The 144,179-nt window shown below is 39.6% G+C and overlaps 4 protein-coding genes across 6 annotated transcripts in view; 1 reads left to right on the top strand and 3 right to left on the bottom strand.

The window, feature by feature from the left end:
• The window catches only part of LOC111863163, a 41,956-nt gene extending 25,875 nt beyond the window's left edge, over positions 1–16,081 (bottom strand). Inside the window, exon 1 of the mRNA XM_023849215.2 lies at positions 16,042–16,081. The gene's annotated coding sequence lies outside the window, so the exon portion shown is untranslated. The remainder of the gene's footprint in view (positions 1–16,041) is intronic.
• Positions 16,082–24,053: 7,972 nt separating this feature from the next.
• LOC111863168 (zinc finger protein chinmo) lies at positions 24,054–56,127 on the bottom strand. 2 transcript variants are annotated; one of them, XM_023849222.2, is made up of 6 exons: positions 55,967–56,127; positions 55,095–55,238; positions 54,770–54,987; positions 53,465–54,179; positions 40,472–40,651; positions 24,054–39,553 (listed from the first exon to the last, which is right to left on the bottom strand). In XM_023849222.2, exons 2-6 carry the CDS (start codon positions 55,210–55,212, stop codon positions 39,324–39,326), a joined length of 1,461 nt encoding a protein of 486 aa, XP_023704990.1. In that variant the 5' UTR covers positions 55,213–55,238; positions 55,967–56,127; the 3' UTR covers positions 24,054–39,323. The 2 variants fall into 2 exon arrangements, with proteins under 2 accessions (XP_023704990.1, XP_023704991.1); XM_023849223.2 differs by lacking the exon at positions 55,967–56,127 and adding an exon at positions 55,731–55,892.
• A 163-nt stretch (positions 56,128–56,290) lies between these two features.
• LOC111863166 (cytochrome b-c1 complex subunit Rieske, mitochondrial) lies at positions 56,291–62,144 on the top strand. Its single transcript, XM_023849219.2, has 5 exons — positions 56,291–56,626; positions 56,958–57,101; positions 59,499–59,676; positions 60,604–60,752; positions 61,516–62,144. The coding sequence occupies exons 1-5, from the start codon at positions 56,419–56,421 to the stop codon at positions 61,653–61,655; spliced, it is 819 nt and encodes a 272-aa protein (XP_023704987.1). The 5' UTR covers positions 56,291–56,418; the 3' UTR covers positions 61,656–62,144.
• Positions 62,145–69,121: 6,977 nt separating this feature from the next.
• On the bottom strand, positions 69,122–134,204 carry LOC111863164 (protein spire). Of its 2 annotated transcripts, none has more exons than XM_023849216.2 (8): positions 133,944–134,204; positions 116,838–116,935; positions 92,722–92,908; positions 82,127–82,356; positions 81,264–81,401; positions 80,905–81,006; positions 79,615–79,916; positions 69,122–75,801 (listed from the first exon to the last, which is right to left on the bottom strand). In XM_023849216.2, exons 1-8 carry the CDS (start codon positions 134,101–134,103, stop codon positions 75,618–75,620), a joined length of 1,401 nt encoding a protein of 466 aa, XP_023704984.1. In that variant the 5' UTR covers positions 134,104–134,204; the 3' UTR covers positions 69,122–75,617. The 2 variants fall into 2 exon arrangements, with proteins under 2 accessions (XP_023704984.1, XP_023704986.1); XM_023849218.2 differs by having other exon boundaries at positions 92,770–92,908.
• Between the last annotated feature and the right edge of the window lie 9,975 nt (positions 134,205–144,179).

The raw sequence follows: 144,179 nt of genomic DNA, 5'->3' as shown, positions 1-144,179 counted from the left end.
ATAATAATGCAACGAGCCAACAAAACATGCAACAAGCACCTAATCAACAGTGGACATCAGTACCAAACAATCAGGCATTCCCAATCCAGCCAACAATGCAATATCACGGACAACCACAACCCGACAAGTCCTACTACATACCAAACAGCCATTACAATCAACCAAATGAGTGCATCCAACAACCTGTTCAAGTAACAAATTACCCACAGCAAATAAATCATATGTTATCGACCAGTGAAGAAGAAATAGAAGAAGACGGTGAAACCTCAACTCAACCACCAAATAAAATAAACTGGCAGGTACAGAGAAATAAAAGACGAAAAACAAACGCGACAAATCAACACAATACCATGGAGGTTGGTGAACTACCAACAAGAAATAGATATCAAGTACTCACCAATAACATTCAAGACGAATCTGGAGAAAACGCCGGCACCACAAGTGAAACAATCCCCAAACCTCACGCAAAACCTCCCCCGATATTTGTGTACGATGTAATAAACTATCCAAAGATGGTAGAACAACTAAAAGAAATTGCTGAGGTAGAGCACTATAGTACGAAATCTCTAGCAAACAATGTTGTAAAAATAAATTGCAACACGCCAGAAGTATACCGACGAATGATAACATATATGAAAGAACGCAACATAATGTACCACTCCTATCAAATAAAAGAAGACCGTGCATACAGAGTCGTCATAAAATATTTACACCCAACGGTCCAGACAGCAGACATTGCCACTGAATTATTGCAACACGGACACAAGGTAAGAAACATCATTAATGCACGTCATCACAGAACTAAGGAAAGTCTAAATATCTTCTTTGTTGATCTGGAGCCAAGTGATAATAATAAGGAAGTGTACAATATAGACCGACTTCAAAACAAACTTATTCGCATAGAACCACCCAGAAAATTCAATACTGTAATACAGTGCACTAGGTGCCAGTTATATGGACACTCGAAGACATATTGTAACAGACCATTCCTATGTGTCAAATGTGGAGGAGCTCATAACTCAACTACGTGCAAAAAAAGTAACAATACACCAGCAAAATGTGGATTATGTGGAGGATCGCATCCTGCAAATTATAAGGGATGCGACTATTATCGAAACATAAAGAGAAGCAATAAAGTGATCACAAATAAGCCAATAAATCAACAAAAGGTTCATACCCCAATGATAGACTGGAATGAATTTCCTCCTATGCCAATTATTCCCAGTGGACAATCAACCAACACTCACCTAAACAAAAGAAGCTACGCCGAAGTTACCAAAAACGACTCAAGATACAATAATACCCAGCCAGCTTCAATAGAAAATAACCAACTAACTCTAATGAGATTCCTAGATGAATTTAAACAAATGTTTAATCAATTAATTCAACAAAACAGTACAGTTTTGAACATGCTAACCGCACTGATAAACAAGCTCAAATAAGGCATACAAGCCTAAGAATAGCATTATGGAATGCTAATGGACTCAGTCAGCACAGGGATGAGATAATATTATTCCTTAAAATAAACTCTATAGACATACTTCTAATAAGTGAATCACACTTCACCGCAGAAAGTTACATAAAAATTCCCCAATACAATACATACAGTACCAATCATCCGGATGGCACTGCTCACGGAGGTACCGCTATCATTGTCAGCCAATCAATCGACCACTATCAGCTCCCGAAATTTGAAGAAAACTTCCTTCAGGCCACATCAATAAAAGTAAGGACATTGCCTTATGACATAACAATTTCAGCTGCATATTGTCCCCCTCGGCATAACAACAAAAAAGAAGACTATCAATCATTCTTCTCCACCCTGGGAAATAAATTTATCGCCGGAGGCGACTATAACAGCAAGCATGTACTTTGGGGATCCCGATTAACAACAACTAAAGGAAGAGAACTAGCAAAATTGATGCAAGAAGAAAACTATTATTATATGTCTACTGGCACACCAACTTACTGGCCCACTGATCCACAGAAGACACCGGACTTGCTAGACTTCTTCGTTACTAAAGGACTATCCTCCACATATGCTGACGTAACTCCAAGCTTTGAACTCTCATCAGACCATACTCCTGTAATAGCTACCATCAGCTCCTCAGTAATCCATAAACAACCTACTCCTAAACTACACAACAATAAAACAAACTGGGATACATATAGAGAAATAATAGATAACAATATAAATCTAAGTATAAAGATAAAGACTCCAGAGGATTTAAATACAACACTACAAACTCTAATAGATACTCTACAAAAGGCTGCCAGACGTTCTACACCACAGCAAATCACTAAAAAATTACTAATAATATCCCAGTAGAAATCAAACAGATTCTAAAAGAAAAACGGAAAGCAAGAAATACTTGGCACAGAACACACGCGCCAGCTGACAAAACCAAATACAATCAATTAAGTAATAAACTCAAAAACAAATAAAAGAAATGAGGGAAGCAACATTTGAAGACTATGTAACGAACCTTAGCCGATTTGATCATTCCGTATGGAAACCTATCAAAAATCTAAAGAGACCCAAGGATACCTCACCTCCAGTAAGAGCAACAACACCTGTGATAGGTCCATGGGCAAGAAGCAATAAAGAAAAAGCTGAGCTGTTTGCGGAACACTACTCAAATACTTTCAAACCTCACAACAATGATCCAAACGACCTATCAGAGGAAGAAGAGTCAACGTTTACTGAAGAACATCGGACACTGAAGCTAACTACTCCTAAAGAAATCAGCGGAATTGTTAAGTCATTAAGCTTGAGAAAGTCACCAGGTCCAGACCAAATAACTGCAAAGATGCTGAAAGAGTTACCAAAAAAGGGATTTGTGTTGCTGACATACAAGTACATATTCAATGGCATACTAAGGATGAGCTACTGGCCTATAGCCTTAAAACCCTCTCAGATAATCACAATAATTAAACCTGGGAAGGATCCTTCGGACATAGCTTCGTACCGACCTATAAGCCTAACATCAATAATATCTAAGGTATTCGAAAAAATCATACTTCGCAGAATTAAGGATGACCTAACAACAAATACATGGATACCTCAACACCAATTCGGCTTTCGACCAGGACACACAACTATACAACAAGTGCATAGAATAATCGACGACATCAATAAATCCTTAGAAGCGGGAAATTACTGTACAGCTGCGTTTCTGGACGTAAGCCAAGCGTTTGATAGAGTCTGGCATGACGGCTTGCTATTTAAAATCAGAAAGACTCTTCGACCCCCATACCCCAAACTCTTCAAATCTTGAAGAAACCTAAACCCAGAAGACGACTTTCTTCATTGTCATCGCCGTGAAAACCTCAAAACTTACAAAATCTTCAAATCTTATCTGAACGACCGATATTTCCAAACCAAAGTAGGAAGCGAGACGTCAGAAATTTACCCCATTGAAGCAGGTGTACCTCAAGGTAGCGTGCTGGGTCCGATGCTATACGTACTCTTCACGTCTGACATTCCAACATCAACAAACACCGCTACCGGCACGTTCGCAGGCGACACAGCGATCTTATCAAGCAATAAAAGCCTGGAGCTAGCCACAGTACATCTACAACAACATCTCGATACCCTCCAGGATTAGTTCAAGAAATGGAGAATAAAGATAAATGAAAGCAAGCCTGTTCATATTACCTTTACATTAAGGAAAAAGAAACCAACAGTCGTCCATATAAATAACACCGTTATTCCTAGCAAAGAAGAAGTTAAATACCTCGGAATGCATCTAGACTGCAAAATGACGTGGAAATGCCACATAACACAAAAACGTAAACAAATAGATTTACTGACCAAGCAGATGTCCTGGCTTCTAGGCAGAAGATCAAAACTATCCCTCGAAAACAAAATCCTTATATACAAAACAGTAATTATTCCAATCTGGACTTACGGCATTGAACTCTGGGGATGTGCCAGTAAGTCCAACAGCAATATTATCCAAAGAGCACAATCGAAAATCCTAAGGATGTTAGTCGACGCACCTTGGCATGTGTCAAATGAAACCCTACATCAAGACTTGAAATTAAAATTCGTGAAAGAAATCATCCTGGACAGAAGCCGCCAACACATGAGCAAAATTGAAACCCACGAGAACGAACTATTGCAACCACTCAGGGAGCCAATCAACAATAGAAGATTAAAAAGGAAATGGCCAAATGACCTGATATAAAACAAAACAACTTCTGAAGAGGTAATGTCGATGGACATTTTCCTCGCATGACATGTAATAGTCCTTAGCGAAACCATTAACCTATAGAATGTACGTAATTCTGATTGTTAATAAATAAGTTCCTCCGAAAAAAAAAAAAAGTTTTCCAGGAAATAGGGGGAGATGAAAGGCTGTGCACCGAATGGAAGGAGACAGCGCTACGCGTACTGAACACAGAACAGAGCAGGTCATACTTATGGGATTCTGTTTTAAATACAATATTTGGCTTTGTGCCTTTCATAAACTTCACACCGGGACTCGCAGTGCCGCCACTAAACTGCCAACTTAAGTCATAGCGCCACCTTCTCAGCCTGCCCTTGCAGAGCCCAACTCTAGACTAACTGCTCACTTGGAACTCCGGAACTCGACTGCTGATTCTCAACTGAACTTTTCTTCATAACAATTTTGCATAAACAGAAGAGGAAACATCGTTCCAAATAATTGCTCTATTCTTGTCTGCGTATCTGTAGCCGCAGAATCTTGTTTACCGAGCTGTTGCCTAACAATGGACGTCTCCCCTGGCTCCACTGTCCCGGCCTTCTCCTCATAAATGGTTAAAGGAAACAAGGAAGTGTAGAGAAGTGTGGCACGTGTTTACATTTTCCCAATGTTTCCCCCCCCCCTGTTTTGTGTCTCATTGTCCTTAGCATAAATTCATTGCAGATACAAACTTTATTGCTGCCAAGTCAATCGCTACTATACCACACTAGGACCTGGGGAGCTCAGTCAGTATAGTGACTAGCCTACAGGCTGGTAAACCCAGACATCTGGGTTAGTTTCTCGACAGGGGTAAGAGATTCTCGTCTTCCACACGACGTCAAGACTGGCCCGTATCCAATGGGTACTTGAGGCCTGACATGAAGCTGGCCACTAACCTCCATCTAGTGCCTAGATTCAGAATAAGTTAAACTATCTCTCCACTTCCCGGTACGTCTTCAATGTGTGGTTCTTAATTAAGCGCAGGGACAAACTTAACTTTACAGATATCAAAGTACGGTACTAGAAATGCGTTTTTTTTTTGTATTTCAATACATATTCACCGCATCAAAATTGACTTCAAATAGAAATTTTAAATCTTAATTACATTTATATTTTGTTTCTCTTCTAATATGACAATCTGTTCCTGAGAACGTTAACAAGTCCGACATGAGTTTCATATAAAATTGGGGTTTTCATTCGACCGATTATGAACTTAAGTCAAACTAAGCATACAGGCTTATTTCTTTCAATTGCCCATTTATGCTTTATCACAATTATTGTTTTTATAATATAACCCGCAGACGCATTTCGCCTTATCAGGCATCTTCGGTGCTCTTTATACGTACTGTTTCACAAAAAAATAAAAGAGAACCCAGTTAATAAGCAAACAACGGCCTGCACTGGTTCTATTCTTGTCAATAACAACATACAAGTATACTAACTGAAACTCTGACGAAGCAATGGCACTCGAAGTAACAGATTAAAGTTACTCATCGAAAGATTAGGAACGAATAATCTAACCGCATCCAAAAACTCTTTAGCAGCTGCGGCTGTAGTGCATATTGACGTTAACAGGCAACGACCACGAAATAAACAACTAGAAAACGGCTGTTACTAGGCAAAGACCCATAAACAGCAAGAGCAGAACGGTGTTTTCTGTGTGATACGTGGCGAGATCTTATAAGCAGGACAGTTAGTGGAGAGGATAGCGGCCTCCGTAGTCTAGAGGTAACGTTCCCACCTCATGACTCGTGGTACACGGGTTCAAATACCCGGTGGAGGTCGTCGAATTTTTAAGAGCGAAAAAATTCAGGGAACAAGTCCTCCGGGAGGGACTTTAAGCTGTGTGTCCCGTGTCGTAACTTTACGGCACGTAAAAGAACCTCATATCCCCAAAGGGGATCACTGAGCCAAATTCCAGGACGTTTCCCGCCCAACAATAGTCTCTAAGGCCTCTGATAGATGGGGGAAGCATTATAGACACCACTAAGCAAGTGGCCGAACTCGCTTGCTCGGCGGGACTGATGGTACGCAACATTTATCGGTAGGGTAAAGAGACTGGTAAAATATTATAGAGGGAAGCACAATAGATCAAACTGGTCGCGGTGCATGGGGAAACCCACCCTCTTTAAATAACTAACTAATAACTAACTAGTGGAGAGGATTCGGTTAGTTTTGTCAGTTAGTCGAGAGTTGCTGTAGCTGAGGTCAGGACAGATCGGAAACCCGAAGAAAGGGGGAACGTCCACTGTTGGAAGCCGTTACTAGAAGACTGGTGAAGGCATAGCAGGCTGAGAAGACTTAAATATGTGAATTAATGAAACGGTTATAAATATTTGCATTTACGGATGTGTAAGAGTTAAATAAGGCACAGTAGATCACTGTGGTCGCGGTGAAGGGCCAAGAAGGCCCACCCCTTATACATTCATTATACATTCAAGAGTTAAATAAATCCAAACCCCATCTATAGTACATCAGTACACGTGACAATACATATTTGGGTGTTCTCTGTTGCCGACCAAATGTCCGCGCGGTCTAAGACACGAACTGTCTTCGCCCGCTCAAACACTGCAATCGTTGGTTCGAATCCTTCTTGAGGCATGGGTGTCTGTGTGAGTTTATTCTGTGTGTGTGTGTGTGCTGTCCTGTGTGTGCGGGTAGCGGCCTTGCGACGGGCTGATCTCCGGTCCAAGGAGGTCTGCCGACTGTGTAAAGGAGCAAGAAACTGAAAAGCGGTCAAGGTCCACCAATAAATAAATAGATAGTATTTTCTGTTAGGTTCGCTGTAGGAAACAGGAAGTTGAAAGTATCGTTATTTATATATATTATATCACACCACATTTACAACTGTAATAATTAATTCACTAATTATTATTATTATAAAATAATAATATTTTAACAACTCCACGGATCGGATTGATTTTCTCGTCCCTTCGCTAGGCAAGCCATGAATGTTTCGATTGATTTCGTTAACTGCAAATCCCGGACAATCTGTTCTCTGTGACATCCCATATTCGCGTTATGAATTAGAGTGATGAGACCGTGCTTTGTCAAGGCTCGACATCTCCTTGTGCTGAATGATACACTACATTAAACTGATATAAATTTCCATTTATGCGTAATTCCACACTCCCACGTAATCCCCTGTTCTCTGAGCGTTAGTAGCGGTCGCATAACAATAAGGCAATAGAGCTGAACTGCCGCATGATCGGTACTCATGCACAGCTTTTGCGAATGTTGCGCCGGTGAGTATATCAGCATATCAGGAATATCTGTTTGTACTCATTCGTTATAAGATCTTAAACAGACGGGGCCTGAGAACTCATCTGTTNAAACATTATAATTCTATCTATGGTTCTACAACCCTTTGTTGTGACTTCGCCGCTTTTCAGCTCCTTAATTCTATAAACAGACGGTAGGACTCCTTGGTCTGTGGAGCAGCCCGTCGCAAGGCTTCTACCTATACACAGAAAAACACAAACATAAACGCACACAGACACACATGCCTTGAGTGGGATTCGAACCTACGATACCAGTGATCAAGCGAGCGAAGACGGTTCATGCCCTAGACCGCTGGGATCGGCTAAGGCTGCCGCGCGCAGCTATTAATGCGTGGAAAACTCGTTCGTTTCTTTACCGTGTTTGTGTCCAGCATCGAAGCGCAGCGGCCGCGTGCGGCAACATGGTATCGACTTTAAGAGATAAAGCAACGAACATTGCCTCGCGCGGCAGCCGCGCGCATTCGATACCAGGCTTAAAATGAATGCCCACCGCACCGGTCAACCATCCAACTCTTAATCAAGCCAAAAGTTGCTTAACTTCGGTGATCGGACAATAACCGGTGTCTTCAAGATGGTAGGGCCGTTGGCAACATCAAGGTATAAAAATTCTTAATTTCGTGGAATACTTAAATGGGTGTGAAATTTTGTTTCTCACACTGAAGGGGGAAAGTATATTGAGGGCACTGGAGAATAAAACAACCGTAACACACGTTTCGCTTTCGGAACAAAAAATATTTGTACACAGGTCTCACCACTAGGGATAGTGGCGAAATAAAACAGACTACGATTGTCTCCAGACGTAAATAAGATGGCGTATAAAATATATATTTTTAAAGAAGTTTAGTGCAGACAGAAAAGGGAATTGGAGACTAGTATTTTTTTTATTGCTAGTGGGGTGGGACTAAGTCCTTTGTACTGCGGCCACTTCTGGCCTATTGTACCAGCCCCAGATGATAGGTGAGGGTGATTGTGGAACAATTGGTGGAATGAAGATTGGCAGGGGAAATTGAAGTACTCGGAGAAAACCTACTCCAGCGCCCGGGGAGACTAGTATTAAGACAGATCTTGGGAAACAGGTTTCAAAGGATGGATGATTGGTGAAATTATCTCTTAGGTAGGCAGCACACGGGCATGAGTCAAGACATATAACAGTCAAAACACGATGTCTGCGACATGACGCAAAGAAAGGAGCACAGTTGAAACGAATGAGATTATGAAAACCGCCGCACACCGGTCTGAGTCATGATGCTGACGTCAGCTTCATGATGACGAATCACGAATGAAGCAAGACTGCGTCTTTTGTCTCATGCCTTGATGCTTGTCTTGATGCAGTTGGTGTGCGGCCGTCCTTGTCCAAAAGAGGTACTTGATACAAGCAATGCTGACGTTTCGGATAATATTGCGAGAGTGTTACTTAACGTTTACAGGGTCCCAGTGTCTATCAGATGTCAGATATTTCAATCTTCTGTAATATTCCCTTGCCCCTAATTTGGAAATAAGTGTCTAATTTGCATTTGTTTACAATTTACATGGGTGCAGATTACCAGCACCCATTAACTGCAGAACATATATTGCTTTCAGCGGTGTCAACTAACATTTAAGGAAGAGAATCTACATAAATGTAGAAATATTCAGACTCACTCGTCTAGCTGAACCCTTCTTGAGGAGCCGCCAATTCTGCAGCTACTCAAGAATTTCCCAGCATTTTATGGAACCCGAAGGTTCATTACTGTGTTCACAAGAGCCCCCCACTGGTCCCCATCCTCAGCCAGATCAATCCAATCTATACCATTCCATTCTATCTCTCTAAGATCCATTTTAATATTGTCCACCCACCTACGCCTTGGTCTTCCCAGTGGTCTCTTTCCTTCGGGCTTTCCAATCAATATCCTATATGCATTCCTCTTCTCCCCCATTAGTGCTACATGCCCTGCCCACCTCATCCTCCTTGACTTGATCACTCTAATTATACTTGGAGAAGAGTACAAGTTATGAAGCTCCTCACTGCGCAGTTTTCTCCAACCTCCTGTCACTTCATCTCTCTTCGGTGAAAATATTCTCACCATATTTAGGCTACATATGAAATCTAATATATGAGTATAAGCTATCGTAAGTAAGAAATCAATGAGTATATTCTATTAATTGAAAACTTATAATTCGGTTCAAGTTTCAACGATACTGCGATATTTTAAATTAAATAAATCTTCACTTTATGACACGGCGGGGATCGTGGTATATGGCTCATATATCTGCATTTTGTGGAACAGAGAAAACAACGATGTAACGTTTGATACACGAATAGCAAATTGCTCTCTAATTTTCCACCACATTATCCGTATTTAAATCCATTAAATTATGATTTTCAGAACGAATTTAAACGGTATACAAAACCCAGAAATACTGCAAAACATTGAAAATGTGTTCATCTCATATCACAAGATACCGTCTGATCAGCCATCGACCAGTGGGAAAGGCCAGTTCAAGCAATAATAAGAAAAGGGTCCTATTCAACATCAATTTCATCACAAATGTAATCTAACTGTAAACAAAATTACAACTTTTATAATTTAAAATGGCAACTATTTTTGTGTAACGAATAAGCCTAAGAGAGCATAGCTTTCTGTACTATACTTCATTATGTTCTACACTTCATTATAATCGGAAAGCCAATTTCGCAATTTTAACCGAACTGAACCAATGATCTCTTGACGAGCCATTTTTATTTGCAGCGCCCATTATTAAGTTGTCAGCCGATACTACAATGTTGAAGGAAGTCTTTCACGTCAAAAATTCAATTCTCTTCCACCACTTATTTCAGAATCGTTTGCAGAAGGAACCGGTAGAAACGGAATGGATGGGACTACGTCTCGATCCGACAGCAGCCCCTGTTCTATTTCTCAGACGCTGACCGTCGGTCTGATCAGACGTTTGTAACTCTGGACGCTGAGCTGCTTTTTGTTTGGTCTCCTGCTTTCCAGCTCCAAGCCTTTCAGAACGAGAAAAAGAGCCGTCTTCTCAAACATTCTGTAATATATTGTACATCTACTCCAGGGGAGATTTAATATGCACCTCCTGATATTACGTAAGGTCTAAATTATTATTCGGGGGCAGCGTAGTTGGTTGAGGCACTATGCTAGAAGCCGGAAGGTCGCGGGTTCGAGTCCCGATGCGGTGCATTTTTTTTTTTAATTTACCTAATCCTTCCAACGGCAATATGGCCCTGGGATCTACTCAGCCTCTAAGAGAAATGAGTACTAGGAACTTTGCTGGGGGTAAATGGAAGCCGGCGCGTAAGGCTGACAACCTTACCGCCATCTGTGAGCAGATTGTCTAGATGATGTGGGACCCTTAACGCTTCACAACGCTATGGGCCTTGACGGCCTGTTACAGGGATAACTTTACCTAAATTATTATTTATATATTTCTTCATTTTCCGTCCCTCTTTATTGGCATATACATATTAATTTTTCCTTGTCAGGGCTTTGTGAGAAGTAGAAAAGCAGTAATAAATTATTAAAATATTATCATACAAACTCAGAGTTATATGAAGACTATTTATACACGAACGACAGTTAAATAATGCACTTCTGGGTTATGACTCCGCTTAGTCACTTATGTTGTTACTGACGTTCCCAGAAATATACTCTCTCGATCTTCAGGCAACCCTAAATATTCGTAACTCTCAAAATCTCCAATCTCATGCAACGTATGAAAACATTTACGAGTGGAGCCAAGGCGTCCGTGGGTTAATTCAGAGTAGCGATCTGGTTGTTGCATGTTGATTATTTATTGGCTGTTTATTTTTTAAAACACTTTAATTCTGCATCCTTTAGTTTAATGAGGTAAAATAACTATTCGTAATCTAATGTACATCGTATTTATCTCTTCACCGAAAAACAATTAGGTTAGTTAATCAATTTTTTACGCTTATTATAAATATTTTATATATTACACTTCGTGTTCAATATGGCCTCATCGTTTCGAACAAAATATTGGTCGATTTTAATTTAAAACTGCTAGTTACTTGCTTCTGTACTCTAATTATTAATCCCAGTTCTGAAAGTCTCCTTCCTTTAACGAACTGAACAATGTATACGTACTTAAGTTACTATATTGCTCGATTAGTATACATAAATTATCATGAATTGTTATTACCCAGGGAATATTCCATTTATTTCAGGAAGAATTATCAAAAACCGATGGCGTGTTAGATGCACATTATTATTATTATAGTTATTTATTCACCTAGTGATTATTTACTTTTACAGTCAGATACTGTACACACGATTGGTGTTCAGCGCATATTTTATAAAGCGTAACATTACTAAAATTAGAGTTACTTTTTACCAGGAAAATGTACATGCCAAAATAACAGAGACTTGGAAATTCTCTCGGACTACGAACAGATTGTATTTAACAGATTTAAGGATTTAGGTGTAAACAACTTTTTTAATGCGATTAAATCACCCGAGTTAATTAGCACAATCACATTTTCCCTTCTCACCATAGTCTACTGAGAGCTATACTTTGGCTTGGTCAGATCTAACTTGAATATGATTCTGTTGCTTGGAACTATCTTACTATTACTGAAGCCGATAAACTTGAGTGCATACATAAAAAAAATGAAGTCATTTACAACAATCGATTCTTCAATATATCTAGTATTACTACGATAATTTATCGGAAAAATTATATTTGCTGAAGCAACATATCAGGCGTCGTCACTCTTGTTCTGCATTTACAATAAACGTGACGATAAACGTGACCGCCTCTGTGGTCTAGTGGTCAGAGTTCCTGGCTACAGATCCAGAGGCCCGGGTCCGATTCCCGGCGCTACCAGATTTTCTAAGAAGTAGTGGTTTGGAACGGGGTCCATTCAGCCTCGTGAGGATAACTGAGGAGTTATTTCAAGGAAATAGCAGCTTCGTTATATAGAACTGAGATACCGGCCGTGGGGTTCCGTTGCGCTGACCACGCGACACCTTCTATCCGCTAAAGTTGGCACTAACTTCGCCGACAAGCGGCGGTCGCTAGATCGGTATGGTTCGCTTGCGGACTACAGGCCACGGAGTGGAGCTAAATGTTGTTCCTGTCTCCTATAAGCAGTCGGCATTCCTGTTCGTACTCGTAATACGCAATTTTAGCATGTTCAAAATATTGTATTTCAGCATCATGTTGAAACATTAAAATTACAATTAAACAGCTATGTGTTTCGGCCTTACTTAGCCATCCTCAGGTAACTGCCCATCTGTTAAAATTGCTACACCCAATTAATGCAGTAACATTGGAATATTTTAATTTAAGAATGCAGTGTATCAATTTAATCGAATGAACAGTTGCTGAGGACGGTAAAGTAAGCCTGAAACATGTAGCAGTTTAACTGTAATTTTAACATTATTTTAAATGAACGAGAATTGTGAACAACACTGTATTAAAGATGGAAGTAAATGTATAAATTTTACCATGAGCAGTATCTTGTTGAAATCTGAAATAGGTTCGCAGCTTTGGAAAACTTGGACACTGAGGTGGACGTTAATAAAGCTTAAGAAATTATTAGAGAGATTATGAAAATTTCTGCCAAAGTGAGTCTAGGTTATTATGAACTCAAGAAGCATATGACATGGTTCCGTTAAGGATGCTAAAAATTATTAGACCAAAGAAAGCAGCCCAAATTGCAATGGTTACAGGATCCAAGCGAGTTAAATGAGGATAATCTGAACAATATAAGATGTGAAACCAGCAGGCATTTCAGGAACAAAGAGTGAATATCTGAAAGACAAAATTGATGAGCTTGCAATGAACAGTAAGAACAAGAACATTATGGGCCTGTATAGAGGAACAAATGACTTTAAAAGGGGTTACCAGCCTAGCAGTAACTTAGTGAAGGATGAGAATGGTGATCTGCTTGCAGATTCCCACAACATTTTGAATAGGTGGAAGAATTCGGGTAATGCTTGCTATCATTCAGTTCAGAACCTTTTGTCTTTTCATCTGCAGTCTAAAAACACAAAAATTAAAATATACAAAACTGTAATTTTGCCTATGGTTCTACATGGGTGTGAAACTTGGTCTCTAACATTAAGGGAGGAATATAGACTGAGAGTGTTGGGGAGAATATTTGGGGTGAAGGGAAATAAAGTGACAGGAGGCTGGAGGAAACTGATTAATGAGGAGCTTCATAACTTTTACTCTTCGCCAAGTGTAATTAGAATGATCAAGTCAAGGAGGATGAGGTGGGCAGGACATGTAGCACGAATGAGGGCGAAGAGGAATACATATAGGATATTGGTGGGAAAGCCAGAAGAAAACAGACCACTGGGAAGGCCAAAGCGTAGGTCGGTGGACGATATTACAATGGATCTGAGAGCGATAGAATAGGATGGTATTGATTCGATTGATCTGGCTCAGGATAGGGACCAAGTGGATGGCTCTTATGACCACGGTAATGAACCTTTGTATTAAATATAATGCTGGGAAATTCTTCAGTAGCTGAAGAATTGGCGGCTTCTCAAGAAGGGCTCACCTACATGAATGAGTAAGGAATATTTCAGTCGATATAGCAACTAGGTTAAGGGCTAAACAATTAAGTTACAGGGGTTCGTTTCTGGACAGGGGCAATAGATTTTCTTTTCTCCACAGTATCCGGTCAGGCTATTTGTCCTACCCAGCTTCCTATCCAATGTGTACCTGGAGGCCTACTCCGGACGTAAGCTTCTGGACCGTGAAATAAGCTACGCACCTACATCTAACACCGAGCTTAAAAATGTAAGAAGTTAAATTCTACTCCCCCTCATTAGCCTTCATGACGTAGTATTTACTTAAGCGCAGGAACAGCTTTGTCTCATCATTATTAACATTTACACTACTGCTGCTGCTACTACTACTTACTACTTACTACTACTACTGCTGCTGCTACTACTACTACCAGCACCACTACCACAGCAGCAGCAACACTACTACTGCTGCTACTACTACTACTACTACTACTACTACTACCATCACCACTACCACAGCAGCAGCAACTACTACTACTACTACTACTACTACTAATATCCAAACGTCCCTCCATCCCACCCTATTTCTCTCGAACGGAAAATGTTAAGGATAAAAAAAGTTTCTCTTGAAGAGACAAGCCCTGGAAAATACTACTCATTCGTTTAAATCTATAGTTTCCTTCTCCGGTCTTTTCCTATAAGAATAGCATTGGGGCCGGGAGGACAATGAGTTTATTTTCACAGTAACCATGATAATGATGCGTGTCCTTAACGTTATAATAAACGATAGTGTGAATGGAAGAACCCACAGAAGTTAAATTTAAGTACCCACCAGGTTGAACAAAAATTATTTTTGAAATCAAGGCGAAAGAATTTCTGTAAAAGGGTATGTCAAACGTCCGTCCGTTTTTATCTCCCAGAGGACACGTCGTAGAAGAAAAAGTAATAAAGGAAAAGGTTACTGTTGGATATAAGAACCCAGGAAAGTTAATATACGTTTTATGTTTTGAAAATAGACTCAGGGCTATGCGAAATACAGTGCATCCTATAAAAGATAGTAAATATAAGAAACGCTCCCTTTGGTGGTCTATCTTACGAAAAGAAAAAAAGGTCTTTTCTATTTAAATACTCACAGATCGCGCAAAAATCATTAAACACCCGCTTCAAAGGGCTTCTCACGCTGTTAGAAACTTTATTTTCGTGTCGTTTACAAAAAAAATAATAATTCTAAGGAACAGACGAAACATAAGCAATTATTTAAGAAGCTGCTGTGAAAAATCTAGCGAGGAAATAGGGGAATTTATGTTCTAGATTTTTTCGTGATATGTTTACATTTTTGTTTTAAACTTAAATGGATGGTCGAATGGTTCCAAACACTATAGCAACTTTATGCATGTGAAATTCTAATGACACGCGGTTTCAGTTGTCAATAGGGCTACAATTTTCTTTATACAGCCTGCACCACATGAATTGTGTTCTGAAAGTCACAACAAATGTCAGTCTAATAAACAGAGACTTTACATATAAATAGTCACTACGAACAATGAAAATAGCCTTTCAAATGGCAGTGATTATTATTATTATTATTACATGGGCACACTAAGGATAAATATTAAACATTAACTGGTAAAGTAGCTTCGACGTTTCAAAAGTGTTCTGAACTTTGTTCGACATTGTCTGAATATTCGAAAGCGAGTTTTCGAGTTCAGCCGTACGGAAAACCAAGTCTATATAGATTGAATTCATACAGGGATTGTGTGGTATCAGCGCAAATATTTCGAAAGTACAGAAGAGTAAGAAACTCATGATTATGTGATGAAGCTTTACCAATGGAGAAGACTAATTGACAAGACAAAAACACTATCAAAATTGCAAAACTAACCTCCAAGAAACTTTCCTTTCTTATTTCCACATGAACGACAGCGTGGTACACTTCGACAACATGTGGGATTTACACTATACAGAGGCTGTTAAGGAGCAAGAAACTGACAATAGACATTACTTGCCATCAAAACATTAAAATTGTCTACGATAAACACCCTGTGCAGACTCGCTTACCTGTAGCGTCCGTGAACCTGTCGACCATTCCCCGCGCGCGGTTTCCAGGGTCTCAAGCTCTCACCTAGTTCCAAGCTTTCCCAGTAGAGTTAGCTTCGGTTCCGTAACAGAGCTGCGCGTGGAGCAGGTCCCCGAACAGCTGTTTCGCTACGATCGAATACATTCGCTAAAATTTGCGATAAGCACTGTCGCACATCGTTATTACGTAGTGCGTTCGAAACAGAAGGCACCTCGGACGGAATTAATTATGTCTATTATTAGAGGTGCAGGCAAACAGATTGTAAAGAATTCTGTCTTCCGGGATATAACGCCGCATAGCTCTGGGAAAGCCTGACGTTTCAGAGAAAAATGTCGCTTCCTTCTTCAGGCGCCCTGAAGATGGGGCGACATGTTCTCCTGAAGCTAAGACTGACTTTCGACGGACTACACGGCGTTATATCCCATAACACAGAATTCTTCATAACTACCATGGTAGGACCTCAGATCCTAAATTCAATAAAACTTATGAAATGAGGGGAGACGTAACAAGCACGTATAATGAGAAATGCATAGACTTAAAACTTGGTTTAAAAACACGAAAGACAAATCATTCCGGTCTCACAGATGTATATGGAAGGTTATTTAAATATACATTAAGGTGTAGGCTATGATGCAGGGATTGGATTTTCCTGGCTCAAGATTGGGTCCAACGGTCGGCTTTTTAAAAAGCGACAATAAAACTTCGTGGTACGTGAAGACAGAATTCCAGATCAGCTGAATAACTGTCAGCCTAAAAGAAGAATCCTGCAACACGGACTCCGAAGTTTCGTTTTGGAAATGTTATTTAAATTCTTATGAAATTTTAGGCTAATACATAGCGGCGCCGAAATTAACTATTGCGAATGCATTTAACTTTATGGCTTCATACCAAATTCCATTTATCTGCGCTTTATCACGCGTTACATGTGAGGTAAACACATCTTTACAGCAGTGAATAAACACCTAACAATAGAAGAAGCGGTGTTTCCTGTGGGGGCCGTTTCGAGGTTATATAACGAGGATCTCAGGAGACATGGTCTAATGTTAGGTTTCGCGTATTTAAGCCGGACTGCTGGCTAGAAGTCAGTTTGCATCCGGAAGGTCCTCAGACCGGCCAGCTCGACCAAGGTTTTCCGTGGTTTTCCTCGGTACTAGAGCAAATGCTGAGTTGGTACCCAAATTCCACGTTGCACTGCATGCCTCACATGCAGCCCTGCCATTGTTAACATCAAACTTTCGCCTTAATATAGCCCTTTCAACGTTAGCTAAAAAAAAATTCCGATCATATGCTTTAGCTTTACCAGAAGGACAAGCGGGCACTGCCTGGGAACCTTCAAAATCAGAGATATAGTTTCTTACCCCACCTCAATGTAATGTCTCTCACTATCACCGGGACTCTTCTTCTCTCTCTCTCTCTCTCTCTCTCTCCAATGATGAGGGAAGCACTGGAGGCGGCAGTCGAAGATGACAGAGAAGAATTGGCAAGGAAGGAACGTAGCTTGTGATTTTAACATTTTACGTGTGCTGTAGTAGAGTGAGATTTGGAGTGTGTAATTCAGTGAGACTGTTACAGTTCCTGTGTTGTAAATCTGTTGTCAGGAAACGGATAGTAGAGACTGTGACAGACTGAGGGCACTAGTGTGTGTAACAGTGAAATGTAAAGTGTGGAAATAGTGATAGCCCTATAATTAATTGTAGTTACGAGTTGAGTGTATGAGTGTCAATAAATCCAATCATCCAATCCAAAACCCGCCTTATAATTCACGCACACCCTTAATATGTGACAATATTTACGATAATTTTGAAATGCTGACAGATCTCCATTCATTACCTGCGCTGCGGTGAACCGCCTTCCTGTAATAACGTACACAATACAGGCATTTCTCAAGCCGCAAGAGAAATAATACCTTTCGACATCTCTGTCAGTAGTCGGCTGAGATTCGACCTGGGTATATCTCAAATAGAAGCCAGGTACATAGTTGAGTTGTGGACATTAATGTGGTATAATTCGGTTCGATTTTTCCCGTCAGCGATCTTCTCCGGACCGCCTATTTTGCAAGCTTCCAGAGAATCTTCTTAAGTAGCTGAGGTCAACATTTCAACAGAGAAGAATGAATGGTACAGTAAACTGTAAAACCTCGAGAAAACCTGTCCTGGAGTAAGGAATGTGTTGTGAGATTCTGTCCCCTTTAATTTCACTGCAGTAGTGCCAAATGTTACAATTATCGCTTTGTAGAAAAACCAATCAAAATGATGCGCTACAAAATTGATGGAAGATAATGCAATGGCAAAGAGAATGTTAAAAGGAAGGCTATATTCCCAAGGAAGAAAAGGAAGACCCAGGATGAGATGGCTAGACGATGTTGAGAACGACCTGAAGAAGATGAATGTGAAAGGACGGGTAGAGGATATGAGGAACAGATAGCAGTGGAGACTGGTTGTAGCGGAGGCCAGAGCTCATCCAGGGCTGTAGCACTGAGTGACAGGTAGATAGAAAAGTCATCAGCAGGAAGACCGGATTTGTAAGAAAATGATCTGCATAATACAAGAATTGTAACGACATAAAAGGTCAATGTTGTTTCCTTGTATTGTTGTTCGTGTTCTCCATTTTCCTTTCTTTATTTTCCAAGTGCTTATCCTTCCGCTCTTCCTTCTCCTTAGGCCCTAATCCACACAATTGTTTTGTGTGTTCATGGGCAAAGAGAGAATCGAAAGAAATAAAAAATATTAATTTTCAGAATTCATGTCTCAGCATAAATTCAGGATGTCGCCAAAATAAGCATTACGATCATATGATTAAAACAGATATTATAAAATATCAAACTTCTCGCTGAACTCCTGATTGAGGTTCAAGCACTGACCAGGAGGCCTGGTATCGTATTTCCTTTTTTCCTCAATCCTACCAGTCCAATGTTCGGATCTTATCTTAAAATGGCAGAAACTGCTTCCTTTCAGGTCCTCCCAGGTCATCATCGACGCTAAAGAAAGTTATTTGTTGATAAAGCTTAGTAAAATAACCCAATGGAAAGCTCTTTACTAATGCGGTCCATTGAAACAAAAGCTTTGCATCCGTGACCCGAATAGCCCGTTCCTAAGAATGTTCACGAACATGTCGTAGAGGTAAAGAATTGCTGTGCCTTCTCTGTTCTGATGAAAAGAGCTTTAATCCAAAGGTTTCCGCTAATGATGTGGAAAACTCAAAGAAGGCTCAACAGAAGTTCATCACGCTTATTTCTATCAGGCTGAAGACTAAATTAAGGTCTATGTTCCTTTCACGTACCTACAGAATGAAGAGGCTCTTCCTCTTATCAACAACGGAATTGTCTAGCTTAATGGGTACTTAATTGTTTCTTTTTATGGCCGCCTGTCACAAGTTCTGATTTATTCATCTGACGCTACCCCCGCGCTGGTGGCGAGGCAGAGATGTGCGTGTTCAAACAGATGAGAGTACACTGTAATGCTGATATACGTACAGACAGACTGCTGCATTCACATTTGCTGTCAAAATGCCAGAGGTCTCAGAATTAAATCTTTTGATTCTTATGACAATAACATGACATCAAATGCCTGACATAGACATGGTTAACTTTTTAGTTGATCAATCGAAACACACCCTCTACGTAATGATTGTATTGCATTTCGTGTGAACAGTTAGTGTGATAATGTAACTGCAGATAGGGGTGCATGAGGTTTCATGCGTCTGCCATTGTTCCATGCAGAACCGATCTGTAATTTACTGTGAAATCCGTTTCGATATGTACCCAAATTCTAGCACAGCACTTCAATTTTCTTACTGGTAGAAAACAATACATTAAATATCACATAAAATTATAAAAATCATCGATAACATCGCGAACTAAGCTCTTGACCTGTTCCAGTTATGTACAAGGAATAAAACAGTTTCGTCTTCTTCTTCTTCTGCCTCCTCCCCAAGACGTCCCTGGCATCTTATACTTTCCGGTTTACGTCCATAAAGGAGTTTCAGAATTAGCTCTTCAGGCTTTATTTCCAAATGACACACACGTTACTGTCCATTATTCGTCGTTTTACTGAATCTGTTATTCATCATCACACATGTAACATATTGTGGCGTACAGACCCCTTCCTGGACAGAGAAATCGAAACGGATAGAGTACAGACGTTAGTATGCAATAGGCGGATAAACAAACAGCCGTTTCTGAGCAATGGCTCTGCAAACACGTTCCCGCGGAAACGCTATCCGAGCTATCGCTAAATAACCGTTCATAGCAATAATAGNGTCTCTTCTCTTGCGGATTTCTTATATTTTTCCTTCTACCCTGAAGATGGAGGCGATACGTTCCTCCGAAACGTCGGTTAACACCACATACACGGTGCCAAATCCCAGAATACTGCTTTCTCAATAGAGGGACTGTTGGAGGCGGTGTTTCCTGTTGGGTCCACCCCGAGGCTATATAGGGAGGACTCCAGACCGGCTGAGTGCACAACTCGTATAGAGGAGGGGTCGAATACCTCCACCGTGACCCTGCGAGTCGTAGGAGGCGACGAAAAGGGAAGTCTCAAATCTGAGATAGTAAAAAAAATGTGACTTTGACTTTGGGCTGAGTGCACTTCAGTTGAGTGAAGTGAAGTAGTTGGTTCGTGAGTGAGTTCGGTTGAGTGTTGGCAGTTGAGTCGAGCTCTTCAAGGAAGACTGAGAAGAGATGGCGTTATAGTTGAGTTGACAACAGTTCAGTTGCGGGATATTCCGGACAGTAATGACGCGAGCACGGGAATCTAAAGAATCTCCACTTTTAGAAGCCTTTGCTAGGGAACGGCTGTTGAAGATACAGCAGGCTGGAAAAAGGCTTAGCGGGTGCTGTGGTGATCAGTGAGTTGTGGAGATTGGCAGTTGCGCTGTAATGACTTGTAGTTCCGAGTATAGTAAACAAGTGGTCAATAAGTCCAACAGAAAATCCAAACCCCGTCTATAGTCATATCCCAAAATATGTGACAATGTTTCCTTCTGTGAATCGTTATGTAGGATACCAAGACACTTCATCTACAGCCACCAAAATTATGAGGACATCTATTTTAATTATGAAAAAACTTCTCTCCGAGGCAAGGAGCAGGCTTTCTGGCAATTCGAATCTTTGAAATCTTACAATCAGTTGAGTATGTACTTGCCCAGAGTGTGGGGCAGGTGATGATAATCATCAGATAATCTGAATGAAGAATTCGATATCACACTTAATTACTTATACATATGCATATGTAACATTTCTTGAGCACTTTGAAGAATGAGACCTCTGGAAAGTAACACTGAAATAAGATACTACGTAGAACGGCAGTATATCGGCACGCTCTGAGCGAGTCACTTAATCCGTTTTACCATATAAAAATGTGTGCAAGAAAGGGAATAGGGATGACGATAGGTCAAATAAATAAAATAGATTGGGCAGAATATATGAGAAAAGATGAGATAAAAACTAAAAAAATATTGCTTCAGAATTCTCAGCGGAAATTCCACTAGATGACAGGATCCTAATGTGGGGAGGGTTCCCAGTTTGGGAAGATCTGATATTTGCATGAAGATGGTACTACCACTGCTAGATGAACTCGAGAGAATGAAGACAACCCGCTCTTTTGTTACCTCGTGAAGTAATAATAATTCCCAGTCTCGATTAGTTTTTTTTACATTATCGCGTGCAACACTATTTTCTATAAAATTTATTAAGTTTTTACTTTAAAAATTTACCACTACATTTTTCGACCAATGTGGTCATCAGGCGTTAAAATTACTGGGCGAGGAAAGTGCTGCTTTCTGTTGTTGCTTATGTTGTCTCCTCGATTTGCACGTGTTTGAGTTGGTTGGCTGTTTTCTCCTGTTGTGTGTCGTGCTGCGTGTCTTGTTTTCGAATAATAATAATGTTTAATAAAGTTTATAGAATATAAGTGCTGTACGTGAGACTGTAAAAACTGATCGCAACGGTGAAAAGTGCAACAGGATGCTACAATAAAATACAATAATTCCCCCCATCGGTGTAGCTGTAACAGGTTGCAACATGCCCATTACACTCCAAAGTATTCTGTTGAACCGATCTGCAAAGGAGAGTTGAATATGTATGTGCCTTTTAATTTTGTCGTTATAATTATGAATGACCTTTCACAAGCCGCTTTATTTTGTTTCATCACGAAGTGTACGACAGAAGTCAAGGGCTGTTCAGTGAAAGCATATCCCCATTTGGGGCATACCGATTTCGATTAGGACATCAAGTGGGGAAAAGCTAGCCGACGAATATACACAAACAGAACGCATTTATCGCGCGGGGATGACCACAAGGGCTTAATCTAGATTCTAAGCGCCATGTGCAACAAGTCACCGACATGTCTTTTTTCAAGGAACGTAACACGCAGATTCCTTTCGCTGGTAATCACGGTCAAGAGGCTGGAAACTTGAAACCTAAAGCAAACGGCAGGACGAAGTTATTTTATGAACAGATAGGCCAAGATGTAAACCCCACAATCATGTGAAATGTATGCAGTGGGTCTTTATCGCGGAAAAGGAAAATACGTTCTGCGGAACCCAGTGCGACAAACAATTCATATTAAACTGTAGCCGGGTGTTCGAAAGTTACTATGCTCCGGGAACTGTTAATGCAACAGCATCAACATACAGTGATGTTGGGACTGAGGGATCGACTGAGTTTTACATCTCATTGATCGCGAAAGTGAACATGGTAACATCCTTTTTTTTTCTGCTGATAGGGTAGAACGAATATTACCGAGCAGAACACGGAAACGAGCATGCCGAAAGCTAGAAATGACGGGAGCAGCCGACATCTCCTCCACTTGGATACCGTATGTCATGTTTCCACACACACACTTTCTAACTCGAAGAAAACTGCGACAAGGACTTGGCGCATGAAAGAATTCTTGATACGGTGCCCATTGTTCACAAGGTTGCTAAGAGTGGATCTGCGGCATCAGAATCTTACCAGGCATTCCACGATCCAGAGATGTTAACGATGTGCTCCATAATCTTTACAAACACATCTCGTCAGACTGAGGTGTTTATAACTGGTTGGGAGGGAGTGTCTATGACATTAGGCCATAAGCGGGACACTGCGTGGGTGTACGACTCATAGTCAGGGCTTCGCAGCTGGACTTGAATACAGGCACTGCAAAAGGGTCCACTTAACTCTCAAAACTGCAGAAAAGCATTGCAGAGATAGGAATGATCCCGGCTGTTGTGACAGGAGTCTCAAAGGGCAGGGAGACTTGAACACGATGAAACAACACTTAAAAGAGGGAGATGATGACTGTTGTGGTAGACACAAATACATGTGGCCAATATAGGGATGCTGCGGTAGGCATTCAGTGCGCAATGCAGGCAGATATTACGGCTTTGTATGGATGACACAAGAAATGATACGAGGGCAAAAATGTATGGGACACTGGAGACCACGCCCCTGCTGGGCAAAGGACAACTTACCTCAGTAGGGTATGTATATAATCAACAAAATCAGAGCTCTATGGGTCAACAAGAACAAAAAACAACTGGCGAATTTTAGAATTCTGAAGTATTACGACAGCCTTGATTTTAATACATTCATTCTAACAGTAGATATGAAAGCTATCACCACACACATTAACCATTCTGAGTTACAAGGACTGATCAGCAATTACAATAACATACTAAAATATTTCACAAGACTACCATTCGTTTTCTGCATTCCCCCTCCGCATTAATAAAAGCAGCATATTATGTACAAAACTTTGGGACATTTGGCATCAGTGTAATTCCCACCTCACAAATCATACATCCATTCTACTGGAAGTGACATGAGAAAGCTGATCTACTGAACGATGTTCACACAAAGTTTAATGAAAATCAGTCAGCGTCTACAATATTGATGCCCATGGTTAAACCAGGGGAAAACTCACACACGCACGCACACTTTCTACCACTAGATGTGTCAACAAGCTTCCTAAGGACATGATGGAAATGTGATATGAAATAAATACAGACAAAATTAGCAACAAATTTAGTTTATTAGTAATCTGTGAAATCTTTCAAACTGAATTTCCAAACATTCATTTTGTTGTATTACAGTAATTATTATATGTGTGTGCAAATTACGTTCCACCAAATGTATGTAAGGCATGATCACCGTGAGCATAACATCCTAGAAGAACTCAACACAACTATCTGGTACCAAACATTAAAATCCACATTATAACAAGAAAATATTCTAAAAACATTTTATGCTCACTTTCTTTTCCCTTTTTTTATATTTTTATTCATATCTTCATATTTTCATATTTAATATCAATTCAAAAATTTCTTGACCTATACTGGTATCCAATAAATCACCACAAAGTCATAATAAAACAAACACTGACCACTGATAACAAGGTGAAATAAAAAAATTACCATAAGAAAACAAAAACTGAAATATTTTTGATAGCTAATAAAATTTGCCACTTTAACAATCCATCCATTTTTACATACTACACACGGTTCTGCAAGAGCTTACTAAATAATTTCTGGAATAAAACATGATACTAGTTCAATATGCCTCCTCCAGAAATTATCCTGACCTAAAACCGGCATGAAAAGGCACTGAAAGCTCCATGCATTGCAGACATATCTCGACTACCAAACATGCATCACTTGTTCAGGTACATCACTCATAGCTTTTGTGTTATGGCTAGAACCAATTTACAACCTGAGAATCACGGGGAGGTCAGCCTTGATTTGGTGGAAAAACCATTTGTAAGGTCAAATGAATTGAAAAGTTTCTTTGCAGTTATCACAGATTAATCAAGAAAACAGTATAAGTGGAAATAAAACCACTTTGAGGTAGATACTAAAGATGAGTTACGTTTAATTAAAAATTAAAATGCACTTCCAGAACCCAGATGGCACCTGTAAGTGGCAAAATGGAACGGTGATTACATCAAGCATGTTGCAAAGCTGCTGAAAAAGGGATCTGACCAATAAGTCAAACCATACAGTGAGGAATTAACTGAACGTACCACCACTCCAAATGACAAGAATTTTCCGTGAGAACAGCATCCGACACAAAACTCCAGACACTTTCTGATAACTGTTTTATACATCAAGCAACTCTACTACATGGGGACTGGGGAGTTTCTTATTCTTGAGAACAAAGTCTATCCACAAGTTATGATGAGGATAATAATAACTATAATAATAATAATAATAATAATAATAAAATTCTTAAATTGGCTTTCATGCTGTGAACAAATGGATAATATGAAATGCAGTTCACCTAACCAAAATTTCATGTTCATTATTTGAACTTCTACTTCAATTCTTCCTAAGTTTACCCCTAGACATATTTCATATTATGCCTATTACAGTATAACATCTGAATTTTATTCATCTTAACAAAGTTAACCCAAAAGCTATACACATGAGATATGGCTGTAATGAACGTAACATTTCAAATTCCTCTCTGGCACCCATGCTATACCAACACCATCAACTACAACCACAATGTAACCTGAGAAACACATCATCACATGATCTAAGCCCATCACTATGTCCTCTCCCATTCTCCCATTACAAATACCAGCTGTAAACAATTGACTCTTCTTACTTTCTTGACCAAACTTTAAAATGAAATCTTCTCAGGCAATTAGCTGTATCAATACAGGGTTGGCAACCAAAGTTTTTGTGTCTATCTCCATCATCAGGGGGTTGACATGGCAGATGTTGTGTTTGCATGTTATACTCATACACAAAGATTTCATCTGTTCCAGCTTGGATCACTAGGGGAATGGTAGGCACAGATATGTGGCCAGTGATACCCTGTCCCAGCACAAGTCATGCAGGGAACAGTCTGTTAAGAGTTCAGAAGACATACTATTCCCCACAAAACTCCTACTGAGACAGGATATCACTGCTCTGCCCACTGTTCTGGCTGGGCCAGCTCATCACATCAACCCTTGATGTTGCAGACAGAGACTGTATCTGAAATGTCACAGAACTCTACACTAACATGGCTGACAGCCTGAGAAGGCTTAAATGTCCACTGTTGTCATGAAAGTTTCAAATCTTACATTGACATAACTTTGTTAACATCTGTAAATATCAAAATACTCTCAGCTAACACCTGTACAATATTTTGTAATTCTATCTAATCATGGATGACCAATTCAGAGAAAAAGCAAATAGTTCTGCAAAAAAAAAAAATATGTACAGTGGTTCCCAAACTACAAACATTTGTGGACCCTCCCTTTTGCCTAACACGTGGTCTATTTTTATACTGCATTATTTGTAACATTTATATGCATGACAGAAAGCTGAATTAAATTTAACTGTCAGTATAACTAGCAGACACATTCTACTTGAATTTTCATATGACAAAATGAAATAGTACAGTTATGTAAAATAGACAAATATGTGGTCCACAGTCTAAAGCTTGAGAACAAGTACGAAAGGAAATCATATCCAACATTTATTTAAAGCGGAACACAAACTGCAAAATCAATTTTGGTTTGGTACCAATTTTAACAAATCTTCCGAAGACTTAGCTTTTAGATCGAGTATGTAAAAGGGAACACGATCCACACTTCAAACTGAGGTGATTCAGTAAACTTCACAAAATACTTTCTGAAGCTAACATAAGTGAGAAATAAAAACTTTCTAATCCATTCTTTGTATGAAGGTCAGGAAATAGGTCACAAATTGAAGTAAAATGGCTGTAATGAATATAATAAGTTTCATATGTGTATCACTAGGCAGCAGCACAGTCCAGCTCATGACAGTCTAGGTAGCAGATGCACATGCACATATTCAGAGGCTGGTTTCAGCAGTCAAAATGGAGACTGCTTCATGTGTACTATCGAAGATCAGCATTCTATTGTGCGTTTTTTGTGAGCAGAAGGACCCAATGCAAAGGATATTCTTAAAGAAATGTTTCCTGTTTATGGTGGGAAGTGTTGTCATGTATAGAGGCTCACAACTGGGTCAAGAAATTCTCTCAAGGATGTATGAAAGTGGCAGATGATGCCCGACCAGGTGTGGAAGTGGCTGCGGCAACAGCCCCTGCTTCAGGTTCTGACACAATGGTAAAGCATTGGGACAAATGTATCAATGTTGGTGGAGGATATGTTGAGAAATAAATGTTTTTTCCAGGTTTGTATATCATATGTTTTAGGTTTTATATCCATGACCGATTTACTGACTCTCCCTTATATTACATTTGGGAAGATAAAACATAAGCTGTAACATTTTATGAAATGTCATATGCATGGACTACTGTCTTTTACTATTTCAAAGATTCAGGTACATGTAAGTTTAGCTGAATCACTTCAATCTCATACGGTACATTCCCAGAATGAAAAAACAGATAACATATTCAAGTAGTTTACACAACATTTCTTGTAACTGGACTCACCAGGCCACTGAATTACCTTTAATCCATTAGCTATACAAACAATGCTGCAAATTGTGAACATATTTACCAGTCCAACTTGGAATACGGCTTGATGTATATATACATAGCATTACATTTAAATACTAAACTATGACAACAAACTTACTAAGGATGTATGCAAGGGTTTCTTTTACAGAAGAATTGGTTACATTCCCACACTACAAGGAGTTCCATGAAAATTTTTTAAGGAAGTACAAAATGTAATATATCCCTGGGTAACAATCCATTGTGTAAGACTGGTAAATATGACCTACTGAACAGGCAAAACAGCTAACCACATATAGCTCACATTAGATTCAAGCACTGGCTGATCCACTATGAAACAGAAATGTGGTCCACTGTATTGGCCACCCTTCAGGTGAGAGTAAGGACAGCTGGCTATAGCATACTGATATCCCTAATGTTAACATGGTCAATTGTAAAAATTATAGTTTTCAATGGTGACTGATTTGCAGTGTTAGAAAAAACCACTTAGTTTCACAGATCCAAATACTAAGCAACTCAAAATGGAAGAGGTAAAGAATGTCAACATCACTGCAAAACATTCAGATTTTGATGGAGCATAAAAAGTAAACAATTTCACTGAGTGAAACAAACTTTACCACAAGTTCAACAAACAACATTAATTTCTGTTTATAGTAACTCAGAAAGGTTGACTAATTGTACCGATTAATGCATTACTACATACCAGCCAATCCAATCAGAATTTCAATCTTAATATAGCATTGGAAAGGTATCAAACTGATAATATTACTTTATCCTGCACAGCAAGCCAACCCTTTCATGCTACTTGGATACTGATTTAAAACACCAACCAAAAACACATCACACAGTACCTTGAATTGGGCTTGCATCATATCTACCCACTTTCAGCTACAAACTTTCAAGTTTACCCACTTCACTGTACAACCTGAAAGCATATTTGTCTTCAAAGATAACAGAATAAGACATGAAATATACCAAAGATTTAGAAGTCTGTATGATAAAAATCAAGCAGTTTCAAGTTACCCTATGCAAGATGAATGATGCATCTTACCGAACTCAAATTTAAATGTTCACAGTTAAATGAAGACATGTAATATGAGACATCAAGAATCTCAATTCATATTTTAGGAATGTACACATGTACAGTGTACACATACAGTATTACCAAACATCTTCCAAACAAATTTCAGAGCAACATGTAGATGAAAAGTGGGTAGACACCGAGCAAATTCTACATCAACATGATAAAACTTGACTGGAAGTTCATGAACATAACCAGAAATGTTCATTTCATTAAAAATGAACACAATAGCAAGAATGTAATTCTTTTCCATCCCAGCTAGATAAAAATTATATTCAGCATTACTGCTGTGTCTACAAGACATTTCTGGTTGGAAATGCACTGCAAAGAACACTTCAACAGCACATTAGGCAATATAATCTACAGCCACATGCAGAATTTCACAGCATTAATTTCCTACATAAACAATTATAAAAATTTGGTTCACTTTAAAATGCTAAAAATACTGAACTTCAATTTTGCTCTTTTAATGCTGTTAATGGGACAGCAAATACCCAACCAGTATGGTTTCAGCATAAAAGCAACCCGATGCAATTTTGTGTTTTCAAGTTAGATCATAAAAGGAAAAATAACCTGATTATGTCAATTACCTATAATCTTAATTTAAAATGTAAATCCAATATCTATTCATGTTAAACATGAAATCAAGCACCAGACTCATCCAGCTTTGTAAAAATTAGCTCCTGATGACAGAATGATCACACAGGTGTCAAGCTGACAGGTTCTTATTAATTGATAAAAAGAGCACGAACTTGTTTTTAACATTTTTCTGCAATGTTAGGCACCAAGATAGACACAAACATACAGCACAAGCATCCCTAAAAGTGATGTTGCCTGACAGACAATGCCAAGTGTAACTCCATGACAGAAAGTTCTAAGTAGAATATTTGATAAAAGCAAAACAAAATGAAGACAATGACCAGTGGCACATTCTCTCTGTGAAACACAAATGACCAGCTACTGTTGAACATTCAAAGGGACTGTAAAGTACCTGATACACAGCATACCAAGAAAATATTATGCTTACAAAATTATGCAGTAATCTAAATTGACCCGTACGGAAACTTGTCCCCAACAAGAGCACTACTGCTGACTTCACTAATATGAGCTGCAGCAGTAGCAATGAAGGGGGCTGTCTTATGAAGACAAGGAGATAAGATATTCCTCAACAGTTTACATTTCTTTTAACCATTATTTGGTACTGAAGCGGACAAACACAAAGGGCAAAAACACATGAACATCTGATACAACAAGATTTCAAATATTACCAAAAATACATTACAATTTAGTTACAAATATCGTTTCCCGCAACATCACTAATTAAAACTCTGCAACGTCCATTTCCCAAAACATGTGGGCTTTGATAGCAATGCCTTTGTTCAAATTAAGAGAACTCTGCCAAAAAAAAATAATTCCATAGTTAGATAAACTGGTCAGAGATGAGGAATGATGCTCACAGTGTCATAAAATGTACTCACAGACCTGCAACACTACAATTCTAACCAATATTAATGAAACAGAAAGAAAGTCAGCTATGATAAGAACATTAAGTACTATCAAATGTACAAACTGACCATCTTAATTTCTTGTTTCTACCTTGAAAATGAATAACAAAAATGAGCTGTGCAACTGGCCATGTCAAACTTTTGAAAGCTTATTACATGAAGCAATTACTTCATGTGACTCAATGCTGCATCCTGAAGATGTCCTGAGATATAAATTCCATATTCTAAAACAATTACACCCGTAAAACAGATGTTACTCTAACTTACACAATCAATTCCCCCTCCCCAAGTCTGAACATGGAAATGTACATTTTCTGAAATTAGTTATGCTAGTATGCTAGTCTTCTCTGAAATGCCACATTATGTGAATGTAACCCAACACTACTTTTAAACAAAAAGCTTCACGTAAGAAGACCTAGGTACTACACCCATTTGTCTTAATTGAATATGCATTTCCAATATACTTTCTTTTTTACTTATAAGTGACAACAAATCTATACTGATTAAATTTTGACAGCAGATCAAATACGTCACAAAATGTATGGACAGCCTTTACATCTTTATCTCAAACATTAAGAAACACCACTGATCTGTAACCAATATCAAAATGACGTTCATATACATGAAATTTTGACATAAAATTCATACTTAACAATGTGAAAGCCAATATGCTAAAATAACAAACCAATTAAAATGTGGTATGTACTACAACATATGATGCAAGTTTATACATCCCACAGCACTGAAAGTGCATCCTTGGCCTAATTACTGCAACCTTACCACATATGTCAGCACTGCTTTGGCACATAACCAACTAAAGCAGAATTCCTTGAGGGTTCTTGAAATTAGTACAAGTTGCAGAATGAACAATAAAACAAATATCATCATGAATGCAAGACAGATTATCCCTGAGAAACTGAAATAGTTACATTTAAATCACTGACACATTAAAGACCACATTCAGCTACATTTACGATGTTTAAAAACATTTTAAGCATACTTTTATGAAGATCCTGTCCTCACTTCATCTTTTACATGACTATCTTGTGAGGAAAAGTCTTCAGCAATAGTGTCTTACAAACGCGAAGACAAATATTTAGAAATACCAATGCCTTTCAATACTAGTGAGCATAAAAGTGTCAATTTCTTACCGGAATGCAATCTGCCATAAATGAACATGTTAAGCAGTTGTTCAGACGACGTCTTTACACTACTTTCTTGATCTAGCGACAATAAATTTTCCTCTCTTTAATGTCAACTACTCAATTTACAGCTGTACAATTAATCAGCAAGATGTGCACTGATGACGGTGTGTATTACTACACACACATAGATGAACTAACATTATCAGAATTACATATTTGGAATTTCTTGAGGAAGATCAAACATTCCTGAGAAAATAGCATTTTTTTCTTGTACTATGTAATGTGACATCACCTTAGGAATATAACACTTGCCAATTACACCACTGGTGATCTGTAAATATATATCACACTGGTACCATAAATGACAGTCAGGTACCCATGATCACTATAATGTAGAAAACTACGTGTCAATGCATCAATTCATTTATTTCCGGAAACTGTCCAACATTATGCTTCAAATTATATTTATTTTCCACTGAATGTCTTTAACTGGTTTATGCCTCAATATGAGACCTAAATACCCGTATTATTTTTATAAGAACAATTCCTCAGGTACTTGGGAAGGTGTTCCCATCAGAGAGAATCTTAAGCCAAGAATAGTAAATTTATATGGAATATTTCATCTGCAGCTAACTGACACAACAATTTCATTCTCAACTATCTAAAGGCAGGAACACAAATTTCCAACAAGTACCATGTTGCTGTATTTCTGAGTCATATACTGAAATATGTAACAGAAAAAAAACATATGAAACAGAATTAAAAGTATTTTGATAATGTGTCATTTTCTTCCAAGGTCCCCTCATTCTATATACTTTTTTATTATAATATGGAGGTAATGTTTCATATTTTTATCCCTGAAATTAAAATTGTACATGTGGATGGCAGTGTATGACAACTTTTATTTTCAAGATTGTCAACTACAAGTCATAAAATACTTCAACCTGAGGGATTACTTGTTATGGTATGGTAGCAGCAAAACAGCATTACCCTCATGTTTCTGAAAGCCATGTTTAACAAGGGAGCACAAACATACTGTGGTCTCATATAATCTTGCATAAACACATGATCTGGGATATTCTACCTTGATGTTAAAACATAAAACATTAAGACCTTCCACATGCCCACTTCCAAATATTGGTCAGCAATTTCAAAGTTTATGATAACAATGAGAGACAAGTTTTCTAAACTGTGTCCTGTGTACCATATCTACCATCATGCTGACACTCCTACAGAACCCAAACAAAACATCTGTACAATTTTAAATCAGATACCACAAAAATTTAAAGTAACCGTACAACATGATAAATTCATAAATTTCCAACCAATGGTCAAAATATCTCCCATAATACAACACTGTAGTAAAGTCACAAGATTTCATAAGCCAACATTTGGTTATGGTGAGCACAGAACACTGCAAACAATTAACTGTCAAACAATGACGACATGTATCGTGACCAGCAAATTCAAAGATCCAAAACACCCAAGAACAGCCCGAATAGAAATCCACAAAAAGTCATTCAACGACAAAAGCTTTGCTTCATGTCTTACCAAAACCACAGAGATGTCCATTTCATTTTTCCAATGTGTACATGGTGTTGCAATTATAATGTTAGTTTCTCTGAACGCATGCCAGATCTAAGTACAAGTGTCTGAGGACACCAAACACTGTTCTAATGGACTGTGCATCACACAGCTGAAGATCTGCCAATGAAAGGATTTTGAACATGACATACACCACATACACTGAGATATTAAATGTTCTGAGACACTCTACTTGATTTTATACACCAAGTTTTACCACCAAGACATGAAAGAAATTTCACCCATCCATCCGATGTTTTTGTCTATCAACCTGGATAAAATTAAACTCTATCTTCAGTTTATGTAATTCACATTCCATTATCAATATAACAATTAAATTTGTGTAAATATACATGGACTTTTTTTGTTATTTTCCACAATTATGCACAGCATCAATAATTATGATTATACAACACAATATTACCCATAAACATAAAATTCAAATAAAAAACAAGTACATATATTACATCTGAAACTAAATATACCGGTATAAAAATCACTTCAAATACATAGACAATTATGACTGGGTTTCACTCCCCTTGGGCACATGTAGCACATTCTTCAATTTCTTAAAAAGAACAGTAGCTTGATTGTAAAACAGATGAAATTTGGGGGAAAAACACACACTCTTATACACGCACACACATCCACACACACACATCCATAACAACGTTAATTATCGTGACAGCATACAATATTGGTGGACGGGACGGGCATGCAAGTCCCCCACAATCACAGGACTGACACAACTTCAAGTGCCACGCCACGAATCGAGGTGCAACACCTTTTGAACAAGTTTGAGCGACTTAAAAATCTCCCTTGGGGAAGAGAAAAAATGTATGTACACGGCTAAATACTCGTATCTCGAGCATACTGTACATGCGACCCACCAGGTAGTGGCAGTCGCCCACAATAATATCTGTAGTGTGAATACCCTAGCTAACCTCCTAGTGGCTCGCCACAGCTGAACACTGGGTATCAGAACATGAGGACTGAGTTAATGTGCAAACTACGCAGTTAGCTTGTATGTCAGACTTCATGTAACAGATTATGTACATCACACCATGAATTTACATTTCTAACTGCTGTATTGTAGCAAATGTCCACCATACATAATGTAATGGCATCCCAAATGCTTAGGTTCTTTCTATAAGAAGTCATGAATCTGTGTTATGTATTTTTATCTTAGTGTATTAGGATTTTAAACAAACATCTTTCCAGCTACATGTTAACAGCAATGACATGTATCAGCCTCTATTACTAGCAAAAATCATAAGATCATGTACTCTGTACCATGGGAAGTCTAATTACAAAGAAACCTGTAGTTTGCAGGCTACCAGCAAACTAAACATACATACTCACACACACTTACACATAATCATACATACATACACACATTTTAACTACTATTTTGCTTAATTTGTACAGAAATATCTTGTACTTGTTCACAGATACATTTGGATACCTGCATTTATTTCTAGTGAGGTTTTCTTCTTCACTTATTTACTGACAACCTTCCTTCACACTGCTAGAGACACTGGGGGTGAAATGGGAAGCAAGCAACACACAAACCTGCTGATAGCTACTGAAACCTGAGTGCTTCAGATGCACAACACTTGGACTTAAAATATCTGGCGATGCCAACAAGAGGGTTTGTTCAATTGTGGCAGGAAACACTGTTAGCTGAAAACTTGAACGACAACTGCAAGTACACAAACATGAACTTATAGTTGGTACCAGTATTTTGAATTAAATTTGTACTTTTATAACCCATCCAGTTCTTCTAAAATACAGTATGTTTTAAATTTTTCCTACAGCAGTGCTTAGCAATGACCCTCTCTGCAAGGAAAACAACACAGAACACATGTAAAGCACTTAAATGAAACTGACTCCACAAACACTTGCACAAACATTTGGACCCGGTTGCATATGGACATTAATATTGTCCTGAAGTGAATGTCAATGCACATAAACTGAAGAGTGCACTGCCATGAAACAAATCCCTCAAGGAGATTCCCTACAGTGACAGAGTATGTATGAGGTAATTAACTGTAATACTACATTAGTCCTGTACTGAGGTAGCATGGTATTTATGCAACTTATTACTACTGTATGTATATATTATATACTACATGTTATGTACGAATTAATTCTGTAAGTTCCTGAGTAATCTACAATTACACACTAGGGTAAACGTGTAACGGAATTGTAAGATTAAAAATATTTATCTATGGAGGCTTGGAGATTCAACAACAATGCAGTACAACAGATAATTTATTCTTCTGTATTCAACACTGTATTTATAACAGGCAAAGAAATTCTTGTGTAAATGACACAAGTGGTACTTGTTTAATATGCTATGCCAGGTGCTGCAGTCAGATACACATAGAATCTGCTTATGAACCCTATCCTGAAACTCAGCACAAAGCACAGACACAATAGTTCAACTGTGTGCAATGTGAGGTAGTAGGCAGCCTTGCACTATTGAATCTGGCTCTACTGAGCCCTGAGACAGAAATCAAATGAGGTAAGAATATACAGAGCAAGTGTTTGCAGAATTCAGTCATTAAAACACAATCTGGAAAAAAAAAAATGGAAATTATAACTATGAAGGCAATGAGCAAAGAAACAGAATTATTACACAGGATGAAGCACTGAAGATCAATAAGAGTCTGATATGAGATTAGATGTTCTCACAAGGGTGAGTTTTAAGATTACACACTTCTGACATGTGACCCTGTACAGTTTGGTAGACAGGTTTCAGAAGAATCCACTACCTCCACCTTGCTTCTTTGCTTCTTCTATCCCAATGATAGAGGCAGGTTTCCTTTGAAATGTTGGTACCTATCTAACAAACTGCACAGTGTCACATCCCAGAAGACCTAATCTTAAGGAGTCTAATAATTCCACAGTTCAAGTTAATTACTGAAGTCCACCTTTTTCAATAATACCATTGTAATACTACCGTAAAATGAGTTTAAAATTAACCAAATTTTGTAAAAAATCACAATACCACATGACTTAAGTATATTCAGATTATCAATTTTGTACTTCAAGCAAAAATTTCAAGTATTTATGTACCTTTTCTTGATAGCTTCGCTGCAAAGGTGAATTGCAGTTGTATGATCCATGTTACTATTAAATATACAAGTACTACACACTGAATAGTGCAAATAAGGTTTTGTCCCTGAAATAAATTCCTGAGATTGTTATGATAAATGGTGCAAAGATAATACAACTAATATTATGCATGGGAACACCTAACTGAAATATGGTAAAACTAACATGTAGAAACCATTCACCCCAATCCTGATGGTGTGAAGCCTTGTTTATGCTCCAACTAATATAACGATTATTATTTCAAAAGCCAATACAGATATTTACTGTCTGATAGACACTACCATAAAACAAATACATATACAAATAAACTCAAAAAGACACCCCCTCCAACCAGCATATACAAAACAAAACACAAGGCTTCCTCAACCAACCATCTACAATACAGCAGCATCACAAGATGCTGCCATGATATCCACATCTTCCAAAATCAAAAATAACAAACAACTCAACAAATACTGTTGCTGTGACAGACTACTGTAAGAACTCCTCACTTCTTAAAAATCTGAGGACATCCTGAGACATCAGGCTAAGCAGTCACATATATTGCTGTTGCTGCATCCATCATGCTTCAGTCCTGCTTCCCACTACAATGGGCAACAGCCCAATTGACAAACTCCTCGTCCTTGCCAGAACTAAAAGTCTCAAAGCATTGCACATTGCATATTTCTTAAAAGATTTAAACTATAGCGTAATAAATGTTGGAGTTACTCTAGTTCCTTATGCAAAAATGACCTAGTTACCATGAAATATCTAACCATGTTTTACCCGTTTAGTAATCAAGCACAAAGTGCATCAAATTATGATATACACATAACATTCTAATTGCAATTAAGAGGCAGTACAAATAATTTTATTGGGTAGAATCGTTAGTAAATAAATTACCTGATCATGAAGTGCTTAATACAACCACGACCTTAAGACCTACTTTTGTTATTTAAACTAATAACCAATTGCCCAAAATACAAAGAAGCACCAAATAAAAACAACATAACCTATAAAGATGCTGTCAAATATTTCAAACAAAGAATATAGTTAAAAATACTAAACAAGTGCAAAAGTACCCATACACCAATTTCCACCCCCCACGTGTTAAAACAATACATCAAATGCACGACGCCACATCAGGTTGGTTCTGATCAACAGAGGCTCCAACACAATGTAAGTTATACTCAAACAATAACAAGATCTCTGCACCGCGGTTGGCATGGTGCGTGCCAAAGACACTTGAGTGAGAGAAGCCACTTAGAGGTGGCTTTCTTGTACTGCCAATTTACCACTGAAGGTCTTGACATTATAAAAATTCTTAATATACAAGAACATAAAAACCACACTTAACACTTGTCACATAGCACACTCTTTCACTCAAACACAATTGCAATGGTGCACAATACAGTACCAACCAAATTAAACACAAAGTATAACAGCTATGTGTCTACAAATATCCTTTCCTTTATGCACAGTCAATATGCACAACCATCTCTCCCAAACCATCTCCATCACAAAATTTGCATCTTACAATATTTCAATAACAACAACAAAACTTTACAGCAAGCAACAAAACGCAATGTGAAATAAAACAATATTAAAATTTTAAGAAGTCAATTAAACTTCAATACACTTACTCAAACAATAAAAAAGTTGCTATAATCCTAAATTTCGTGACATCGTACACCGTCCGACTACCTGAGATTGCATAGGGGAAACCTATCGTAAATGATGCGAACGTGACTGTGAAATAAGCAATGGCATTTTCCTCCGTTAGGAAACGTGGACATATCAGTAAAAAGTATCTCCTAGAAAATGCAGTATTTCAAAATGGTTGTATAAAACAAGAGTTTAGCATACTCGTGATGCTGGGTCCTGAGTTCAGTTATAAACATGTCATGTAATGTATCGCCTCAGATCTGAATCAAACAACACCGCCCAGATAAAGACAGCGACTGACAAATACTGGAATCTAAAATGTGTACAAATAATGCAACGACTGTATTTACTGACAAATACCTATATATACTAGGGGAAATACATTGACTAGGAGCAGATAGCATTATGAATATAAATATTTCCTTACGTATGTAGAAAACTACTAGAGCACAACAGAATATGAAGTGAGGAAGAAAGAGATACCAAGGGTGATAATGTAGCAGGAACAGTAGTTTGGAGGTATTTTAGCAGTAACTTCTGGATGCACCAGCTTGCATGACACTGGTTACTGGTTGTCCTCAAATGATCAGCTCGCGTACTAGCCTTTCAAAATTTCTTTACAAAATAAAATACTTTACACTCTGTGTATAGCTGTGATTTGGCACTAGGATGTTATAAACAATTGTCCCTGATTTCCCCTGTGGCATTTGGGGTGAGATAAACAAAATATGGTCATTTGCTACTGATTCCTGAGATGTAAAAAGATGTGATCTGTTGCACTTTCAATGACTAGTTTTCTAACAGGAGAGTAACGGTTTTGATGTTTACAATATTCACGTTAAATAAGAGCATATATAATAAAATAGTGTGTACAGCTTTTCGTTGAGTTATTCAGCATACTGTAAATGCCTCAAAATGGGTGACATTTTCATCCTGACTTTCACCACATGCAATTTATATACATTAATGGCTTTATACTTTATCAAACAACACACCGAGAGTGGGACATTTAGAGTATGAATCAATAACTTTGTACTGCCAAACACACAATATTACAACTGGTGAAAACTTCTCATAAAGTCAGATACAAACAATTCAATAATTTTTTAAACTCGAAAAACATTAGTACTGACAGCCAGAAAGCAAGTGTCACCAAACACACTATTACTCTAGTAAACACACATTAAAATTTTATTAACAATTTCTAATGTCTAAAGTCACATTCGATATGAGAGAGAGCTTTGAGCACCAGCTGTATTTGAACAATTTGTGTTTTGTAGCTTTTCAGTGAGGCACCATCATAAGATAAAATACTGCCCTTTGGGCATGACAAGAAGAAGTGGATAAAAGTGTGAAGTACATAGAGCCCTTTTCTTGACTGTACAAGTTGGAGGTCTTCATATTCATTATGTACAACCCATAACCCACATTGAAATTCTGCCTAAACCTCAGAGATAAGAGAGCTACAAGTGTTTGTTCTTACACAGACATCCAGAAAAAAAAAGTGCTTCAAGAAAGAACAAAAACAAAAACAAATTATAATAATAAAGACAACTGAAAGATACACAATACCTTGTTAACAGGACACAATTCTTGTTTGTCCTTTAACAATGTCATATATATTTTATATATATATAATATTTCTATATATATCAAGTAATAATTATGTATTTATATTTATGTATAAGATCCTTTGAGGTATTTCTGTTACTATCCTGATTGATTTTGTTTCTCTGTGAAGAACTTCTTTGTGAGGCTTGGCTTCAGTTTTTTACTGGTTGTTGTGGTTGTGGACCTGAGCTTGTGGTTGAAATGCCTTGAGGCCGTACTCTGTCTTGTGCTCACGGGCAATGTGCCGCCGCACAGTGTTGTTGCGCGTGAAGGTACGGTTACAAAAGGGACAGGGTACACGTATCCCTTGATGTCGCTGACGAATGTGAGCACGCAGGTTGGTTTCATACCCGTAAAGTCGCTCACAGAACGGACATTTGAGTTTCTTACCTGTGGATCAATGGACAGCAACATGTACACTGGAATCATGCCCAATTTTCAGCAACATCTGTACCAGTCTAAATGTCAAGCAAGTTTGGAAACAAAATACAAAAAATAAATTTTGATAAATAAGAGTCTCTAAATACATTCTTCTCAATTATGAATCTTCCACAAGTCTGTATTTCCAATTGCTGGTGATTCAGCCAACTAAGAATGGGTATTGCACTGCATAGAGAAATAGACTGTTTCCTTGCAATTCATTAAATATACAACATGAAAGAGCATTTTACATAAAAGTTATGGTTCATAAACAGGTCAATATTTTATATCCTGTGCCATGGACAATTTTTAGAAGTGCTCAACAGATATTACAGTGAACGAACATGGACAAGAATCCTCCCCTCCCCATAACCACTCTCNTGGTTTAAAAAAAAAAAAAAAAATAAGAGACAGATGAACATAACCTTCCACCATGCTTTCATTTTAATTTCACGCAAAGGATATATTAAAAACTATTCAAATATCATACACAGCTTTTTTTTAATGTTGCATAATTAGATATCCAAAACAAACTCCATGGAGTACAACCCTTCTTTAGATGCTTATGGTCATTCAGCTGGTCATGTTATTCTCCACCCTTTCATGGAACCTGAAGGTTAAATAAGAACCCACAACTGGACCACATACTGAGTCAGATGAATATAGTCCACATTCTCATACCTAGTTTCTTTAAGATCCATTTCTACATTATCCTCCCATCTCTGCCTAGTCTCCCAAGTGGATTTTCTCTTGAAGTTTTCTGGCTTTTGGACAGAAGTTCTTCATCAATTATTTACATGTTAAACAGCTGTTGTAATTTACTATCAAGTATAGTATTAATCCTATACCAACCACTATGTCATTAACAGAATGACTCAATAACATTACCATCAGCTGTAGCAACAGAGCCCCCTTTATGGACAGCCAGTTTTGTACTTGTACTCGAGTTCCAAGGAGTGGATGGAATTATCTCAGATATTTTGTCAGCACTCGTCTCTGTATATGGTGCAGCATTTACCACATGATGCTCTTCCGGGCGACTGGAAAGCTCAAGTTTCACCCGCAAATCTGGGGGGGAAAAAAAAGTTAAACTTGTTAACAACACAAAGTGCAGAAACATCAAAGCACAAACTACCGCAGGACTGGGCACTTTCATGTGCTTGACTATAAATGTGGTACAAAGAGACATCATCAATGCCACAGAATAAAAGAGGAAGCTTCTGATAAAGCCTATAACACATATAAGGCGCACCTTGAATAATTCTAGTGGTAATCCTTGTGTAGCCAATGTCCTGGGTGGTGGCAAGTCTGAGATGCTATAGTCTAGTGGCAGTCACGGAATAATTCATGTCTTTGTTTCTCATAAAATTGCATATACCTAATATAGCTCTGTTTCTTTGGTCTACCATGTGTTACAAGTACTCAATTTATATGTATGTGAGTTTAGTACTTAATGACCACTGTAAACAAGCCCATGATCAGAGAAATGTTAAGCTGTTTACAAGCCCCCACATTTAAGCCACACAAATATACTGTGCACATAATGGATCCATTTCTTCAGTAAGTGGACATCTGAATATGAAGTGCCTACATCCAGTGATTTTGGTTAGCACTTTCTAAGAGACCCAACTGAGTAGGTATCTTCCACCCACCTAAGGATGGAAACAGATCCAGTTTCTGAAATGGTGTGTTTCTTAGTTTCTAGAATACTGGACAATGGACGAAGTCCAAAAACCTAGTAACTCGGACTAGTAACATAACCAACAAACTTCTGTAATGGCATGTTAACTGTTAACTGAAATTTTGTTAACACCATTTCATATGTATCAGTATTCTTATTTTTGTCTAAAAAGCAAGGTCAAACAACATTCATATTTTATCAAAGGAAAAAAAAAACACACACACAAAAGACAATGTGCAGCAGAATTTCCACACCTTGTCCAGATCTATTTTCAATAAAACAGATTTTTATTAAGGTGAACTTTTAAAATATTTTAAAACTTCTGGCTCCATGAAAATTACTACTATAACTTAACATGGTGACCAAATACAGCATTTATTTTCTTCCAAATTAGTTGCGTTGCATGAGTTTCCTCACTCTATGTGGGCCCTAAAATGGACTGAATCATGTAATGTAATCAGCACTTGAGATAAGATGTCAGACCCTTCTAAACTAACAAATCTACAGCTATTCAGTTCTCCCAAAAATGTACAAACTTATTACTGGCAGAAGGTGAGGGTCCTGAGCATGTAACAAGTGCATATATGTTTAAACATGTTGACATTTGTCAGTTGCATTACTTGCAGTTGTTTCTTTGTTCTTGAAAGTATTAAAGGTAATTCTGCTATAAAATTAACTCATACTTAAAGCAACATTGTCTCTGACATTAAGAGAAGATCATAGACTGAGGGTGTTTGAGAACAGGGTGCTGAAGAGAATACATGGACCGAAAACGGACGAAGTGGCAAGAGTTTGGAGAAAACTGCGTTATGAGAAACTTCATAACTTGTACTCTTCTCCAAGTATAATGAGAATGATCAGAAAGACAGCTGGAAAGAGACCACTAGGAAGTCCAAGATGTAGGTGGGTGGACAATATTAAACTTTAGAGATAGGATGGGATGGTATGGATTGGATTGGTCTGGCTCAGGATAGGGATAAGTGGAGGTCTCTTGTGAACACAGTAATAAACCTTCGGGTTCCATAAAATGCTGGGAAGTTCTTGAGTAGCTGCACAATTGGAGGCTTCTCAAGAACGGCTCAGCTCCATGAGGGAGTGATATCATCCTGTCTACAGATCTATTGCATATGAAATAAATATTATGGAGATCTGTAGGGTTTTACTTTTATACATGATACATGTGAAGGGAAAAGGAGCACTTTTTACAGCCCTCTACCAGTAATGTCTCTCTGTAGAGTGCACAGATTCATAAAACTTTTCTTAGAAGTTCATAAAAATTTGTGAAATATTTCTGAATTATGGATTTATGATTTTCTGGCTCATAATCATCATTGTTGAAGCAGTGCAAGTACTGCTACAAATAGATACATTTCTTATGAGACTGCTTGCAGATAAATATAATATTTGGATCATGGAATTTCAGAATTAGTAAAGATGACGATCTGGCTTCCTTTACAACACTTCACAGAATAAGAACAGGGATAACAGATACATTATTAGATGCAAATGCAACCCAGTGTTAAGATGCCTTAAAACACACAAAAACCACTGCCTTCTTCAAAATGAAGCAAGCACGTGACTGATTCTGCACCAACTGATCTATGTAGCACTTTGTTTCGACAGAATCAACTAGTCCTTCATCAAATAGGCCGAAAAACTGTGAAATCCTGCTGTTTGTATTTACTTTATATTGAATAAAGTAAGTAAAAAGTAAAGCTATCCCTGTACCAGCCGTGAAGGCCCATAGGGTTCTGAGATGCTGAGGGTCCCACATTATCTAGACAATCGGCTCAAAGATGGCGGTAAGGTTTTCAGCCTTATGTGCTGGTCGCGCTTTACTCCCCATGAGAATTATTTAATGAATTCCTGGTACTCATTTCTGTTAGAGGCTGAGTCAACCCCAGGGCCATAGTGTGCCTGGAAGGATTAGGTCAATTGAAAAAAATCCAATGACCTCATCAGAACTTGAACCTGCGACCTTTCAGCTTGTATCATACTACACTACCGCGTGCCCCCACTTTATATAGAATAGATGGTTCAATTCTGAAAGAGAACTGAGGTCTCATAGAACAACTGGAGAGACATTCACTTTAGTACGTGTACTATGTCAAGCTTGCAACTACTGGAATCTCAACTTGGATTTTCATGATTCTAACTATGTCACATACTGTATTTTCTGGGCAATAAAAGGCACCAAGGTATATGATGCACTTTTACTGCTGTGATCTGCTATCCAGTTTTAATCTCTTCTTTTATTTCTTGCCACTTTTAAGCACGACCACAAAAGAACATTCCCTCATCTTCCTTCTCTAACATTTCCTCTTGCTACCATACAACTTAATTCAAGCAGTAACATTCCTCTCTTGTATTAGTGAGATGCTGATTTGAATCTCAGCTAGAACATTAACTATCCTCACAGGGCTTTTTCTCTGGCACTGCGGCCACTTGAGGCCTATTGTACCAGCCCCAGATGATAGGTGAGGGTGACTGTGGAGCAATTGGTGGAATGAAGATTGACAAGGTAAACCGAAGTACTCGGAGAAAACCTGCCCCAGCGCCACTTTGTCCACCACAAATCCCACATGACCACACCCAGGATCGAACCTGGGCTGCTGCGGTGGGAAGCCAGCGACTAACCGCTTGAGCTATGGCACAGCCCTTATACAGTCTAAGTGGAAGGTAGTTCCTGACATACATATCAGAGGGGGAAAATTCTGATGTTTTCATTAGGGGTCAAACTCCATCATTTAGTAAGCCAGCTGCTTTACCAACTGAACTACTAAGCATAATGTTACATATTTTGTAATGAACATCATAATGTGGTATACAGAATTACTGGATTCTTGTAGTTTCTCCATCGTCTGAGATTCTAGGTAAGAGAGGACACAGCATTTTGGAAAGTGGATCTGTTTCCATCTTCAGATGAGGAAGAAGACACCTACTCAGTTGGGCCCCTTAGAAAGAGCTAATCTGAGTATGTGTCTTCCATCCTCACCTGAAGACAGTAACAGATCTAGTTTCCAAAACATCAGTTCCTCTATTACCTAGAATTCTGGACGATGGAAAAAGTCCAAGAACCCAGTAATTCTGTGTGTGATCCACCATCGCCAGAACCCTTTAGAATCTAATCATAATGTAGTGTTACTAATTACAATATAAAATCAGCAGTCACATACAATGATATTATATTTATGACCGGGTATATTAAAGAGCCGGGGTAGTGTAGTCGGTATGATGACTGGCCACTGGCTGGACAACCGAGGAGTCAGAGTTCAAGTCCCGGTAGGGTCAAGAATTTTCTCTTCTCTACGTAGTCCAGACTTGCTCTGGGGTCCACATAACCTCCTATCCAATGGGTACCAGGGGCTCCTTCCCTGGGTGTGAAGTGGCCGGAGCATGAAGCTGACCACTCACCTCCAGCTAATGCCGAGGTCAAGAAAATGTAGATCTATACATCCACTCCCCCATATGCCTTCATGGTGCAGTGTTTAACTAGTTAAGCACAGGGACATTTATGACCAGGTATATTATCACTACTACAATAGTTCTAACGAAATTCATATATACTATCATTATATATATATATATATATATATGTGTGTGTGTGTGTGTGTGTGTGTGTGTTTATACCAATGCACTGGCCTTAAGACAAACAGATTTGTTCAAATGCACAGTCCTACAGATTACTGCAAGTAGACTACAATATGACACTACGAGAGATGATTGCAATAATATTTATTGTTTGTTGATTTTATGCTGTAACAATGTTATAGAATAATCAATTATTTTAATGTGCACCATAAACAATTTAATGAGACAAAGACTCAAAGGGCATATGAGGTCTATAACAAAAGGTGTGACACAAAATGGACAAGCCACATACTGTTATACATATCAGAGAATGTGATGAACAAAACTTTATTTCCTATGCTTACTGCAAAATGGTTTAAAAAGTCTGAATAGCACACACCATACAAGTGGAAATTTGTGTAATCTGCTAAAGTAACATGATTAGAAGTGGGAAAAGGACACAAACCAAGAACAGAACTTCTGATAATGGCACAACTTACGTAAAACAGGAGGAGGGGGAAAACAATGGTAACCTTAAGATATCATAACCCAAATGGCTTGGTATTGGTGTAGGCCAGGGTTGTCCAATCACTGAAGGTGCGTACTGCACCTTAGGTACATAACGAAGGCCAAGCAAAAAAAAAAAAATGTTTTTTTTTTTCAAATGCACTAACAAATACCTGCCATGTTAAGGGTCAGCTCCATGAAACCCAAGCACAGATATAACTGGACCAAAAAAAGTTTAAAATATTTTAAATTTAATACACTCAACTCTTGATTATCCAGGGGCAGATAAACTGGTTTGCGGCTTAACTGGGGCTTTTTTGAGGCTTATATGTTGTTTAATATTCATTCACTTTTGTTTCACATGGTGAATTGTAACACTATTTTCACACTAGTGTGAACCATGCTCTGCATTTTTTGGTCCTGTTATGCTAAAACAATGTTCTAGGGTAGGTGTGAAAGAATGCAAGGATTTGTGGAAAGTTTCAAGGACAGATACACCGCCCCAGTTAGTCTCTCGATCTTCAAGTGCGTTAGCAAAATGTCAGGGTGTAAAAGGAAGTGTGATGTGTTAAGTATTCAACAGAAACTTGAGATTATCAATCAGTTGGGAAAAAGAGCTGAAGTTAAACAATTAGCAATGCAATATGGTATTGGAGAACGAACTGTTCGTGATTTGAAAAAAACAAAACAATCAATCAATTTCCTTTGCTTCGTCTTCTAATTCAAGTGGAATGAAGAAGAGAAAAACCATGAAAAAATCAATATATGATGATACGGATATCGGTAAAAAGGAAAATGCCGCGAAAAAGCAAACGACAATATTAAATTTTTTTAAGTGTTAAGTGTGAATATTCATAAAAAGTGTTGGATGTTGTTGAACACTGTGATTGAAATAACTAATTCATACTTCAGTGTAGTGTAAAAAAAGTATTAATAGGCCATGAGATGACATAAAAATGAGGTTGAATAAATTTAAATACAAGTAGGCCTATAGTATTATGAAGGTACTACTTACAGTACTACTTTTAATAAAATTTGTCTTAACCGGGTTTTCGATTAATCGTGATTTCCGTCCCCACCATTATCCCGGATAATCGAGAGTTGAGTGTATACTGTATTGTTATATACAAAAATGTAGTTTTTACACTCTTGTTGCAAAAGTTATAAGGGTACGTCAAAAGAAAAAAATGAGTCTATCTAGCTTAGTGGTGAATGGATTAGTTCAATTCCATGCATCTATCAAGTGCTGTTTCAGCTCACCCTCAAGAATTCCCATAAATTAACCCTTTACTCCTTCTAACACAGCAAGTAGTAAAAATGAAAAGGCCTTATCCCTTCTAACACAGTAAAATGAAGCAAAATAGGTTAAAATTACGTCCATGAAAATCTGGGGCTGAAGTACCAAATACTAGTGTTTTAAATGGAATGGCGAATGGGTGAAGTTCAGAGTTGTGTAATAAGGCTTGTTAATTTTCATCAAGTTATACGCATGGTGGCCACATTTCTCCACGAGAATTTTGGTGAACATGTCTACTCCTATGGCAAAGCGGGTATCTCGGCCACCATAGCATGATGCCGCCTAAGGTTGCAGATTCTGAACTGTGCCTTCAAAATAAACTGAATAAGCAGCTCCAGACAGTCAAGAGGAAGCAGTCTTCCAGCTTGGGAGTTGAGCAGGGGGCCAACAACTCCTCATCACACAAAACAAGCACTTTACAAAATCTTGATTGAATTCATGTCCATGGTGTATACTGTCAACGTTACTTGTTGTGAATACACCTAAAATTACATTTTTAGCCAACTTTCCTTATTTTGAAAACATAAATGTAGGATTATGAGATCTTGCTGTCTGTGTGCCTCTATATGTATCTCCACCATCAACTTGGGAACGGTTCAACCAATCTTTATGAAACTTAGTACAGTCAACTCTCGATTATCCGGGATAATGGTGGGGATGGAAATCACGATTAATCGAAAACCCGGTTAAGACAAATTTTATTAAAAGTAGTACTGTAATACTGTACCTTCATAATACTATAGGCCTACCTGCATTTAAATTTATTCAACCTCATTTTTATGTCATCTCATGGCCTATTTAATACTTTTTTTACATTACACTGAAGTATGAATTAGTTATTTCAATCACAGTCTTCGACAACATCCAACACTTTTTACGAACATTCACACTTAACACTTAAAAAAATTTAATATTGTCGTTTACTTTTTCACGGCATTTTCCTTTTTCTGTTGAATACTTAACACAACACGCTTCCTTTTACAGACTGACATTTTGCTAACGCACTTGAAGATCAATACAAAGATACTAACTGGGGCGATGTATCTGTCCTTGAAACTTTCCACAAATCCTTGCATTCTTTCACCCCTACCCTAGAACATTGTGTTAGCATAACGGGACCAAAGAATGCAGAGCTCGGTTCACACTAGTGCGAAAATAGTGTTACAACTCGCCATGTGAAACAAAAGTGAATGAATGTTAAACAACATATAAGCCTCAAAAAAGCGTCAGTAGCCCCGGTTAAGCCGCAAACCGGTTAATCCGCCCCCGGATAATCGAGAGTTGACTGTATGTATATCACAGCACCTGAGCCCATCTCAATGGCATTAATTCATACATCTCTCACATCAGTAATATCATCATTATAGCCCCTCAAATTTCCAAGGGAAAACCTTAACATTGATTGAATGCCTGTACCAATCTTCATGAAACTTGGTACACACAACATGCCACATAAAGCCATCTCAATGGCATACATCATAAATTTCTCCCACATTGTAACTTCTCAAGTTTCTGAGGCAAAACCTTAACATTGCTTGAATGCCTGTACCAATCACATGAAACTTGGTATGCATATATCATGCCACCTGAGGCCATCTCGACGGCACACTTAAGAAATCCCTCACAATAAGTAATATCAAAATTACTGCCTCTCAGATTTCTATGGCAAAACCTTAATATTGCTTGAATGCCTGTACCATTCTTCATGAAACTTTGTATGTCTTTCATGCCACATGAAGACATCTCAACAGCATGCTTCATGGATCCCTCTCACCAGTACTACCAACACTGCAGCCTCTCAGACTGTTGAGGTAATAATCTTAATATTACCTGAATGCCTGCACCAATCTCCATGAACCCTGATCCGTATATCATGCCATATGAGGCAATCTCAATGGTGTATTTCATAAATTACCTCCATAAGCGGCCTCCGTAGTCTAGAGGTAACGTTCCCACGTCATGACTCGTAGTACGCGGGTTCAAATACCTGGCGGAGGTCGTCGAATTTTTAAGGGCGGAAAAATTCAGGGAACAAGTCCTCTGGGAGGGACTTTAAGCCGTGGGTCCCGTGTCGTAGCTTTACGGCACGTAAAAGAACCTCATATCTCCAAAGGAGGTCACTGAGCCAAATTAACGGACGTTTCCCGCCCAACAGCAGTCTCTAATACCTCTGGTAGATGGGGGAAGCATTATAGATACCTCTTAGCTAGTAGAGCCGGTCTCGCTGGCTGGGCGGGACTGATGGTAAGCACCAGTACCGGTAGGATATAGAGACTGATAGAGGGAAGCACAATGGACCAATACAGGTCTCAGTGCATGGGGAAACCCACGCTCTCCAATAACTAACTAACTAAATTACCTCCATCAGAAATACCAAAACTGCAGCCTCCCAAAATTGTTTTATTAGCATCATTACACACACATGCTATGGTTTTCTATCTACTTGTATCACATACTCAGAATTACAATGACAGGAAAGTAGGTGATCAGTTCTTCCCAGAATTTCTTATTTCTTAATCTAATAGCAGATGTGTGTTCAGCTTGTCAGTCCTCTTCAGCACTAGAAGTAGCACTAAAAATGGCTGACAAGATGCAATGCATCTGCTAGTAAACTTGAGGATGGCGGAAGGGCTGATGTGATATGTACTGATAGACATTTACAAAAAGCAGCCTTGATATTATAAAACATTACTCAGGCTGCAGGAAGAGCTTCATAATTGGGCGCTTCAATGTGTGTTACTAGGGTGTTTAGCTTATGGCCTTCTGAGATGTGATAATGCATATTGTGACACGTATCCATGTTTCAGAGTACTTGCTTCCTCCATCTTCAGGGTCTTGTCTACCGTGAAGATTCCTGTGACACACTGATGCCTACCAAAATATGAAGCATCACATCCCAGTAGACTGTAATATTAATATTCACTGCTGTCAGGATGACAAATCTCATATTATTATGATGATCAAACCAAGGTTATGAAGGGCTGTCATACAGCATTCATGGGAGATGCAAAATACAGATTTTTGCAAAAAACCTGAAGAGATGAGACCATTTGGGAAACCTAGGCACTAGATGGATTGATATTACAATAGATCTTAGAGAAACAGAGTGGGAGGGTGTACATTGGATCTGTATGGTTCAGGACAGAGACCAGTGCCAGTCTCTTGACAACATAGTAACGAACTGTTGCATCCCGCAAAATGCAGAGAATTTCTTGACTAGCTGAGCAACTGCTAGTTTCTCAAGGACTCTGCCCCATGAAATTACTCTGTTGGTCTAATCCCTTGCTATGTATGCATATACAATGATGAACTGCTCCATCTCTCAATCCAGGGGTAATGCCCTGGGGTTGATTCAGCCTCTAACACAAATGAGCACCAGGAATCTTCCTAGGGGTTAAGGGCAGCCAGAGCATAAAGCTAACCTCACAGCCATCTGTGAGCCAGTGGTCTAGAAAATGCAGGAGCCACGGCATCTCAGAACCCTATGGGCCTCCACGGCCTGTTACAGGGACAGCTTCACCTTACATACAACTGCAGTTGTGATTTGTAAGTCTATTTTAAAAGCACTGTCAGAATTTTGATAAATCGATTCTCTTTTAAAATTTGCATCTGACCTCATACTCAGCTTTCCTTTATGAATATTATTACTCCATAGCAGCATACTTCTACTGGCGCATTTTCTGGTCAGATGATTCCAGACTCAATCCAACAAAGTCACAAGTGCCTAGACTATCCTACAACAAAACCATTCAAATATGTAACAATCCAATTGTTTCCAGTTAAAAACTCTCATCTAGTGTTTTTCAGCCAAATGATATTGAAATTTGGGTTTTAATACAGGGAATTCATACGTAGACTGTCCTTCAAAAGCTGAACTACACCCAATTACCACAAGCTGTTTGAAGAGAGACTCAAATTCTACTTGTTAAATATGCCCAGTTATCACAGGAGGTTTGTAGTGGGACAGCAGTTGAGTGAACTGAGGTCCTTGAGACTTGATAAGATAATGCATACTCCTGTAGTGCAAATATTTATAATTTAATCTTAGCATGAGTTGTTGGGCAGCTCTCCGGTTTCCTAAAAGTACTTTGCTAATAGTATGAACCTGTAGTACACTTCTACATCTTTTCAGAGTTTCTACAGCTATTTTAAAAGATGACTAGTGGAATGTGAGAGCAGTTACCTTGTTGTCCAGTATGACATATTTTCCAAAATTCAGCCTTTGACTCATGTCTATGCCTTTTCCATGCATAAAAATGTTAGGAACCTTACACAGTCAGGGGGCATGTGGTAGTGTAGTTGGTTGAGGCACTATGCTACAAGCAGGAAGGTCGCGGGTTCAAGTACCGATGAGGTCATTGGATTTTTTTTCAATTGACCTGATCCTTCCAGCCACACTATGGCCCTGGGGTTGACTCAGCCTCTAACAGAAATGAGTACCAGGAATATTCTTGGGGGTAAAGGGTGGCCAGCGTGTAAGGCTGACAACCTTACCGCCATCTGTGAGTCAATTGTCTAGAAAATGTGGGAGCCTCGACATCTCACAACCCTATGGGCCTCCATGGCCTGTTACAGGGATTCCTTTACTTTACTTTCTTACTTTACCATACATAGTCAATGTTTTCAAATCTTGTCATTTGCAACAGAATGTGCAATAAGCCTGCTCGTATCAACTTTGACAGTGACTGCAGAGAGAGATAAACAGAAAGAGAGAGTGAATGTAGGAGGCGGTTACATACACGATGTGTCCAGGATCCGTTAGGACTAATTTTTTTTTTTAATTTTGCCCTTAAATGCCATCTGTTGGTGAGTTGTGACGTTAAGATTCTTGAAGTTTCAGCTGTGGTTGTCTATAATTTCAAAGTGCAAGCATTGCTGCATCATGTGTTCTGACCTTGAATGTAACAGTACTGTTCTGACGCTCGTAGGAAAATGGCAGCTGAACAGAGAGCCAACATCAAATTTTGTTTGAAGTTAGGCAAAACAGCTGGAGAAATGTATGAAATGATGAGATGTGTGTACAGTAGTGACTGTTTGAGTTGCTCGAATATTTTTCGATGGTACGCTGTATTTCGTGATGGCCAGGACACTGAAGACGCTCCACGTGCATCAAAGCTGAGAACAAGTCGCGGTGAAGAAAATGTGAAAGAAGTGACCGAAATCCTTGCACCAGACAGACGTGTTTCTGCAAGACTCATCAAGGAGCTTTTGGGAATACCAAAAAGTACTGCGCATCAAATGTTGACCAAGGATTTTGGCAAACGGAAGGTCTGTGCGTGGTTTGTCTGACTGTAAATTTCCATTACCCAAATAAGATACTGCAGCACAGTCCCAATGATAGGCAATAACCACAAAATAAGCAACTATACAACAGCCACTGCTAGATATTAGTTCTGCAAACAATGGCTGCTGCTAGGCAATGGTTGAGCAGCAATACTGTGAGAACCCCCAAAAGACATGAATGCAACAGTGACACAGCAACAGAGGATCACTGTTTTTTGTGTGGTCAGTGCCGAGAGGACGAGTCAGTCAATGGAGTTAGTAAGGGAGTAGTCTGAGGGCTCCCAGAGCCGTCAGAGTGTAAAACATAGTCATGAGTCCAATGGAACTCGGAACCAAGAATCACTGCGCTGGCAAGGACCACTAGCAATTTAGCAATCAGTCAGTCAGTCAGTCAGTCAGTCACTCAGTCAGCCAGTGGAGTGAGTGAGTGAGTTAGGGGACTGCTGCAATACAATCATTCTGAGCTGTTGCTGTTAGAAGTTGGTAGCTGAGGTCGGGATGACATTTCAGGAGCCCAAAGGAAGGGGAACATCCATCATTGAAAGCCACTACCAAGCAGCGACTAGTGAAGACATGGCTGTGGATACTTTGTGTGTGCGCGTGTGTGCGGGCACTGTATCAAAAAGCCCAATAAATCTGATCACCAATCCAAAACACGTCTATAACCACTCCATCATGTGAAGATATAACACCACAAAGATTTGTGCCTGTGGTGATTCTCTAGCTTCTCACTGCAACAGCCTGAGTTTGATCCAAGGTTAGGTCATGTGGGATCTGTGGTGGACAAAATATCACTGGAGCAGGATCTCATGAGTTACTTCAGTTTCCCCTGCCAATTCTTATTCCATCAACTGCTCTATATTCATTAATCATCCTATCACCAATGCTATGCAGTCTCAATACTGACAATGCCACTAAATAACAAAAGGAAAGGAAAGAAAACAGATGACCAATAGAACTGAAATGTCTGTAACAGGAAATTAGGCTTCATGACTTCTACCCAGAACTCCTTGTATGCCTTACTGAACTCCAATCAAAATAAACCTTGGCGTCCAGTAGTGGAATATTTGCTTTCTGTCTACAAAATATGACATTATTCCCTGTAAGTCAATGTATCATCTTGCCTGTCATTCTCTGTGAAAAGGCATGTGACAAGACACATAATGCCCTAGAAAGAACTGCATGACCTTACACAATATAACTACAGACATTTCACATGCATTTAACTGATTGACTTGATGCAGGCAGATGAAAGACAGATATACTACAGCAAAATCAGGAGACTAAATCCTGAATTCCTAATTACTACAACTGCATGACAATGTCCATAGTTTTATATTTTGAACTGACAGTCAAGAACTCACTGGTATGTCTCATGTTGATTTCCATAATCCTAATCCCAAACATCACCATAGTTATGGCTAATGTTTCCTTCATCCAAATCAACATCTTCTGGCTGTACACTGGAGATATTCCCTATAAAGGACAATGCCCTGGCATTTCATTAAAGGAAAAAAGCACTAAACAATGTAAAACTTCCTACCTTCTGGACAGCTACTCCCAGGATCCACAGACGAACGCCGACTTTCTGGCGTAGCCTTGTTGTTGCCATCAACTTCCACAGCAACAGCTCTGTCATAAGTCACAGTAGCGGCAGCATTGGCAGGTGCATTAGCAGTATTATCTCTGTGATCAGGTCCTCCTTCATATCTCAAGAGATGCTGAGATGCTGACGAGCTTGGGGGATAAACTTTCTCGTCAGACTTCAGCTCAGGTTCCTGAGGTTGTTGTGGCTGTGAAACAGGACGGTATGCCAAGGATATTGGGGAGTGTTTTTCAGGTTCAGGGACAGTACGCGACTTGCTGCCATCTCGCAAAACTGAGGCACGAACAGCAGAGTCTTGAACAGTTTCGGAAGAACTGCGGTGATGCCTTTTTCTAGATGATGCATCATAATGAGATGGGGGTGGCGCTGAGGCAGGTACGCGTTGTTCATATGCTGGACGGTAATGGGGAGGGTGCATGTATGGAGACATGACTGGAGAGTATGACGTGGATGAGGTAGATGGATGATGTTGGAGGAGTTGATCACCTGAGCCTCCATCCAAGGTTTCCTTTGTACCACTGTTACTGTTACTATTTATCTTGGCTTGTTTACGACCTGTAGGCGAGTCTAGTTGGCTGTCCTGGCCCACTGAGCTGATATGCTGCCCTTGCACCACAGCAAGCTTCTCATGCTCTACTGACAAGCCTTTAACCTAGTGAAGGTAAACAGTGCTAATCAGAAAACAATGCGAATATCACCACTGTTACATATTTATTTTAAATACTAAAATTGTGGTACACATCATCTATCAAAGCAATGAAAGTCATGAGCAACGAGGCTCAGAAGATTAACTGCAAATCTGCCAATGTGACATCCTCCAAGCGCTCTCATTAATGTGCACCACCAATCACTAATAACTCCACAGTCATGGGTTAGCATGTGTAAAAAAAGCTAAACCTATCCCTGTAACAGGCCTCACAGGACCATAAGGTTGTGGGACGTTTAGGGTCCCACATTATCTAGACAATCGGCTCAAAGATAGCAGTAAGACTGTAAGTCTTACGCACCGGCTGCATTTTACGCCCAGGAAAACTCTTGGTACTCATTTCTGTTAGAGGCTGAGTCGACCCCAGGGCCATAGTGAGGCTGGAAGGATGAGGTCAATAGAAAAAATCCAATGACCTTCCTGCTTGTAGCATAGTACCTCAACAAACTACGCTACTGCTTGCCCCCTGAGTTAGTATACGTACAACCAAAAATATAACTATTTATACACGGTTCTGAACCAATCTAAGTTCCTACCTGCAAGCATTCTGCAGCCTTCAGGAAACTAGGGAGGCTATCCTGAGAGACATGGACTTCTCCTTTGTACATGAATTCTAATAAGGCGGACATGTTAGATGATGATGTGCCATCCAAAATGACCAGCACACTTGAGCATAGTGGTGCTGTTTGAAACATATCCTGGAAGTGTTTGCTACATGCTGCCAGAATAAGTTTGTGGGCCTTGAATGTCACACCTAGAATGCAGAATCCATAAGCATTATTATATACACTTACTACAAAAATGAAAGAATATCTTCAGGATACTGAAAATGAAATGTCAATTGTAACATACATAATTTACCTTCACAGAATAATGTGACATCTGTTAAACTCTCTGATTTGAATAAATTGCCAAATGCGGTTGCCAAATTGCTGCCAAAACTGTTCCACTTAAGACAAAACTGCTGCTGTGAATCCATTCCAGATGTTGATTGGAATGTATTCGCTGAAAAAGTTACATGAAAGTCAATTCAACTGTGCATTGCAAATTAAACAACAAACATTTCACAAGTACAAAAATGTGATCAATGAACTTCACACAACCAGTGCAAATCCCTTCATGGTCAAATTATTACAAGACCTTCATCAATGATTAACAGATGAACACGAGTTCCTTCTGTTTCTGACACATGACTTAACGCCTTCATAGGTGTCTTATTTTATAACTGCAAGCTACGTTACATGTTCTTAACATCTCCCATCAATGTCTCTCGAACGAAATCGGGAGGCCTAGAACTATATTTAACCAGATGCAGTGAATGCACTTATATGTGTGTGTGTGTGTGTGTGTGTGTGTGTGTGTGTGTGTATATATATATATATATATACATACACATATATAATTCCACAAATCAAACCATAAATATGATACCAAAACCGAATTTAAGCAACAGAATGACATCAATACAATAATGAATTCGTCAATACAAAAACCTACGTAAGAATCCTCATAAAGCACCGCTCAAGGTAAGCTCTGCGCCAAATCATTCGCATGCAACCATCTTGACACGATTCATGCATCACCAATGTAACAGCCCATGTCCGCTCTACGCAGAGTCCGGCAAATTTCGCGAATGCGCCATTAATTAGTATACCAATGCTTTAAATTACATTTCATACGCTACTATAATAATTGTATCCCTAAAGTTTACATAAAGAGCATTATAATAATACCTGAGATAGGTCCGTTTGCTATTTATAAATAACTTAATTTCTCTAACCCGTGCATAAAAAGAAATGTTGGTGTAGGCTACTGCCGGAAACAGTTTGGCATGTGTTATGAAAAATAATGAATCCACTTTGCAAAATAACAACAGAGTTTCGACTCCATTTCACCGTTTCTATTATAAACCCTACAGTACGTAATGTTACAGCTATTATGTGTATGTATCTGTTCGACAAGTACGAGCCCCTTAGGTAAAAACAGAATTTGAAAACGTTCAAAAACGCTTTGCTTCCAACGTTTGATTCAGATATTTTTCATATCTCCCCTGGCGGACAAATTTCTAAATACTGTTTCTGCATTAAGTTCCTCCAGGCATTCTAGGTCCTAGTTTGAGAATTGGTCACAGTTTGGAATTTTCTGTATTTACGTGTATAAAAATACTTCAAGGTGTATCTACAAAATGATCAATATAGTTTCCAAATCGGGGAACTTGGCACCATATCTGAAAGCAACGACACAGACTGTTGCATCGCAGATAAAACAGCTGAGTCCTGCTGTTCCAGCATCCCTGAAGATAGTAGTTCCACCAGTTCAAGAATTGCACACAAACTATTCTTTGAGTAACTCATTACCTTCTGGTAGAGTACGTGTACTCTCGGGTCCAGGAGGTACGTACTGAATTTGTTTTACAAATAAATATGCACGATTAAGACTAAGAGTTTTACCTTAAATGTTTATCTTCATTGACTTCTTAGGTTGGTTACAGTTTTCAGGTGTAAAGAATACATTATGTTGACACTTTTAAGCTATAATTAACTCTTTGTAATTAAATACAGGCTTAATGTATTGGAGATTTTATGTGTAAAATGTAAGGAAGAAATTAATGTGGACATCTCCAGGTCAAAGGAATTTCATTTAATATTTAAACTGCACTCTGTATTGTTTTATGTTACAAACGTGACTTACTTGACGTTAACAAAAGGGTATGTTTCATTTCAGTGACAACACAAGTAAGATTTGCCCACACGGATATTCAGATTCCAGATTTTTCTGCATACAGAAGGAAAGATGTACAAGATGGTACTGCAGTCAGTAGGAGAAGTGAAGATTCACGTAAATCCTTCACATATCTGGTTGTTGGAGGTTTGTTTAGTGAAATTTTTTGCTTCAGCTTTAGTGCTGTGAAAAATCAGTTGTAGAATTACACATTATGAAGGATAATCATGAATAAGAATCAGAGATGTGATATTAGTGTTACACTTTAAGTTTAGATTCATGGATGTGTCACAAACCTTTCCTTAGTTCAGCACTCACCCTCTTCAGGAGAGGATTCTTATTTTTTCTGAAAACTTTTTTCTTGGTTTCTCCTCTTCTAACTCCTGTTCGTTTTTCATTTTTTCAACACCAGTACTTTGTTGCTAATATTAATAAATAATACAATTTCATGAAGTCTTGCCAGTCATTTAAAAACTTTGTTTTTTTTGTTGTTGTAGTAATGTGATTGGAAATGTATAATATGCTCACATAAAAGAATTCAGCTGTTCACAGACATCTTGTGACTACAGTTTTTAGTTCAGATGCCAGTGAAAGTATGTGTTGTCACCATCTCTCCAAATTAAAATTTGTTTATTTAGCAACGCTTTATGAACTGCATAGATTTTATACAAGAAGCCTGCTACAACTTGTGTGGCTGATCCAGTTGATCACTGCACCCTTTGGACCACCCAGACCACAGCCAATGTTGGAAATGCTCCATGTTTTTCCATACTCATTTCTGTCACCTTCATAAAGTGTTAATATTCATGAGTTGAGGTTCCTTTTTAAAAAGAGAGCAAACTTGAAATTTGAAACCCCAGAAGAAGTGTGTGTTAGAATCTTTTTCACATGGGTGGTGTACATGAATGCTAATTTCTATGTGTAAGTCTGACAAGAAGTGACGCAACTCATTGGTTGTTTAGTATAGTAGCAAAAATGTGAAGTTCCAGTTGATGAGCACATAAGTGATAAGCTCATTTTATGGTAGTTCTTTGATGACTTACTGGGTAGATATTGAAGAGAAATTATAAAGTTTATAGGCTATTGGCATATCAACTGAGCCAGAAATCCATATGCATGCAGTAAAGTTTATGTGAGGAGGCTTGTCCCTCCTGCTGGACTGGCTGAATGCTTTGCAGCAGGCTGTAATGTAATCTCCCTATATAATCAAATGGCAAGTGTCATTCCATGTAAAATTGGCAGACATTTCTGTCTCATTTATTTTCATCATATTAAGGATTGCAGTGAGATGTCATTCATTCCTAACCTAACCCCAAAAATATCAGCATCTCAATTAAGATTCTGGTTCATAATGTGTGTTGTATAATTCCAATGTAGCAGAGGTCATTGTGACTGCAGGAACATATAATGAGACTAATGTCTTGGAAGGAGGTTGATATAATTAACTCCATCATCATACTCCCCTGTCATGCCTTCATATATGCACCTTCCTTTTGCTGCGCACCACCCATGTGACCAGTAATAGACACGAAAGCTATCCAGCCAAAGTGCTGGATTGCCAGGTTCAATTCCCAGCAGGGGCAAGAGATTCTTCCCTTCTCCACAACGTTCAGACCTGCTCTGAGGCCCACTTAGCCTCCTCTCCAATGAATACAGGGGCTAAAACATGTAGGGACATGAAGTTGACAACACAGCTCCATCTGGTGCAGAGGTCAAGAATGGTGGAGCTATATCTCCGCTCCCCCATATGTCTCTGTGGCGTGGTGCTCAATTAAGCATGGGGACAACTTTACCTTATCCAGCCAATGTGAAGTTAGTTTAAATACATTATCTGTTAATAGAGCTAATTTAGTTATATTTTGTGTGAATTCTGCATGGAGGTGTCGTACTATGGATTTTGAAAATGAGCCGTGCTGGCATAATGGAAGTGTAAGTGAACTAGTGTTACAGTAAGCTATAAAATACGCTGCAAGGGCAGAAGGAAACTGTCAGAACTTGTGTAAATGTCAGCTACCAGGTTACAGTACATGAACAAAGTGTCTCTAAGCATTTGGATGAGGAAACCAGTTGTGAGGCCACAGTACTTAAAATGAAAGTAGTGATACCTGACCTGAAAGAAAGTCTGGAATCTTTTGGATATTGACACAGGAATGCTTCCTTTAGGTACAGTAATGAACTGCCATATACCTATGAGTGAAAAAATATTTTCAGCAGTTGTAGAAAGCTATTTGTCGAACTTGATATCGCTTTAGTGCCATCCTGTGAACTATGGTATGCAGGTTTCATTTTTTTTCCAATAGTGAATTTTGTCTTATGCTTTTATAAGTGTCATTCTTCCCTGAAACCTGAAAGCATACTCCTGGTTAACCATTTCATATTGAAGCCAGAAAGTAGACAAGGAACTGCATACCGTTGGGTATGTTGTATGACAGGAGGATCTGTGTATCTATGTAGTAATCTCAGGTTTTTCTTGCTTATTTTCATCAGTGGACATGCTTGTAATGGAGGTACATAAAGCTGCCAGCTGATCTTATATTTTCTTAGGTGGGGCTGTTGTTGGAGCATATGCAGCGAAAACCTTGGTGGGTGAGTTTGTAAGTTCAATGAGTGCATCTGCGGATGTTCTTGCACTAGCTAAGATTGAGATCAAACTGGGTGATATACCTGAAGGCAAGAGCGTCACCTTCAAATGGCGAGGCAAACCCTTGTTTATCAGACACAGGTAAAGGTTTATACAGTCGAGCCCCCAATTACTCTTGATTTAAGGTTTTCCCTTCTTTAACATTTAATTTCAGTAATCTTAATGTTAAATTTCCTGCATTTAAGGTAACATGTTTGTAAAGTCCTGTCAGTTCTCTTGTTACACTTTCTTCAGGCAGTTCAAAGTTTCACACTTAGAGACAGTGTCATGTAACTTCAAACAAGGCCACACATTCCTGCAACCAACCCCCTTGTTTGAAGTTACATGACACTTGCTATAAAAGCAGCTGTTTAGTTTTATGAACATTTAAACCTACACAGGGCCAATGATGTAACTGAGTGAATATGCTAATGTTCCTACACGGTTCATTCTTGGCCAGAATAGTGCACCTATAATATAAATGGACACAGAACTTCTTAATTGTATACTTATTCTGTTATGCATCACCTAATAAATGCATGGCAGTTCTTGCACAAGCACATTGGCTGCGCATTCTGAGGCAAGGGCTGTCTTCACCCACTTGAACACTGGGATCATGGGTTTGAATCCCACTCAAGGCATAGATGTTTGTGTTGTTCTGCGTGCAGGTAGCGGCCTTGCGACAGGCTGATCCCCCATCCAAGGAGTCATACCGACTGTATAGACCAAGAAACTGAAAAAGTGGCCAAGGCCCAACAAAGGGCTGTAGAGTCATAGATAGATAGTTCCTGCATGAAAACATAGCTTGGTGATTTGGTCATTGCCTCTGTAAAATTAAAAAATATGATTTTTGTTACTTGCAAAGTGATTTGTTGCATTCCAGATTCATGAAAATATACTGCATTTTTCCCATTAGTTTAGCAAATGGTAGTACTACAGAACTTAAATCTATGTAAAAGTATATTGAAATAATTATTAGTAGTGTTGTATAGTGCCCTACTGGAAATGTGACTTCAAACTGTTGTTCAGGACACCAAGTGAAATTCAAACAGAAAGAAATGTTGATGTGCAGTCTCTTCGTGATCCTCAACATGATGCTGACAGAGTTCAAGATGCTGAATGGCTGGTGATCATTGGTGTGTGCACTCACCTGGGCTGTGTACCTATTGCAAATGCAGGTACGGTTCACCCTTTGGCTTTGGTATTTATTTCGCTTGTAAATTGGTTTGTCAAGTCCCTGAATTACATTTCAGTGAAATGGGTATGTGCAGTATTAAAAGTTTATGAAAAATTGTTTTTCGGTCCCTGGCTCAAATCTTGGCTGGGACACCAACTATTCTGAGAGAAATTTTTCTGGGTTTTCTTGGTTCTTCAAGACAAATGCTGGAGTAGTAGTCACTATCCAATAATTTGATGTTATAAACTATATACAATACAAGGAGGGTGAGATTAGTGAGGCATGTAGCATGCATGGGAAACTGAGAAATGCATAAACATTTTCGTTGAAAAAACTGAAGGGAAAGGATCACTTGACAGGATTAGACATGAATTGGAGAATAACCTTAAATGTCTCTTAAAACTGAGGGTGTGTAGTGGATTTGACTCAGGATAGGGTCCAGTATAATAGGCTCTGGTGAACGTAATAAAGAACTTGTATGTTCCATGAAGAATGGGAAAGTTATTCATTAACTGAGCGATTACAGGTTTTGAAAGGTTTCTCCTCCATGGATTTATTGGAACTACAGGAAATAAATGCAGCAATATTTGTTGTAAAAAGGTGCATTGATTTTAATTTTGGGACATTTGAATAAACTTGGGAACCACAAGAAGTGGCTCAAGGTCTGCTTGCAAGGAAGGCTGCTTAGGAGGTAAATCTGGAGCGCATTCACATTAATCTCATAATTCATGGTGAGCTTGTTGATAATGTCTGTTTTTGTGCAGGTGATTTTGGTGGTTATTACTGTCCATGTCATGGCTCACATTATGATGCATCTGGCCGCATACGAAGAGGACCTGCACCTCTTAACCTTGAAGTTCCAAATTATGAGTTCCCTGGTGATGGAACCTTAATTGTAGGATAAATGTAGATACAGTTTAAATAGCTGTCTAGCAGACAGAATTTTTTAAGAATGTTGTGTTCCCTTATCCAATCACTGTTAAGTATTATGTATGATTATATGGCTGACATCGGTTGGTGTGACATTTTTACCAACAGTGTTGAAGGATGTATGTATATTTAAAGTGAATGTAAAAGGCATCTCTCTGTAAGTAAATCTGTACAGTATATTATAAAATTAAATAGACCATACCATGAGTTTGTTGTACATTGATTACATACATTCGGCAGCCATTGCTGTTTGCAGTACTAATTTCTTGCACTGTAGAACTGCATAGTGTCTTCTGCTGTAACAAATAGTTCAACTGTTTAGTAAGTTATTTGCTAATTATACTGTTTGTAAAGTCAGTTGCACCAAAACATATTATGAAAATCAGAATAAAAAGAATAATTTCTGGAAAGAAAGTTCTGTAAATGCTGAAGTGCAATGTAAATAAAATCTAAAAGTTTGTGATGATGGTACATTAATGCAAATATTATGTTTTTAGACATCATCCATCACACTGTTTTTATTTGAAACACAGCATTTCAAAGACTAGATTCTGTCTCTGTCCTCAGGTAAAACCTGCTCAGTTTTGCCCAATCAATAAATGTAGTCCCAGCTCCAGACATCTTCACTAACACAGGATGGGGTATACAAGCAAGAATTAAGACAAAACATTAAAACTCCACATGTAAGAGGCCTGGCACCAGAGAACTATCAGAATAGAAGTCATCAGTGGAGAGGGAAATTCTCTGTATGGTTCCAGCATAAAGAAGACAAATTTTCCCACCCAATGTACACTGGATGGAGTTGTAGTTTTTTTTTCTTCTACTGTGATAATGTGAGTCCAGATGGTAGAGATGTCCATGTTGGGTTTACTTACTGACCTAGTGTCAGGTTATATTTGTTCTCCTTGATGCGTACCTCTGAAGTGCTGCTCGTTCTGCCAATATAACATCTGCCACAGTATCATGGGATATTGTATAAACACTGCTTTGTCTGCTGGGCTTCTGTAACTGGTCCAGATTTCATCAGTATTTCATAGAATGTATGTATGAAGATGGTCCTGACATTGGAATCGTTTCCAATTTGTCTGACATAAGGTCTGCTTGAAAAATCAAAATTAGCTCAACATGTACAAAGAAGACCACAAAATACGGTGGAATGAAGCAAAGGTGTTGCAGATTGAATCAGACCACATACAAGGAATCAACCCACATGTCTCTGATGGTCTATCCAATCAGTTAACCCAGCTTGAACATCTCTCCCACCTGGACACTTGTTATCACAGTAGAAGTAAAAAAGCCACAACTCTGTCCAGTGTATATTGAATGGGAAAATTTGTGTTTTTTGTGCTGGTATCATACAGAGAATTTATCTCACCAGTGATGACTTCTGTTATGATAGTTCCGTGGTACTAGGCCTCATACATGCAGAGTTTTTAATGTTTTAATTTTTGTCTTAACTCTCACAAATGGTTTGTGCTGTGCTTGGCTTATACCCCATCTTGTGTTGGTGCAGGTGTCCGGAGATAGGGACTAGCTCTATCAATTGAGCCCAACTGAGTAATTTTATCTCAAGATGGAGACAGAATCCAGTCTCTGAAACATTGTGTTTTAAATAGAAACAGGATGATGACTAACGTCCAGAAACATATTTGTAGAAAGTGGGATGTAATCCCTTCCCTGTGTCTTCTAGCACTGAATAACCATTTTTATTCTTTAATTTGTTATAGTTCGTAAAAAGTGAATGTGAGTTGAATGTTACTGACATTTCCTTCCCCATGTGCTTATAATTAATCTATCAACAGTAGAGGATTTAAATAACCTAATGATACTAGGCGCTTTAAATTTGCATGAATGAATCAGTGACCTGTCTCCTCCTGGTTAACCATATACAAGTAAAATACTATGTGTTGAAACAGAGACATGGGTGCAAGAAATTTTATGAGTTAGTCCTCTACATATGTTCCCTGCAAGGCCACACATTTTTCTCAATTATGCTTTAGCTGCTGGATTCCTTGATCATAGAAGGTCTCATTTTGACTGTTTAGGAAGTCCTCCACTGCAGAAATGACATTGTCATCATGGAATCACTTATCACAGAGTGGCTTCTTTAGCTGTGGAAAGCGGAAGAAGTTACTTGATGCCAGGTCGGGTGAATTTGGTAGATGGGGGAGAATTTCATATCCCAAACTGGCAGCAAAAGTCATAGCATGAGCTGGTGCACTGTCATGAAGAAGTCACACGCCTTTTCCTAGCATTCCACATCACTTTTTCTTCATTTCCTCCCATAATTTTCTTAGAGAAGGTTATGGTAGTACTTGCCAGTGATGGTGATGCCCTTTTACACCAGTTGGTCATGATGACGGCTGAGATTTGGCCTTCTTTGGTGGCAGTGAGTCTGCATGTTTCCACTTCTTACTCATTTCCTTTGTTTCAGGGTCATAATGATAGACCCAGCATTCATCCACCATGCTGAGGCGATCGAAAAATTCCACCTTTTCGTCTTGACACAACTGCGAAAGTTCCCTTGCCACATCCATCCATTGCTGTTTTTGAACTGGTGTCAACAGTCATGGCACCCAACACGCAGCGACCTTTGTCATGTGTAACTCGTCATGATGTTGAAAACCGACCCATGGCCAATGCGGACTTCATGAATAATAGCTTCAATAGTTAATGCACCTATCAGATAGGATCAAAGCTTCGACCTATGCCACAATTCCCCATTCCTCAGTGAGAGATGGTCTTCCACTTCAAGGATTGTGTGTCCACAATGAATGCACCTCTTCCACCAGACCAATGTGTCATATGATGGTACGCCTTCCCGATACACAGCGTGAGTCTCCACTTTCTCAACCATCACCATTTTGCTTCTGCCCCTCTAGTGGTTCCCTCTGTCCACTTGGCACTGGAAAATTTGATTGTTCAGCAAACTCAGGACATGGGCTATCTCCTGTATAGAACGATATTTTGGTATTATGATTTTCTCATGGTGATAATTAAAACATTACTACTTCCTCATGTAATGAACTGCTATTTCATCCATAACTCCTAAATATATACACAAATAAAAGGCACAAAATTAATAAGTCTCTGTCAATTTTTCAACTGTTTCACTAATTGGATTACAATTACATAGCATAGGCTGAATATACAGTGTTTTCTACAGTAATCACAGTGAAATAAATCAATAACACCTATGGTGAGTCAACCAAATTTAGAAGCATATAGATTTTAATGTATGATATGTTCTCTTACATTACTAGATTTCTTTCCTCAGTCTTCAACTAACTATTCAAGATTTACTTACAGCTGGCACTCATGCTAGTATGTTATATTGTTTCATTGTCATGTAGGAGTCGGGTACATTTGGGCACAACAAATGTGGTGGTGATGGTCATGACTCAGTTCTGTCTGAATTCATTTTAAATTATGTCTCTGTTATGCTGTATTTGCTACACAGTATGCAGTATCAATTCCATTGTTATGTCACCGCGGGAGGCGACGGAGTGTTTACCCAGTGTTTTGTAATAATGGAAGTGGTGGGGGTATGTGACGTCACTCATGAGACCGCAGTGTTCACGTGACCCCTACTTCCCATTGTGCCATCCACATCACACTATGTATGGTACTGAAGGTAAGGGCTGGGCCATAGCTCAAGCGGTTAGTCGTTGGCTTCCCACCACGGCAGCCCACGTTTCATCCCGGGTCTGGTCAAGTGGGATTTGTGGTGGACAAAGTGGTGCTGGGGTAGGTTTTCTCCAAGTACTTCGGTTTCCCCTGCCGATCTTCAGTCCACCAATTGCTCCACAATCACCCTCACTTATCATCTGGGGCTGGTACAATAGGCCAGAAGTGGCTGCAGTACAAGGGACTTAGTCCCACCCCACTAGCAGAAAAAAAAAAGGTAAAATAATGGAAAAAGATAGCGTTAAAGTGTCACCAGTCTTAGGCCAAGGGAATGCAACAGTTCAGTTAGTCTACTTGGACAGTAAAACATGTGTAAATGTGTGCTTGGACCATGTTTCACAGATGAGAATGTTGGCCATTAATGTTTCTTTCTTCTTGTGATGGGCCACACAGATTGCATAGAAAAATATGCATCTAACAATTCTTCTATTGTTGCATGTGTATTTGTTGCTGCAGGAATGCTTTTAGTGAGCCATTACCTAACATTGATAGGAAGATACACAATCTCACACAGACAGCAAGGTGATCTCATAGACATACTTTTACTCATCTCCTGGGGTATTATTCCATATAGACTTGTAGACTATGTGCTGTCACATCCCAAAAGATAGCACTCTTCATAGTAGTAGCAGTGAGAGCCTCAGAGTGTAGATATTTAATTATGTTTACTTTTCATTAATAGAATAAGCCAAATTGCAGTGATTACAGGATCCAAGTGAAATAGATGGGGATAATCTGAACAATATAAAAAGTGAAACCAGCAGGCATTTCAGGAATAGAAAGAGGGAATATCTGAAAGACAAAATTGATGAGCTTGCACCAAAAAGTAAGAACAAGAACAAGACCTGTATAGAGGAACAATCCTAGAAGTAACTTAGTGAAGGATAAGAATTGTGATCTGTTTGCAGATTCTCACAACATTTTGAATAGGTGGAAGAACTGCTCTGTTATTGAATGGTCAGTGATGTTATGCAGATAGAAATACATACAGCTGAGCTGTTAGTACCTCATCCTAAATGTTTTGATGATGAAATTGCTACTGCAAAATTGAAAAAGGTATAAATCACCAGGTAACAATCAAATTCCAGCAGAACTTATTCAAGCAGGAGGTGAAGTACAGTAGAACTTGGTTATAACGTCATCAAAGGGACCTAAAAATAGTGTCGTTATAAACGAATGTCGTTGTAACCGAAATGGGCACTTCCACAATAGCCTTATGTTAGTCACGTAAAAATCTACCAAAAACAGAGTTAAAATGTTGCATTTTTTAGTGAAATACATAGTTAAGTACAGACTAACGTAACATTAACGTGGAATTGCCCAAATGTGTAATATCAAAGACATATTGCAGCGCTTTTCACTGACAATACACACCGCACTAATACTGTATATTAAAGGTAGGCCTACTCGCCAAATTACAGTAGATTACATCAATTGTTGTGCCTTACTGTACCTAGATACGAGTACAGTAATCAGTTATCGTCATCTGTTTCCTGTTACTTGTCCAATACACACTTTCTAAATTACGTTCAATGTTCATATCAGATAAATTCAGGAATGAAAATGACGTTACATACGAGGTTGATGCATTTGTGCATGTCGTACTAAGCAAGGTATAAAAACAGTTGCTTTATGAGGAATTAGTTTGTACCATTGAATATTTGACGCAATAGACAAGGTGTCGCAGAAACCGATGTTGCTATAACCAAGTTTTACTGTATTACTTTCTAAGATCCATAAGCTAATTCTATTTGACATAAGAAAAAATTGCCTGTCAGTGGAAGGAGTCTATTACTGTACCAGTTCACAAAATGGGTGATAAAACTGACTAGTAATTATCAGGGGATATCACTGCTATCAACTTCATACAAAATTTTATCCAGTATTCTTCTCTCAAGGTTAAGTCCACACATAGACTAAATTATTGGGAATCATCAGTGTGGATTTCGATATAACAGATCAACTACTGATCAGATCTTTTGCATTCACCAGATACTGGAGAAAAAATGGGCGTACGATGAGACAGTACATCAGCTATTCATAGACTTCAAGAAAGCCTATGATTCAGTAAGGAGGGAAGTATTGTACAATATTCTGATAGAGTTTGGGGTACTCATGAACTAGTTATGCTGGTTAAAATGTGTTTAAACAAAACATATAGTAAAGTCCGTGTAGGTAAACATTCGTCCGATAATTTTCCTGTTCAGAATGGTCTGAAACAAGAAGATGTTTTATTGCCACACTCCTTTTCAGCTTTGCTTTAGAATGTGCCATTAGGAAGATCCAGGAAAACCAGGTGGGACTGATATTAAATGGGACATATCAGCTGTTGGTCTACACTGATGATGTGAATCTACTGGGTGATAATATAGATACCATAAAGAAAAACTTGCAAACTTTAATTGACCCTAATAAGGATGTTGGTCTAGAAGTAAACACAGAGAGAACTAAGTATATGTTTCTGTCTCATCACCAAAAGGCAGGGCAAAATCATGACATGAAGATAGGTAACAGATGTCTTGATGGTACAGCTCAGATATTTGGGAACAACAATAACAAATCAAAACATGATTCAGGAACAAATTAAGAGGAGACTGAACTCAGGTAATGCTTGCTACCATTCAGTTCAGAACCTTTTGTCTTCTCGTCTGCTGTCAAAAAACATAAAAATTAGAATATACAACACTATAATTTTGCCTGTGGTTCTGTGTGGGTGTGAAACTTGGTCTCTGACACAAGGGAGGAATATAAACTGAGGGTGTTGAGGAGAATATTTGTACCAAAGAGAGATGAAGTGACAGGAGGTTGGAGAAAACTGCATAATGAGGAGCCTCATAACTTGTACTCTTCTCTAAGCATAATTAGAATGATCAAGTCAAGGAGGATGAGATGGTAAGTGCATGTAGCATGAATGGGGGTGAAGAGGAATGCATATAGGATATTGGTGGGAAAGCCAGATGGAAAGAGACCACTGGGAAGACGAAGGTGTAGGTGGGTGGCCAATATTAAAATGGATCTTAGAGAGAGAGGATGGGATGGTATGGATTGGATTGATCTGGCTCAGGATAGAGACCGGTGCAAGGCTCTTGTGAACATGGTAATAAACCTTCGGGTTCCATAAAATGCTGGGAAGTTCTTGAGTAGCTGCACAATTGGTGGCTTCTCAAGAAGGTCTCAAATTCATGAGTGAGTGAGTGAGTGAGGTTCATTAATAAATATGCTGACTAGAATGAATGACTTTTTTGAGGGAGGGAATGGATTATGAGGAAGGAAGATTTCAGAATTTGCTCCTGGTTTTTAATGACTGGAAAAGAAATACTGGTGGAGATGATTTCTATAAAATTTATAAAACATAAAAAAAACTCCTTTCTGTAAACAAAAAGCAGAAAACAGTCGAACTGCTTAAATTTTAATTATCTATAACAAACCCAAGAATGCTGTGAAGACGTGAAATATTTGCTGTGAAGCTGCAAGATCTTCTTGTAACTAAAATGTATGCGGTGAATTAAGGTTGTCAGTATGATTTGAGCCCATTCCCCTGCAAGTGCTGACTGAATGTCATTTTTCACAGTCTCATAAACTTACATGGTCTGTGAAATTTTATCAAGCAGTACTTCAAACTGTGAATTTTAAAATGAAAAGTAACAAATATATTCCTAAATATAGTATGATTACTCTCAATTTTGCAGTTTCTAAATAACATACAACTTATGAGAATTCTTCTGAACAGAGAATGAATCCACAACACAGATGTTAATTTCACTTTCACATATATTATGCCATGCAGATAACAGCACATACTCAGACTAGGAGATAAAGATTTCATAAGTGGTAGGCATAAAAGATTGTCAGAATAATTGTCCCTCATATACCTATTAAGTTTACAAGTAGTATAACAGACACAGCCCAGGTGCCGTTCATATCATTCTGCCACTATGCAGGTCTGAACAAACTAAAAGAACCATTACAATCTGGACTGGCAATGTTTATGCAGAACTTCACATTTACTATCCAAAAGAATACCGACTACTTCCACAGTATAGATACAGATTCTAATAACAGAGTTATACATAATGAAATACAAGACTCAATGGCCAAAATAAAAACATAAAGCCTAATATCTGCTAACCTTTAATTTCCGTGCAGGACAAGGATGATAAGATTGTAGGTAATTCAATGCCGAAAGACATCACGTTTAGTGAACTTGAAAGGACTGACAAGGAATCAGTCATGGACCATTTCAAGGTACTATCACAGCATCTACTTGAAAGGACTGATAAAAATCATGTAAACCCTCAGGATAATCAGTATATTGACAGATGTATGAACGAGATGTCTCTACAATACAAGAATCAGTGTTTCTTGCACCAGCTCAACTCAGGTACGTGCAGAACAAAGTCTTCTTGCAGAAGTATGTCACATTTTGAAGGTTAAATAAAGAGAATTTTTATATACAGCATTCTATAAAGATTCCCACAGTTTGCTGTTGTGTGAATTATAGTGTCAAAAAAATGATGGTGGGGCTTCAGGAGGCACTGTTTCCAAATCCACAAAAAGGCATCACAATGAACGTTGTACCTTCAAATTCTTCCACTCAAACACTTTCATGAGCATGCACCATAATTTTTCAGCAAGGTGACACACTGCCACATTTCTCAAAATGTGTTATGGAAGTTCTTAGTCTAACATTTTCTTGAAGATGGATTGGTAGGGGTGGTTCAATTCTGTGGCTACCTAGGAGCTATTATTTGACACCACTTGATTTTATCTTTTGGGCTAGGTAAATTAATTACATTTATGTGGACAAACTTTAGGACCTCAATCACTTGAAAACAAGAAGAGAAGCTGCTGAGCAAGTAACAAGAGATATGCTACATCATGTTATGGCAAGAGGTGAAATATTGATTACACATATGCAGGGTCACAAACAGTGCATGCATGAAAAATTATTGTTGGAAGCAATTTGAAGTTCACTTTAAAATAAAATATTAATTTCTTAAACATGTTTTTTTTTCTAATATTGGTTCTTGAAACCCCACCATTATATCCCCCAATCTTAAAAGAGTTCATACCACTATTTAAACAGGATTCTGAATAGAGTATATCAGTTAATGGAGGAAACCAGTGCTTGAATAGTGATACTCTACATGCTGTCCCATAAATCTGGAACCACATGCAAGACAGGTCTTCTCTCTGTCAAAGTTGTGAGTTATGGTAATGGGTAAAGGCGTGCACATAGACATGATTCTTCTGTGTGGAGGGCACAGTGAAAAGTTGCAGAAGTGTTCAACAAACATCCATAATAGTCCCAATTACAAATACCAGCACAGATAAGTTGCTGGTGAAGTTCAAGAACACAAGGTCAGTGTCAGGTAAACCACACAGCTAACTTTCATGATGCATTTCTGATGATGTGATGACAGTAGTGCTTGAAAAATTTACACTGAGCCAAAAGAAGCCTCTGCACTGCAGAACTGCAGAAATGGTAATGTCAAAATCTGGTACTCACTGCATCTTGAAGCAGAATCCTTAGAAAATGCTCTGACTGAGGATGATCCTGATAAGTGCAAGAAGTTCTCTGAATATGCATTGCACTTGGAGAAAAAAATCCTAGTTTCAAAGCAACCATACTTTTTAGTGATGAGGCCACATTATCACTTATTTGCCAGACACAATTTGAACAAACATGGATGAGCTGAATTAAAACCTACTGTAAGAAGAATTATTAAAAGTGAGAATCAGAAATGATTTTGGGAATAAAATAGATTATGATAAAATTAGATGAAGATGAAGTCGAAGGAAACTTTTGTTTCATAATCCTGGTATTTATTCACTGCATGACAACTGAAAATAAAAAGGTGATCTTCATAAATATGTGACAATCCATCTCAGTGTTTCAAGAACAACTGAAGGAGAAATAATTTCAGTATACTCCCACACATTCAAACAATCACTGCATGATATTTTAAATTTAACTGATACTCTTAGTATGTACTTGTTCTCATTATAAGAGAAAAATTTCAGTCAAACTTTTATACATATCTTATGAAAGTAAATTTTGAGTTTTATATCTAAGTTATCTATTAATTTCTTCAGACAATACAAAGTTTTCAGTTTTCTTAAATTTCTTTGTGGAAAATGGCCTTTGAGCAGTAAAATAAAATGCATTAGAAAAGAACACAATACTTCTGAATTAGCTTCAGTGTATTAGATTTTATGAAGATTATATCCTGTGATTTTACAAACATGATATGCTCAATTGCTTTGTACAATTCTTTTTGTTACAAACAAATGCCTTCAGTTTTCATTGGGTGTTATTTATGATAATTCAAAATGAATTTCTGCATAAACACAGATACACAAACTCAAACCACTCACCAAATGGGCACCAGCAGGCACAGACTTCATACATTCTGAACTAGGACAGATAAAAAAAAAATAATAACCAAATAGTAGTAACATGTTTAAGCAACAATATAAATAGATACACCTGCAGGAAAATATACATTAATCATTAATATTTCTTATTGTATATTTTATACATAAACTTGATCTGAATTTGTACTTACATCTATTTATATAATGCTGTATTAAATCTATACACATTGGGTTTGATTGGCAGAAAATATTGACAGAAGAGCCAAACCAAAAAAATTGAACTGTGAATATTCCAGATAATATATTGTACATGGCTTCCTTATAGTTGTTGTTGTTTACAGGGTCGCATACTATTCGAAGAACATGTGTTAATTACACAGCTGCAAATTTAAGAAATTCTACACTTAAACAATTCATGTAAAATACATAATGCGTCACTTAGTGAAGTGATCAGTATGTGTCAGTGAAAGTTTGATTTTCCTCAACTCAAATTTACCACAAAAATACAAATCTAAAACCTTTACATTAATATTATAAAGACTAGGCAATTTTTATTTTCAATAGTAGCTGCAAAACTACTGAAATAAATTCTATGTGCAATTACAGTATTTAACACAGGAACTGCACTTTTATGTCCTATATAAGTGTTTTAAAATATTAAATTCAAACGTTGAAAAAAATACTCATCTTGAATAGGCAGATAAGGTTTAAAATTATAGTCTTAAAATGGATGCTTTTATGTCTGCAATATTCTTGGTTCTAATTGAAACAATTTTTGCATGTTTAAATCTTAAATAGATATATATATATTACATATAGAGCCCTTTTCTTTGAACCCATGCTGATTAATTTTTAAATTAGAAAATGCAAAATTCTTGCCAAAACCTTTAATGAAAAGTGGTGTATATCTGTATAAATTTAAGATAGCAGGTATACACTAGCAACAAAAGGAAGCCTAACATTGTGATATCACTTTAAAGAACAGTCAATTTTATTCTAAGGAAGAGCACAAAAATTATTCAGTAATTTCACTCCACTAAAACTGTCTAACATTTGTGTTTATTATTTGTAATTTCTGGAAAAGGTTTGATTACACGTTAGTTTTTATGATTAACTAAAACTTCACATGTACAATGCATAATTTCAAATTAAATTTTTAAAGACTAATGTCATGACTAGTTCGTCCAATATAGCAATTATTTAAAAGAATAACTTTAGAATGTTATATCTGCACATTTAGTATCCTTTTTCAATAATTATACCTAATAATCATAATATTTATTGAGGACAGGAACAGACAAACAACAAACATTTTGCTCTGTGAGTAATGTCGACTAGCCAACATGTTATCTCAAGAATAATTTTGTAATATTGAATCATATCTAATATAGTACTGTAATAAATGTTGAACTATCATTTTGATGTAACATTGGCCATTAGAACATCAATACTTTCCATGGAAGAAAAACATTATAATATTACATTAACACAGTTCTAGGGACTGACAATGGTACAGCATGTTTCATCACCTATACAGAGGAAAGAAATGTTCTTTCAGTGTTCTAGGTTGCACCTTACAGTGTAGCATCAAATGAATAAAATACACATCCCATTCAATAACAAACTTGACAGTATTCTCAATTCAAAAATAAACTTTTTCCTTCATCTTACAACCTGGACTTATAAATTCCTCAAAGTAACTTGTAATCTAACCAAATTTTGCATACAGCAGTACTGCAGAATTGGTCTGCTGCCCAGAATTTGTCCTCATACAGCACAAAGTTTCAGGCACTGTAGTACAATTGAGTTTTAGTGCACAATTGTTCCATCACTGGAACTACTGGAACAATTCAGAATTAGCAGATCACATGCCAGTAACATGGAGGCCAAATTCAGACTTGAGTAACAACCTTCATTTAAGGAACATTTACATAATCATAATTTAATAAATATGTCAATATTAAAAACCACTGCATCTGATAATTCAGAGAGAATATGATAAGAACTAAGACACCCCAAACTACATAATGATGTACTGTTTTGTATAAAAGAATATATAGATGAAAACTGACCCACAGAATTCCTTTATTCACTTGTAAATAATTCTCTCTATGCATATAATTTCTCTTTCAATTTACAGAGAATGAGAATAAATAATAATAGGCTGTATTCTCAAGTATATTATGGTCCTGTCATTTTGCATTATGCATAACAATGTGTTCTACTTTTATATTGCAACTCTTGAGAACAATTTTGCGAAATAGAAAGGCATAAATGCATCGATTTGTGGACTTTAAAACTTTGAACATTTCAAGTACTCTAGTTAACAATTCTGTGTCCAAAATTTCAATGCTCTACTATTTCAATACTGTAGCTACTGAAGTAAAGATGTATTATAATCAATGGATAAGGCATTTGAGAATTTAGGGGCATCTGAAGTTCTCATAGAGGCCGTTATGAGTTTTATCTTAGATAAACCCACGTAATCTATTGAAAATCATCTGATACTTTGGAGGAACACGTTGCCTCCATCTTTAGGGTTGAGAAATAAACCAAGCAAGAAACCGGCATGAACCAGGAAGCAAGCAGAGCTATCTGCTTGCCGTCCATTTCAGACTGGTTTCTTGCTTGGCCTCCTTTTCAATCCTAAAGATGGAGGCAACATGTCCCTGCAAAACATTGGCTGACTTTCAGTATACTACACATCATTATAATCCCAGAAGAGAGACTCATTTTGGTTACATTCATCGCTTTCACACCAATAATTAACTGTGTCTGTTATAACAGTTTGAACTACCTCCTATGGTGATAGACATTATCTTGTTACTGTAACCATTCTGAGAAGTCTCTTACCTTTCACAAAATTAATCTAATGAAATTAACATGTAATACAGCTTCAGCAATGGTTTATTTAGACTGTTAAGTAGTGAGACCCAAGAGAAGTAGCTTCTGGTGTGATCTGTTTAGAATATGATTTGTTCTCTTAACGATAGTCCCATTTCACTTCCTAATTCGTCCTAGTATCTGACCAACACCCCGTTTCAATCTATCCATGCATAAAAAGAATACACTATTTATTCCAAACTAATTCGAGTTCTGTACTACTGGAATATCTAAATTTTCCTCAATTTGAGGGAGAGAAAGTTCAGCACCTCCTGGAATACAGCATTATTTTCCTCCAAAGAATGAAGTTCTTTTGCAGATGTGAACAATTTATGTGTAATAAATTAGTGTGCATTTAATATGGATTTATTCTCATAACTCAGTATTACTGCAGTGAGCAGACATTTAACTTTCTTATATCTGTAATGCAGTATGAATTACACGATTTCAAACGTACAGAAAAACATACCTGAAATAGGGTAAGAATGACTTGACATATCAGTGTATATTTAAGGGAAACCATAAATAATATTTCATAATTTGTCTGTCAGGCTGTCAGATCTCTAAAGAACAGCTATTTTGATAAAAAGAAATATTGTGATTCTTTATTTCTGGGATGCCATTAAGATCGATTTTCTAGTTTCATGTTTTACATTATTTACATTCCTAATACAATAATATCTTTCCACTTCTGAGTAAATAAATTGTACTATCTTTTTTACACCATGAGATTTTGAACCCAACTACAAGACAGTATTGAAGACAATGATACTACTTGATGCATCATCATCCTCTAATTTCAATATTTATCTCCTTTTTAATATGAAACCAAGACTCCCTGCATTCAATGAAAGAATTATCTGCTAGGAGCCTTGGTGTGCTTTTATCACTCTATTAAAGCTAATTCACAGAGCTGAAGCAGCTTCAGTAGAATGTGTACAGTACATCAACATTGAGTATTTACAAGTATTGACAGGTTCCTCCTATCTTAATATACAGGAGAAAGGTTGAGGGTGAGGTTGCGGATAGCGTTGGTGCGGCTTGTGCGTGAAGACTTTATAATCTGGATCACCATAGTCTTGCAGTCATGACACACATTCATTTGCAGACCCTTCAACTTCTCCTTTTTTGCCTCTGGTCTTCCAACTGTCTTTGACCGACCAAGTCTACTCCTAATGGAAAACATCAGTCAAATAAAGAAATGTTACTACCTCACTTACATACGTTGTCACGTGTGTTAGAGACTTAGATGAGGGTTGGACTGGGGAATCGATTTATTGGATATGCACCAGTCATAACTACAATTAATTATACCACTTTCAAGATTACCATAATTATTACATATAAATAAAGTCTTCTATATCTGCTTTAACTAGTGTTTACTAGGTAACAGATCTAAACAATGGCTATTCCTCTGCATAGTTTACCCCATCCGTTTCCTAGCAACAGATTTTAACACAGGAACTATAACTGTCACACTACAGATATTACTTCCCTACAGACACAAAGTCTTCAAATCACGTGTTAAGTCCTCACTGGCCGACTTCTACTTTTTCTTCACTTTGAACTTCCCATGGCTATATCCTACCAGCATCTGACTCACAACTGCCCTGAAGTAACTAGCTTTTGAATTCACTTCCCTTATAAGCACTCTGCACAGACCGAACGAAAACACAGTCTATATTGTTGATGATGACACTGTGCTGCATAGCATGGTCCGATATATGGAAATGTCTTTACAAAGTTGTTGCCTAGAAACAGATTGCATAACCCCCTTGTTCTATTGTTGCCTGGTGCAGACCACATGGAAAACACAGTTTCCACTATATTGTTGCATGTTGAGAAGTGTTTACTGAGCTGTTGCCTGGTAATGCTTCGATCAAATCTGTTATATCAGTCCAGTGACAGACTAGCTCTTTGTGATGGACCTATCTGAGTAGATGCCTTTCTACCATTTTTACCTGAGAAACGAAACAGATCCAGTTTCTGTAATGTTGTGTTCTGTTTGGAATGCTGCACAATGGTCTGAAGTCCAGAAATCTGGTAATCTTACAAAAAGTCCTCATTCAGAGCAACATATTCTGTCACAGCATCCCAAAGTTCTAGTGTGGTACACAAATCAACATTTTTTCTTGTAGTTTATTTCACAGAAGTTGACTCAAAGTATAATACAGAAGAAGTTTAAGAGATCTGTGAATAAGAACATTCTATGGGAAATTGAAAAGCATAGTTGCAAAGCTATTATTTTAGACAAAATGATCAGACTGCAGTGGTAGAGTGTTGAATTTCCAGCAATGAATTCAATTCCAATCTCCTATACAATGCCCGAAGTACTGGACCATGGTTGACAACATCAAAAATACATCCATATAAATTAATTTTTATTTTCTCCACAATAATCATGCTGAAAACAAATATACGTGGTGCAATCCAAAAGTTCCCGAAATATATTAATAAAAACTATTACATCTTACCTAGATCTTATTCTGCACCATCACCTTCAAAGTAGTCCCCTTGGGAGCACATACACCGATCCCAGCATTTCTGCCACTTTTCAAATGCATCCTGGAAGTCTTTCTTTGTTAGGGTGTTTAGTACCGTCTGTGTTTCCGCTTGAATTTCCTCAACTGTATCAAATCTTCGCCCCTTCAACTTCATTTTCATATTGGGCAAGAGAAAGAAGTCGCATGGAGCTAAGTCTGGCGAGTATGGTGGGTGGGGAACAACTGCCATCTTGTTTTTAGCCAAAAATTCCTGCATAATTTAAGCCGTATGCGGTCATGCATTGTCATGGTGGAATACCCAGTCATTCATGCACCATTTCTCTGGACGTTTTCTCCTCATGTTCTCCCTCAAACGCCTTAGAACATTGCGATAGAACTCTTTATTGACTGTCTGACCAGGAGGGACGAACTCCTTACGAACAATCCCGGCAATATTAAAAAAAAAACAGATCAACATGGACTTAATGTTGCTCTTGACTTGTCGAGCTTTTTTTGGCCGAGGTGAAGAAGGGCTCTTCCATTGCGACAATTGCTGTTTGCTTCCAGGGTCGTAGCCATAAACCCAACTTTCGTCACCAGTGACAACCTTCGAAAGAAAGTTTGGATCCTCTTGAAGCTGTTGCTGAAGTTCCATGCAGACTTCCAAGCGATGCTGCTTCTGTTCATTTTGCAGCAGTCATGGCACAAACTTCGCCGCAATCCTCCTCATGTTCAGTTCCTCTGACAAAATTCGTTGACATGTACCATAACTTAGTCCCAAGGTGTTACAGAGGTCTTGGATAGTCAGTCTACAATCTTACAGAATCAGATCCCTAACTTTCGCGACATTTTCTAGTGTTTTGCCCGTTGATGGCCGTCCCAAACGATCGTCATCATCAGTCAATGTTCGGCCATTTTTAAAACGCTTATACCAATGGTAAGTTTGTGTCTGGCCTAAACTGTTTTCACAAAAAGCTTGCTTCAACATTTGGTGTGTTTCTGCAGCGGTTTTCCCAAGTTTGAAACAAAACTTTATACAGACACACTGCTCTCTCAGGTCAGCCATCGCAAAACCGCAAACTCACGGAAACACAACAATGGAAATATGTTCACCAACAATAAACCCAACCACTCAACTCGACATCACTTGCCACACTGATTCAAGAAGGATGTGCGAGGAGACACCTAGCAGTATTTCAATGTACTCATTGTACCATTCGCACACAAAATTCAAATTTCGGAAACTTTTGGATTGCCCCACATACAATACCATCTCTCTGCAACAATTGGACAACACTGTTACTTTAGTAACATAAACAGCCACCAACCACTGGCCAAAACATTAGGGGGCTCATCCCCACAAGAAGGTCTGCATCATAAGTAATGGGAGGGAGGGAAAACCTACATTCTGCACACTGCTGAGTGCCATCTATCACACTTTGGTACATGTGAAGTTGGATCACAGGTATCTTACTATCCACCACCCATTCTGAATTATGTCACTAAATATGAAACCACCTTCTTGTTGTCTGAGTAATTCATAATAGCTAACTGAATAGTGTTTTTAGCTAAATTACCTTCTAAACATTCTCACTGGTTGTCAGCAAACTGATGATTACCAGCTAGTAGCTACAGTCCATGCTTAGATTCTCACTGATCCTCTGATACTGTTATTGTGCCTCTCTAACTGACAGACCTTAAGAATCCTGTGCTTAGCTTAACTAATATTACCAAACAGAGTGTATGCTACTTTGACTCCAAGGCTAAAAAAGTAGTCTGTTTCATGCATGCGACTTATTACTTCATCATGCTTCTTCCTCACTACATATTTTGGCCATATACAGCTATCATCAGGTATAGTTTATATTGCTAAAATTACTGCAGTGTATGTCAAAATCATATATCGCATGCAAACGTGATATTTTCTAATTAAAGTGAATTAAGCTTGGGATTAAAAGTAATTAATGTCTTAATTTTACTTCTATTGTGGTTGTCATCCATTTATTTAAAAAATATTTGCTTGAGAGTATTTCTCATTGTTGAATTTAGTTGTGCTGCATTCCACTTGAGGTATGATATTACGCGTATTATTGGTGCAGTTCGTAAGGATGTCCAGGATACATCTAGTGAAAACACTGCAGAGGAAAAGCCATTGTTGAGAGCTGTTACCGAGCAATGACTAGTGAAAGCAGACTGAGAAGACTTAATGTGCAGTGATTTGTAGTGTGGAAATCAGAAACAGTGTTATACTTATTTGCAGTTACAACCTGTAAGTGGTGAATCCATACAACATCTATAGGCACACGTACACGTGCCAACACTCATAGTTATATTTTATGTTAAATCTCTTTGCACTTCTTATCACAGGAGGGGCATCTGAAATTTATGACAATTTTTAAGGGGGAGCATAACGTATAAAAGTTTGGGAACCTCTGCTGTAGACAATGTTGAACATCTATGAGAGGGCCTTTAACGTACACGTATGTGTTAAAAGTGACATACCTCCTTTCACTTGTGGTAGTGGTAGTAGAGGCAGGGCTCATGGCAGGGAGTGACTGTGGACCCTCCATGCTGTCTGCCATACTGGAACCAACCCCAGAACATGGAGCAGATATAGATTCTGCACGAGTTAAATTAGGGCTTGAAGGTGCACTCCCCACACTATTGCGTACCATGTCTGGTACCATCAGACGTGACATCAGTGATCTCGGGAATGACTCCTTTGTCTCCTCCTCAGGTGAAGACAATCCAGGACTCAGTGCAAACACTGGTACTCGTGAAAAATGTTCTGTTGGTATTCGCATCTGAAAATAACAAGGATTAAATGTCACATACAAGGAGGAAGTTAACCCAATAATTAAAATAAACCATGAAGCCTGTATCTGTTTATAAGTTGTTGGGATGTAGCTGAGTCCCATGGCCTCCTTTACTAAGCAGCTCATTTAGTCTGTCATTCTCGTCAGTACCATGGTATCCGAGAAGTTTCAAGTGGGATTTGTGGTGGACAAATTGGCGCTGGGGTAGGTTTTCTCCAAGTACTTCGGTTTCCCCTGCCAATCTTCATTCTACCAAATTCTCCATCATCATAATCACCTGGGGCAGGTACAATAGGCCAATCAGTGGGTGCCATGCCAAGTGGACCCAACTCTACTCCAACTGTAATCCCAGATGTATATTTGGTGCTTTGCACTGATGCTGTGCCTGCCACCATCTACTCATCTGGATGGAATAGTTGTACATTTGTACATGCCAAGCAGTCAGATTAGCCATCCCTGCTATATCACCATGAAAATATTTGAACATGAGAGGACCATAGAAACACGTTATAAGGAAAGGCTGAAGGCAGCTAGCATAATGGAGTGTCCAGGTTAAGCAACATGGATTGTGATGATTGGCACCTGACTCCACCCACTGTCCCCCAGTGGTCCACACTGGAACCGAAGGACACCGACTGCCAAGCTCTATTCACTTTTCCCTCTATGGTCTATGCTGGGACAATCAAGACAATATTCTGCAAGTACAGATATAATGTGTAGCCACATCTCTCATCACATCAGTGCCTGATGACGGAGATATACGCAGGCTCTGAAACGGATATCAACTCCCACTGAAGACTGCCCAAGATTACTTCACTGCACAGTCACTGTGAAAGCTTCAACTCATGTGTAACATAAAATTTATTTAATAATATGTTCAATAGCTCAAATTATATTGCAAGTTACTGTAGTTTACTATCCCTTGTCACTTTTCTTTATTGATAGCACAAACTTACAGACTGCTTTAAAGTCTTACCTTAGAGTAACACTTGGCACACACAGTTCTCTTGCAGAGTTTGCACAGTTGACCCCAAGGGCCAAATAATCCGAATCTTGTCTTTAAACACAAGAAGCAAACCTGAAAATATAAACATATATTCTTATGAACAACCTCTGAAAACTAGGTTTTAAAATAACCAAAATATATTATATGTTATGAATACAAGATTTCTGTTGGATATTTAGTTTAAACGTTCAGACTTCAAAAACATGACTAACAGAAAATGTCAATGTTTAAAAACAAATATGTTTTGTTAAAGGAAAATTCTCTGAGAATGTTTTTCGTTCCATAAAAATATACAGTACATCCTCCAAAAAAAATCCAAAATGTCTCACCTTTCGTTTTTCAACATCTTCTTTGACATGGCCTTCCACAGGAAGGCTTTCCAATTCAGCCTTTGTTAGCACACTACGAATATGAACAATTTCCTCCAGAGTGAGTGACAGGCATTCCATCGCTTGCTGCCAGTTCTTCTGCAAATTTATAAATGTGTCAGAATGTTTGCATCAAATGAAATGTTGGCACTGTGTGAAATTTGAGACAACAGCAGGATACAACCTAACATTCAAAGGTTCATTTCAATATTATTCTTCCATTTATCACTATGTCTCCAAAGTAATTTCTTCATTTTGTGTCTCCTTATCAATATTTAATAAGCCTCTTATGTTTCTCCAATGCTAAGGTCCAATTTTGTCCTTCATTATTTAAGTAGCCTAACAATATTAGATGAACATTATTTTTTCCTTCAATTTGTTTCAAGAATGTTATACTTCTTTGTTTTCAAGATATATTTGACAACGTGTGTGAAACTGACCCACATGATATGGTTTCTTGTTCATTTGATTATGGTGAACATTGTTATAAACCTTCCTGATCTCTGTGTGCCAAGTGAAGTGAAGGAATCATCTCTCATGAGGTGGATTCTCCTAGGTACTCCCAATTACATTATAGTGACAGGGATACAGGCTTTGATCCATGCACAGAAAAATCTGCATCTGATTAGTGATAAAATCTAGAACCCTATAATTTGAAAGTTTAAGAATGAAATGAGATTAGATAAATAGAAGAACAGAGCTGAAACTTCAAATGGTGGGTGGGGGGTTAAAACTTAGAAGAGACGATGCTGGCGGAAGAGAAAAATGACAGAAACTTAACAAACTGAAAATCTGTAACAGCACTACCAAACCCACATACTTACTGACTGCAGAAGTTCATCCTGCAAGGAACTACGTGACCAGGACATTTCTGGCAAAGTGCAACCCAAGTTTCCAGAGTCCGTTTCTGAGCTGGCTGAGGAAAGAGTAGGACCACGTGACTGTGGTCTTGAATGTGGTAAGGACTGGCTTCCACTTTCACCATTACAAACCACTATGGTGTGCCTCTTCATTGAAGCTCTCCTACTAGGGCACTGTGTTGCCAGGTCATATGCTAAAAACAAAGAAACACATATAGTAAAACCGTAATGGTATTATACCAATAGAGGTGCTTAATTTTTGCATCATTTGTGACACTGTAAAATACTGTATAATTCACTAGAAGTTTCCAACAGTGACTGGTCCATGATATTGCAGTTGCATTGGCCAATATCGACTGTCTAAGGCTTACTTAATGTATATGATATTTCAGTGGGTGGTTCCCCTTTGTTCTACATGTAGATTTGAAGATAATACTTAAATGTGTCTTAAAGGAATAGGGTGGGAGGATGTCAACTGGATTTTTTTTTTTCTCTTTGATAGAGACAGTGTCTGGCTCTTGTGAACACAATAAGGAATACTCATTTTCCATAAGGCATGGAATTTGACTAGCTCACAAATTTTATCTTCTCAAAGAGGGCTGTGGTCCGTGGAGTGACTGAATGAGTTAGTCAAGTCTTCAGGAGACGGGTTGTCATTACAGTAATACATATTAGTTAGAATACAGGTTTAGCATTTAAAGGATTCTGGGTTGTCCTAATTGCTACGTTTAATACTGAAAATATAAAACCAGTGCTTCACATATCAGTATAATTAAAACAAATATATTGAAAGCCAAAGTACAGCCAATTCCAAAAACATTCTTTACGTTAAACATACCTCCATATATAATTGCAGTGTAAAGTGTAGAAAGGCATCCATATTTATCCTTCATTCATAATTATATGTTCAACCAATATGTCTAAAGAGAGGTCAAGACGTTTTTATTTACATATTTCAGGACAGAGATATCGCACTGCATTTTTAAGTTAATAACTGTATTTCTGAATTATTTTCATACACTCTTTATAAGGTGGCATGTCTCTTAAGTTTAGCGCACTTCAGTTTTCTGTATTCAGCACACTTCAATATACAGTATGCTCAGTTACTGTCCTTGCATTTTCTGTTTCAATTTCCCTTTGACTGAATCAGTCTCTAACGTTAATATCAAAGCAACAGAAAGTTTCACACTTATGTAACAGATGCATAAAAAGTCAATCCCTCCTATACTTTAAATGGATCTCCTCTCTTACCCTCCCTTGTTACATATTCTGTAAGCCTAATTAGGAATGTTTCAGAATCAGAATCAGAATTAAAATCTGATGCTTGCTGACACTGGCTAGACAACTTGAGTTAGGTGCCAACACCAAAGTTAAAAATCATGTGGATATATACAGGACCACTGTCATCACACAGACATAATTTATGTTCCATCTTCCTCCTATCTTCTGAAAAGAAAAAGCTCCTGTTTCCATATAGGACTGGATATACTTGTACCTTAGAAAATGTATGTTTTCAAACAGTCGGATTCTTTACCAGAGAATGTATGTTTACATTCTCCTACACTGCAAACTACTAATGCTCAAACAAATTTTTATTATAACTGGTGTTCTCTTTCCATCAGTCATACCAGTTTTGGCAAGGCTGCTGTTAGCAGGTCATTAGCCCGAAGACTTATGCTGTGCAATGAATGAATCCAGCAATTAACTGGCAGTGTGACTCAAAGGATTTTATGCTGTGAAAGAGAATAACAATGTTGTTTTACAAAACTGCTTCTTACATATCACAATATAAATTTAGTTCAGGTACCTTTCTAACCATAAAGAACGATTCAAAATATAGATGTAAAAGGTAAAGCATAAGTACCATGCCACAAAAATGCAGAAGGGCATGGAGGTAAGGCTGATCCATTCTTAACCTTAAAATTAAATGGGAGATCAAATTCATGCATTACACATGAAGAAAGAATTCCCATTACCCATTAGAGAGGAAAATGGGAAGGCTCCAGATCCATTCCAAACATGGTGATGAAGAAAAAATCCCAGCACCACCATAGACAAATGAATCCTAGCTATTAAGTGCAGAGCTTAGTACTTCATTGAGTGAACAATGCCAATTCCAAAATAAATATGATTAAAAAATAATTCAAATTCAATTTAAAGTTAAGATGTGTTGCAGTGTTTACTGTAGCCTTGTAAAACCCTGCATAAGTAAATGTTTTTGTGTTCACATGTAAATATCTTCACACAACATTAGTTGGAAAACCCATAAGCAGATTACTAATATTTTTACAACAATGTCTTTTCTTTCAAAAGTAAGAGATAAACAAGTCCATAATAGATGTCTGTCCTAGTACCAAATAATCACTACATTAACTCGGTAGTCCAAATTCTAATACATTTTGTTTAAAAATATTAGTTTGGGTTTCCCCATCATCCAAATTTATAAAAAATGTTTTGGAAATTGGTTCCATTCCGTGTTTAGGTGTACAGAATGTGAAAGAAAATCAGCTCTGTTGAGCCCCTCAGTGGGGCTATTCTCAAACCTCACAACTGTTCTTATAAAGATATGCTTGTCTGTACAACATTTGTTTTAAGAACATTCTGGTATAATATGCTTAAAGCCTGTTTCCTCATAATCAGCAAATTAACAATAATCAGTTATATATTTGAGGATAAGACATCCTGGGTGTTTCTAGATTCTTATGCCTGTATTCTTAACCAGCAGTTATTGCATCCAAACCTGCAGAATTATTATGGCATACTCATATTCAGCTCAATGATGTATATCCACCTGATTCTATTTTCTTTTTGGATTGGCNATAAATTAAAAAAAAAAAAAAAAAAAAAAAAAGCATGTGTATCACCATGTAATAAATTCACCAATAACTCTCATGTGACATATTCCTAAATACTTGCATTTTGAAGCAAACTTCATAATTACTACAGAAGGACTCACTGTTTTAAATGTGACTGCCAGTGCCTTCTTTTGAACTGTTTTAAAAATTGTTAGTCATTTTAAAATTCTCATGAAGAGAACTGCTGTGGCTGAGCACAATACCACTAGGCACATACAGCAAGTGGAGGTGCATATAAATACACTTTCCACCTTGACACTAGACTGAAACAAGGGATCAGCTTCATGTTCTGGCCATTTTAACCTGTTCGAAAGAGGATCTGGTGATGGATAAGATGGGTGGGCTTCACAGCCAGTATGATAAATGTGGTGAAGATAAAAATCCATGCCCCTCTCATGACTCAGACCCAGCTATCAAGCCTATAACCTGTCAATTCCCTGACCAGTTATGGTGACTCATATGCTCCTTGCCTTATGACTATAATATTTAATAGTAATAACTGTTTTTTAAATCTGTAAGCACTTCAAAAGAGAACATTTACCAACAAATGCCAGGTAGCCAAATGTGTCTCCATGGAAAGTAATGGATTTTCATCGTGATTTGATGCTTTCAAGCTTACCTGACTTAAAGGTAGCAGAACCTAAAGGCTCAAAACTGCTAATACGATAGCCCACAACTAGAAAACTGTATGCATTACCTGTCTCCCCTATTACCCTTTCCTATTAGCAAAGAACAATATGACACCTATACATTTCAAATATAAGGTAGTATTTTCACTTAAAATATTTTATTGGTGCACTTATACGTGTTTTCTGCCACATAAATTAAACTTTTATCTAACAAGATACTACCATAATTCCATAACTCTTTGTGGGAAATTGATCATGACAAAAATCGACATTGTAACATTCTTTATACTTATTCACAGAAAAGCAACCTATTCTATAGCATACAGCAGGTCTCTCTTCATTCGCAACAAATTTAACACACTGTTCTCCACATAAAAGATTTGTTCTACATCATGATGTGTCTTTCTCCACATAGCAGTACGTTTCATCCATAATACATAGTGTGCTCCTCCATAGAACAAAACAGCTCCATCCATAATACACAGCGTGCTCCTCCACACAGCAGAACTGCTCCATCCACATACACAGTGTGCTCCTCCACACAGCAGAACTGTTCCATCCACATACACAGTGTGCTCCTCCTTACAGCAGAACTGTTTCATCCACATACACAGCGTGCTCCTCCACACAGCAGAACTGCTCCATCCACATACACAGTGTGCTCCTCCACACAGCAAAACTGTTCCATCCACATACACAGTGTGCTCCTCCTCACAGCAGAACTGTTTCATCCACATACACAGTGTGCTCCTCCTCATAGCAGAACTGTTTCATCCCCATACACAGTGTGCTCCTCCATACAGCAGAACTGTTTCATCCACATACACAGTGTGCTTCTTCATGCAGCAGAACTGCTCCATCCACATACACAGTGTGCTCCTCCTCACAGCAGAACTGTTTCATCCACATACACAGTGTGCTTCTTCATGCAGCAGAACTGCTCCATCCACATACACAGTGTGCTTCTTCATGCAGCAGAGCTGCTGTATCCAGTACACACATCTGTTCTCCATATCAGAACTGTTTTATCCATTAACACACAGTATGTCTTTTTAACATAGAAGAGCTGTTCCATTTCTGAACACACAGTGTGCTTGTCCACATACAAGATCTGTTCCTTCTGCAACACTTAGTGTGCTTCTCCACACAAAAGAAAAATTTAAGAACAACAAACCACACAGATTGCTTTTCTGTAAAAGAAAATTTTCTAGTCATTAACATGCACTGTGCTTCTCCACACAGAACTGTTCTGTCCACAACACACCGCACAGCATGCATTTCTGTACAGAAGAACTGTTTCATTCATTACACATAATGTACTGTACTTCTTCACACAGCAAATTTCTTCCATCCATTACACATATAGCCCTTCTTCACTGGGAGTTGTTTTTTATGCAGCAAGACTCTTCATCTATAAGAGCCAACTGCTTAAACTTCTTAAATAACAGTAGTGGAATTACATTTTATTGACTTTCAATGAAATACTTATCAACCTGCCTGCTTTGAATACTTTCAAATTTTATACATCATCTTAAGTATTTCAGTTTACTGGTCATTGCAACAGAGATGCAATCTTATATGTTAACAGCAAGCTCACAAATTCCCTCTGAGAGTTTGTACATCAACTACTGAACAATCTGCAACCCTCTCAGCTTTCCATTTTTAAGCGCAGGTTTAAATTATAACTATAAACATAGTATTGGATTTATTACCACACCATTATCACACATATATAAGTTGCTGGCAAATACATCTTATGGTCTAATTTTCCATGCTATTCTATGAATTGCTACTCCATTATGTGTTTGTTCAGTCCAGTATGGTTCTAATATATACAAAAATTTCTATTCATTTCTTCATTCACATCATGCAGTATAACTTAATGGAATAATATTTGTGAAGAAAAAAATTACCACATATAAAGATCTTGAAAGTATCTTTGCTGTAGCACATACATTTTCTTTTTAACTCCTGCATAGTGAACTTTGTGCAAAGCCTAAGTGCAAGCAAACATAAACAAAGCTTCATGCCTCAACCAAATCCATGTACAAGCATTAAAAGAGAACAAAAATTGTAAGTATTTCACTACTTAAGTGTAACTGAAAATTATAACAGTTTGTATGTGTATCATACCTTATAGTTTCCTGTCAGACACCATAATGTGTGATTTTATTCAATTACCTTTGTACTGTGTTTAAATTCTAGTACATTTAAAATTAGCAATGGTAATTGAGGCTATTTACAAATTTATAAATATGACAGGGGGCGTTAAACCACGTATTAAAGAATCCTTAAATCCATTCTTTTACCTGAACTCCCAAACACTCCTTCAATATTGCTTCTCTCTTTCTGAATTATATTATACTATGTACAAATACTTGACTGTAACATACAATTAGTCACAAGATAACAAATTTAATTCTTAATTCTGCATTAGATTATGCATTCAGCCAAGGAAAACCTAAATGGTTTTACTGTCTTAGTATGGATTAAAGCATAAGGTCAGTTTGCTTTCTCATTAATTTCATATCTTCTCTGTGATAAACATACCTTGCTTCTGTATGGTCAGAAACATTTATACATTATTTGTAAATCCCATTACATTTTATTAAAATTACAATCACGTTTACACTAATGAAAATGGTATCTGAAATGCTGGGCATTACTCAAGTTAAGTATTAAAATTCTCAATCCTCTTAATTTAAATCATATTTTTCTTGGAATACTGCAACATTATACGAGATATATATGTACCTATTTATTTATTTACTTATTTATATTTGCTTACTGTTCTTATTTATATATTTCTTTAATTATTAAATTTTAATGTTAAGATCAAAACCAAGCTATTTTTAGTTTGTTCCAATGTCATAAATCTTTGCATCAATGAAATAAAAATAAAAATACAAGAAACCCTGATCTGGGAAGATGCAAAGTGGAAGTGAATTCAGATATAAAGGACTGCTCTTAGATTATATTATAACTGAAATATAAGGATGACCCTAAAAGGGATTTAATAAATCAAGACTCCACCACACAATAACTTGGAAATTAGTGAATCAGAAGTCTAGAGAGAGAAAAATTGTGAGAAGTAATAGCTGATACAAGCGAATCTATCTGTGAAGTTTGTGATTATTACAATTATGACAGCATTGTAAGTATACCAATATAAAGCTTAACAGATCATTTCATAGAAAGTTAAAATAAAGGTAAACGTATCCATGTAATATGTCATTTAGGCCCATAGGGATGTAAGACGTTGAGGCAAGCACAGTTTCTAGAGTCAGTTCACAGATGGCAGTGAGGTTGTCAGCCTTATGCGCCCATGATGCTTTAACCCCAGGAAGATTCCCAGTACTCATTTTTGTTAAAGGCCAAGTCAACCCCAGGGCCATAATGTGGCTGGAAGGATTAGGTTATTTGATATACTCAATGACCTCATCGGGAATCAAACCTACAACCTTCAGGCTTGTAGCCTAATGCCTCAACCAACTGTGCTACCATGTTCCTCTCCATTCCTTAGAAGGCATTATATGAATGACACGCTAACATTCATGATCTTCAAAGTACTTACAAGAGAATAAACTGTAGCTAACATGAGAAAGTGTAGTAATATTCTGTAATTCAAAGTGGCTTTTTTTTTAGATAAAATGAATGATTAAGATGGTGAGTAATAACCAAAGACAATGACACAAATATTTACTGTTAACTGCTACTTATTCAGACTGGTGAAAAATCAGAACTGTAGGCCTACAATGAACAAATAAACTATCAATATTAAGGCTTTACTGTTCACTGTTATTTTAAAAACTATAAGAAGATTAAATATGTATAAATTGTTTAATATATGCTTCAAAGTTATATTGTAATAGAACACCACAGTAAAAGAACGAAAAACAAAACTGAATGCAATGAAGCCTAAAATTAATTGAGACTTATACTTTCTTAACCGTAATCTTTTTCTATAACAATGAAAGTATTTGTTATTTTGTAGGTGTTCAAAGGACCATTTTTTGACTTTTGAGTATAGAAGTTAGGAAATGTAAACATATAGAAGAATTTCTTCTCTACAACTACTGTTTGAAACAATTTTCTGCATTTGGAGAGTTATGCCCAAAGTATGCTCTGAAACACTGTATGTCTCCATTAAGTGTCCATTATTTTGGTTCAATTTTAACCAAAACTGGAATGCGCTGACAAACTTTATTAAAACTCCATAAGGTCAGATTTCATGAAAATAATATGTAGTTCCTAAATTGTTTCTATGTGGAGATGGATGGATGTAATGGATGAACTTAATAGGCGTTCTTCAAGGTTACAAAGGCACCTAAAATATGCAAAATGTAATAATTCTGCTACTTTTCCTCCCTTTTCTTTAACAATATCAAAAAACTTTAAGATTTGATGAAAGAATGTACTGGACTTAGAAGTCATTCTTCTTTAGGGCACTTGTTTGAAGCATGTTTTACTCTGATGAATATGCAAGAAGTTGTGATTGAGATGTATGCAGGAACACATTTAGGTCTTTGTGTAAAATATCCACTATTTCTGTCTGATTTTAAAAAATCTGGAATGTGTAAAATACTTTTAGTAAAACTCCCCAACAGCAAATTCCATGAAGATCCATTCAGCAGTTCTCATGTTGTTACATACATATGGATGACTCAGCGAAGCTACCAGCTGCATATTTGCAATTTTTTATTCTGAATGCACAAAGAAAATTTGCATGTAAGGAGGGCACAGCTTACATGGTGACTTAGAAGAACACACTGCATGAAAAGATGGAATACCATTTTGAGGATTCAAAAGCTTAAATTTCATGAAAGTTAATTTAACTGAACAGTAAAGTCACTGATCCCAATGCTTCCAGTTCCACGATTCAAGGCATTTTCTATTTATTTTGAAGTCCCTTAAAAATGAAGTGAAATGGCAGGAAAAGACTGAACACATTCCACCAAGCACATATTTGAGACACAAAGAGAACTGAGTAACTGTGGGTGGAAGTATGAAGATGATGAACAGCGTCTGCAGTTTAAATCATACCCACCACAGTGTTTTAAGTAATAATGATGTAGTACAGTTACAAGAATTTAATGCACAGAAGTTATGTTCTTATCATGAAGAAAATGTCACATTTGGAGCAATAATACAATGATAAAAAATTAAGAGAATTTGGAAAGTCTAGCAAACAACACAAACCATATATTCTGTGCTTGTGATGGCCGGGTTCTTCTTCATTTTCCTTTTCCCTATCCAATGTACAATGCAATCCACCACTAAGGTAAAATTGTACCTGTGCTTAAGTAATTAAGCACTACGGAATGAAGGCATATGGGGAAGCAGATGTATAGATCCACGTATTCTTGACCTCGGCACTAGTTGGAGGTGAGTGGTCAGTCTCACGCTACGGCCGCTTTACCCCCGGAGAATGATGCCACAGTACGCACTGGACGATGTTGAGAAGAGAAAATTCTTGACACTAAGGGGACTTGAATTCTGACCCCTTGGACATCCAGCCCATAGCCAGTTGCTACACCGACTACGCTATCCCAGCTCAATTCATCACTACTTTCTCAAATTAACTATAAAATAAACACAATAATATGAAATATTTAGTCCAATTTTGTATCTTGCTATCTGTATTACTTTTAATAGTTTATGTATCATCATTATTATCTACATCTTCATAGTAATTACTGTCACTGGGTAATTAATGATGCATGTGGAAATAATAAAGAGACTGATGTTTACTGATCTCGGTTTATGGTAGTATAATGACCTTGCTTTATGGAAGTGTAAGTAATCTCATGTTGCAATGAATCCAGTGGATAGCCTACTAACTCAGAAGTTACACGTCTTCTTCAGACATCACCCCACGTTAAAGAAACTTATAGATTCGGTAAGGAGGTTATATCAATGAAGAGAAAATGAGCTGCAACTTAATAAAAGCTAAAGCCAGACACAAGTGAGCATCTAAATTAGGATATTAGGGTGACCAGATATTACCAAAACATATGTTAACATCAGAGAATTCTATAAAAAGAGAAGAATGGTAATACTAACAGTGTGAGAAAAATGTAGTTTAGTATAAATCCTAATCAGTTAATTGCAACTGCCAGTCAAAATTAACTGACAGGAAATAGAAGTATTTATGACACTATGCAGAATCAAAGAAACGTGGCTTTGGAGACCTGATTTTCATGCCAAAAATGGAATTTATGATTGAAACAATTTTTTATTTTGAAGTGACGTATGACGCGCAAGTTCTGTTTAGTACTACATTAAAATTACGAAGCTATGAAATAATACTGCCTTTATTTCATTTACTGATACATGGCCGAAAATAAAATTTAAGTTTGAAACTTTTAATAACAGATGGCTGTTGCATGCATGCACGCACTTATTTCTTTGCAGGAACTTCTTTGTTATTTAGTTGCCATTATGTGGGCAAGTATAATTACATTTTCAAATGCTGCATTACAACAACAAACTCTTTGTAACAACATGAACTTCAAGAGAATTTCAAATTACAAAATGCAGATGTGATCAGAACACGAGTGACCGATATGCTGAGCCCACATTAAAGCATGTGGAATAGAATAAAATAAATGTCTGGAAGTGGGTTTCAAACTTTCATTTTCTAGATGCAAATTTTAAAATACAAAGACTCATTGTGTGAATGTAGTTATGACATAACATACAGAATACTTTAAACTAATGTTAAAATGGAATTACAACATATATAATGTTTATTTTGGAAGCAATATACAATTTCGGCTTCCTCATTTTCCTTAGAGGTGATTATTCTTAAAAACGGGCAAAAAGGATCTACGTGAGACTGGTTCTCAAAAAAGAATGAAACCAGAGGAATTTAAATAATATTTCAAAATAATGTTGAATCTGATTATGAAATCGAAGACATATATTGAAATCTTGTAAAAAGTGAAGATTTCTGGTCACCCTAGAGATGCACCATTCTTGCTGCTGTTGGTATTGGAGCTGATGCTACTAGCATGGCAGGCCATGCATGCACACAACACTGAGACATAGAATCAATTGACAGATTGACGCCTACACTCCAATGCGTTGTCGATGTAGCTGTGATACTCGTGGTGCGTGATACCTGTCCGGCGCCATGGGTTACTCCCACTTATTCTGCGTCGCGATACTCCAAAGCCATTCTCAACGGAACCCGCTGCACTGGGAACAGAGTCCTGCTCATCATCATCGTCATCATCATCATCATCTTCATCGTCATCCATCTGAAATAAGAAGAAATTGATCCTGCAGTCAGTTTGGCATATAGGACAACTGGCAACACCATCTGTACACTTTAGGTGTCACTTGAAAATGGTTGGGGATTCCACGTTGTTTGTCAAACTTCTTAATAAATCAACACCATACATCATTGCCTAAGTCCCTGCATGCATGAATAGTGTCGCTATATTATCACGGATATATGAGTATATACAGGGTTTGGATAGGTGGATGGACTGACAACTTATACACACAACTCAGAACTACAAATATTTATAACCCTATTACTAATCTCCACAATTCACAAATCACCACAGCACCTGCTAAGCCATTTCCAGCCTGCTGTGGTTTCATCAGCCGTTTCCTGGCTATGGCTTCTAACACTGAAGATTCTTCAGCTTCACGCGCTCAGGTTCTATCTACACAGCCTCCCATGCAGAACTGCCTGAACTCATTGCTCTAGCTGTCCTGGTTATAACATCTTGGCACGGACCACACAGAAAACATCCCATTTCAACAGTAACTCTACTGTTGCATGCCTGTATGTTGCTGCAGGAACGTGTTTACCGAGCCATTGTCCAAAAATAGTCACTGTTACAGAGTCACTGCTTGGCAATGGGTCTATATGCCACATCACTACTTCAGTGCAAATTTTATTTCTGTCGTTATAAGCTGTGATTTGAAAAGTGTGCCTACCAGCACATGATAATTGTAATGAAGTGGGAATGTGTACTACTGGAAATTATGCAGAGACATGGAGCACAGAACTGTATAATTTTTAATTTACAGCTCCTGTCAACCTCATTACACAGACTGAGACATTTGAAAAAAATTAGGTACTATAACTTCTTTCTATAACTTCTAGTAAATAAACCACAGAACCTCTCAATATATAAGAATGTTCCTCTACATCAATCATCAAGCATCAATGCTTCCATTTACTGTGTTGATTGAATGGATAAAGAAACTATGGAGTTCATTTCACTCAGTCTGTATTATACAAACAGCACTGCAATGAAGTGGGTCAGGCATGACAGTGCAATACTGACAACACGTAAAGCCGTACTTTGTCAGTTGTAATAAGGGCTACATGGCAGTAACTGAGTTGTGTAATGACGAGAAATCATGTTTCATAATTTGCAATATTTACCAACTAACACAAATTTACAAACTTACAAAGTGATTTGTTTGGTTGCAATATCAATTAACGGACCACATGACGTAGACATTTGAAGATGCACGGTCTTTTTTATGTTGTTGAGGGACATCTAACTCCTTTGGCTCCTTTGCATCAAGCCACACTTTACGTAAATTCTTCTTTCCATGATTTAAGAATGACCCTCAGTGTTTACCCAAAATTCAGGGTTTACGGGGAACTCGCTCAAAACAGGTGTGTGAATGTAAAGCACACGAATCAGGGTTGCCAGCTTGAAAGGTTATCCAGTAGCATGACGGTGCAGCTGCAGGCTTTTTCTGGAACTGTGGTCACGTGTCACAAAAACGAGGCTCGAAATGTTGGGTTGATTCGTAAATAATAATATGGAAATAAACGAAAAATTTTTAGTGTATTTTGTGTTTCTCAACATGTTGTTCACGGTTCAATTTATGCCAGTCCGTAATTTCCAGTTACGGTTATAATTTCTGCAATTGGAAACATTAGTTTTCTACACGCAGGGAATCCTCTTCCCCTTCATTTTCCTCTTAAAGACTACAGAAGAAGGGGAATACAGTTTGGGGGATATATTGCTGCACTTCTCTGAAATGGCAAGCTGGAAGCCATGTTACAAACTGCACAGCTTTGAACGACGGGTTTGTTTGAAAAATTATTCCATATGCATTTCAGCCATGTTATATTTATTTATATTTATCTATGCCTTATTTAATGACTCTCCCAATAAATCAATATATAGTTGAAGAGTTCGACGATTAGTGAACCACGAACTGGAATGGATGTGGAAGGAACTGATAATNGGTGGGGGGGGGGGGACTGAGAAAGAACCATGGAAAATTTCAGTCAGCACAAGCAGTCTCCAGCTGAGATTTTAACCCAGGACCTCCTGAATACGAAGTAGGAGCTCTACTCACTTGACCGTTACGTTCGGTGATGAGTTTTAATTACGAGTGTTCACTAACGATGACTGCAACGTGTCTTCGATTTTAATAGTCAATGACGGTGTTCCTTCTCACATTGCATTCAAGCGTGTGTGGATATATCAGTACTCATATTTGCGGGCTACTGTGTTGCACCAATACGAGTCCTCGGGCAACCGAATGGCGTCTTAATGATCCATGAATCATAAGGGGCCAAGAACTGCTGTATGCGAATTTCCTTCAGTCAACACGATCAACACGAGTGCCGAAGAAGTTGCCAATACAGCACGGGGCATTCACAACTGATCTAAAGAAGCTATGTTACTTGAAAAGACGATGTAGGGCTAAACACTAAATGAGGAAAGCCACTGGTATTGACTTGGTTGGGACGGACTAGGTTATGAGGATGAAGTATTGAGCAGATATTAAAACTGCATTCACCTAAAGGTGTGTGGGAATATTATATTTAAGCATCCTGTTACACTCACACAATATATAATTAAATTGTTGCACTTAAGACGGAATTTGTCTCATATATATTGTGCGGGAACCTTATTAACCTTACAAATCGAAGTTCCATTCCAGACAGAGGCAAGACGCTTTTCTGCACAGGTCCGGAATGAACATGAGTCGGCCCAATCTCATATTGAATGGGTACTGGGGCCTATCCCCCCCAGGTAGAGCAGCTGGGCATGAAGCTGACCGCTCAACTCCATCTAGTGCCCACAAGTCTTCGTGGAGGGATACTTTACTTGATGATAAGGACAAATTTACCTTTGTGGGAGTTGCATTACTGAGTACTATCTTTCAGTGTCAAATTTGGTGATTCTGGTTCTCATAGCGATTAAGTAAACGTTAGCATTTTAGTAATATGGAAGAAACATAACCATATAGCCTACCTTAACTCCACGGGTGGCTCATGGTAGCTTATCTGGTCAAAAAATTAAGAACCTTTAACGGAAGCTGAAAGTTCATTATCATGTTCACGACTGCCCGCCACTGGACCCTATGTTGAGCCAGTTAAATCAGTCCACACCCTCACATCATATTTTGTTAAGATCAATTTTAACGGTCTTCCATCTATGCCCATGTCTACCAAGTGGTTCTTGCCCTTCAGATTTCAGACTAAAATTTGTATGCATCTCTTATTACTTCCATACATGCTATACTCTCTGCCCATCCTATCCTCCCTTATTTGATCATCGCAATAGCATTTCCCGGCAGGAAGAAGAGATTTCTTTCTTCTCCGTAAAGTCCAGAATGGCTGTGGGACTCATCCAGCCTTCTACACAGCGGATACCGGGTGCTGTTTCCTCGGGGATAAAGCGGAGAGGGTGTGAAGCTCACCATTCATCTCCATCTAGTGCCGAGGTTGAGAATGGTGGAGCTATACCTCCGTTTCCCAACATGTCCTTTTGGCACTGTGCTTAATTAAGTCCAGGGATAACTTTACCTTTAAGGAGTGTAAATTATGCACCTTATTAAACATCTTCCTTCCCCATCCTGTTTGTCCCCCATCCACCAGGACACTTCCCTCGATATTCCTTTAAAAAATCCCCCAAACTCTGTCTCTCTCTCAAAGTTATACACAAAGCTTTTTATATTAATTTATATGTACTTGTATATTAGAGAACGGAAATGAAATATTCAGAACTACAACATCTCGAGCATTTATCGAATTAAATCCGCTCTTACCTGCATCGTGAACGCGAGATTTGAGGTACTTACGGTCTTCTCACATGTGGCGGAGTACAGTTTGGCAGAAGGGTATTGACATTTCAGAGAAACCTGCTGCCTCCATCTTCACGATATAAATAACAGTTGTAATTTTGATTTGTTACTGTCAGACTAAAATATCTTAATTTTCGAAGCTGTGAGCCCAATTTATCCTCAAGACCGGACGGCTATAAATTTCTTCACCCACGACTGCCCATTGTTGGCCTCCAAACCGTCGCTTCGTCCTTCGACGTCTGCCCTCGATAGCGCTGCCTGTTGAGCAGTTTGTTATCCTTGAGATACGCAGAGTTACAGAACGCGGAGTGCGAAAATGGAACCCAGTCCTGAATAAAAATGATTTACGTACGATACCGTTGTACAGAGTTCTTAGGTCAGGAAATGCAGTAGAAAGTTTCTCGGGAAGTATCCCGACAGTACAGTGTCGTGTAAAGCAACGATTTACGAGTACAATCTTCATTGGTTGCATCCTCTTGTGTGTTCCAGATACACATATAGGAACAAGGTTAACCGTCACACAACAAATACACTCGCTTTTAATGTTTTACAATTCGACTTTTTATTCCTGCTACATGTTTCGGTCATACAAGCCCATCATCAGGCAGTTATATATAGGAAAACGTACAGTTACTGAACTGCCGACACGGATCCATATCAGTGCAACGTGTCGTATTATATACTCACATAAAACTTTTGTCTCAAGTTGGTGTTATAATTAAAGTGTGGGATACAAAATAAGAGAGAAGCCAAAATATGAAAATATATACCATATATCAAGATTTATGAAATGTTGAATATATTATAGAAATATTAAAAATATTTTAAAAAATAATATATTTAAACAATTTAGTATGGGAGGTTAAGAAATATGTATGGCAACTTAATACTAAGGTTCCAATGGTACAGTGTAGAATTTGGACTTGTTATGTCGTTCCCATATATAACGATTTACAATAGTGTAACAAAATTATATTCTATGGAATCGGGGCTGTACAAAAAGAAATATCGAAAAAGACATGTACTAACTGAAGAAAAAGTCGATCATATTCCTACTCGATCAGAAGCAAGCCCGAAAAGCCGTGCCGAGTGGACCCAGTTCTACTCTACCCCCACTAAGCGAATTAAAAAATGGTCGTACACAGTCCTTTGCGTCCAGACTGCGAAGCAAGAATTCTGCGTTGTTGGTTTAAGGAAAAATAAAAAACAAACTCCATGGCCTGTAGTCCACAAGCGAACTATACCGACCGAGCGACCGCCACTTGTAGGCGAAGTTAGTGCCAACTTTAGCGGATAGAGGGTGTCGCGTGGTCAGCGCAATGGATCCCCACGGCCATTAATCTCGGTTCTCTAGACCGAAGCCGTTATTTCCTTGAAACAGCTCCTCAATTATCATCACGTGGCTGATTGGACCCCGTTGTAGACACACTACATCTCAGAAAATCTGGTAGCGCCGGGAATCGAGCCCGGGACCTCTGTATATATAGCCAGGAACTCTGACCACTAGATCACCGATGGAGTCGGCCTCCGTGACCACCCAACTTAAATCCCTACGACATTTATTTATGGGGCACGCTGTACAATCCTTAACCTACAAAGGAACTTGAGAAGACGTTAGGCATGAAATTTTCGCTGTTCCATTACAGCAGCTTCTACGTGTTCTTATAAACGTGTTCTCAAGAAATGAGGCATGCACAGAACGAGACAGTTGTCATTTCGAGACACTTCTTTAAAATATGGTCAGTTCAACTACAGCGTGAACTATCGGCTACTGTGGCGGGTCTATACGAGAAGGGTGCCATGTCAGCTGTGGGATGCAGTCTAACGATGAACTGTACACTGTGTAGTAGGCTTCGAGGTATCTTTTTTTACTGCTAGTGGGGTGGGACTAAGTCCCTTGTACTGCGGCCACTTCTGGCCTATTGTACCAGCCCCAGATCATAGGTGAGGGTGATTGTGGAGCAATTGGTGGAATGAAGATTGGCAGGGGAAACCGAAGTACTCGGAGAAAACTTACCCCAGCGCCACTTTGTCCACCACAAATCCCACTTGACCAGACCCGTAATCGAACCCGGGCCGCCGCAGTGGGAAGCCAGCGACTAACCGCTTGAGCTATGGCGCGGCCGAATTTATGATGATTGTTGAAGCAAATGTGGACTCTTTCAATGTTCTATCCCACATGCACCTAGAGGGACTGAGGTAAGCCACGAGCACCTCAGGATAGTCTGCGTCCCAGACGTGATTCGAACCATCGACCTCCCGAATACAAGTGAGGTTGAGCCAACTTTCCTGGTCTTCTGTGGTGGTGGTGGTGGTGGTGGCGGCGCGAGTGAGTAGTGTCCCACAATTCTGCAGCGTATTTATTACGTATTTTTCTATAGAACATTAACAATGAGACGCAAGGGAGTCCCGTACAGAAGCTGCGAAGTTTAGAGGGACTTGCCTGTGGTGATTGACTCAGTTTGTATTGCTAGGATGGGTAAAGATGTCACAGACGAAAACATATGTCTGCCTTCTCAGCACCAGTGCTAAAATCTGTAATTTCTTTCTTAGAAATTCGGTTACATCGGCTTTGGCGGCAGTGAAGTGCTTCACTCTACACACTATATAGAGGGCGATGCTCAACCTAGACCCACATACAAGCAGATCAATATGCTCGAAGGGTCCAGCGTCATGTCTTTATTCTGTCTACCTCTGTATCGCTTGATGCTGCATAAAAATGTGCACGGCCTTGTTTAAAATTCAAGCGTTACATGATGGGGTATGGGAAAGCTGTCCCTGTGCTTAACTAATTAAGCACTACGCCATGAAGGCGTACGGAGGAGTGAATGTATAGATCCACGCTTTCTAGACATCGGCAATAGTTGGAGGCGAGTGGTCAGCTTCACGCAACGGCCGCTTTACCCCCGGGGAAAGAGCCTCCGGTACCCATTGGATAGGAGACCGGGTGGGCCCGAGAGACGATCTGGACGACATGGGGACGCGAATATTCTTGCCCCCACTGGGACTGGAACTCCAATCCCTTGGTCTTCCAGCCCTTAGCCAGTCACTATACCAACTGTGCTATCCCGGCTATAATAATAAAATTAAGAAAAATATCCGGATGAACAAGAAAAGCTGTGTGCAAAGTGTGCATGTTCTCTGAGTCATGTTTTCATATTTCTCTTGGACAAACCTTCGATTTGCTTAAGCCCTATGCCAAAGCGCATGCTGAGTTTTCCCTGTGTCATATTCGGAATTGTATAATCAATCCGTTATTTCCAGTTACTCTTTCTCCTTCTGCAAAACAGTCGGATTGTGAAGCTGGATTTAAAAATAAATTGAACTTACCTCAGAAGAATCAGGCCGTGCCATAGCTCAAGCGGTTAGTAGCTGGCTTCCAACCGCGGCGGCCCGGGTTCGATCCCGGGTCTGGTCAAGTGGGATTTGTAGTGGACAAAGTGGCGCTGGGGCAGGTTTTCTCCGAGTACTTCGGTTTCCCCTGCCAATCTTCATTCCACCAATTGCTCCACAATCACCCTCACCTATCATCTGGGGCTGGTACAGTAGGCCAGAAGTGGCCGCAGTACAGGGACTTAGTCCCACCCCACTAGCATTAATAAAGAAAATCATATAATGCAGTACTGTATAGTCTGAAATACTGAAAGAGTCGACAGATAAACCAGGAATATATTCTATAGTAGCTACTCAACTCTGATGAAGTCTGAGAATTTGGATTTCATTCCTTTATCCAGCAAGATATCTTAATTTCTTTCGTCTCTTCCAACATAATTCTCGAAATTAAATAGAAATGGCCATTCTTTTTCACGAACCAATTCCCAATTCGTCAGACCATGCGTACCAGAAGAAACAAAATGGACCTATGATGTATTAAACACGAAGCTTTGACTCCGTAAGATTCTCTCATAAATGTATTCTTTACTAAAAAAACCAGTCCCATCTTTTTAGTAATGAATTCGACAGTCTTTCTCTCCACCCTCCGGCAGTCCCATCTCCTCCATTCCTGCCATCTCCAATTTCTTCTTCTTTACCTCCGTAATCTACAGTTCAGATATTTGGTGACGACTATAGCACTGAAGCCTGATTCAGACTGAACTCGGGTAAAGCTTGATACCACTCAGTCCAGAACCTTTTGTCTTTTCGTCTGCTGTCTAAAAGCATAGAGATTGGAATATACAAATCTGTAATTTTGCCTGTGGTCCCGTATGGGTGTGAAACTTGCTCTGTAACATAACGGGAGGAACATACACTGAGGGTGTTTGAGAACAGGGTGCTGAGAAGAATATTCGGACCGAAGAGAGTTGAAGTGACAGGAAGTTTGAGAACGCTGCATAATGAGTAGTTCCATAACTTATACCCTTCTCCAAGTATAATTAGAGTGATCAAGACAAGAAAGTTGAGATGGGTATGGCATGAAGCACGAATGGGGTAGAAGAGAACTGCTTATAGGAAATTGGTGGGAAAGCCAGAAGGAAAGAGACAACTAGGAAGACCAAGACAAGGTAATATTGAAACGGATCTTAGAGAGATAGGATGGGATGTTATGGACTGGATTGATCTGACTCAGGAAAGGGATCGGTGGAGGGCTCTTGTGAACACGGTAATGAACCTTCGTGTTCCATAAAATGATGGAAATTTCTTGAGTAGCTGAGTCACTTGATCTTGCAATAACCATCGTGGAACGGATGACAGTCATGACGAAAACCAATCGAGAAAAGACGGAGGCCAATATAGAGACCGGCCAGGAACCAAGGGAACCCGAAAGTAAGGCTGATTTGGACACCATGGATTTGGAGGCCAACTGAGAAAAGTCGAGGGCCGTAGCGGAGAAGCAGGACGCTCCTAAAGAAGAGGTTCCAGTGGGCAATGGTGGACCAACTTGGGGCCCGACGTCTAGCCGTAAGGGTGATGCTGGGTCCCGGCAGAAGTTGACCGCTGCCCGAGGACGGCTGACCCGCCGCGCCGTTCCTGCACGGCGTAAGGGACGCCGTCATATAGTGAGCGACGATCGAGAAGAGACAACGGAAGTATAGAACCAGCACAGATACAGGCAAATATTCTATATGCTTGGCTTTGTGACGGGCTTGTGTCGCTGTCAGACGTCATACGAAACACCTGCGTAATGTTATCGATTGAATGCTTGTGCATGTGGATATGCGAAATTTTGTTCCATCTCCTGCTACATGGCCTGGAACTCTGCTCGAAACGAGGTCAAGTACACGTTTCAGATTGCGACCAGATTTCTCCCCTGGGCATGTGCCACTAATTCCATTCCCTACCCCGTGATTATTGACCATATTCACCACATTCTATGCTCTCTAACCCAGGCTGCAGCTGTTGGGTTACTTACTCATGGAGCTGAGCCCTTCTTGAGGAGCCGCCAATTCTGCAACTATGCAAGTATTTCCCAGCATTTTATGGAACCCGAAGGTTCATTACCGTGTTCACAAGAACCCTCCACTGGTCCCCATCCTGAGCCAGATCAGTCCAATCCATACCATCCCATTCTATCTCTCTAAGACCAATTTCAATATTGTCTTGTCCTGGTCTTCCTAGTGATCTCTTTCCTTCTGACTTTCCCACCAATACCCTATATGCATTCCTCGTCTCCCCATTCGTGCTACATGCCCTGCCCACCTCATCCTCCTTGACTTGCTCATTCTAATTATACTTGGAGAAGAGTACAAGTTATGAAGCTCCTCATTATGCAGTTTCCTCCAGCCTCCTGGTACTTCATCGCAGTTGGGTTAAATGTCGTTATTTACGGCGAGAACGTTTAGAAACTGAGTAATTACTGACCTGATGGAAAACATGAAATCATGAGAAGAGGGTGAGTCGGCTACGTACATACAGCCGCGGAGGGGACATCGCTAAGTGCAAATCAGACAGCTTTCCCTCTTGGCTGTTTTCTTTTCCCCCTTGATAGTTCTGTGTCTTATAGTGAATTGGCAGTTTTATTGACTCGTCACTCCGTAACGGGTACATATCGGGCGCAATTCTCGCAGATGAGGTCATTTTATGCCCTCTTTGCCTGGAGGGCAAAACTCAGTCATTAACTGAGAGATGTCGTGTGCATCTGTCCATCCTCATGTTTCATTTCCAGAACTGCAAGAGCTTTATATGGAATTTGGTATTGCATGTCTACATCAAAAGTTGTCGAGCAAATATTATTTTCCCTTAACGATAACCGTGAATACTGACCTTAGAAAATGTTATATTTTTTTTTTCTTTGGCGCTACAGCCCCAATTAAGGCCTTGGCCTATCTCCATGAAACTCTCCGTTTCACTTCGGTTTACTAGATCTTAGATATTCGGTAGGACTCATTAGGCGGGTGATCAGCTCGTCGCAAGGCCTCTACCTGTACACAAACACAGAAAAACGTGCATGCACGCACGCACATATACACACAATCACTAAACATCCATGTTCTGAGTGGGATTCGAACCCAAGATCCCGGCTTCCGAGCGAACGAAGACAGTAGCATGCCTTAGACCGCTCGGCTGCCGTGACCGGCAAATATTAACTTATTCTCTTGAAAACATATAACGAACCGGCCCCGTTTCCAAGTCACTGCATTATCGCGAAACCTACCAAAGCCTGACTTATCCAACAAGTATGTCGGAAAAGAAAAATGTTCTAAATGAAAACGGCGTTATAAATGGATTCATCTCGAGATTTCCGACAGTTACTGAATCACGTGACATTGGTACGGCCTGGGCTAGGCGATGATTCGAATTACTCGTACATAATATTACACTGTTTTTAATTCGAAGAGAAACTGGACATTATCAGAAGGCTACAATACGCTGCTGTTTGATTACAGCAGATAGCATGCATGCTATCATTCAGTTCTAAATTTGTATCTTCGCCTCCACATTTGAAACCATAAGATTAAAATAGACAAAACTATAATTTTACCTTCTCCTTATTTGGGTGGATAATATTAAAATGGACAGAAATGATATAGGGTGGATCAGTGCGGAAGAGGCTCATTTTGATCAGAACAATTCCGTGACACACCCGTGTGCACGGTAAATAACTTCTGCGTTCTTTAAGAGATGAGAATTTCTTAACCAGCTGAGCGACTACCAACTTCTCAAGAGAGACTGTGCTTCTTTGGCCGAGATTATTTCTGTATGTTGTTTGTATTAACTAAAAAGAGAACTCACAATGCCGAGGTAGTGTCCCTCAGTATATCCCTTTTTCAGTCTCCTAGAGGTCATTTTGACAAAATTTGATATTTATGATGTGATTCCCACACAGGTAGATAGCCGATTCGTGAAAGGTCTGTGTAGTTTTCTGTAGCCATATGTGCTGTCCTCTTTTCAGTCGCAGAATGCAGAGCATTTAATTTAAAGTTCACTTACCTCAATAGTAATTTAGATCTACGTGTTTACAATCAGTAGGCCCGATTCTCCTAAGTACTGGTACGTCCTGTATTATGTACAGATATTACGAAGATATGCAACTTTTTAAGAACACTAGTAAGCTCCTAGTACGAAATCTTATAATTATGACAGTCAAGCACACATATAATTTTCTTATTAAAATTAAATTAGTAATTCCCGCCTTATATTTAATTCTGCAGTTCTTTACGGAGATGAAGTCAATGAGGACGAGATTGGCAGGGTATGTAGCACGAATGGGGAGGACGAGAAGAATGCATACAGGATTTTGGTGGGAAAGCCACAAGGAAAGAGACCATTAGAAGACCAAGACGTAGGTGGGTGAACAATGTTCAAGTTGACCTTAGAGAGACAGGGCCCTTGTGAAGACGGCAATGAACCTTCGGGTTAGCCACGCCATAGCTCAAACGGTTAGTCGCTGGCTTCCCACCGCGGCGGCTTGAGTTCGATTCCGGGTCTGGTCAAGTTGGATTTTTGGTGGACAAAGCGGCGCTGGGGCGGGTTTTCTCCGAGTACTTCGGTTTCTCCTGCCAATCTTCATTCCACCAAATTCTCCATCATCATAATCACCCGGGGCAGGCTACAATAGGCCAAACAGTGGCCGCCGTGCCGAGTGGACCCAGTTAGACTCCATCCCCCCCCCCACCAAGCGAATAAAAAAAAGTAAGTAAATAAGTACCATAGTGCCCCGTACTACTTCTGTATTAGTTTTTAATGTCGCAATGTCATTGTCATCTCTGAAAACAGAATATCATTCACTGAAGTGGCGCGAAATTGAATGTCGTTTAGAATTGCTAGCGATGAAGGTCTAGAGTACAAGCAGGGCTTCCAGGTTGATCACCTTTACAGGAAAACTACATGAGCGCATGTTGCAAATTAAATTAGCTCCCCCAACCATTTACCGAGGCATCCAGCCCGTCGCTGACATGAAAGCATATGTAACTAATAGTTACCACATACCGGCTATAACGGGAATAAGCAATCAGGGAAACTTCGTATGGGAAGTTATATACGATCCTTTACAGCTGCTGCTGCTGCTGCTGCTGGTTACTGAGCAAAATGGCGATATGCCAGTGGTCCTGGTTTATGAACTGGTAAAACAGCAGTTTGGGTTCCGAAGACCGCTACTATATCCCTCCCACAATGAACAGTGCAAATAATATGTAGGATCTAATGTTGTGACAGCGGTGATTTCTTGCTCCACTTATTCTTCTGCCATGAAATTTGAGGCAATATGTTCCTCCGAAACATCGGTTGACTTTCAACAGACTACACGGCGTTATACCCCAAAAGAGAGCTCTTCAGTGCAAGTAACAATTTATATAAATATATCAGTAATTATTCCTAGCATATATCACCAAGTTACAACATTAGATTGGCCAATTTCGTCCACATCTATACCATGTACTATATTATACGTCTTCATGCGATACTGAAACTGGTTAGATGTAATAGTTACCCATGTCGAGGATCTGCAACTAAAAATATGTATTAGACCATGTGAAATAATTTACGTTCGCGGACATACCCGTCTTCCAACGATCTGAGGACAGAAACAAAGTTCGACCTCCCCATTTCTGGTGCTGCACAGACCAACATCAGAAATGAGCGTATTCTTTCTTACGACTCGCGCTGTCCTATCATTAAAAATCACAGACAGGAAACAAATAATTCAGAAATTTTCCATTCAAAGTACAGGATGATTCATATAGAACCGACCCGACGAAATGAGCTGTAATACAAAATATACCATACAGATATTAAAGTAATTTACACATATCTTATCTTGGATTGTGTACCGTGATCAGAGCAGGTGTTGAAAGTGTCCGCCGTTTTCAAGTAGGCACTAGAAACACTCGCTGTTCAACAGTGAACTCCATGACTGTCGCCTGCCCACTACAGACACGTTTCGGCATTGTCCTTGACCTTGCAGCATAAGGGCTGCCATTTGCCGGATCATGAGCCCACCATTCGACTCAGCACGGCCCACGGATTATTATGTCGTAATTGTGAGCGGTTATATGCATCACCTGCGGAATTACTAGCCAATTCATCGGGCCGGTTCTATACGATTCACCCTGTACTTTAGATGCTAAAATGAAACGAATACGTAAACCGTTGGATAGCTGTGAATCAGTAAATTCACCAGCTGTCGTGAAATATGTGTTACTACCACGGACACTCGTTCCTTTCGATTTGAAACCCATCAGCCTTTTGAGGAATTGTACATCGTAAACCCCAAGCATATATCCTCGTCATCGTTTGTAATATTGTGTGTTTCCGTCTTTGTCAAAGTCTATCTCACGTTTCCCTTACCATTTTTCAAATCATTTATGAAACATTTTCATGAATAATGCCTCAGAGGCACATACTTCATTTCACATTGGTTATAAGACGCGTCAAACAGTAGGAAGAGATAAGAAACGTGCCTACACAGATGCAACCAACATTCCTTTGGGAAACTGAAGCCAAGGCGTCAATGGGAGGAATACTTGAATGTATCAAAGAAACAGCGGACAAGATTCGTTTGGCTCCTGACCACCTGAGCAAATATTTGCTTCTCACGAAAGTCTCGAGTTAGCATGACTATGAAGTCACGAGAACTGTCAATTTTCTATCGAGACCACAGAACCCCGAGGATCGTGGTCTTCCCAGTACAGAAACTGTTATGCAGTGAAACTATAGATATAAATCAGATCGACTGTTTCTCAAGTTCCCGATTCTCAGGGCATTCGTACGACGGTGTTTTCATTCTACTAGCTCAATCTTACTATTCTATGATTAATAAAGAGCAGCATATATTCCACAAAGAGTTAATTTAGTTTATGTTATTTAGCGACGCTTTATCAACCATGGGGGCCATTTAATACCGCGCGAGATGAGAACAGAACAATGAGCAGTGAGGTGGAAACAGGGAAGGAAACGTCATAGGTTAATTTAAGGAACCATTCCCACATTAGCTCGGAAGGGTAGAAGACAAACGAAAGTTCTCAGTCAGGACAACCGGTAGACCCCTCCACCAAATACAGGTCATATAACCTGTTTGGCTAGCAAAAGACAAAGCAAAGTATACCCGTGTACGATACGTACTTAGGTCACAGGGACTAACACTGATCTACTTTCCGACTTCCGATATTTCAATACAGTTCAGTTATCCGAGGCCCATAACAGACTAAAATCACTGAGAAATGAACACATCTCTGCATAATTGTTACCTTACGGAAACGAAATTGGGACTAAGACTTTCTTATGAGTTTTAATGACATAACCAGTATAAAATATGCTACAGTTGTGGGGTAGCCTCTATAGCACGATGTACACTACCACATTTCATGACTATCAGTCAACTGGCCCGAAGGTTATTAGTAGGAAAGAACACACAAGAACAAGTAAAGGTAAAGTTGTCTCTGTGCTTAACTAATTTAGCAACACGCAATGAAGATGGATATTCTTCACCTCGGCACTAGTTGGAGATGAGTGGTCAGCTTCACGCCCCCGCCGCTTTATTTCGGGGGAATGGCCCAGGGTACCTTTTGGACGGTAGGCTGGGTGGGCCCCAGAACTGGTCTGGACGACGTGGAGAGGAGAAAAATCTTGTCCCTATTAGAACTCGAACTCTGACCCGTAGGCCATCCAGCCCGTAGCCAGTCGCGATACCGAATGCGCTATTCCGGCTCACGACAAGTACGCCAACAGAAGTAGCAGCGCGAAGACAGCTAAATTTCTTGCGAATGACGTTATTACGGTAAAATCAGGCAAGGATGTAACAGAAGTTGTTCCGGCAGACACTGAGGTCCAGTGACGTCTTGGACAATTGCCAAAGTATTTTATGGGACAACTAACTTACAGTTCACAGCAGAGGTGAAAGGTCAACAATGCTGAATCTGTCATCTTTATGTTCTGCCCGTTAGCATACTTTTCTGGAATTAGTACTTTACAAGGCAATTCATTGTAAAGTACACAACATGGCGTTAGTGGCTGGAAACACTCTTCGAAAGGGAAATGCAACTGAAGAGTTGAACCCACAAGGACAGAGGAAAAGAGGAAGGCCAAAGAGGAGTTGGCAGAGAACAATACGAGAGGAAGCCTTGTCTGCTGGGAAGACACGGGGATAAACTAAGCAACTTAGCAAGAACCGCGTGAGGTGCTGACACTTTGTTAATGCCCTATGCTCCAGTGGGAGCAAAGGACGACGACGATGATGATGATGATGATGATGATGATGATGAGTCGCTGGAATGCTAACTTTTAAGGGCAGAGCTTTCTTGTACTCATCACAGTATCTTCAGTCTGGTTACATCATAACCCCGAGAGGCATTATGGGCAAGAAGCCTAACTGAAGCTAAATATACATTTCATGCAGTGACAATGTCACTGTTTTACATTCTACAAAAAGAAACAGTTATTTGTCACCTCATTACCTGAGTACGCTAGAAGTGGGACGGGTCTTCCCGTCTATTTCACCAATTCTCATACCCAACACGTCGTTATGAAATGGAAATTTCGTGAAATTCCGCCCACTCTATCAGAATTTTGGGGCAAGGTCGGATTAACCGAGGCCCAGCGGCGCTGTTCCTTCAGAGACCGAAAGTTAACTTCACATAATTTATAACAAAATGTATAAAAAGTGTTATTTTTGTGTCAGTGCTCAGTCAGTTCATATCTCAATTACCGATGCGCATTGGAACAGTTAGGAATGGCCATCTAAAGTCATATGCCCAGGGCACGGGACTATCTTAACTCGGCACTGATTCCTGTGGGGGGTGCAGAAGGGCTGGACTGATACCATAAAAACCTCTTCTTCAACCTACACGCACCTTACGCACGGAAAAGAAGCAGGCTTACGAAAGCACCATAGTCTCTGTGTGCCTGTCTGGCCCCATTTCAACTTCAGAACCATCTGATTCATTTTCACGAAATTTGGTATGAATATTAGAAGCTATACAAAGTCTTACGTTGTAATTTCCTACAATCGATAAAAATAGCATGGCGGACGCAGTAAATTGAACGGCGAGAGCAGCAAAGAGCCTCTTGATTTGAGTAAAAAAAAAAAGTAAATAAAGGTATCCCTATAATAGGCCGTGGAGGCCCATGGGGTTGTGAGATGTTGAGGTTCCTACATTTTCTAAACAATCGGCTCATAGATGGCGGTAAGGTTGTCAGCCCTACGCGCCGGCTGCCCTTTACCCCCAAGAAAATTCCCGGTACTCATTTCTGTTACAGGATAAGTCGACTCCAGGGCCATAGTGCGGCTGGAAGGTTGAAAAATCCAATGACCTCATCGGGATTCGATCCCGCGACCTTCCGGCTTGTAGCATAGTGCATCAACCAACTACGTTACCGCGTGCCCCCCCTTGATTTGGGTTCATGACATTATATAAGACAACTGATTTGTTAATAATGCGCAACTGTTGTTTCAGCAATTTTAATTTTTTGGGCATGTAAAACAACAAAATGAGTAAATAGAATATACATTTAACTTTTTGCATGATTGCAATACAATTAGAGCTAGGCTCACGTAATTTGGTACGGAGACAGAGCGTATACATACCCACAAATTATGTATAAATACCGTCCATAAGTCAGTAGTTTCAACACTTATGACTGTGTGGGTGAGGCCATGTCTGACAAGTTTTTAGGGGATAAAATCTGTATTTAAATAATGAATGTTTCCAAAGAGGGGCCACTGAATTATTATTATTACTATTATTATGGCATAACCATTGGAAATTTACTTATTTTATTTTCCTCGCCTGTCAATGCCAACTTCATTTTTTTTAATTATTATTAATTTACTGCCCTTATATAAACTGTCGTATATTTTTCTTTAATTATTTTTGTGTATTTCTATGTACTCGTGCTAACTTTGTAATTGGCCTCTGTGCCGTTAAGTCTGCACGTAAATAAACATGAATTGAATTGAGTTATTAAACTCCAAGCAATAAAATTTGACTCGACCAGGATTTGAACATATGACATACGACTTTAGGCCATGAGTTATATTGAGTTTTGTTGTTGAGGGATAAAGTGAACTGTCCAAGTTGGGCATTAACACCATGATTTGTAGAACCAGAGGTCACTGCAATGTAAGAGCAGGATTTAAAATTCTACTCAGGTCTCCTTATTTACACAAGAAAGCGAACCAAAAATATGTAAAATGAGAAATGAGAAATATATCATGAGGACATGAATTTGAAATGACTCTGGCTCCACGATGGTAGTTAAAAACGAACCTGTGAGTGAAGAGGTCAGTATTAAACTTCTCTCGAGAGGAATTTATTATATTCAAAAGGATCCACGTTGTATAGGCCCTGTGCCAGCCTGTCCTGTGTACATGTGGCACCCAATTTATCGTGGTTTGAGGTAATGACTGCTCACACGGGACATGCAGCGCACCACAGCGGTTTGCCAAGGCCTCTCGAACAATTTCATTGTCAATTGACATGAGGAGGAGCTTGGATTCATAAGCGGCGGCAAGGGTGTGGTGTTATTGTTGCCGGTACTACTGTTGGTATTTTAGCGGGTGTTACAGTTATTCGTATTGTTATCCTATTTCTATTGTTGTCAGTGCTATTGTGGCAAGTTGTCTTTGTTGACTTGTGTTGGGAGTTACTGTTGTCGGCGCCTTGTTTTTTAAGATGTTAGTTGTAGTTGCTCGGTTGTGTTGATATGTTATTGTTTTCGATGTTGTTTTGTGATGTTTCCGCTGTTGGGGTGTTCATATAGTGTTTGCCAGATATCGATATGCATATGGTTCGTTGTTTCGTGTTTCATCACAGTGTCCGGAATGTATTTCTAATCCCGTACGGCTCCAGTAATTTTTTAAGTTTGTTTAACGACGCTGTTAGTCTCGAAATTACGTAGTGTCGAACCTCAATAATGAAAGCCGGCTTATAACGCCGGCCTCCCGTTATAAGCAATACACAGTTCTGTCGTTTTACTGATTTATTTTAAGAAAGTTTCAGCTAATTCCTTTAGTGGGTCGAACAGAGTAGAAAATATCCAAGAAGAAAACAAGAACTCCGTAGCCTGTAGTCCGCAAGCGAACTATACCGACCGAGAGACCGCCGCTTGTCTGCGAAGTTAGTGCCAACTTTAGCGGATAGAGGGCGTCGCGTGGTCAGTGAAACAGATCCCCACAGCCGTTAATATCGGTTTTCTAGACCGGACGGTGAATAAGAAAAAAAAACTGTGAAGTGTCCCCATAACGCGTATTGTACGTGAATGAATGAATGAATAAAATAAGTAGTGATTTATCGCCTCACTGACTTACGAGTATTAAGGTCTTCCTGAATTTATTCCCACCGGTTTTACACAATTCTGTTGTACTGATAAACTTCCTGAATTTGTTTATGACTACTGTTAGGAAAAGAGCTCTCAGCTGAAAACAAATTAATATTACAATCTGCACCCTAGTCAATTCCACCGAACTCAGATTTCAAATACCTTACTAGCACTTCAAATGTTGCCTCCGGATGACTTGTCTTAAGACTGTGCCATAAATTATACGTAACTTTAAATTTAAATTTACATAATTGGCATGAGCGTTATCTCCTCAGTGGGAAGTCTAGAAATTCTTACTCAGAACTGCTTTTGTAAGATATGCTGTTCTAGGGACTGTGAAGTTCACTATGAAATACGTCACTTAGCTAGAGAGAGGGGAGATATGTTAACAGAAAGTATCTGACGCTTCGATTTTAGCTCCCGCTTTGGATTAAGAAGACAAGTACTATCGATCTACTGACGTCATCGTTTTTATTTCGGTAGGTCAGGGGTGAGAAATCCTGTAGTAGCAGTTGCAGCGATCTGGTATGTGCTGAAGTGTCTCTAATATGTTCTATCATGTAAAACTTTTCTATTTCCAATTTCCCTTTCTCTGATTTATATGCTAGGAGACCATGTGTGGTTTGGATGCATAAAACGATGTATATCTATCGCTGCTTGTTTGCTAAACTCCGTTTTAATACAAAAAAGCGGCCATTATGCGGACTCGCAACGGTGAAAAACGTGTGACGTCATGCTCTATCGATTTAACAGTCTGCATTTAAGCAAGTAATTATAATTCACTACCTGTGTTTTGCAATGCACTAACTTGTATGTGTGGGGCCGTGCCATAGCTCAAGCCGTTAGTCGCTGGCTTCCCATCGCGGCGGCCCGGGTTCGATCCCGGGTCAGGTCAAGTGGGATTTGTGGTGGACAAAGTGGCTCTGGGGCAAGTTTTCTCCGAGTACTTCGGTTTCCCCTGCCCATCTTCATTCCATCAATTGCTCCACAATCACCCTCACCTATCATCTGGGGTTGGTACAATAGGCCAGAAGTGGCCGCAGTACAAGGGACTTAGTCCCACCCCACTAGCAATAAAAAAACTTGCATGTGTTACTTAAGAGACTAAAGTGCCGTATATTACTGTTTATACACAAAAAAGATACTGCGAAAGACTGTTTAGAAGAAACGTTTCTTTGTTCAACGTGAATACAGGCCAACGTTGAAACGACTATCACAAATAAACAAGCACAGTTTACTTTAAGGAAAAAATCTGTGCAATGAACGGGAAATTCAGCTCAGCAGATTTAACGTTGTTTTGATATATAACATACGTCACTTGTACAGTTCTCACAGATTAAGGCACTGCGTTACTTTATCGAATTAACTCCGTATTCGTTGTCTCTACTAAGTTATAAAGTGGGCGCTCAATGAATGGGCCGTCAGGATCTGCCAGATGCCACAGTCATGAAACCGCCACTTCAAAATTCCTCGCCTTTCTAATCAAGAAGTGATTCTTCTTTTGCCTTTTTTAATTAGACGTCTGCTACGCCATAACCTTGTCAACAACTAAACGTACTTTTTTTTTCCTTGGCACTACAGCCCCAGTGGGCCTAGGCCTACCTCCATGAACTTCTCCGTTCACTTCGGTTTTTCTAGATCTTACACATTCGGTAGGACTCCTTGGGCGGGTGATGAGCTCGTCGCAAGGCCTCTACCTGTACACAAACATAGAAAAACGCACACACACAAACTAAACATCCATGCCCTGAGTGGGATTCGAACTCATGATCCCAGTTTCCATGCCTTACACTGCTCCAACTAAACCTATAGCAGTAGTTAAACATAAAATGCCCTAAAGGTCGATTTACCAGGTTATACTCACCTTCCAGGCGAATATTACTTTATGTACAAACAAATGCCAGTTAAGTACACATAATACAAAAGCTGGTAGAAACAACTGATCGTGTAACCACAGTGTAATCTACCCACCCATCCATCTACTCGTATCTACGACTCTACAGCCCTCTATTGGACATTGGTCGCTTTTTCAGATTCTTAAACCTATACACAGTCGGTAGGATTCCCTGGACGGGGGATCAGCCATTCTCATGGTCGCTACCTACACACAGAACAACACAAACACTGAATAAACGTACACAGACATCCATGTCTCGAGTGGGATTGGAACCCACGATCCCAGTGTTCGAGTGGGAGAAGACGATTCATGCCTTAGACCGCGCGGCAATTGTGGTCGGCAGTGTTACCATCTGTTAAAATAAACGTCTGAAAGCAAGTGAAAATAAACACAAATGCTTCACCGTCTCGGTAAGGCAACTTGTGTGACGCCCGATATTATAAAAGATGGCGTAAATAGTAATGTAGTTGTTATAACTCGTCGACTGTTTCGTTAACCGACCTGAATATAGTGGTGAGATTAATAAATACATTCTGCCTCTGTGATTTTATTAAAGTGAAACACATCTCTGATCTCCTCTGTACACACCTTTTCCTTTTCAGCATTTCATTTTGTTTGCTGCAAGAATGTTACCTGGACGGTTTATTTTTCTTTCGTGTTTTCAAAACACTGCGATATGACGCTCCAAAAGACGTGTATTCTGTTTACAGCCATTTCATAAAAATACATGAATGTCAGTTTGGGCGCGTTTCTAGGTTCAGAAACAAATACTAGAGATTTGGAAATACTGCCAAAACTCGTGCTCTGTAGCTGTCGTGGAACCAACTGACGAAAAGGCTTCCTGCTACATATTCAGAAAGCGATTGTAACTGTGAGGAAAATGAGATATTTTCACGCAAACAGCCATTCGTTGTATTGATCACTCTAGCACACGTGGTCGTCGTGTCGTCTGTAATAGAGCCCGCCCACGCCCTACAGAGGAAGGACACCACGCATATTTATAACGAACAATGAGAATTATGCGTGGGGTGTGGTCAATTTGCTGAATTATAATTTGTTCCCTAACACAACGACTATAGATCTCAATGGATCAAGGTCGTCTGTCAACATAGAGCACTTTCTCCACATCTAAAACACGTTCGCGATAGCTTTGCAAGTTTTTACAGCATAGCCGGAACTCCGAAGGAAAATCACGGCTATAAAACTTTTGCAGCAGAGAGTTTCGTTTTAAGTAGAGAGATTACGGTATCCTGGTTTATGCAATTTTTTAAATCAAAGGACCTTACCGAACTTCATTTCTCACGTACATGTAAAAGACATAAGATATTATCATACGTCAAGTGAATTACAACGCAACAATTACATTTCAAAGACAAAACTAAGGCTCTTACACTGACAACTAAATATAAAGCATTTCTCCCCAAAGACGAGGGGTACAACCCTACGCATTCTTAACCTCGCCATTAAATGAAGGTGCTGGGTTATCTACCTTAACATTTCGTTCGCTTTAACGCCGAGGAAAAGGCCCATTGAATAATATTCAGCGCGGCCTCCACGCAGGTCTGGGCTCTATAACGAAGAGAAATATTCCTGCTCCTCGTAGTGAATCAAACCCCAAAGCTGGTCATATTACTGACTAAGCTACTCCGGCTCATTAAAACAAAGCCTAATGCCCCTCTACTTAAGCACCAAACCATGAAGACATTTTTGGAGATTGTAAATAAAAATCCACGCATTCTTAATCCCGTATTATACAATCGAAACGTTAATTCTTGGCAAAATGCGACTATGTGAAAATCCATTTAAATTTTAAAACGCACTCAATTCTGGGGTGAATCTGGGACGTCGCGTTGCTGAAATGAATGTAATGAACTACGTAATATGAATTGTTAAATTAATCATATTCCAGCAAAACTGTCTATCGGTTTGACTTTTTCAAAATTACTTGAAGAATTTATTTTCCAATTTTATCCACATCCATGGATTGCCTTCCTTTCTAACAAACGTAAACATTCTCATGTTGGAAGAAATAAATTACGCTTATAACTGGAACTTTCCGTTTTGATGCAGTTTCATATATGCTGATTTTAGGACGCGAGGAAAACATTCTTCGTGGGCTTTTTAACGAAGTTTTCGGTACTGAGATTATATAGCGTTGAATGGTAGAATGAGAGATCAATAATAAGCTGGAAATTGTTTGAAAGGAAGTGGCCGTGGCCGAAACAAGGCACTATCCTGGAATTTGCCTGGAAAGACTGAAAAACTTATAAAACAAGGTACTACTATGGAATTTGCCTGGAAGGACTGAAAAAATGACAAATACTTCTGGCCGAGATTCGAACCAAGAACCTCCCGAAGAGAATAATATTGCAAGGTAACCGAAACATGGTGTGATGGTGGGATAGGTTCATCGGGCTCAGGACAGAGACCGGCTGTAGGCTCTTGTGAACACTGTAATGAATCCCTGGATTCCACAAAAGATGGGAAACTTCTTAAAATGGTCAGTCCCTATACTACTGTGTAAGATTTTCCGAGATATACATTATTCGATGACTTGGCGTTCATAAAATCGTGCCTCTTCCCATTAACTTATGAAACACATACGCCTATTTCTATTTTTGTCAACTATCGTAGTTGTTGCCGTGTCGAATATTCCGCAAGATGTTGGAGCCAGAAGTCCATCCCTACTTCTGGTCCACGAGGAATTTCAGCAGCGGTTCAGTACATACAAAATGTTCCACTTATACTGTGGCACTCCGATCCAGCTGGAAACCAGGAATCAGGAACAAGGCCACAGCGTCAAGAGGAGGAATCAAGAGGTTGGTTTCCGTGATAAAACGTGACTTGGACGGAAGATAAGGTTGGCTACAAGCCACGTATCGATCGTAACCAAGCTGTTATCGAACAGCTACCAAAACTGTGGTTCCCGCGCTCAAACTGCTTGATCAGAACAACGGAAACAAGCCGCAGGTTTAAGAAACGTTGCAGTCCAAGTCCTGTTATTCTGCCACTTATACGCGTCCTGGATGAAACGCATCGCCCAGGTGGAGGGCTCTTGTGAACACGGTAATGAAACTTTGGGTTCCATAAAATGCTAGGAAGTTCTTGAATAGTTGCCAGAATTAGATAACAGTTTCTGAAGTAGTTCAGAAAGCGGTGATTGTGGATTCGAATCCCACTCAAGACATGGATGTCTGTGTGTGCGTTTATTCTATGTTTGTGTTATCCTGTGTATAGATAGCGGCCTTGCAACGGGCTGATCGCTCGTCCAAGAAATCTTAACGTCTGTGTACTAAGATTACGAAACCGAAGAAGATACCAGGGCTCAACAAAGGGCTGTAGAACAACTAATGAATGATTGAAAATAAAAGCCGGTTTCTGCATCTGTTAACATTGCTCGGCAATATATTCATGCAATATTCAAACACGCACGAAGAAAGAATACCCAGGAACATAACATAAATGATTGTACTCTTATCTGCGAGCAGCAGGGGTTGAAACTTTTGACGACTGCGTAAGCTTACCTGCAACTTCGAGAAGTCGACTTTAATGAGGCGTCGGGTGGGTTTGCTGCCGCTGGAGGGCTCTGCCCGTGGGTGCGATGGCAGGTCGGCTGGAACTACTGCAAGAGAAAGCGAAGACTGTCAAAAGCAGCCAAACAACTATGTGATGCGAACGTGTATCATAAATGACTACCTTCATGAAGGAGCTCTGGATTCAAGCGCCATTACAATTCAAAAAGACAATAACGAGACTTGTATTTTATATCACCGAACTTTAGATTCTAGGAAGGAAAATACAGATCATATATCCCTGCATAACAGTGTGCCCACGCATATATTTAGGTCTAAGGGAGGTAATGAAAGGGGTACGCGGTAGTGTAGTTGGTTTATGCACTACGCTACAAGCCGGAAGGTCGCGGGTTCCAGTCCCGATGAGGTGGATTTTTCTTTTTCAGTTTACCTAATCCTTCCAGCCGTATTATGGCCATGGGGTGGACTCAGCCTCTAACAGAAATGAGCACCAGGTATCTCCAGAGGGGGGGAACATGAGACTGTCAACTTTACCGCCATCTGTGAGCCGATAACCTCTCACAATCCTATGGGCCTCCACGGCCTGTTACAGAGATAAAAGAGCACACGTAGTAAAGAATAGCAGCGGCACGCACACAAGAAGACTACATAGGATAACACCTATACAGTGTGGAAACAAGAACTAGCCGCTGCAGCACTTTAGACATAGGACGAGTAACCCTAACAATTTTAAATTTTAAAATTTAGAGAAATTTTTTTAAAGATTTTAAAATTAGAACTAAAGATTTTATAGTGCTACTACAGGAAAGTCAAAATTAACGTGTGTAAAATAATCTATAAACCAGACAGATATCAACGAAGTAGATGTTGATAATAACAAGGAAAGTATTTTAAATGTTAAATTTTGGGCTGGGTGCAGTGTAACAGCAACGTGAGTGTTATACACCTGATGATGGCCGTCTGAGGCCGAAACATGTAGTGTAGGGGAGCAAGATCAAGGACACATAATATATTGTTTGCACTAGGGACGGAATTTGTATCATTATATCATTTAGATAAAAGAAAAGAGGATAGTGAAATCTGGGAGGCCGTGATGAGATGGACATGAGTATTGTTATGGTGGAGAGACAAGAATGCATATACAATTTTGGTGGGGTAATCGCTTGGGAAAAGTCTATACGGAAGAGTGAGAAAGAGATTTGACAACGACATATAGATGGATCTCAGGAAAGTAGGTTGGGAAAATGAGAGGTAGTTAGAAGTAACTTAGTATGGTATTCATTGGCGGACTTGCGTATTAATGATGCTGAACCTTCGTGTACTGCTACCAAAGTGCTCCTTGGTTCTTGGGCAACTGTGGATTACATCACCTACCTATTTCGTATAAAGGTGAACACGCAGAACAAAAACATACGGTACAGTCCATCAATCATTCCTTGCCTAAATTACGCCTAAATTACCTAAAGGACCTATGGGGAGACGAGATAAGAAAGTATTTTAGTGTGTGAACCTGAACATGCAAGCGTGAAATGCATTACACCGCCAGCTGGGCGAAGTCACATAACAGAAATCACAGGAACATTGTTCTAGCCAACTACGGCCCCCGAACACATTGTAACACCTCAACTGCCATCCTCAGAACGTGTAATGCAATACAAATTGCCTTCTTCCACTCTATGAGTTAGATTTTTCTTGACGTGTGTCGGAACGCTGGTATTCTCTCAGGAGTAATCGTTCTGGGCGTAAAGAGGTCACGAGAGAAATGAAAGAATTGTGTCACTGCAAGAAAGAAGATCCAGATAAACTGCTTTGAGTCACAAGCACAGAAAACTAAAAACAGACCAATATTGTTTCTCGTTATCTTTCGCGTTAAAAATATTGCCTTTCCGGTCTCCTTCACAACCGGCATGCGTCTCCAATCCTGAATGTGCAATTCATCACACTAAATGCAGAGCCGATAGTTCTTCGGTCACGCGTTCAGGGAGCCGAACCGTAAGAATTCTCTCAGAATCTCACTTTGCGCCAAGATCACAAATAAAGCTCAGAAGCAGCGGCCTCCGTAGTCTAGAGGTAACGTTCCCACCTCATGACTCGTGGTACGCGGGTTCGTTGAATTTTTAAGGGCAGAAAAATTCAGGGAACAAGTCCTCCAGGAGGGACTTTAAGCCGTGGGTCCCGTGTCGTAGCTTTACGACACGTAAAAGAACCTCATATCTCCAAAGGAGGTCACTGACCTAATTTAATGACATTTCCCGCCCAACAGTAGTCTCTAACGCCTCTGATAGATGGGGAGCATTTTAGATACTGCCACGACAGTAGAGGCCGAACTCGCTGGCTCGGTCGGGAATGATGGTACTCACCAATATCGGTAGGGTATAGAGACTGGTAGAATATCATAGAGGGAAGCACAATGGACCAATACTGGTCTCAGTGCATGGGGAAACCCACCCTCTCCAATAACTAACTAACTAACTAACTAACTAACTAAGCTCAGAAGAACTATTCCATACTACTAAAACAATGTTCTTACAGAACCCAGACTAGCTACAAACATAAAGTACGTTGAAGAAAGCAGTCTTCTGGGATTTGGCACCGTGTATATGTGGTGTTAACCGACGTTTCGGAGGAACGTATCGCCCCCATCTTCAGGGTAGAAGAAAAAGTATAATAAATCTGCAAGCGACCACACCGTGAGAAACTGTGCTTTACAGTTTCTCACGGTGTGGTCGCTTGCAGATTTATTATACTTTTTCTTCTACCCTGAAGATGGGGGCGATACGTTCCTCCGAAACGTCGGTTAACACCACATATACACGGTGCCAAATCCCAGAAGACTGCTTTCTTCATAGTCACCGCCGTGAAAGCCTCAAATCTTACATAAAGTACGTTGTTTATCTGCTTATTTACCCTATTATTATCAACGAATTAAGCGCCAGAAGGGATTGAGACGGAAGAGTTCGCTACCAATTTAATTAAATAATCACTGCGTGTGCTTGGAAGGAAGGCGAGACACTATGGATAAATTTGTCTGATAGTCTGTAATTCGCGAAAGTTACTGCCTCCTGAAGAGGTGCTAAGAATTTCTATGACCGAGGAAATGTTTTAAGATTAGGAAGCGCGAGAGGAAACCAGCATGCCAAAATCTCAGCATTAACATTAACATTCCTTGTTTATCCTTTGGCGCTACAGCCCCAATTTGGACCTTGGCCTACCTGCATGAAACTCTCCGTTTCACTTCGGTTTACTAGAATTTAGGCATTCGGTAGGACTCCTTGGGCGGGTGAGCAGCTCGTCGCAAGGCCTCTATCTGTAGACAAACACAGAGAAATGCACATATACATGCAAGCACTAAACATAATGCCTTGAGTGGGATTCGAACCCACGATCCCAGCTTCCGAGCGAGCGAAGACAGTGCTCGGCTACCGTGATCGGCTAACATTAACATTATATATCCTAAAACAATTCAAGGATATTTACTTCCTACACCCCATCGAGTCACCCTTTTTCAATCGGCTATTAAGTCGTACTGTGCTGTGCCACCGTAAGCTTACTCAGTAAATCCAGCTCAGCAGTTGAGAAACTGTGACGTTCGAAGCGGCATAAATTGATGTCCGTGTATTACAGAAAACCTATGGGTATTATAATACCAAAACAGTCTAATGGTTGAAACACGAGGCCTGCTACCGATAAATCGTTATGAAGTCACTTCAGAAACGAGTCACCCCTATAATGAATCCCTGCATGGTGCCGCAGATAGGTGAGTGTCAGACGAGTTTATTCCACAATATGTAACATTTTTCGGGAATGATGTAATGTCTATTTTTTTACTCTTCTTTATTTTAATTTTCTTTAAATACCTTCTTATTAATTTAAATTTAAAATCTTTAAATTACTTTAAACGTTACTTTTGTCATTCCTAGCGCATGCGTAGAGCCGTCCGAATTCTCATCTAACATCTGAATGAAAATAATTCGGAATGCGTTGGAAAATACATTATCCATTTTACAGGAACAATCTTGGTTAGACTTGAAAGGATTCTGACGATGGTGTATACTGTACTTCTTTTGGCTTATTTTGGACTTCACCCATCGTCTGGTATACAAAAGACAAAAAAAAACACGACGTTTCGGAGACTGGATCTGTCTCCGTCTTCAGGTGGATAGGGAAGGATAAACCTACTCAGTTGGGCCCCTTAGAAAGAGCTAGTCTCAATCTCTGGATCGTCCAGTGATTGACACTAGTCTCCGAAAAGTCGTGGTTTTTTTGTCCTTTTGTCTTTTATATACCAGACGATGGGTGAAGTCCAAAATAAGCCAAAAGAAGTACAAGAGCAATCTTCTTTCGTTTCTCTGAGCACTTCGTGTTTTACTACTGTCCTTTACACATGTAGTGCATCCGATGGACACGTAGCCAGCCAGCCAGAATAAATCTTCAAGTTTCCGGTAAGACAGGCTTACGGCAAAGACCATTACGAAGAACATAAATTGATTAAATACTTACATACCAGTGGAAAGTCCTTATTTATTACGTCAGATATATCTGCAGATAACGTACTCCTAACTTTCAGTGTTTAAAGACTAGACCGCTGTAAAAATAGCGCACATATGTACTTCGTATACGACTGGCCTTAACTAAGTTGCCTTAAAGAAATCTGTTGTGGCACGGCAGATCACTGTTGGTTACTGAATACCGAACAAAACTGAAATTCGTATGACCGGTAAAGCCGGTATCGAGAAAACTTATATCTTCCCTTTGGTCTCCTGGTGCGTGTATCCTGAATATGTCACTTATGTGCTTTTCTTTAGGGATATGACCTCCATAAATTACTAAAATTTTGTTTTGGGGCCCATATAAAAGACCCCAGTTTTTCGAGTTGGAATATTCATATTCACCAGGCACCGAACTTAGACGGATAAACTCTTGAATGTCGAATAAAGAGCTAAAGCTATCCCTGTAACAACCCATGAAGGCCCATAGAGTTGTGAGACGTCGAGGCTCCCACATTTTCTAGATAATCGGTTCACAGATGGCGGTGAGGTTGTCAGCCTTATGCGCTGGCCGCCCTTTACCCCCAGGATGATTCCTGGCACTCATTTCTGTTAGAGGCTGAGTAGACCCCAAGGCCATAATGAGGCTGGAAGTATTAGGTCAATCGAGAAATCTAATGACCTCATCGGAAATCGAACCGGCGACCTTCCGGTTTGTAGCATAGTGCCTCAACCAACTGCGCTATGGCATGCGCCGAATATGGTTTTCTACGAGTAATATCTCTAACCGTTAAGGCGCTAAAGGGGCGTACATCCATACATAGAGACGGGATGAGCTCTGACAGCGTTGTTAAAATAAACAGCAAATTAGCTGAAGAGTGAAGAAAACTACATGCTGAGAGATGACTAATCCGTAATCTTCAATGAATATTATTAGAGTCATCAAATTCGCGAAAGTAGGCGAGACATGTAGGCCCATGAAGCAATATGGTGGAAGAGAGCATTCAAAATTATAGACGGAAATTGTAACGGGAAGCCCACGGGGCACAAACAAACAAATTTCGTGGCTTTAGTCCGAAAGCGAACTATACCAACCGAGCAACGGCCGCTTGTCGGCGAAGTCAGTGGCCCACGAGGCACATGCGAGGATAATATTATAATATACCAATAATATAGTATGATGGTGTGGATTGGGTTCAGCTGGAGCGCAGTAGGTGGTTCTTGTGAACAGGATGAAACTCCAGAGTTCCATAAATCGCGGGGAATTTCTCGACCAGCTGAGTGACTTTTAGCTTTTCAATGAGGAGTTATTTTTGAGCTCATGAAAGTGAACAGAACGGAGAATCGCGACAAAAATGAACAACACTAGACACTTGGGAAGAGCGAACGTGAAGAGAAAAGGTTTAGCTTTGCAGCAGACCGACGGCAAATAATTGGATTGCCCTGGCGGCGGCGTCGGCTGAGGTTTAAAGAGATACGTCGCTTACGGCTGGACACACAAACACGTGACACGGGGACAAGTCTTCTGTGTCTGTTCTGTCAAGAACCTCTTCTGATGACCGCTGCTTAGACTCCCGTAATTACGACTGCCAATCCCGATTAGCTACGTAAAACGCATTCCACAGGTAAGCGATTCGAATAGCCATTAGGGAACCTCTGTGTCTGGATTTTTTCCGTTGTTTCCCTCCTCTCGCCAGAAAAATACAGGGTCAGATCTAACATCGTCACACTCATCATTAGCAGCGTCGAAATGTAAGTTTCGTTCTTCGTAGGGATGTCTTTCAGGAAACTTTCCGCATGTTGGAAATTAAGTTTAATTATCGGCGATTCAAGCAGTTCTTGCTTCTGAATTACGAGAAAATCAGTCACGGTAAATGTTAACCAAAGGGAAGACTGCATAGGCCAGAGGACCGAGTTCGTAGCACTGAATAAGAGGAGAACGAGAAAAGTAAAAGGAGAAAGACTAAAAGTAATTAAATTGATCTAATTTGCAACGTTTTCATACAAAGAATGTGCTGTTATTCGGTTTATTATATAGAATTTTTTACTACTATGAAACAACTTTCACGATTATGCCACAATATCAGAAGAGACCTTGAAGTTTATGATGTGTTCACTCTGGACAAGAAGGCAAAATCAAACATCAGCATGCGCATCATGATTGTGATCAGAGCATGTGCTGCAGTGCATATGACATTTACATTACTAAGGATTTGCGGTCAATTAGCTACGACGATAAGTTCAGCTTCTATTGAAGACTACTCTCTGCTGAGAAGTGATTTTGTCCGGGTTGCTAGAACTTTACCTCCATCTCTAGCAACTAGAGATCTGCTTGCTGGTTGCTTCGACCTCGAAAAAGAAGGCAATACATTCCTCCGAAACATCAGTTCTACCAGACTAAAATGCGTCATATCGCAGAAGACGGAATTCTTCGTAGCCAGCGTAATGAAAACTTCAAGTTCAATAAAATCTGTGCTTGCTACTGAACAATAGTTCATTTGGCAACGTCAGCGTACAGCACTCTTTTTGGTTACCTTTACTTACTCATGGAGCTGAGCCCTTCTTGAGGAGCCGCCAATTCTGCAGTTACTCAAGAATTTCCCAGCATTTTATGGAACCAGAAGGTTCACTGTCGTGTTCACAAGAGAACTCCACTGGTCCCTATCCTGCGCCACATCAATCCAATCCATCACATCCTATATCTCTAATATCCATTTTAATATTGTTCACCCACCTAAGCCTTGGCCTTCCCAGTTGGCTATTTCCTTCCTGCTTTCCAACTAATATCCTATATGTATTCCTCGTCTCCCCCATTCGTGCTACATGCCCTGCCCACCTCATCATCCTTAACTTGATCATTCTAATTATACTTGGAGAAGAGAAGCTCCTCATTATACAGTTTCTCCAACCTCCTGTCACTTCATTTTGGTTACTTTTATCTTCTACAAATATTAAAACATATTAAGTCCGCTATTCATCTTAAGGTTTACTTTTGGGGCGGGGGGGGGGGTATTTCGATATGCGTTCAGTATCGAGAATATACAGAGTCGGCTGTTAAGATGGAAACATAATTATGAAAGTGAAAGTGTTCGGATGGAATTTGCCTATAGGGACAGAGGAAAGACATAACCTCAGTCAGGACAGCTGGTGACTCGATCAAGATTCGAACCGAGCGTCTCGCGCATACAAGTCCATAGCGTTACATTTTGACCAGCCTCCTCAGTCTAAAGAATTCATGCCAATGTTTAAAATTTGCGTTTTGCTCATCTACGTTTTTTCAAAATATGCATAAATTATTCTGTTAATGAGTTTCTACAAAAACTCGGTAATCACAAGAGCTTTAATAATGACGTCAGCTTACGTCGCCCGCAAACGAGACCCAACTAAGCAAGTTCTTTGGTAACGAAACTTGGTTACTGAACTCTGAGGAAAAGGGCAGTGGACCAGAAGTGGGGTTTCCTCTTCAGAACACTAAATTGTGATTGATCACTGTAACAGGCGCAACCTTTGAGCTAAGAATAAAAGCTTTCGGTCTTCAATATGGCCGGGCAGTAAATCATGATTATCAAGGAGAAGGATATTTCGTACAAGAAGTGAGGACATGGTCTGACGTCAGCATTGTCCACTTCGTTCCTCACAACTGCTGCAGTAAACAGTCGTTTGCTTCAGATGATTTCCACTATGCCACCGCTACAAAACCACACAACAGGGAGTACCGAATGAAGTTCATGGATCAAGTAAAATGTGAGAAGAGATGGGCTTCTCTTTGGCAGATTTCAGGGGGGAGACTGAGTGTTCTTCAGCTGCCTATCTCATAAAACCGACAATAGTACAAAACAAAATGTTTTGAAGAGAATATTATTCCGTATTATTTATATAACACAGACCTTAAGAACTGCATCAATATTTATTTTTTCTGTTTAATTTACCCTAATGCCCAGGCGGGATTTTAAGCCCCATTTAATGATCCAAGTTCTAACGACTATTTAAAAGAGTGTTTCTCAACTGCCGGGCCGCGTCAGTTATACTGGGCCCTTGTCTTNCCCCCCCCCCCCACTGGTTCTACAACCCCCGTTGGGCCCTGGCCTCTTCTTTCAGTTTCATGATCATTTTTACAGACGGTAGAACTCCTTGGACGAGTGACTAGCTCGTCTCAAGGCCTCTACCTAAACACAGGACAACACAAACACAGAATAAACATACACCAAACATCCATGCCCTGATTGGGATTTCAACCCACGATCACAGGGTCCGAGCGAGCGAAGACAGTTCATGCCTTAGACCGCCCGGCTACTGTGACCGGCCACTCGTCTTATAGAAAAAAGAATTTACCGGGCCGCGGTCTGACAAAATCTAAGAACCACCGATCTAAAGGTTTGCGACAACAGCTGATTCATTATAAGGATAGCATGTTTGGTATTTTCCAGTGCCTGGGGGTACATATACACAGCGTTTTGGAAACTGGATTCGTTTCCATCATCAGGTGTGGGGGGGGGGAGCGAATCCTATTAAGTTGGAAGGGTTAGAAAGATATAGTCTCGATCACTCTCCAGCGATTTTACTAAGAACATAAACGTATTTTAAACTTTTATAGACATTGCATAGCTTATACTCGTATCTGAACAAGACTGAGGGGAACAAATAGGCCTCTCGACTGCTTATTACATTTGAGTTCAATACAATTTATGATATCACGAACAGTTTATTAGCTTAACTGATTCAGTCAACAGATTTTTCTACGTCCCTTCGCCCGAAGAATACAAATTCAAATCAGGCACCAAGAACCGAAAACAACTGTAGGGCTTAAACTTTACATTCAACGAAATATGCCGGGGGAGGGGGCTTGTGTTAGTGTTTTACAAAGATGAGGAATTTCTTTAGCCAAGTCAAGACGCTCGATTAGTTTTCTTACGAACATTCCGAACCATAATGTCACACTGCGAGATAGCATTCGCCGAATAGAAGTTTCTAGCTCTAAGGCGGCTAGATTCAGCAAAACGCTTCGATCCAACCCATGAAAGGCGTTTGCTGGCTCAGAATGTACACTGAGATGGTTGTGCAGCGATCCGCATTCCGATATCATGTGGATTTATATGTATATTTCCCTCTCTAGTCACTGGTAGCTAAGCGCCATCAGAAACCAGAGGTCTTGAATTCCGTAAGCGAGGAGAAAGCAGGGAAATTTTACAGGATATTTCCCCTTTACATGCAAGATTCAGGCCGTAAACATGGTGAACTCGGAATACATGGGTGAAGTTAAGACTGCATGTGCCTCTCCACAGCTACATATTATAAATATTTATACGGACTGACAAACCTCTCATGTACACGGTGAATATGACGGCACAGAAACCCAGTACACAAGCTGAATCCGTACGAAAGCTTACATGTTTACATGGTAAGAAATCATTAAATATTTTTTTTACGTAAGAATTCCGACATTTCATTCTAAGTCATAACATGAAGTCATCAATGCCTACAAGACGCCTATCAATAAAAGTTGGCTGTAATTATTTTTAGAAATATAAAATGAGTAAAAGTATAATCGTTCTACACAGCGATACTGGGTTCTCGGACTTTATCCATCGTCCTGGTTTTTAAGATAACTAATAAAAAAACACGACGTTTCGGAAACTGGATCTGTTTCCGTCCTCAGGTGAGGGAAAACACCTATTCTGTTGGGTCCCGAAACGTCGTGTTTTTTATTAGTTATCTTAAAAACCAGGACGATGGATAAAGTCCGAAAACCCAATATCGCTGTGTTATGCACCATCGTCAGAATCCTATAGTAATAATCGCTCTAGTAGATTTTTCGTAACCTCGCCCTACCAACTGTCCAGAACTAAAATAATGACTCTACAGCACCCACACTTTGTTGCGTGGGCCTACTAGGAGAAGCTTATATGTTTTCAGTAGTCATAATAAAGTGTACAGGGCGATCATTTACACCCTCGCGCAGAGAAATTTAGAAATTTCAAATACAGAACTGACTTACAAAGGGAAATGTGAATTTGCGTGCAAATATTCCCAAAGACGTTTCTCGCGTGACTTTAAACACCAGACCACGATAAGCTTCGCGCCCCAAACCGACGCTACTACTCAGAAAATGGTCTCCAGAGCAGCCTGAAATGTAGTAATGAAGACAAAAACGTCTACATCTGCCAGGAATGGAACCCTAGTCGCCCAACAGGCACACATTTAGTGTACTTATTTCACAATCGCGAATGGCTGTCTCTGCAGAGAACCGGATGTGCAGAATGACGCAAGACTGCAGCATTCTTCCGAAAGATGGCGTCTGGCGGAGTTGAGATTACTCTGGAAGAATTTCCCAAACAGCGCCGCTTGTCTCACACACCGCGAATAATGTTACGGTTCTCCAGATTTTTTCACACGATCTTTCATTATGTACTAACCCTGACAACTCACGCATGACATTATATAATGAAATTAAAAGGTTTAGCTTAATTTCGTCCGTAATATTTAAAAGCCGCCTCGGTCTGCGTATCTCAGTCACATTTTATGATGCAAGACATTAAAATCTTTTGTAAATCAGTTCGGATTATTTTCATGTAACAATGTAGCTACAGCTGTTCTCGACAGCGGAGTCCATAAAGTGGCGGGCTATGGACAGGATGGTCAGCGCTCGGTACGGACGATGAAAAATGGAACTTCCATCTTATATTTAAGGTTCACTTCTACTTTGTTCACAGATCCCATCAGAAGCTCACAATATATAGCGTCGAATGAATGAATGAATGAATGAATGAATGAATGAATGAACGAACGAATGTTGAGAGTGATGAACTGGTAGCAATGTGGAAGAAAGCAGTCGCAGCCAAATTTAAGATATTAGCCTTGCATTTGTTGGGGGGGGGCACAGGAAGTCCTCGAATACCTTCAGCCAGGACAGTATCTGTCTTGTTCGGCATTCGAACCCCCAGAATATAAGTCAGAAGCGTTACTGCTTGAATGAAACCGCTCAGTGTCTATTTCAAGGAAGTCTGGCGGTTCCTCAACGTATATGAAGACGCTTTCAGGGTACCGCACTTTTAGAAAGAATTTTTCAGACTACTAACCAACCAANGTAATCTGTAGGCAGCGCATGAGCTTACGCTAGTGTGACTCGCGGCACTCAAGGACAAACAGATAAGGGTCTCAGCTGACAGGTACGTATAGTGCGTGGACCTGCAAGAAGACCACACTTTTCTCGGGCCATTATCTCCGTAACCGTTCAACTTTGGACATAGGTGTTTTGGGTTATATCGGCATACTTTAACATAAGGAACACCCTCCCGAAGTTTGGCACATTCCTCCTGGGACACCCTGTATATATATATATTCTTCTCCCCCCCTCTGTTGTTACCTTTACCTTATCCTCCCAGTTCTATTTCTTTCTTTCCCTCTCTGTCTCCTCTGCATATATGCATCTTAAATTCTGACTCCTCTCGAAGACTCCAGTGCGACTTCTCTCACCCACTTTCTTCTGTTACCTAGGCAGCGGCCTTCATACCTTTCTAGTCCTATTATTCCTCCTGCCTGTTTTAAATTCATAAGTTATGGCGTAATTTATCTTCATTCTTAGCTTATGGCAACATTGTTGAACCATATCTTGAGTTAGATGAATAGAGTTCACCCCAATACACCCGAAGTCCATTTTACGAGTTTCTTTTTTACTCACACCTAGGAATCAGAAGTCTTGCCTTCCTATTAACATTGTTTGCATTTCTCTTATCTCCGACACGTGCTACATGTTCCGCTCACCTCATCCGCGGAGGCACGATAACTGATGAGCCAAACGTGAGATGAGAGACAAGTCGCAAATTTCATTATCAAGGATCCGATACTGTGCTGCCTGATCAGGTCTATCACATATCTCAGGAGGCGGTGACAATGATCATGGAGCAGTGGTGGAATGATGACTTCCAGGGTAAAACTGAATAAACTCAATAAAAACATGGTCGAATACTACTTGGTCCACTAAGAATCTCTCATAAAATCACCCGGAATTGAACCCGGGGCTCCGTGGTGAGAAGCCGGCGCCTGATCACTGGTGGAAGGTACGACTTATGAAGATCCTCACTATACAGTTTTGCCCAGCACCTTCCATCTTGGAATCAAGTATTAACCCTAGCATTTTGGTCCCAAATACTCTCAATCTACGAGTATGTTTCTGTCTCCTAGTGAAACATCACGTTAGACACCAGTACAAGACAACTACAGTCTGATTCGAGGGGTGACCTGTCATTTACAGGCCTTTGCAAATCCATAATCCGGTTAGCGATAAGGTCCTGGTACGGCGAGTCAGAGCCTCTCAAATTACAAAGTACGGAAGTGTTATCCAAGGCTCGGTAAGTGTTAAAGTCAGTATCGAAAGCCAATCACAAAAATGCGCTGCTATTATACCTTGCAGGAGAGCTAATTAGCTTAGNGTTCGGCAGAGATTCAGACGCCTCAAGAATAGAAATGTAGAGCGTTAGCGCTAAGACCAACCCGTTCGGCAGAGATTCAGACGCCTCAAGAATAGAAATGTAGAGCGTTAGCGCTAAGACCAACCCGTTCGGCAGAGATTCAGACGCCTCAAGAATAGAAATGTAGAGCGTTAGCGCTAAGACCAACCCGTTCGGCAGAGATTCAGACGCCTCAAGAATAGAAATGTAGAGCGTTAGCGCTAAGACCAACCCGTTCGGCAGAGATTCAGACGCCTCAAGAATAGAAATGTAGAGCGTTAGCGCTAAGACCAACCCGTTCGGCAGAGATTCAGACGCCTCAAGAATAGAAATGTAGAGCGTTAGCGCTAAGACCAACCCGTTCGGCAGAGATTCAGACGCCTCAAGAATAGAAATGTAGAGCGTTAGCGCTAAGACCAACCCGTTCGGCAGCGATTCAGACGCCTCCAGAATAGAAATGTAGAGCGTTAGCGCTAAGACCAACCCGTTCGTTACGAGAACATCATTATGTAATAATACTTATAACGGTAAAGTTGTCCCTATGCTTAGTTAATTAAGCACTATGCCATGAATGGCGTATTGGGAAGTGCATGTATAGATCCACATTTTCTTGATCTCGGCACTAGTTGGAGGTGAGTGGTCAGCTTCACGCCCCTGCCGCTTTACCTCCGGGGAAAGAGCCTCAGGTACCCACTGGATAGGAGGCTGGGTGGACCCCTGGGTCGGTCTGAACGACATGGAGAAGTGAAAATTCTTGACCCTACTGGGACTCGAACTCCGACTCCTCGGTCTTCCAGATCGTAGGCGGTCACTATACCGACTACTCTATCCCGGTTCACAAAAATGCCTGTATCATCTGCAATTTGAATACGCGGCAAAGTTAAGCTTTGGAAATCATGTCGACAAAAAAGTTACGTTCTCGAAGAGCGCCGGACCAGACGAAAGTCGGGGAATACCTTCTAGCATTCAGTTTAAAATCGCCTGTCTTTCGATCTCTCTAAAAAATGTACGAATCGAAAAAACAACTATGGTTTCATGTGTTTTGTAAGGGTATTAAACTTGCGCTTTCACCCTAAGGGAATTACATACACTGCGGGTGTTTGGGAGCAATGTGCTGAGGATAGTATTCAGACTTAAGACAGTAAGGATGGAGAAAACACCATAATGAAATCTTCACGGTTTATATCCATCGTCAGATATTAGTAGGCAAATGAAATGAAGGAGGATTGACTTGGTGGGCCAAGCACGTAGCATGAGAGATGAATTCGATATTTTATCCAGAACACTTGAAAGAAAGAGAGTACAGGAAATACTCTGGAGTAGACAGAGGTACTTATACTCGTATAATAACAAAATTGATTCTACAGTTATCGGTTGTGAGCGAGCGGCCTCGATTCAACTGACTGATGAAGGAGTCCATTGATAGTCATGAAGGTTCGGACTGCACAAAAAGCTTATCATCTCTTGACAGGTGAGCAGCTATTAAGGCCCCACACAATACAATGCTACCCACTTTCGTTATTAACCAAAAGTACCCAGTAAGAAACTATTAATACAGAAGCACGCTGCAGGTAGACTGCAAAATATCCTGACAGGACGTCAGCTAGAACATGGTGAATGACGGACTGATAATCAATACAGGCTCTGATGGGGCTTCCGACACAGTAAACTGGTATCTGAGTCCTCGGAGTAAATCTGCGCCCTTCTCTTACAAAATTTAGACTTCACGTCATGATGACGTAGATGGGGCTGGAGATGTATCTGCAGACATTATATACTTCCATGGAGGTTAGTGGTCAGCTTTATGCTCCGAGCCCTGTATTTACGGTACCCGGAAGATTGGTAGGGAGATCTAAATTTTGTGGTGATGAGAGATGTTCCTGTCCCTCCTGGAACGAGAATTCCAGTCCGTAGCCCGTAGCCAATAAGAGCGCCCCGTCCGCTTAACCCCCGAGAAAGAGCCCCCGATACCTACTGGACAGCAGGTTGGGTGGACCCCTGAGCCGGTCTGGACGAAAATTCTTAACCATACAGGGACTCGAACTCCAACCCCTCAGTCGTCCAGCCTGTAACCAGTCGCTATACCGACTACGCTAACCCGGCTTCACATACAAATCCAATAATTATTAAATTCTAATCTTCGAGAAGAATGAGAATAATTTATCTTAGAAATCATTTATGGTAAAGCAATTCGGCACAAACGACACCAATAAATAAAATTATTAATAAGGTAAGGTAACTTTCAGCCATGTTTTATAATACTTCTCTTAAAAGAAAATAAGACTTACGATCGCGTACCATAGAAACTTTAGAACACGTGGACGAATTCGCATTCTTTTCTCGGTCCCGAAGTCATGGTATCAGCTATTTCTTACAGTCTAAGATGCTACTGAATATCATGGTCTTTTGTGACGTGAAGCTGTGTGTTTCGCAGGAACCTGCTATCTCCATCTTTAGGGCAAAAAGGTGTCTACTCTGAAGACGGAGGCAATGGGTTTCTCCGAAATCTTGGTGCCTAACCTAATTACACGGCGCCACATCCAACAAAACCATGGTATACATGCTGACCGCCGCAGACCTCACCGTCATCTGTCACTGGGGTTAGAGGTACCTGTTACTGGCAAAGAACTGACTAACGGGTTTCCGGCAGACTTCGACCTTGTAGCTGCACTCTGGTCCTAGCGTCCATTCAAGTTTCTTTCAGTCGCAGCTTCTGGAACTTAACCTAAATACACATTGTTCCACAGTACAGTATTGATTTTACCAGGGCTTAGTGAACGTATATCTGTAATTACCTCAACTGCAAGCCAAATTTCTGAAGCAAATTGATGAAATAATTCGGTTCTTCCAAAACAAAGACCAGGGACAGAGTCAAGTATGGAAAATATATTATTATATATTAAATGTAGATTTAGCCTGATTCTTAAATTTCAGCTGCGTGTTAAATACTCTAATTACACTAGCAAATTGTATCGCTGGCCGTACTTCTAGAATATAACATGCTTTCGGGCTAAATCCTCCCCTCTCCCCGCAAAAAGACTAGATTCATTTTAATCAGAATATTTCTATAAGTTCCGACGTTACGTTGCTTTATTCTAAAACTCCTGACACAAGAATTTAATTATGTGGAGAATGTTTATAGTATTTGTATATTTCCATATGGTTACAAGTTCTATAAAAGCAGACAGCCTGATACATAATTAAAATATTCAATGCAGAATTCTTCTCGTCAAAAAAAATTATTTTCATAGATATTCAATTTTACTGCAGCGTATTTTATTATACTTTATCTGTAAACGGAAGTAGGCATTTTGAAACACTCTCTATCTCTCTCTGTTAAATTAGTTCATAAATTTTTACACCGAGGAAATCCCAGCAGATATCTAAAAGACGGTGTATTTTTTTTAATGCTAGTGGGGTGGGACTAAGTCCCTTGTACTGCGGCCACTTCTGGCCTATTGTACCAGCCCAAGATGATAGGTGAGGGTGATTGTGGAGCAATTGGTGGAATGAATATTGGCAGGGGAAACCGAAGTACTCGAAAAAAACCTGCCCCGGCGCCACGTTGTCCACCACAAATCCCACTTGACCAGACCCGGGATGGAACTCGGGCCGCCGCGGTGGGAAGCCAGCGACTAACCGCTTGAGCTATGGCGCGGCCCATTAAAAATACATTGTAACTGACTCTACTCCAAACTGAGTAATGAACCAAATGCAAGGGCTTTCGGGCTCTTGTAAATTCCAAAAATGCACCAATGCGTAACCGTAAAACTGCACAACTAACAGCAGTGGGTAAGGACTTTATTTAACGCGTGGTTCTTTCGGGTTCATCCACCAGGTTCAGTCTGGTTCGTTACTTACGACACTGTACCAAATAAACAGGTTATATACCTCTGAATGATAAATTACAAGAGGGGTACGGACTGCCCCGATGTGCAGATTCGTCGAGATTTCTCTTCATGCAAAATATCGCGATATGAGTTCATCTGAAAACAGGATACAACAGTTTTATGCCGAGCACAACACAGCTATTCACTGGAACACTTCTCGCAGAATTTATGGAACTTAGAAATGCGAACAAATGACAGGAGATGATCAAGGTGATAAGTGTCTGGAATCGATCTAAGGATCTCCCGAGTGAAATGTGACTTATTTCAACTTACTTGAAGAATCCCAATACTCCCGTTTCTGAATGACATCTTGCACGTCGTCATCCGGTTCCGGTGAAGTTCTGGAGGAGAGATCAAAATGTCCCGTAGGACACACTTCACCCGGTAACATCCCAACAACTGTCCTGGGATTACCACCCACGGCTAGCAACATTTTCACAGCCCCACACACTCAATCCTCTGTCATCACAGCATTATCATCACATCGAGCGGCGCAAACACAAGCCAAGGCTTCAACGATCGCTGCCGACTAACAGTCCAGGGACACATCGGTCTGGCCATCGCGCCGGTCGCTGGCTGCTCCCCACCCCCGACCTTCCCTGCACAACGCATGCGCCATCAAATTTGGCATTTCGGTATTTTGGAACTTGTCACCAATTCTCAAGGGGCTGATACTAAGAGCTCTTTCGCAAATGAGATTGTATATATGGAATAAGAAAGACTACAATGGCCTAAGGAGGAAAACGCTGCTACTTTTAAGTGAAGGCTTTAGAAAGGGTTCAGCACTGAACAAACTTCACAGAATAAGAGTTTTATTAGAGAAGATAACAGTCGCTCGGCTACTCCAGTGTTCGCTAAAGCACTGCCACTAGTCCCTATGCTGAGCCAGATAAATCCAGTTCACATCTTCCCATCCAATTTCCTTAATATCCATTAAATAGTACTCCTGTCACTGATTAAGTTTTCAAAGTGGACTCTTCCCTTCAGTTGGATCCATTTGTTGCCACTTAAGTTTACGACTTTCAAAATACGACTATGGCCATTAGCGTACATAAAATCTTCAGGCATTTTACACAGCACCATCAGCTCTGATATTCCGGCGTTGCAAATCTTTTCCCGGCAAAGCTCAACGGTGACAAAGCGAATGAAAAGCACAGACGCGTTTATTTTGTATTTCGTTTCGTATAGGCTACACAAATTTGGGGAAGAAAATAATATTTCAGATTATAGTGGAGGTAAAGTTGACCTTCTGCTTAATTAATTAAGCACCATGCCATGAAGATATACGACGGAATGGGGTATAGCTCCACCATTTTTGACCTCGGCACTTGGTGGGAATGGTCAGCTTCACGCCCTGGTCGCTTTACCCTAGGGGTAAGAGACCCTGGTACTCATTGGTTCGGAGGATGGGTGGGCTCCAGAGCCAGTCTGGACTCTCTGAAGCAGAGAAAAATCTCTCGCCCAGCCTGGATCGAACCCCTGTCGCCCAGCTTGCAGTCCGTCGCTATATTGTCCCAGCTATCCAGACTCCCAAATTATAGTTATATACCGTATTAATGAAAGGTAACATTTTCGTCTGCTTAAGCTCTAGGCCATAAAGACGTAAGAGGGAAATACATAAAAGTCTACGCATTCTTAATTTTTATTCTTCGCGCTTGGCCCTCTTACTCTCGGAAACAGGTCCTTGTCCTCGCTGGACAGCAGATTATGTCGACCTGGATAATGTGGCTATGCCTGTGTCAGGAACTGAAACCTAACCACTCTCTCCGTAGCCTGTCACCTCGCTAAGTAAGTTAATTCTAACCCTTATCAACATCTGTATGTTTTGTACAACGCTATATAGGATAACCCGCTTTAATACTTGCTAACCAAATTACTATGGAGCGACACGTTCAATGCCGCTATATTTAAACCCTACCTACAAGGTTCAGTCCATTCACATGCTCAGAGCTTATTTCACCGAGATCAATTTCGGATCTTTCCCACTTCTCTTTTCGGATCTTCCAACTGAGAGATTCTCTAGCGGCTTCCCCCCTGTTCAGCTCATCGGCAAATCCCTAATTCCAGATCACTGCGCTTCTGCGAGAAAGGGACACTATGAGTGTCAGAGGCTGAATAATTCAGGTTTTAGAAAAGGAACGTGCGCAGGTAACAGCAGTTTCTCGGATCTGGGTCTTGCTAAAGGTAGAACAGTAACTTTGGTAACGACTTATAAAGCGACATACCTCAGCCGACGGCAGAAAACAGAACTTAACGGCATACCGAGCAGATAGGGTGTAGCGGCAACGTTCTGGACTTCTGTTAGGAGGGTAAGCGGTGCGTATGTTAGCCGGGATAGCTGAAAATTTGGTTCAGGCGTTTCGTGGTTTTCCTCATTACTATAGTCAAATGCCAGTAGAGTGTCTCAAATAGGCCACGACCGTTTCCTTCTAAATCCTTTCCAAATCATCTATCTATCTATATTTCAGTTGCTCCCACTTTGAGCATACTGCATGAAATTCTTCGTTTCACTTCAGTTTATTAATCATAGAAAGTCGGTAGAGCTCCTTGGACGGGGGATCAGCCCACCTCAAGGCCGCTACGTAACACAAACACAGAATACAGACAAACAGACATCCATGCTTTGAGTGGGATTCGAACCCACGATCTCAGTGTTAGAGCGAGCGAAGACATTTCATATCTTAGCGCGGCCACTGTGATCGACTATCGTTCATCGATCAGCCCTACAATCCAACGCTATACAGTCTCGTTACTGAAAATGTACCGTTAAGTAACCAATGGGAAAATGATTCCGCTTTATGGACATTTTGCCCAATTCGTTAAGTAACCTTAATTAACATTGTTGCACTTCACGAAATATACTGTCATGTAAGACAGAACACTGTAAGCACCGTATTGCACGCAAGGCTATTGCATTTGTTATCATAATGGCAGTTTACAATTATTAGGCCTTCTTTACAAAGCAGAGAGAGAACGTCCGTCCGTCCGTCCGTCTCTGAGAGCCTTAACCCCTTGATAGACATGTAATGCCCGGATTACGCAAGGTCATAAATGGAAATTTCCATGTATCCTATAACAGGTAAAGGTAAAGCTATCCCTGTACCAGACTGTGGAGACCCATAGGGTTGTGAGACGTCGAGGCTCCCACATCATCTAGACAATCGGTTCGCAGATGGCGGTGAGGAAGATTCCTGGTACACATTTCTGTTAGAGGCTGAGTCGACCCCAGGGCTATAATGCGGCCGGAAGGATTAGGTAAATTGAAAAAAAAATCCAATGACCTCATCGGAACTCGAACCCTCAACCTTCCGGCTTGTAGCATAGTGCCTCAACCAACTACGTTACCGCGTGTCCCCTTGCGTCCCACAAAGCGTTCTTCAAACAGGCCTATTGTTGAAATTCTATATGGAAGATTTCCACTCCATCCAGTTCGGGAACGAATGTGAATCAGTCAGTCAGTTAATGACATATGCCGTTGCGTGAACAATGACACGTAACTACTAACACTTCTGGCTTTCATAAGCCAATGGGATATTCGGACATACAAAGGACTCTTCATCCGTAAGGTTTTCTACACAATGCATGACGTTACCCTTTTCGTAGACCAGATGGACTATACCATAAGTTTGTTGTGAAATTCCAGTTTGCTAGCCAGAACTCTAGAGTCCAGGCCTTGTTTGTATATCTATAATTACTTCTGTACACTCTTATCGAGCAAGAAATGTTTAGTTCCGCCATTGATTCGCATGACGTAGTGAACTGGAAGCCAGACTGCAATTCCTGGCGCAGCCCACGTTAATACATACGAACATTCATGCAGAACGTCTCTCCTGCTCATTCAAATAGAAGCATTGTACAAAACCAAGGCAATCTGTTGCATTCAACGGAAGCGCGCTGTACACACTACCTGAGGGGCAGATCAGATCCAAGCCGTAAACAAGAGACAAAACTACCGGGTTCTCAAGGTTCAAATTAATAGTAAGCTTCATTTATACTGCAATAAAGAACACGCTGTTTCATTATTGAAATTCGCAGTCACTATGCAAATTAAGAACGAAAGGGAAACGTGACTATTCTAAATAAGATTTCGTAACCTCCTAAAAACGACGCAGTCCTTTCAATTCGACCGTCGCCTCATACCAGTGTTTCTCGAAGTGTGAAACCCGATATTCAGACATGTAAAGGTAAAATGTAAAGCTATCCCTGTAACAGGCCGTGGAAGCCCATAGGGTTGTGAGACGTCGAAGCTCCCACATTTTCTCTAGGCAATCGGCTCACAGATGGCGGTGAGGTTGTCAGCCTTACGCGCCGGCTTCCCTTTACTCCCAGGAAGATTCCTGGTACTCATTTCTGTTAGAGGCTGAGCCGATCCCAGGGCAATAGTGTGGCTGGAAAGATTAGGTCAATTGAAAAATCCAATGACCTCATCCGGAATCGAACCACCGATCTTCCAGCTTGTAGCACAGTGCCTCAGCCAACTACGCTAATAGGCCTACACACAGTATAATTTCAAAACGCGTTTTTGATACCTCGTTGTCCTTGGTATTACCTTATCGCGTACACAAATGAATTAATACAAGGCCGATGCAATGGCAACATAGGAGGGAGACGTGTACTCAATCTAGATCAAATGTTGGCGCATCATGACGAAACGAGTTGTAACTTGTTCTGTCGTTCCTCTGCAAGTTGCGTGTGTAGTTCCAGCTCAATCCATTCAAAACTTTTGATGTGGACACAGCGCAGAACAGGCTACTCATGGTTTGCATACTCGCGCACTTGAATTACATACATTTATAAAAATACTTTATTTGTATTTCGTTAAATGTACACCATACTCACCGGTACCGAATTGCAAATAAAAATTTTCGATCTTGATAAAGCCCATATAGAAATCTTAAATGTTTTGTTTATTGCTATTGGGGTGGGACTAAGTCCATTGTACTACGGCCACTTCTGGCCTATTGTACCAGCCCCAGATCATAGGTGAGGGTGATTGTGGAGCAATTGGTGGAATGAAGATTGCCAGGGGAAACCGAAGTACTCGGAGAAAACCTGCCCCAACGATACTCTGTCCACCACAAATCCCACTTGACCAGACCCGGGATCGAACCCAGGCCGCCGCGGTGGGAAGCCAGCGACTAACCGCTTGAGCTATGGCGCGGCCACAATCTTAAATGTTAGTACTAACCCTATTACGAAGAGTCGCTTTTGGAAAATACAAACGATGTTATGTTTCACCTTCATTTCATGATTTACACAAACCACAAATGCATTTGTCCAATAACGTTCGGTGCAAGACAACAGATAAAGTTGTCCCTGTGCTTAACTAATTCAGCACTACGCCATGAAGACGTCTGGGGGAGTGGATGTATAGATCCACTTATTCTTGACCTTGGCATTACTTCAAGGTGAGCCTCACGCCCCGGCCACTTTTCCTCCAGTACCCATTGGATAGGAGGCTTGATGGACCCAAGAGCAAGTATGGACGACACGGAGAGGACAAAATCTTGCTCATACCGGGACTCGAACTCTGATCCCTCGACCGTCTAGTCCGTAGTGGGTCGCTATACCGACAGCAACGTTTAGTATAGACCCCCCCCCCAATATCAAATTTAATCAGAATCGGTTCAGTAATTGCAGAGCGATGAATGAACACGGCCCCAAAACGTTCGCTCCGTTTTGGTCTTCTGTATATTCAGGTGTGTCACGCGCTTCATGCAACGATTCAAATGGCGAATCACATTCCGTTATTTCAGCGGTACCTGCTTAAATGCAGACAATGGAAGTGAACTGTAACAAACGACGGAGTACAGTGAATAGAGAACTGCTAGCTTCAATCGCTGACGTAGAACAAAAACAAACTTTCGTGGTGAAGCCCGGTATTGTATTCTTGTCCTTCAGCAACCATATCCTGTCTGCAAGAATGCAAGGCAGCACGACAGAGGTTCAAGGTCGTTGGATTTAACGTAGCAGGCTGCCTCTACATTAGGGCCTATCTGCATCCCGTCCCGTTTCACCACAAACTGAAGCTGCCACTGCATACAATTAATCAACCCGCCAAGGGGATTGGCTCTTTAGCTCCTCGCAGTCACCAGACACTAGTGCCCCGGCCACTTTAATTCCGGGGAAAGAGCTCCAGGTACTCATCTGATGGGGAGAGTGGGCCCCAGACGCTGTACCTTGCCCCTGCCAGAATTGGAACACGGGTAGAGTAGCCCATATCCAGTTACTGTATATAACCGTATACTGTACTGTACAGTGGCTCAGCTGTTCTGTCTCCTAACGTATTTCACCATAAATTGGGAACAAGCAAGACTAAAGCGAAACGTTTAACAATGTAATCTCCACTCTAATCGACACCAGAAAATAGCTAAATATATATATCGGTCTATTTCGAAAACCTGACTTGTTATCACTTGAAACACAATAATTTCTTTGTAATCAAAATAACTTTCATTTATTGAAAATTAAGCATTGGTTTCAGAATGACAATTCTGACCTCACAGCTCAGAAGGATAACAAAGATTTTCATGAAAACATACCATTTTCATAATTTAAAAACGAAATAAGTAATCGAAACTAAAGATATGCTATGGCTGTTTTGATTTTATATATATCTGTACATGCACATGTACTGTATATGCCCCATATATTAAAGAAGATAAAATATTCTAAACGTCTGCACGTGGATGCATATAAACGCGAAAATCACTTCCTACACTTCAGTCCAGAAGGTACAAAATAGTTCTTACTGCAGGATGTGCGGTGCAGAATGCATTAAAACGGCTCAGGATAGGGAACTTGTAAAGCTGGTAATGAACCTTCAAGTTCCATGAAAGGAGGTCAATTTCTTGACCTGCCATGCGGCTATCCGCTTCTCAAGAAGGGCTGTGATCCAGCGACATATACTCGTACATTTTGTAATGAAGTTAAACCGATAAAAACTAGGAAGAAATTCAGAACCTTCAGCCTTGCTTCGCTGAAGTGCAGACTATAAAAGATTTCATATTTCAGTTATGCCAATTTATTCTTATACCTTACTGATATATTGCATTGCATTTAGTTTCCTTTACTTAATGGATTCTACTCACTTCTTCGGAGCAGGAAATTAAATTGTACTCTAATGCCTATTCAAATAAATGACACTGTTTCTCAATCGAAGGTATGCTTTGTTAGTTCATAGATCTTATCTGATAATATAATGGCTTCCAAAACTTCCGGGACAAAACATTTCCAGGGACTTCGACAACAAATTTATATATCTCAGAACTATTTCTGTTCCTTATTAATACTTTATCTCCGATTAATAATCATGATGAACTCAAGGAGGACGAGATGGATAGAAGTCGATTTGATCTGGCTCATGACAGGGAATAGTGGAGGGCTCTTATGAACACGGTGAGTAACCTTCGAGCTCCATAAAATGTTAGGACATTCTTCAGTAGATGAGCAATTGGCGGTTTCTCAAGAAAGACTCAGTTCATTGGAGTTAGTTAATTGGTTCGCCGACCAAGAGACGTGCCGCAGCGACTGGGGTACAAATGAGAACCGTTCTATTTTATATCTTTCTCACTAATCAGTTCATTGCTTGAGAAACTTTATCAGCTGCAATAATTCCCATGTCTACTGTGTGACGTGTATTTTTCTATATATTATCTTCACTGTATTATGGAAATGAATTTCAGAAGTTACAAATCTAGCTTCCTAATCAGTGTTACGAGCGCTGGAGTGTTGTGAAATGAATCAGCTGTAAAATAACGAACTTACAGTTTAATCTCCTTTCTCCTACAGTTTTATACCGTATAAAAACACTTTGTTCCGTGTTTCTTCTACGTTCTCACTGTTCCGGCGTGTAGTTCCATTAACATTTTTCAACAATAAAAAGAATTTCGCCGATACATCTGTTCGGTATGGACTCTGAGATGGTTTCTTCCGGAGAAAAAAAACGCATAGCCAAAGCCTGCCAGTAGAATTTTAAGGACATCTTATATATAACAATTAGTAGTGAAATGGATAAAAATTATTTGTGGTAACTTGAAATGTTAGAACAGGAGACAGACATTCGATTAAATCTCAAGCCATTGAAATTAGTGACGGAATTTGAACGAATATTCTCAAAATTCGATTACGATACATACACCCTTAGTTAATTTCACAATAATCGGCTTAAGTAAGGATTGTACATCCACCAGAGATAGTATATTAAACCTGTGCTCGCTGACTTATGATCCGTGGAATTCACTGTAAGAAGCTAAACAGGAAGACAAATAAGAGAAATTACCTGTACCATTCTAGCAAAAGTATTTTCTTGGACTTAGAAAGTGACCTGCTTTCATAAGTCGAATATGGCAAGTAAAAAGTCTACTATAACCAGCTAACCTCTAACCGTGCTTACATTTCTTTAAATTTATGGACAAGAAGTGGCCCTTTTATACCACATTTTGAAACTGTATCGTATCTGCTGTTAGTGAACTGCAGTACCTACAAAAACAAACAAACAAACAAACAAAAACGAACTCCGTGGTCTTAGTCCGCAAGCGAACAATACCGGCCGAGCGACCACCGAGTGTCGGTGAAGTTAGTGCCAACTTTAGCGGATAGAGGGTGTTGCGTGGTCAGGGCAACGGATCTCCAAGGGCGTAAATCTCGGTTTTCTAGACCAGAGCCGCTATTTCCTTCAAATAGCTCCTCAATTATCCTCACGAGGCTGAGTGGACCTCGTTCCAGATCCACTACTTCTCAGAAAATCTAGTAGCGCCGAGAATCGAACCCGGACCTCTGGATCTGTAGCCAGGATCTCTGATCACTAGACCACAGAGGTGGTCCTGTAGTACATATACTATATACCTTCTTTAATAGGCACAAAGCCGATGTTTATCAACGATTCCTTGGCATCTCCATAATCTCAGTTTCTTTTTATTGCTAGTGGGGTGGGACTAGTCCCTTGTACTGCGGCCACTTCTGGCCTATTGCACCAGCCCCAGATGATAGGTGAGGATGTTTGTGAAGCAATTGGCGGAATGAAGATGGGCAGGGGAAATCGAAGTACTCGGAGAAAACCTCCCCCAGCGCCACTTTGTCCACCACAAATCCCACTTGACCAGACTCGGGATCGAACCCGGGCCGCCGCGGTGGGAAGCCAGCGACTAACCGCTTGAGCTATGGCGCGGCCATGATCTGTTACTCGGACGAAAACATAAATTATATAAAGAAAAGCACGGGAACTCTAGCAGGAAACGCAGTTCTAGAATTAATGTCGAAGAGAAGTAGCCTGTATATTCAAGTCTCGTAACCACAATGCAAACAAAACTGTAAATTAAAGACACTATAGGTATTCTACGGCCGGTCACGGTAGCCGAGCGGTCTAAGGCATGCACTGTCTTCGCACGCTCGGAAGTTGGGATCGTGAGTTCGAATCCCATTCAGGGCATGGATGTTTGTGTGCGTTTCTCTGTGTTTGAATACAGGTATAGGCCTTGCGACGAGCTGATCACCCGCCCAAGGAGTCCTACCATGTGTCTAAGATCTAGAAAAAAACCGAAGTAAACGGAGAAATTCATGGAGGTAGGCCTAGGCCCATTGGGGCTGTAGTGCCATTTAAAAAAAAATACGTATTCTACAAATCTTTTGAAGCTGTGCCACCAAATTTAAATATGTGCTAATGACAGTAACAGATCTAAAGGGAATTCACCAGGAAGCTAAGGGTAATCTAAATTTGGTGAATGCTTGCTACTCTAAGTTCAGAATCCCTTATCGCTCCGTTTCCTACCAAGATAGTCCGGGTCTCTTACGGAATCTGAGGGCTTCGTTCGCTAAACGAGCGACTACTGTACTTTTCAGAAGGACTCTGCTCAAATGAGTTAGGTATTTAATCTTTTCATACCGGCATAGTGGCGTACTAGAAGATACAAGAAGTTCTGGGAAGAACTAATCGCCTATTTTCCTGCGATACGACATGGACCGTACAGAAAACGACGCGGCCAACAATTCTTCTATTATTGATATAGTCGTTGCCGCGGTAACTTTTTTACCCAGCCGTTGCCTAGCAATTACAGGATACAGAAACACACACACAGACTAATTGGAGGGATATGTGAAGTACGCCGCTGAAATGGGCTCAGGTGACATGGTATACATATCAAATTTCATTAAGATTGGTTCAGGCATTCAAAAGTTAATGGGGGGGGGGGATACACAGACAGAGAGGCTGGTGATCGCGTAAACCTACTTTTATTTTTTTTTTCAAAATAAGGAAAGTAGACTAAAATATCCTGAACTTCAAAGCAGCAAAGATTTGAGGTTCTCACAGCTGTGGATTCTGTTTTCATTTGTCTCTGTCGTTGCCAAATATCTTAATTTTTTGTCACATTTTTGAAGGATTTATCCTGAGCCAAACGAATTCAGTCCAGTTTCTCACATCCTGTTCTAATTTAAATATCAGAAGCCTTACATAGCAATCCTAAGTAGGATCGCTTCTGCGCTGTGTTTAAATGCGCACAAATTTTGAAA

The sequence above is a fragment of the Cryptotermes secundus genome, unplaced genomic scaffold (genome assembly GCF_002891405.2).
Source record: "Cryptotermes secundus unplaced genomic scaffold, Csec_1.0 scaffold265, whole genome shotgun sequence".
Classification (NCBI taxonomy): domain Eukaryota; kingdom Metazoa; phylum Arthropoda; class Insecta; order Blattodea; family Kalotermitidae; genus Cryptotermes; species Cryptotermes secundus.
This window is presented reverse-complemented; position numbering and strand designations above follow the sequence as displayed.

Coding starts and splice junctions, on each gene's coding strand:
- LOC111863168 (XM_023849222.2), bottom strand. CDS start 55,212: ATGGATTCACAGCAGCAGTTTTGTCTTAAGTGGAACAGTTTTGGCAGC. Junction 54,180..54,769: donor AGGCTGCAGAATGCTTGCAG/GTAGGAACTTAG, acceptor TACCTTCACTAG/GTTAAAGGCTTGTCAGTAGA. Junction 39,554..40,471: donor CTCTGTTGCTACAGCTGATG/GTAATGTTATTG, acceptor ATTGATCCACAG/GTAAGAAACTCAAATGTCCG.
- LOC111863166 (XM_023849219.2), top strand. CDS start 56,419: ATGATCAATATAGTTTCCAAATCGGGGAACTTGGCACCATATCTGAAA. Junction 56,627..56,957: donor TGTACTCTCGGGTCCAGGAG/GTACGTACTGAA, acceptor GTTTCATTTCAG/TGACAACACAAGTAAGATTT. Junction 60,753..61,515: donor TGTACCTATTGCAAATGCAG/GTACGGTTCACC, acceptor GTTTTTGTGCAG/GTGATTTTGGTGGTTATTAC.
- LOC111863164 (XM_023849216.2), bottom strand. CDS start 134,103: ATGTTGCTAGCCGTGGGTGGTAATCCCAGGACAGTTGTTGGGATGTTA. Junction 79,917..80,904: donor GTGCCAAGTGTTACTCTAAG/GTAAGACTTTAA, acceptor TGTTATTTTCAG/ATGCGAATACCAACAGAACA. Junction 75,802..79,614: donor ACTACCACAAGTGAAAGGAG/GTATGTCACTTT, acceptor GTTTTCCATTAG/GAGTAGACTTGGTCGGTCAA.